At 37.8% G+C, this 121,280-nt stretch overlaps 8 protein-coding genes, 1 long non-coding RNA gene and 1 pseudogene across 10 annotated transcripts; 4 read left to right on the top strand and 6 right to left on the bottom strand.

Moving 5' to 3' along the window:
- Positions 1 to 1,641: 1,641 nt before the first annotated feature.
- LOC132141855 (uncharacterized) lies at positions 1,642 to 25,022 on the top strand. Its single transcript, XR_009433937.1, has 6 exons — positions 1,642 to 2,083; positions 22,899 to 23,294; positions 23,955 to 24,028; positions 24,154 to 24,484; positions 24,608 to 24,743; positions 24,892 to 25,022. It is a non-coding gene; the product is annotated as an uncharacterized LOC132141855 (long non-coding RNA).
- LOC132142338 (mucin-17-like) lies at positions 2,289 to 11,204 on the bottom strand (annotated as a pseudogene).
- Positions 20,072 to 22,497, bottom strand: LOC132141854 (acyl carrier protein, mitochondrial-like). Its single transcript, XM_059551517.1, has 4 exons — positions 22,288 to 22,497; positions 21,379 to 21,507; positions 21,165 to 21,252; positions 20,072 to 20,445 (listed from the first exon to the last, which is right to left on the bottom strand). The coding sequence occupies exons 1-4, from the start codon at positions 22,444 to 22,446 to the stop codon at positions 20,354 to 20,356; spliced, it is 468 nt and encodes a 155-aa protein (XP_059407500.1). The 5' UTR covers positions 22,447 to 22,497; the 3' UTR covers positions 20,072 to 20,353.
- A 4,078-nt stretch (positions 25,023 to 29,100) lies between the features above and the next one.
- On the top strand, positions 29,101 to 34,329 carry LOC132142337 (serine/threonine-protein kinase PLK1-like). Its single transcript, XM_059552132.1, has 11 exons — positions 29,101 to 29,812; positions 30,457 to 30,625; positions 30,714 to 30,858; positions 31,006 to 31,099; positions 31,360 to 31,582; positions 31,758 to 31,824; positions 32,220 to 32,320; positions 32,518 to 32,595; positions 33,505 to 33,659; positions 33,740 to 33,922; positions 34,046 to 34,329. Exons 1-11 carry the CDS (start codon positions 29,450 to 29,452, stop codon positions 34,250 to 34,252), a joined length of 1,785 nt encoding a protein of 594 aa, XP_059408115.1. The 5' UTR covers positions 29,101 to 29,449; the 3' UTR covers positions 34,253 to 34,329.
- Positions 34,330 to 35,833: 1,504 nt separating this feature from the next.
- Positions 35,834 to 51,981, bottom strand: LOC132142335 (serine/threonine-protein kinase/endoribonuclease IRE1-like). Its single transcript, XM_059552131.1, has 22 exons — positions 51,634 to 51,981; positions 49,743 to 49,860; positions 49,479 to 49,512; positions 48,711 to 48,783; positions 48,562 to 48,634; positions 48,148 to 48,270; positions 47,499 to 47,603; positions 47,121 to 47,388; positions 46,889 to 46,967; positions 46,659 to 46,812; positions 44,433 to 44,560; positions 43,911 to 44,039; positions 43,154 to 43,373; positions 42,798 to 42,888; positions 42,513 to 42,702; positions 41,393 to 41,492; positions 40,988 to 41,187; positions 40,688 to 40,835; positions 38,292 to 38,419; positions 38,098 to 38,221; positions 37,878 to 37,945; positions 35,834 to 37,440 (listed from the first exon to the last, which is right to left on the bottom strand). Exons 1-22 carry the CDS (start codon positions 51,691 to 51,693, stop codon positions 37,267 to 37,269), a joined length of 2,787 nt encoding a protein of 928 aa, XP_059408114.1. The 5' UTR covers positions 51,694 to 51,981; the 3' UTR covers positions 35,834 to 37,266.
- A 1,453-nt stretch (positions 51,982 to 53,434) lies between these two features.
- Positions 53,435 to 68,699, top strand: chtf18 (CTF18, chromosome transmission fidelity factor 18 homolog (S. cerevisiae)). The gene is made up of 22 exons (XM_059552129.1): positions 53,435 to 53,657; positions 55,038 to 55,205; positions 56,024 to 56,144; positions 56,262 to 56,487; positions 56,580 to 56,672; positions 56,753 to 56,805; positions 56,994 to 57,135; positions 57,246 to 57,458; positions 59,444 to 59,541; positions 59,635 to 59,758; positions 59,843 to 59,982; positions 60,231 to 60,324; positions 60,413 to 60,511; positions 60,613 to 60,743; positions 61,156 to 61,279; positions 61,646 to 61,870; positions 63,543 to 63,692; positions 64,057 to 64,187; positions 65,283 to 65,427; positions 67,472 to 67,588; positions 68,175 to 68,238; positions 68,361 to 68,699. The coding sequence occupies exons 1-22, from the start codon at positions 53,570 to 53,572 to the stop codon at positions 68,489 to 68,491; spliced, it is 2,877 nt and encodes a 958-aa protein (XP_059408112.1). The 5' UTR covers positions 53,435 to 53,569; the 3' UTR covers positions 68,492 to 68,699.
- On the bottom strand, positions 68,608 to 69,735 carry LOC132142334 (guanine nucleotide-binding protein G(I)/G(S)/G(O) subunit gamma-13-like). The gene is made up of 3 exons (XM_059552130.1): positions 69,548 to 69,735; positions 69,331 to 69,428; positions 68,608 to 68,975 (listed from the first exon to the last, which is right to left on the bottom strand). The coding sequence occupies exons 2-3, from the start codon at positions 69,426 to 69,428 to the stop codon at positions 68,870 to 68,872; spliced, it is 204 nt and encodes a 67-aa protein (XP_059408113.1). The 5' UTR covers positions 69,548 to 69,735; the 3' UTR covers positions 68,608 to 68,869.
- A 3,301-nt stretch (positions 69,736 to 73,036) lies between these two features.
- On the bottom strand, positions 73,037 to 76,996 carry zgc:136472 (uncharacterized protein LOC678514 homolog). Its single transcript, XM_059551516.1, has 11 exons — positions 76,578 to 76,996; positions 75,852 to 76,058; positions 75,590 to 75,723; positions 74,966 to 75,103; positions 74,735 to 74,842; positions 74,515 to 74,640; positions 74,192 to 74,389; positions 73,875 to 73,995; positions 73,542 to 73,723; positions 73,255 to 73,344; positions 73,037 to 73,180 (listed from the first exon to the last, which is right to left on the bottom strand). The coding sequence occupies exons 1-11, from the start codon at positions 76,735 to 76,737 to the stop codon at positions 73,118 to 73,120; spliced, it is 1,527 nt and encodes a 508-aa protein (XP_059407499.1). The 5' UTR covers positions 76,738 to 76,996; the 3' UTR covers positions 73,037 to 73,117.
- Positions 76,997 to 78,476: 1,480 nt separating this feature from the next.
- On the bottom strand, positions 78,477 to 89,247 carry LOC132142332 (ubinuclein-1-like). The gene is made up of 17 exons (XM_059552128.1): positions 88,856 to 89,247; positions 87,676 to 87,979; positions 86,792 to 86,890; positions 86,541 to 86,681; positions 86,283 to 86,380; positions 85,711 to 86,137; positions 85,556 to 85,626; positions 85,296 to 85,422; positions 84,813 to 84,931; positions 84,561 to 84,674; positions 84,303 to 84,446; positions 83,686 to 83,736; positions 83,462 to 83,501; positions 82,879 to 83,337; positions 80,409 to 80,646; positions 79,930 to 80,028; positions 78,477 to 79,241 (listed from the first exon to the last, which is right to left on the bottom strand). Exons 2-17 carry the CDS (start codon positions 87,907 to 87,909, stop codon positions 79,189 to 79,191), a joined length of 2,514 nt encoding a protein of 837 aa, XP_059408111.1. The 5' UTR covers positions 87,910 to 87,979; positions 88,856 to 89,247; the 3' UTR covers positions 78,477 to 79,188.
- A 9,054-nt stretch (positions 89,248 to 98,301) lies between these two features.
- Positions 98,302 to 102,176, top strand: LOC132142331 (homeobox protein unc-4 homolog). Of its 2 annotated transcripts, none has more exons than XM_059552125.1 (3): positions 98,302 to 98,842; positions 99,512 to 99,702; positions 100,877 to 102,176. In XM_059552125.1, exons 1-3 carry the CDS (start codon positions 98,581 to 98,583, stop codon positions 101,858 to 101,860), a joined length of 1,437 nt encoding a protein of 478 aa, XP_059408108.1. In that variant the 5' UTR covers positions 98,302 to 98,580; the 3' UTR covers positions 101,861 to 102,176. The 2 variants fall into 2 exon arrangements, with proteins under 2 accessions (XP_059408108.1, XP_059408109.1); XM_059552126.1 differs by having other exon boundaries at positions 98,307 to 98,842; positions 99,527 to 99,702.
- Positions 102,177 to 121,280: the final 19,104 nt, after the last annotated feature.

Below are 121,280 nucleotides of genomic sequence, written 5' to 3'. Positions count from 1 at the left end.
GTAACATTATAAACGTCTTTACTTTTGATCTGCACACACACACAGTAGTGAGAACTGAACAAACACACACACACACACACACACACACACACGGAGCAGCGGACAGCCAATGCAGCACTCGAGGATCAGATGGGGGTTCAGTGCTCCCCCCACCTATAATCCCTGCTGGACTTGAGATTTGAACCTGCGACCTTTGGGTTACAATACTCTCTGAGCATTAGGCTAAGATTGCCCCCTTATTAATTAAAGGTGCAATAGGAGATCAAGGAAAATGCTAAAATTAGCCTAATAGCACTGAAAGCAACATCCCATCCTCCCTACAATCGCTGTCCAAAGCCACGCCCCCTGAACGCATTTATGCTTACAGACCAGAATACCAGAGACAACTTTTCTACAATAGGCTACATCAGTGGTTCCCAATTCCAGTCCATGTTCCGAAGTGAAGTAAATCCCTGCTCAGGGAGTAGGGAGCAATGAACACAGTGTACGGATCATATGATCGGAACACAGTTCATTCACGTAGCTCACATCTAACGAGTTGGTCATTTGAATCGCGTGTTTTAACTAAGTGAGACATGCAAAATATGTGCACGAGCACTGGAATTGGGAACCGCTGGGCTACGTCACGTGTCATTTACCAGCAAGAGTACTACAATACCAAGAAGGGTTGTTGATGTTTGTCTGCCATTCTAGCTCTGTCTGCACAGCGTGGGTGAATGCGCTGAATGATGTATTCTGTCTGCGCGAACAGGGTGCACAGAGGTATGTAGATACATACGTTGACAATGCTCGGACAGAGCGTTTTGATTGAATGTACATTTCTTGGTCCTACGCCTTTCACAGAATATATAAATACAGATAAATAAATTTAAACCAATTAACTTAATGATTGCTATTGGGATGTGAAGAGACTTTCAACTAGTATAACAAAAAAAAAATTCTGAAGACAATCACCTATATTACCTTTAAAGGTGCCATCCGTCATGTCTGGCAAAAAAATCAAGTCATACTCCACATTCCATACCAGATGGGGGCAGTATGCCTCAATAAAGTGAATTGGTCTACTCTAGAGTAACAAACGAGAAACGGCATAGTCTCTATGCTCCGCCCCTACTTTCACAACAACAACCCTACAGCCATAGCCGAAGCCTAAGAGGACGTTTTGCCTCCAGAGGAACGTTGGGTGATGTCAAGTGATTTTGAAACATGACATCTTCAAGCTACTCCCCTTCACCTTTACCAGTGAATATGTTCATATTCGTTTTGTTCATATTACATTTTGAGTTGTATATACACATTATTTGAATTAAATTAATTTTACAGACAGCATTCTGTCAACATCATTGGTCAACATCAGACAGCTGATGTTGACCAAGCTAGCGCCAACCAACGTAACCAGAGCTGCCAACTCTCAAGCATTCACCGTGAGACACACGCAATTGACTCTTTTCACATGCTTTCACGCCACACATCAATTTTCTCACGTACAGAAAAACCACGAAGCAAAGAGGACACGGAGACCAACAGACTAGTCAGAGCAGGTTAATTATGATATAAAAAAATGGTTAAAGTTATAGCTAGAAATAGCTTCGATACATTTCTATGTTATAACTTCCCGAAAAAAAACACAAACATATAAAACAAACTTCTAGCGAAATACTAACAGCATCTAACTTACCAATCCAAAAGAAATGTTGCAAGTTCGGTGTCGAACCTCATTTCTTTCAGGTCCATCAGTTGTCTCCAGCGATTGAAAGCAGTGCCGATGTTTACTCTGGTTCGGCTCCTTTTCTTATCGGATTTGATTTGTGATTCCGAGCGCGGTTGTTTCCCTGTAGCGGGTGGTGGTCTCTTGCCAAGGGCTTCAGTCATCCTTCCGCTCTCTTCCCTGAACTGAAATGAAGTAGTGGGCTGTACTTTCCACACGATTGACATCAGGTTCAGGTATGCCCACAAGCCGTGCGACTTATTCATGTATTGCAGGTTGGCTGGTGGTTATGTTGCCCGCATACCGCCTCCCATGGCCGAAACTGGTATTACGACACCTGTCGGGCCGGGGCTAGTAATGCTAATGCTAATTAAGGTTGATATCTCTGCAGCACTATAACTTGACATTGTTTTAATGACATAATCGCCCTTATTGCTTCTCATTCTTTTGATGCGTGTAGGTCATTTTTTGGATATTTTTACCTCAATTTTTGCATTAAGTATTAATTAGTATTAATTTGCAATAATAAAAAAAAAAATCAATAAACTGTTCAAATGATAGTGTACACTGGTAAAAAGTATTTTTTCAGTTTAAAGAGATTTTATTAGATTGGCTGTAAATATGTTTGGCACAACAATGGTCTTCCTTAAACAGATGAAATATTCTCACACTTGGCCAGAGATTGTCAGGTTTTCTAAGAGTGTCCATTAAGCTGTCCAACTCTTCTCTAAATCCACAAGTTCCATGCCTTCACAGTAAGAGCGAGGACGAGACACTTTCACCTGGACATGAAGAACAGTTATGTGTTTAAGGGGTGATATGGTGCGATTAAAATTTTTCTTCTCTTTGGAGTGTTACAAGGTCTTGGTGCCTAAAGAGGATCTGTAAAGTTGCAAAGACTAAAGTCCCAAACCCAAAGAGATATTCTTTGTTAAGTTAAGACTCTGCCACGCCCCCCTAAAACGGTAATGCCTAACAAATGTTCACACGAAGAAAGAAGGTGTGGTTTCAGTAACCGCAGTTAGTGTTGAAGCAGCCATGTCAGTGAGGTGTGTATCTAGGTGAAAGCAAAAGCACTTTATTTGGCCTTCCGAAAAGTAGATGTATTTTAGGAATCTTTAAGATTACTTAGAACAGCAACACATTTTATGGACGACCGTTTCGTGAACCAAGGAGAGGGGGTAATTCTGATTTTGCTACGACAATCTGGTGCTTCTGAATCAGCTACTATAAGTATGTTTTGTTATTAGGTTAAGTATTTGCTATTGAATGTTCAAATGTTCAAGTTTTGCGCATTGTGTGCGTGTGTGTGTGACAGAGAGAGAGAGAGACAGGGTCACACAGTGGAGTCATCTGTCTTAACCGTCCGTGGCTTGTTTACTGCAAACACATACGAGCTTTATCACTGTGTCTGACACGCGACTCTGTTCCCCTTTCGGCTTGAACTGATGCTAAAATAAGGACATTATTAACTGTCTTTACATTTACTTTTATAGATTAAGATCGTGATTATGGAAAGGGGCATTACATTTCTGACGAATGCTTGTGGTGTTCGGCCAATCACAATGCACTTGGCCAATCAGAGCAGACTGCGCTTCTCGGAAGGAAGGACTTTGTAGAAATGACTCGTTTGAGAGAGGCGGGGCATAGAGGAGCAACAATAATGTACAGTATTTGAAAAATAATGTGTTTTTTGAACATTAAAGCATGTCAACATATTTTATTACACCAAATAATGATCTTTAAAAAAGTATCATATGACCCCATTTAATCAGTTACAAGAATGTAGATATAGAGGGCCTCATTTATAAAACGTGTGTGCACACAGATTTGATCTTATAGAGTGTGTGTTCCCTAAAATACACGCTAATATTCATATTTACAAAAATGGTGTTTGACATGGAAAAGTGTTTAATGCCATGTCAGGGTCTAAGCAGATGTAGACACTTTTCCTTGTGGCAGAGAGTTGGAGTACTGCAGGTATCTGGAAAACGAAGCAATTCTTGCCGCTTATAATTCTCAAGTAAACAATTCGGACGCTGACTGGTACTCTATTATATGTCAATTACATTAATTAGGTGATATTTACAAGGCAGCGATCTGAAATCATTTAGCAGCGCACAATATCAATATCAATATCGCAATATGATTATTTGCGATTTCTGAATTTCACGTTTGAAAGAGAGTTACTTACTCAGATTTGATAAATGCTCTTAAGATCAAATGTAGGACAGTTTCTACACAACATTTTACAAATGAAGCCCAGAGACTTTTGTGTATGTCTTACCGTGGTGGTATTCCTGTTGAGCTGCTGCAGCAAAGGGAATGGTGTCCACTGAATCGGCTCGATCGGCCAGCTACAGACTGACAGGTCACTAGCCTTCCCAGAATCCACCACACCATCCGCCAAGCTGCAGTTGCTGAGATCCCAACCATACTGAGAACTGTAAGCCCAAGCATACATGGAAAAATCATTTAAGCAACTTCACAATCATGGTAATACTATAGTACTTTTTTACACTGCCAATCAAATAAATACAGCCATGGTGTGCATAAGAGACTTCTTCTTAAAAATAAAAAACATACCAACACCAAATGTTTGAACAGTAGTGTGATATTTGTGGTAAACCATGATTGATTCAATAATATGCTAATCTTACCCATGAGGATAGATGGTGTTGAGGTGTGTTCCACTACCGTGGTATGTGGATACCACAGAAAGAGTATCATCATGGTAACAGCAGGTACGGTCTAGTGCTTGCAAGTGTAATATTTCATCAGAGCGGGTGTAGGCAGGGTTGTCCAATGAGTCCTGAGAACCTGTCCAGGACCTTCCCCAAAAACGTGCCGAAAGCTCATCAAAGTGATTAAATCTGCGATAACTGTGTCCACAGAAACAGAGGAAAAAGCAATAAATGAATAAAATTCACATATAAGAGAATTTTTATGTGTGTTCACTTGACCCCGTCCCTCCCTGTGCCGCTTTTAGAAGCACTATCACAACCCATGGTTTGTTTTAACTGGCCAACAGTTTCCTTCAAACTATTTACAATAACAAAATCAGGCTACTTCAGAGAGTATATGAGAGTGTGTGTTTAAATGATTGAACATGTGATACCTGCTGCGTGTTTGTTCCACTTTGGCTTGCATTAGCATGGTTTTAATACGGCGCACTGTGAGATAAGACAGAAGAGCCATGACTGCTGCAACAGCAACCAGTACACCAAAGCAGACGCCCACCAAACGCGCCCGGGTCATGCGGAAGTCACAACGCTGACCCATAAACCAGTAATCCTCCCCAACAGGACACCTTCAGAAAGAGACAGCTTGGTTAAGGCCCCTAAATTACCAACATGAACTTTCCTGTTGTACACAATCTACTACAGATTGTCTGATTTACCCTTTTTTAGCAAGTAGAAGACCTTGACTTTTAGTATAACCATTTTTCTTCAAGTCCTGGTACAATTGTCTTTTTACTGTGAAATCTTATGATTTTAATGAAGTAAACAACACCTTTTATATTGTTAACCCTTAATGGACTGATAAAACTTAGGTTTACTTGATTATCCACACATCATGTTTTAGAAAAACATTAATTTCTCATTCATCATTGTATTGCATTACATTATATGTTTTGCTCCCTACATTTTAAAAATATTACAATTTCAGCAGTTGCACCATATTGCATTTTTTTCTGACTATTATTTCATATTTCTGGCTTTACAGGGCTAATCAGTCCTTCTGGTTTTTTCTTGTATAAATGAGCAGGTCTTGACCAAAATACATTGCAATTAGGACAAGGTTTTATGCCGCAAGTCAGAAATCTGCTATGTTAAACTATTCCGCTTGTAACTGTACATGTAACTTACTGACAGACAGGCTTTTGTCCGAGGCGATGGACACAGATTCCCTGATGTTTACAGTATTCAGAGTGGCACACAGATGTACAGGTGGCATTGCCCTTTGAGGAAACACATTGGAACCCAGATAGACATTCAAACAGCCATTCACAAACATCTGTCTGCAAACCTGAGAGGAAAAGAAAGAAAACATATTAGGGTATGATAGGTGTTCTGATTGGCTCAGATAGAAATAAATGTGAAACATTTCTAAGATAGCTGTCACTGGTTAAGATCTTGTTCAACACTCACCTCCCACAGTGATATTCTTCACTCTAACTCCACCCACAAATATTCCTTTCTTTGGCAGTGGGTTTAACCCCGCCTGCTGCAACATAGACTCCACCCTTTCCAGCCAGGACAGCGCATCCACTGTTTGGAACTGGACTACTGTTTGCAGAACTGGACCACTTATGAAAACAATCATCACAAAATCAAAGATTTTTTTATTTTTTTTAAAGGAAATTAATATTTTATTAAGCAATGACAAATTAAATTGATCAAAAGTAATGATAAAAAATGTAAATTTGTAAAAAAAAAAAAAAAAAAAAATATATATATATATATATATATATATATATATATATATATATATATATATATATGTATATATATTTAACACGTCATCTATTTAGATATTAGATCAGGTTTTCAGGTAGATTTTAGACCACTGCTACCTAAATTACATAATACCTAATATTATTACATAATAAGTTTTATAACTCCATGAGATTTGAAACCTAAAATGTGTAATGTTTTGATTGTTATAATAATACTATATTTTATATAATAATATAATTATTCATAATGTTTTCAAAGAAGATGTTTTATATTTAGTTTCATTTTGCATTAACGTTTCATTAGAATCACAATCTCACAAACTCTGCAATTCAATTGTGGTTCTCTAGGGATCACATACTTAAAATACAAACAATTATTAAGAACACGATTACACATAAAAGAAACATTCATTCATATGCACCAACAACTTCTTCCCATGTACTGACTGAATGATGAATTTCATCAATAATTACAGCAATGTCTAGTCTCTTAGCTAACCAAAAGTGACTTTAATGCATATATTGAAAAAGATCAATTACAAATATACGGTATATGTCAGCAAAGTGTTTTACCTGTGCCAGGTCACATGTTGATACTGAAATCCAGAAAGGATCTGCAGGAATGTCTCCACCTGCAGGCATGGATGGCTATTTAGATCATTGCAATGGCAATCATATGACCATCAACCATCAGTTCAGATGACATGAGTATGTGTACACTAACATTCAAAAACATTTTTTTTTTAAATGTATCAACCACAGACTTTTGAATAGTAGTATGTAAAGTAATACAAATAGTTTTACCTCATGTAACCTCATACTAGGGACATAATCTCTTTCCAGGACAATCTGTAAGAGTACTTGAAATGTTTTCTCTGAAAAAAAAACAGAAAAACAGATATTTTTCAGGAAATGTTAATGTTTACTGGGAAATTTGGAAAAGTGATAAATTATAGGTCTCAAAGAAGCAAATGTGACAAACCCTTGATGGTTGCTGGCTGGTCCTTCACTACAAAATAATGCCGTCCATATGGCCACTTCCTGTCAAAGCTGGTTGCAGTAGAATGGATCCAAGTTGTCTGAGTGACTGCTTGTGTAGATACTATGTGTGCTTTTGTTTGAATATGATAAGATCTTGTGGTCATATGTTGGGCAGGTCTGATAGTGCTTGGTTTTTGCACTGGAAAGTGTGTCTGGACCTGGAACAAAGTAGTGTGTGGGTTCATCTGCTGGGTAGTTATTGAAGGTGGATGAACCACAGAGGTCTGACTGTTTTTCCAATGTGGAATGGTCATACTAATAGATGTGCTGGTTTGAATGCCACGATCAGCTGTACTGGCCTTTGAGATGTAAGGAGTTGTGATGTCAGATGAAGTCCTCAATGTGACAGTAGTGTGGGCAGTAAAGCCATTAGTGATTTCTGTTGATCCAGTATGTATATCATTAAAAGTAGATAAGCCAATAGTCATCTCTGAACTTGTCGCACTAGTCTGAGTAGGACTCAGATAACTTCTACCCACTGTTTGACCACTACTAATCTCAACGATATCACTTATATCGGAAAATCCTACATTGCTCTTTGTGTTTTCAGAAGATGGAGGTGAATACTGGGGTGTAGATGTGTATATAGGGAATTCCAGTATGCAAACTTGATTCTGTGTTGGTATTCTGGACTTGTGATGAGGACACACCAGATTCCTCTAAATCAGTGCGGTTCTCAAATCTCAATTTAGTGCTATCTTCCACCATGAGGTCAGAAGTCACATTAGGGCTAATCTGAGGACTCAACAAAGAGATTGATGGGGAGCTGGTGATGGGGATTTCTTGTTTGCCTCTTACTGTAGACGGTAAATACGGGGTGCATGCAAGACCGAGGCAATCACTTTCAGATGGTAGCAGACCCTTGTCCCCTTCTGGTGTACTAGGACTCTTAGTAGGGGTCAGGTCTGGAGGGATGGTGTTTGGGAAGGTGGTGAAGGCACTGATTTTGTTATTGTTATGTGAAGTCCGGTAAGAGATTGACGAAGATGCAGAGCTGATTTCTTGGGTGCTTGTATCTTGCTGAATTTGGATGTTGTGTGACAGGTGGGTGGTTGATGCTTCCAGAGAAGTTAAAGTTGGAGTTGCAAATGTTTTCCTTGAAGTGTGCATGAACTTGTCTGAAGTGGTTGGCTCATTCTCACTGGTAACATTTATTGGTGGCTCACTTGGAGACGTGGAGTAACCTGAGTATTCAGCTGTGTCGCTATCAGAAATTGCTAATGTATTGGTTTGATTAACATTTGGAAACTTTGATACTGTTGTAGGCGCACTAGTAGTAAGTACTGAATCATCATAGATTATTTGATCAGTAATGTTTTGATCTGGATTAGTTGACCTTGGAGAGCGATCTGTCCTGTCCGTCTCTGATGATATAGGCTGTTTATCATCTGAGATTGTGGTTGAACTCCAAAAAGCTGAATCAGATTGACTCGTCCCAGTGTTCTCTGATATTGTAAGCACATCTTTATTTGGGGCCATCACTGTGGTTGCTTTAGCCTTGTAAGAACTGTCACTAAGGAAGTCTTTTTGTTTAGATGGCTGAATATAATGTGAACTTAACGTCATAAAGCTGGAAGTCTGAAACAATGAACTTGGGTCACCTCTTTGACTCGTTTTGGAGTTAATTTTGTGCAATTTGTGTGCATGTGTGTGCATGTGATGTGAACTTCCTCGATCTAATTCAGTGTGTGCAACATCGTTTGTGGCTAAAAGTGCACTTGTTGCAGCCACATCAGTTGCTTGTCGGGGTGTAGTTTGTACAGACAGCAGTGGTAATTGGATTTCAGTAGAAGACTGAGCCAAAAAAGGTTCAGTGGACAACATTGCGAGCGTGTTCACGTGTGTGTCAAGGGCAGAGCTGGTTTGTGTATCAGAATAAGAATGTGTGCCAGTGAGTGGAAGGTCAGAGATCCAGGCTCCAGCCGTTTCCTTTCCATTGTTGGTGATTTCCTGCGGGAAGAGAGGTCTGTGCTTATCATCCAGGTCAGACACACCTCCGCCCTGCTGTATACTCTCACCCCTGAGAGAATGTGTTTTAGGGGCTGCATTGCTGCTCACTGGAATGTCAGGGGTGTGGGTTACATCATTTGAGCCATTTGGAGAGGGAGACACTGGATCAGCATCAGAGCGGGTGTAAGGAATCAAAGCAAGAGTGTCACTGTCCTCTGACGTGTTCCATCCTGAGAAAAACACACACACAAAAATGAATGGAAACTGGAATTATGAGATTATTCAAGACACACGATTCCAACACTAAGAGAAATAAACAAACATACAACCATCTCACTGGGTATTGTTCATACTTTTCACATACACTAATGTTTAAAATTTTGATGTTGGTAAGATTTTTTTTAAATGTTTTTGAAAGAAGTCTCTTATGGTCACCAAGGCTATTCTTAAAATCCAGTAAAACAGTAAAATTATGAAATATTATTTAAATTACTTTTACTTTTAATATTATTTATACAATTTAAAATAACTGTTTTCTATTTCAGCTTATTTTAAAATATAATGTATTTCTGTGACGGCAAACCTGAATTTTCAGCAGACATTATCCTAGTCTTCAGTGTCACAAGATTCTTTAGAAATCATTCTATGTTGTGGAATTTGTACTATGATGTACCGTGTGTGTAAGTGTGGTATTGGAATTATACATGTCCAAAGATGTTATTAAGATGGAACCATATCTAAAAACATGGCGTTGTTTTAAGTGACATACTCAGATGTAATGTGGCAAAGGTTTCATCAGTCCTTCTCAAGCTCAATTCAATGATGGTTCTCCCAGTGCCAGAGAACTGTGCCCACTCCTCTCTTTCATAGGTCAGTGTATTCCCATCCCCAAATTTAATTCCAATATGAGCACCTTCCCCAACAGAAATGACCTTTACCCAAAAAGTCTGATTTTTATGTGCATCAATAATCCATGTGCAGGTAATGTCTAACAGTTTTTCCCGGCTGTTGCTGGTAATTCTGTTAAACCAAAGTCTGTTTGGGTGTAAAGAGTAACGAATTGAGCCGGATCCCTCTCCAATAATTTTTTCTCCACAGCCTTGCCTCAAGTTCAACAGTGTGTTACCTACAGACAAAAACACTCACTGTCACCACATATTAAGAATTATTACAGATTTTTAGTTAGGTCATGAATTTCAGTACGATGGAGGTACCATTACTTTTGTACTTTAACAGTTTTATGTTTTGTGTGTAAAATTCAGCACAATGTTAAAATTAGGCCCACTGGTAAATTTTACGGCTAGATTAATCACAATATAAATTATTTAAAAACTATATTATATGCTAATCTTCTAAAGAATCTAGAATGGCCAACCCACAATAATGTATTTGGCATGCAAATATCTCTTCGCATATGAATGAAATGGTCGTCTTACCTGGAGCGAAAATAAATAAGAGAAGATACATAAAACGACGCATTTTGAGAGCCAAAACATTCCAGGAAGGTATCCGTTCTCACAGTTAATTCCATAAAGAATATTCAGCAACCCTAAAATATGATGTAAACAATACTTAAACTATTTAAAAGTATCTGTAACGAGGATTAATATCAGGTTTCTTTTTGTTTTTTAAGACCTTTAAAGAAGAGTTAAGTTCATCCTTCTGTCCGTCGTAGAAACCGACCGCAGCTAACTTTGTGGGTTTCGCGCGTGCATGTGCGTGCGTTGCTGTGAGCGCGCGAGCTCGCTTACGGGCACGAGGAGGGTCTACGCAGACATATGATTACGATTAGGCATCTTTTTAACAGGGAAAATGGGACGGGGGCGGATAAAAGTTAAGGGGACAGAGGAGATTCCCTGATTAGGTTAATAGCCCGGGTTGTGTGTGTTTGTGTGAGAGAAGACAGAGCGAGTTTTGTTTGCGCTCCCTTAACGAGCTTGTGCTGTCAATTCCGACTAGAAAATAGATTAATATAAAAGGTCATTCAGAGATCGCTAGCACAGTGTCTGTGTCTCAAAATCAATACTTTTTAGACAGCACTTGGGGATCGAATGCATTCACAAACACACAAAAGAAATGCCTGAAGCGTCCTGTAATGGGGCTCTGGTTATGAAAATTAGTCAACGATATGGGGTGTCTAGTCAGGACACGGAAGGCAGAGATATATGTTGAAGGCTTTAATATATCACTTTGGAATACAGATATATCACTTCTGGAATACAGATGCACACTTTGGGAATACAGATGCAATGCACAGGCACTATTTCTTATGGTTTTACAGTGTAGGTGTGGTTCTAAATGAAAGGAAATAAACATCAATATTACTTCCATAAACACAATTTAGTTAACTGAATAACTATCTCTAGTCACTTGAACAAGCAGTGCTAAACATGTCCCGAAACGTAACCACAATGGGAATAACATATAAGTCACACATACAACAGATATAAAGGCTGTCAATGACTATCAACGTTAACATAAATTACTAATATAAACTATAATCTATATGATATAGTTCCAACTTACTTGTGGTCACTGACGCACACGAACACAATGCGAAGATTAGCTCAACTGAAACTGAAACTAAACTGACAGCCGTTCTCTACAAGCCAGGGCATGTCGCAACATGTCAGAAAAAAGGCGTGGTCTGAACGAACACTCGCTGTACATACTCTGTCCATATTCACATCACTTGAGCCTTTTGCACAGCCGCCCCATAATTCACGGTGTGAATTATCTCCTGGAGAGGCTCAACTACCCACAGGAGCTGCTGTCGAGGCATTATCCGGTATGGCTGGCAGCTCAATGAGCTTGGCCACTGGTCTGGTGTAGGTCCTCCCATCTACCTGCACCTCAGCAGTCCTCACTTTCCCATCGACACTCCTAATGGTCTTTGTGACTCGTCCCACGGGCCACAATGCACGAGGTAACCTTTGGTCAATTACCATCACCACTGTACCCACAGTGAGGTTCTCTGTGTCCTTTACCCATTTCTGCCTTGATTGCAAGAAAGGCAAGTAGTTCCGTATGAAATGCGTCCAAAACTGGTCAGCTAACACCTGACTGTGCCGCCATCTTCTTCGACTGAGAATCTCAGACTCAGGGTACACCACCTGAGGAAGCGAAGAGTCGGGCCGCCCCATGAGGAGGTAATTGGGGGTCACGGGATCCACATCGGCTACATCTGTCGACACATAGCCCAGTGGCTTGGAGTTGAGGATTCCCTCCACCTCAATCAGGACTGTCTGCAAGACTTCTTCGGTCACTGTCTGTGCTCCCAGAGTAACATAGAGTGCAGCCTTAATGGATCTGACTTCCCGCTCCCAGGCTCCACCAAAGTGAGGTGCATTTGGTGGGTTGAACTGGAAACGGATCTGGTGCTTAGCCAACTTAGTCTGCAGCTCCACACACATGGCCTCAAAACTTGCCTTGAGCTCGTGCTCCCCTCCGCGGAAGTTGGTCCCACAGTCAGAGAGAAGCTCGAAGGGAGTTCCCCGTCTAGCCACGAACCTTCTGAGTGACATAAGGAACGAGTCGGTATCCATGTTGGGCAGCACATCGAGGTGAATGCACCTGGTGGTCATACACTTAAAAACAATTCCCCATCTCTTTTCCATACTCCGACCTCGCTTGACCTGGAATGGGCCAAAGCAGTCTACTCCTGTTGAATAGAATGGAGGCTTCAGGAGGCGGAGACGACAAGGGGGCAGATCTGCCATCTTAGGAATCGCAGGCTTTGCTCTCCATTTCTGGCACTCCGGGCAGGATCTCTGGTGACGACGCACAGCTTCTCGGCCTTGGAGGATCCAAAACTTGCGCCTGAGCTCTGCGAAGACCCTCTCCGATCCAGAATGGTGTAACTTGTTGTCGTACTGTCGTATGATAAGTTTGGTAATATGGTGCTTGGGTTCCAGCACAATTGGGTGTACGACATCATCTTCCAGACTAGTAGAACGGCGCAGCCTACCACCTACTCGGATAAGGCCCCTAGAGACATCGTACTCTGGAGCAAGTGACAAGAGCCTACTGCTGGATGGAAGTGCTTTCCCTGTTTGTAGGCACTTGACTTCGTCTGGAAAGCTATCATATTGTGCTCTCTGAAGGATTCTGAGTTCTGCTTCTGCGTAGTCATCTGCACTGAGGGCGCTTGATTGGGAGGCCGCCCCATGCAGTGACCTACTCGTTGCCTCAAGGAGATCTTCGAAGGTAGAGTGGTCTTCAGTGGCTGGGATCTCTGGAGCCGTAATGGCTGACATAATGCCACAGAACGCAGACCTCTTCATCTCTGTCTCATCTGTGACCTCCACGAAAGAAGTTGTGGCTGGCCATCTTTCACGTGATAGCCGAAGGAAGGCAGGACCTTGGCTGAATTGGTTTGGCTTGGCTAGGTCGGATAGTGTCATCCCTCTGGTGATAGCATCCGCGGGGTTATTCTGTGTGTCCACATACCTCCATGACCGGTGATCCGTCAGCTCCTGAATCTCAGATACACGAGTCCCTACAAACACCTTGTATCTGCAGGACTCTGACTGTATCCAGGCAAGTACTGTGGTGGAGTCAGACCACAGCACTGTGTCCCTCAACTGAAGGGTGAGCTCTCTCTGGATCATCTGGGCAAGCTGAGCTCCGGTAAGGGCGGCACAGAGCTCAAGGCATGGCATTGACTGTTGTTTCTTCGGTGCCACTCTTGAACGTGCCAGCACAAAGGCTACATGGACTTGGCCATGAGGATCCTCACCACGTAGGTAAGCAACTGACCCGTAGGCGGACTCTGATGCATCACAGAATACATGAAGCTCGAGGGTGATGGCACTTACATCCACGTCCAGTGGGAAGTAACTCCGGGTGAGACTAACCGTTGAGAGCTGAGGGAGCTCTTCTTCCCATGAAGTCCAGGCTTGCAGGAGGTCGACCGGTAAGTTTGGGTCATCCCAGTCGCGGTCTTTGGCCCACAGTCTCTGGACCAAAACTTTGGCCCTTGTCGTGAAAGGCAGGATATGACCTAGGGGATCATACTGGCTTGCTAATATCTTATAGATATTTCGCATGGTCGTCTGGCTTGGGAAAACCGGGCGATGCCTGTAATGGAGTGTATCCTCCATGAAGTGCCAACTGAGGCCTAGCGTCATTTCTTGAGCTTCACCATACGTCTGAGAAACCCATCTCTCGCTGCTGTCAGACTTGGCTTCCTTAGGCAAGTTGCGAATCACCTCTGGCTGGTTACTGGCCCATTGACGAATATCGAAGCCACCTGCAGCTAGAATGGTTCTAAGCTTCGTCACGAGGTTCCTGGCTTCTACTACGGTGGGTAGACTCTGCAGGCAATTGTCGACGTAGAAACACTGTTCCACACTGTGGCGGACATTTTCTCCTGGTTGACTTGACTCATTGATGTGTTTCTGAAGAGCAAAGATCGCGCAGCAGGGACTGCACGTCGTCCCGAACGGCAGAACCTCCCACTGGTACACTGATGGCTGTTTGTCCGTTTTTAGATCCCTCCAAAGGAACCTCAGCAAAGGCTTGTCTCTGTCCAGCAGGCGGACCTGGTGAAACATCCCTTTAATGTCTCCACTTACTGCGACTCGATGCTCCCTGAAGCGCAGGAGGACTCCAAGGAGTGAGGGTCCTAAGGCTGGACCAGGAAGGAGGTAGTTATTCAAACTTTGTCTGCCAAGCTGGAAGCTGCAGTTGAAAACAATCCGCTCCTTGCCATTGTGTCTGACCATGTGATGGGGCAGGAACCACGACTCCTTGGATGAGTCCACCTCACAGGAGTCAATCTTGGTGGCGTACCCAGCAATCTCAAGTTTCTTGATCTCCTCCTGGTAGGTAGATGCACGCAGTGGATCTTGTACTAACCTCTTCTCTGTGTTTCGCAGGTTCTTCATCACGACTTCCTTTGAAACTTGCAGCTTGGGCATGTTTGGGACTCGTAGAAGGGGTGTAGCGTACCGATGCACTCCGTTTACTTCTACACGGATGGTCTCGGCCTCTAATAGGTCCACTGAGTACTTGTCCTGTCTGGATCTGGTCACCAATCTCTCACTTTTGAAAGGTAGTGTATCTAACTGCCACAACCGTTCAACTTGACTGAACAGCTCAGCAGAAGGGGAGGAAACTGTGGTGAACAAGCACTGTGTGGGGGGAAGCTGTTGCTGCAGGTATTTTGCTGGACCCTGAAGTGTCCAACCGAGCTTAGTCTTGACTGCTGCAGGACCACCAGGGGGACCAAGATGCACTGGCTCAATCGGAACGATCAGATCAGCATTATCCGATCCAATCAGGAGGGTTGGCTGAACACCATCGATGGGTGGGATTGCCAGACCTCGTAGATGGCGATATCTTCTCTGGAGCTGGGTAACCGGGTAACTGTACTGAGAGAGGCCTAGGTGTTCACCTGTGAATGCGCCTTGAATGGAGAACCTTTTTGTTGGTTGGGAAGCTGGAGTGATCGTAAAGGACACACGTGAGCCTGACAGTATCTTGATGTCTTGGCGGATAGTACGGAGTGTGAGGTCTTCTACTTGACCCTGTACTCCTAGGTGGCGTGCTGCAGACGAAAGCAGAATGGTTCTCTCAGAGCCATCATCCAGCACTGCATACGTGTCAAGCACTTTATCCTGGTATTGCAAATTGACTCTGACAATCTTTAACAGCACCTGGCTATATCTATTTGGCTGATCCAGGTAGTGAGTCTCTGCCGTCGATGTGATGGTGGGCTCGTTCCCACTCCTCTGGTTGACCTCGTGAAGGACAGAGAGGTGTTTCGACTTACAAAGGCGACACGGCTTCTTGAGGTCACAAGCAGAAGCTAGGTGAGAACGTCCACATCTCCAGCACCTCCTCTTGACTTTAATCCAGTCCACCATCTCTGATTTGGTAAGTCTAGCGAAGCTCTCACATTGGCTGAGGTAGTGTTCTGCCTCACAGTAAGGGCAGGATATCTTACCCTTCCCTTGGGTTCGCATAAAATGAGCTGCTTGAGAGGGCGTGTCGGATGGATGGTTACTTGAACTGTCTATCCCATGCATAACCGTAGTAATCTTAACCTTGGACTTCTGCTGCTTAAATTCCCTCTTATCCTTCTCACTGTGAGCTTGAAGTGAGGGCTCAATGTCCAGGCATCTGACTTCTGCCTTCAGCCACTCTGAAAATTCAATGAGCGTTAGCTTCAGTTTATCCGGGTCCTTCCTATACTGTTGACGACGAAATCTCTCTTGCTGGTGCTTGGGGAGCCTGCTTAGAAGGCGCTTCACATTGGAGCCGCAGTGGAGTTCCTCATGGCCTTCACCTCGGAGAGCTTTCAGCATCCCTACCAGCGACTGCACTCTGATGGAGAACTCGTCGAGAGCTCTATCATCTCGGATGGGGGGTAGACGTTCCATGTCCTCTATCTCCTTCAGCACAAACTGATATGGACGTCCATAGCGTTCATCCAGTGCTTTCAGAGCTTCAGAGTAGGGCATACTAGACTCTGCATGAGCTAGCACTAGGCGATGTGCATGTGGCACCTTGACATGCTTCAGCAAGATGGCATACTTGTAATGCTCGGACTGAGAAGGATGGAGGAGTGTACTAAGGGAAAGGCGTAGCTCCACATATTGAGCTCTGTCCTCCTTGGTAAAGTCAGGAAATGTTGGGCCTTCTATATTGGGGGGTGTATGCTGATATCCAGTGGATGGATAATGGGCCAGCATGGCTGGATTCCCTTGGTAGAAAGGTTGGGGTACATAAGGAGGCTGAGGTATTGACTGGTGCACGGGTAAAGGCATCATCTGATCGAAAGCTGGATTTCCATGTAGCGATCTGGGAGGAGCCACATGTGAGAGATGTGATGTATGAGGCTCAGGTGGCACCAGATGTGGATTTTCCAACTGAGGCTCCCTACCTTTCTCGTATTGGCTGCCGGGTGCCGCTGCACTGGGCTCACAATTACCCGATATAGGGTAGGACGAGAGTGAGCTATATGATGTGGCATTTCTTAATAAGCCTACTGATGGCTGTAGACCCTGGGTTGACTCTCTGGGATAGCTGGGCTGAAGGTGAGCTGGTGGATCATGTTCAGAATCCTGCTTGATAGCTTGAACGCCATAGCGTGGAACGAGCGTATGCTGAGGGGGTTGAGTGACTCGGCTGAGAGACGGAGGAAGTGTCATTTGTTCTAGCTGATGGGTTAGTTCTGCAGCTACACTTGGGTGATCCTCAGTTCTGTGTTGGTGAGGAACAAGGGTTGGCAAAGGCTGTGGTTCACCTCCTCTGTCTGGGTAGAGTTGGCGTACTGGGGTCTGATGCCGTGATGACCTCCTTGACGACTGAGCTGAGGTCCGAGGGGAATGATGCTGCAGGAAAAACTCCAAAAGCTCTGTTTGTTTCTTAGCAGTTTCACTCTGTTGCCGCGCTGTCTCCAAGGCTTGATGAACAATGGCTTCATTTGCATTATGCATTGGTGACATTGAGGATATGCTTCTAGGACTGCGTAGCTCCCTCTCCTCTTCGTGCCTGTGCATCTGCGCTAAGCTATGCTGATCTGAATATTCGACTAAAAAATCATCCAGATATCTTGGGCGTTGCAGTGAGCGTTTGGGGCGCACTGGCGAAACAGGGAGGCTGATTCCTTCTTTACTGGTTGCCATATCATTGACACTATCCGGCTCGAAGGACCATAAATTGTAATGGGGCTCTGGTTATGAAAATTAGTCAACGATATGGGGTGTCTAGTCAGGACACGGAAGGCAGAGATATATGTTGAAGGCTTTAATATATCACTTTGGAATACAGATATATCACTTCTGGAATACAGATGCACACTTTGGGAATACAGATGCGATGCACAGGCACTATTTCTTATGGTTTTACAGTGTAGGTGTGGTTCTAAATGAAAGGAAATAAACATCAATATTACTTCCATAAACACAATTTAGTTAACTGAATAACTATCTCTAGTCACTTGAACAAGCAGTGCTAAACATGTCCCGAAACGTAACCACAATGGGAATAACATATAAGTCACACATACAACAGATATAAAGGCTGTCAATTACTATCAACGTTAACATAAATTACTAATATAAACTATAATCTATATGATATAGTTCCAACTTACTTGTGGTCACTGACGCACACGAACACAATGCGAAGATTAGCTCAACTGAAACTGAAACTAAACTGACAGCCGTTCTCTACAAGCCAGGGCATGTCGCAACATGTCAGAAAAAAGGCGTGGTCTGAACGAACACTCGCTGTACATACTCTGTCCATATTCACATCACTTGAGCCTTTTGCACACGTCCCTTCTCATCATCACAGAAAGAGGTACGTTGCAGAAGTACACTGACATACTAACACACACATAAACACAGAACACAGAGGGAGTGCAAAGGATTTATTACACCTGAAAAGGAAACACTGGCTTATTTAAGTCCATAATATAGGAGTGTATTTTAAATGTAAACCCTTTTGAACTTAACATCAACCAAAGTTCTTCTCTTGCCTATTAAAAGTCTAAATTAAGAATGAATGATATATCATTAATCATCTAATAGTTTTGCTGGAATCCTACATTTTGATGTACATTAATTCTCACTGAATTCGCCTTCTCTGCATTTTGCTTCATGGGCAGATTATTTGACTGTGTAATATTTCATGTTTTAAATATTTTTAAGGATATACAGCATATTTTATGCTGAGGAGCTGATCCTGAAATACACAAACTTTAGAAATGGCATTAAAGGAATCCATAATGTGAACAGAAATGTCAACGTATCACTATTTTAAGGCCACACTGCAATAAATGTCAACAGCCTAATGTTATTTGATGTCAGTCAAAGGTTATATTGGAAGATTGTATTAGTTTTATTAGCGTTAAATTCAGGGGATAAAGATTAAGACCTGTTTCCAAATATAACCTGATAAACTCTTTTGGCTCCAACTATGGAAAAGTATTTCTAGTAGGCAGTGCTGTAACAAACCAAATACAGCCAATCAAAAATATAAGTTTCTTGTTTTACACATATACAAAAAAAAGTTACTTAATTTTTCTTTTATTCAGAACATATTCCATTGATCAAAAGTGACATACATTTATAACAAAATATATTTATTGCAAATTATTTCATTTTAGTGAAAGTTGTGACATTTGCCAAGTATGGTAACCCATATTCGGAATTGGTGCTCAACCCATCCAAGTGCACACACACACACACACAGCAGTGAGAAGTGAACAGACCGTGAATACACACCTGGAGCAGTGGGCAGCTATATATCCAGCACCTGGGGAGTAACTGGGGGTTCAGTGCCTTGCTCAAGGGCACTTCAGCCATGGGTATTGAGGGAGGAAGAGAGTGCTGTTCATTAACCCCCCCACACACAACTCCTGCCAGCACTGAGACTCGAACCTGCGACCTTCAGGTTACATGTCCAACTCTCTAACCATTAGGCCACAGCTGCCCCAGTTTTAAACTCTCTATTCATCTAAAGCAAAATAAAGGAAAGGTAAATATTTCCTGCTTAATATATAAATATTAAGCAGTAGAACAGTTTTTAACATTGATAATAATAAGAAATGTTTCTTGAGCACCAAATATTAGAATGTTAGCATATTAGAATGAAGGATCTTGTGAACTTGGAACTCAGCGATTCTGTTTATTTATTTATTTGGGCATGTTGGTGTTATATATTTCACTGGATACTATAAGTTGCACTGAGTAAATACAGCTGGATGAAACAAAAACTGTGTCTGTCTTCATTTCAGGCTGCAAAGCAACAAAATGTGATTTTTTTTTTAAAGGGGGGTGGAATTCTTTTCTATATCAGAAAACAAAGAAACTGTCAAAAAACAAACCCGTGATCTATTGATGAACAGACTGATCACATTGGCACAGATTCATAACATAGATCTGAAGACATAAATAAGGTTCTTTAAACTGATTTAAAGTCTTTATTTTGTAGAATTCACATGAATTATTCACATTATTTGCACACTCTTATTGTTTGAAAGAGGAGTTTATGCATGTGTCTAGCAGAGTATGCTGCAGACCAACATAATTATGAACACCAATTTAAGCACGCATTTAAATACAAAAAGAAGAAAGAAGAACAGCAGAAACATAAGCATCCATAAGCATAAAGTTCACCTTAAGAGACACACATTTTCAGAAGATCTGAATAGTAATTACACTCAAAATTATTATTTATGCTCATTCATAAACATCCTTCTTGTCTGCAATGTACTGAACAATCTCTTGTGGTGTCATCAACTTCTCTGCTTCAGCATCTGGGATTTCAAAACCTGTACATGAAAGCAAACACTTTATCAACTGGGTACTAGATATACAGTACAGATCCAAAGTTTGGACACACCTTCTCATTCAAAGAGTTTTCTTTATTTTCATGACTATGAAAATTGTAGAGTCACACTAAAGGCACCAAGGGCTATTTGACCAAGAAGGAGAGTGATGGGGTGCTGCGCCAGATGACCTGGCCTCCACAGTCACCGGACCTGAACCCAATCGAGATGGTTTAGGGGTGAGCTGGACCGCAGACAGAAGGCAAAAGGGACAACAAGTGCTAAGCATCTCTCGGGGAACTCCTTCAAGACTGTTGGAAGACCATTTTAGGTGACTACCTCTTGAAGCTCATCAAGAGAATGCCAAGAGTGTGCAAAGCAGTAATCAAAGCAAAAGGTGTCTACTTTGAAGAACCTAGAATATGACATATTTTCAGTTGTTTCACACTTTTTTGTTATGTATATAATTCCATATATAATTCCACATTTGTTAATTCATAGTTTTGATGCCTTCAGTGTGAATCTACAATTTTCATAGTCATGGAAATAAAGAAAACTCTTTGAATGAGAAGGTGTGTCAAAACTTTTGGTCTGTACTGTACATCCATAACCAAGTATAAAAATCTCTTTATAAATCTTTATACACATAAAGAACCATGAATACATTCAAATAATACATAAAAATTAAGCAATTAGAATATAAAGTTAATGCAATTACATACCAAATTCATCTTCCATGGCCATTATGATCTCCACCTGGTCTAAACTGTCCAATCCCAAATCCTTCATGAAGTGAGATGTAGCCTGAAGCTATTCAGTAAAATACTTTTAAATTATCATCAAACAGTTAATACGCTGAATGTTGTATATTTGAAGATCATTTGAAATATTTCAGCCAAACATGTTGCCTATCTAATTAAACTGATGGATATTTACCTTCTCAGGGCTGATCTTGTCATAGAGCTTCAGGACGTAGAGGACACGGTCATGGATAGTCTCTAGAGTTAACGGGGGCAAGTCACCATACTGCCTCCACTGCAAGACCTGAAATGAGCTGCTAGAGATCTAAAAAAGAAAACAAAACATCCTAGGAAATGCATTTTTACAAAGATTATTTCGGACAGACAACTGGAACAGTATTATTTTAGTTTTATTTATAGTCTTTTGAATTGGATTTTCTATTTACCTTTATTTATTCAGTTTTGGTAATGTTAGTACTTCAACTTAAAACTCATCCATCGTTGCCAATGCAACATTTGTATTTATTTTTTAGATTTGAGGTTTTTAATTTAATATTTATGTTTTAAATTTTAACATATTTAGCTAACAATAACAACACTGTACTTAAAGTTCGGTTCAATAATAGCCAATGATACATGAGTATTATGATGAAGTAATAAGTAAATCATATATTTGTTAAATGTCATAGAATATAGATGAAGCAAATATATGATACACACAGTAAACAGAATATATAGACAACTAAAAATACACACTTTCAAATGATCAAAGAGGTATACATACAATCTTGCATGTATATGTGCATGTATATTATATACATGTATATAAACCACTATAAAACCCAGAACTGATTACTGCAAGAGATATTTAAAAAAACAAAACATTAAAGACCAGTCTAATGATTCAGCCACATGATAAACACAATACAACTAAAGTTAAATTAGAAACATTTCCCTTAATGGTAAATGCAACTAATTTGGTTCAAACCTATTTTGTGGCTGCATATAGTTAATATACTGAAATGAAGTGAAATGAGGCTGAAGTCGTTGTATCTAAAGACAAGGGTAGGTCATTGGATGTCACGAGTCAATCTCTAACACACACCTGAGCCAGCGGAGATTTGTGTCCAGTAGTCAGATATGAAAATGTTCGGCCATGGGTGAGCGGAGCTGCTGTTAATGTCGCGGCAGTATTGATACGATTGGAATATACAGCACGGTGGTTCAGTGATCGGACACGCCGGGCAATGATGCGCGCCGCCATGTTTCTCAATCCGCTCCCACAATGCACGAGACTGCCACTGCGCGTGCGCGACACTCTGAAAACTTTACTCTCGAAAGTAAGAAAGAAAATCTATGATTGTAACATAAGTAAATGTTTACCTTTACTATTGATACATAAACTATATTTCAGGTATGGAAGCATATGGGTAGCAATATTCAATTTGGAATGTAATATGCAAAATGACAATGCAATATGTAAAATGACAATGCATTTCTGTATTTACATTTACATTTTCCAATACATTTGTGCAACGTTTGGTGCAAAATGAAAATGAAAATTAAATTACATAATTTTCATTTGCCATTTCTTACACCAGTTTTAATATGTAAAATGAATACTAATTTTAACCTATGATTTTAACGCTTTATAAGTTGTAAAATAAAAATGAAAATGTATTACAGAAATGATTAGATATGTATAACATGTTCAAGCAAAAACCCACAAGCGTGTACGTCTGCAGACTGCAAGACGGGGGCGTAACTTGAAGTGGGCGTAACTTGAAGTAGGAGGCGTAACTTGAAGTTGTCCAAATCACACAGAACCACGCGAGACCTCAAAACGATAAGTTGTTGGCAAAATGGCGACACAGAGTAGAATATTGATTACGTTTTAAGGGAGGCAGGGGTTATAGGCAGGATTTGATGCATGATGTGTTTGTAGATATTAATGTTAGGGGACAATGTGAGAGTGTACGTTTTAGTAGGAAAACGTATTATCTGACCCACACTCCGGAACAGAAGAGGGCGGTATTGCACCAATAAACTGGATGCCAACCGCCGTTGAACTGGAAAGAAGACGAATATGACAGCTTGCTGTGAGAGAAAACGGTGAGAATCTTATTTTTTTCCGAAATAATTATTTAAATTGAAGTGTATAAGTCATTTTCATACAGTGGTATTGTTTTTGGAATTGATAATTTATTAAAACTAAGGCGTAAAGTAAGCAACATATAAGCAAAAGGTCTAAAGACGCTATCCCCAGGTATCACAGGCTCAATCTGTCTGTGACCTACATAATATAGCATATTTGTGATTTTGCAGTAAACATGTTTTATAATGCATAACTAACAGGGGAGCTCCATTTTCAAGTACACGACTCAATAGTGGATTTACATAAACCATATATACTTCTTGGAGACTATTACTAAAATGTATATTTATCATTAGACTGGATAATGTTTGATATGAATTGTAGATGAGCACATTTAACAGACATGAAACAGGTGTCTGAGTGATGTCTGTGTGCTATTGTGTAGAATTCACTTTTGTCAACTGTTTTAGATGAGTGTAAGTCATGTAAACAAACAAATCTACGTAAAGTAACTAAACATAAGTTATCTATTTTATTTGTCCATTTGCAATATTGATAATTTAAGGAACATTTGTGTTGGATAAAAAGTGAGCTACATCAGTTATTAACTCAACATGTAAATGCAGTATATCACAGATATATGACAGAGGAGACTGACTCTTGTCTGGATGTTACAGGGACAGATGAGACACATATGTGTTGATCTGCTGCAGAGACACTGATGAAGGAATACTGCCATCAAAGGATTTGTGTAAGTACAGTACAAAAATAAATGAAAAATTTTAAATCTTAAGTTGTATTTTATTTTAATTAATGTAATTTTAAACAACTATTACACCTCCTTTCTTATTCTTGATTTCTGTGCATTTGCTGCAGATCTTTTGTGGTGAAGCAGGACCAGCAAGGAAAGGTGAAAAAGAGGGAAAACCTGAAACAAAAGAATAATGTAATGACTTTTTGTATTGTGTATGTGTATTTTTGTAGGACATGAAAATGTCTGTAGACTGGTGTGTGCACTGAGGATGGAGAAGACCACAGCATCATCCTGGAAATGATCGAGAGTCACAGATGAGACGCTCCCTCACTCCACCTGCCCTTTACTGTCTCACCAGGACCAGATGCTGCTGTGGTGTCTTCATCCTCAGTGACCCCAGAGCCAGTGAGAGCATCTAGAGAAAGACCACAAGACACTGAGGATGTGATTTTGGTAAAGTTTGTTCAGCTGGTTACTGATTAAACAATGAAGGCTGACTTTCAGAAGCTTCAAAAGCATCATCAAAAAATGTGATGGAGCTTTTATCTGAAGTGATTGACAGTGCTCTTATTACAGGGGCCTACAATCCCCTGATCAACCTAGAGAACAGAGCCTTGCCCAAGGACACACTGGTGTTCCTGTGGCTCAAGTGGTAGAGCATTGCGTTAGCAGTGCAAGGTTGTGGGTTCGAATACCAGGGAACACATGTTAGGTAAAAACTGTTAGTCTCGTTGCACTGTAAGTCACTTTGGATAAATGTATAATTTATTTATAAATTTGAACCACTTCAGTGGTTTAGCCCACTACTAAAGTAATAAATCAATGCATGTACTTGTAAACTCTGTGTAAATGTTTTTCAGGTAGTCGTGCTCATGGGGTGCAGGCACACGAAAGTTTGGAGCAGACACAGCAGTCAGATTGTCCTGCACGTGTTCTTCTGCTCTAGCTTCAAGGTTGTGTGGTTCAGAGAGCCGTCATCAAGGTCTTCATCCTGTTGCTCAATGACATCATGTGTATGTCGACACGATTGTGAAGTGGAGCAGCAGAACTGTATCAGCTGTGTTCAGATGGCAGGAGGATGTTGGGTTCACCATCTGTAAATACATATTTGTTAGAACAATAAGTGAATGAAGCTTTGTATCATGTGTTGTTGACTTGTACATGTATGCATTTATTGTGATGCTAACTTTTATACATTATTTTAATCATTTAGACATGTTTTTTGTTGTCAGTAAATAAAATATAAATATTTTATCCAGTCATGTATTAATAGCTTGATTGAAAATGGATGTATTCACATCGACGGCATTTATTTAACTAGTATATATTCATGTATAGCTGTGTCACAAAAGAAAATACATTTGGCTTCTTTTACTAAAATGTAATTTTAAGAAAAAAAAATATATAATTTTTGGTTGGCATTTATTGTTATTATTGCATGTAAGTGTTGGGGTGGGCAAAAGGTGCAATTCATTATGGGGTAATGTTAATTTTCGAGTAGTAATACTTACATTTTTAGAGTGTCAAATCAACATTCTTCTCCAAAGGTGAGATCTTCGAGCAGCTGATCGAAGTACCCTTTGTGCAGATATTGCAGAGTCGCTGTGAGGAGTTAGTGCACCTGACCCTCTTTTTTATTATTATTGCCAAAGTATTTCATAAAAGATCATGGTAAGACGGTTGTATCTAACAATAAACAATCATAATGCCATAAAACAGTAAATAAAAAATCATGTTTTCATCATAGTATGAGATACTATACAAGAAAAACATTTTTCACGTAAAATAATTGAAAAAATATTCAAGAGATAATGATTTTGGGTTTTCAAATTATAAAAAAAAATGCTTTAAGGATAACACTTGATCAGATTAGTGGAGTTAAAAATATAAAAAATTAAAATCAACAGTATTGGCTATACTAACATCACAAAATAAAAAGGCAGCCATTTCTGGAACATGTTCTTCATTATCAAGATAATTACAAATACATTAATTAAACCTGTCACTTATGTCTTTTACGTTTTTGTGCTTGTTTTAACTTTGTAGGTCACATGATCAACATAGCGGATGATGATATACAATTTGCATTCATACTTCATACATACGCATTTAGGCTGTAGAGTATATACTCTTTTAGCGCTCGTTAAGTTAGTACTTATTGAAATTAAGTGCCTAATTAAAGGGAATGCGGTTTCGAACGCATCCCGACAAAGTCTCGTTTTGACATCTCGCGTGGTTCTGTGTGATTTGAACAACTTCAAGTTACGCCTCCTACTTCAAGTTACGCCCACTTCAAGTTACGCCCCCGTCTTGCAGTCTGCAGACAGACCCTTCTCCCTCGCGGCACACAGGTGAAAAAACGTAAAGTTTTTTGCGGCACTCCAGGTGGCGCTCACTGCCCAAGCGTGGGCCGCGGCCCTATGGTTAAGAATAGGTGCATTAGAGTATGCAAATATATCATGGGCATGATTCACAAATTAAAATTAGCGGAACACATCCCCCAGGCCATCCAAGATTTATAAGTTTGTTTGGAGAAATCTCCACATGACTCAGTCCATCAATTCATATATTGTGGAGTGAAGTTGCATGTTTGTGAGAAACAAATCCAAGTGATTTTTAACTTTAAACCATTGCTTCAGGCCATAATCCATAATAACACTTCATGCAGTGGAAAAATCCATCTGTTGTCATCTCGCATCAAAACCCACTGAATTTGTTTAGAACTTGCATGTTTCTCTTTTCACTATAAAGCTATATTATGGATAGAGATCATGTATTTTAGCCAGAAGCAATTTATAATAAAATTGAACAATTTGTTTCTTGCAAAAACACAGCTTGGACTAGAGACATGTGGATTACTTGTATTATTGTGATGTTTTTATCAGCTGTTTGGACTCTTCTTTCTGATGGCACCCAATTACTGCAGAGGATCCATTGGTGCAAGTGATGTAATGCTACATTTCTCCTTGGATGGCCTGAAGGTGAGTACATTTTAATTAAACTTTTATTTGAAGTGAAGTGAAGTGAAGTGACATTCAGCCAAGTATGGTGACCCATACTCAGAATTTGTGCTCTGCATTTAACCCATCCGAAATGCACACACACAGAGCAGTGAACACACACACACACACTGTGAGCACACACCCAGAGCAGTGGGCAGCCATTTTTGCTGCGGCGCCCGGGGAGCAGTTGGGGGTTCAATGCCTTGCTCAAGGGCACCTAAGTCGTGGTATTGAAGGTGGAGAGAGCACTGTACATGCACTCCCCCCACCCACAATTCCTGCCAGCCCAGGACTCGAACTCACAACCTTTCGTTTGGGAGTCCGACTCTCTAACCATTAGGCCACTACTTCCCATTTTGGGTAAACTATTCCTTAAAAACATGAAATGTAAAATAAAAATGTAAAGCAATGCATTATAGTGGCAGGTTGTGTGAGTTTGGCCATATAATTCATGAAAACAGTTTGTGGCAGATTAACTTTTTGTTGTTGCTTATTTATCAGCCCCAGTTTCCTGAAATTTTCAATGCAGATAATGAGTAAAAACCGCAACTTCGATCTGAACCCATTGCTCCACTTCTTTCTCACCTCTTAAAAACATTCCATAATTTCATGAACTATTTCTTTCTTAACAGGACAGTGGACTTATTTACTAAGGAGGAGCTATATGAGCAGAAATAATATAATCAGTTCTACAGGCATGTCCACAATGAGGATAAACCACACAAACACAAAAGTAAAAACCACGATGGTGGCAAAATTAAACACAAATGTTAAAATATATGGTAAAAACTTTGATCTGTCACTAAATATCTATGCCAGCTATGATCATAGACAGTGTAGGCTACTGTTAGTCCCAGCAGTATTCATAGGTTGATGTATTTTGGAACTGTTTAATATACCCTATGCATAACTTATTCAGCTTTCAAGGAGGCTTACGTGTTTGATGCAATCATTAAGTACTTCCTTTCTCACTGCGACCATGTAACCCATCTTTCTATATTCTAAAATTATCTAATTGCCATGACAACCTTTCAGAGAGACACTTGTAGTGTTTTAATCGGGAAATGGTGAGTGCATGCATGCATTTGTGAATGGACTAGACAGGAGTAAGTCGTGAGGAATGCTGTCATGAAAAACAGTAAACAACCTTATTAGGGAACACTTCACAGAACTGACAAAGACCAAGATACTCTCAGAAACATCTACGCAGCTAATCCAAGTCATGTCTTCTCTTTAATGATTTGATTATATGAAAAAATACATTTTCATTATTTGATTTTTTCATATTTATATACTTATATATTAATTTATATCATGGGATTGAACAAGACATTAAATAAACACTAGTAATTGTCCAATAATTTAATATAACATTGTTTATTACTGCTCACTGACCTTGTAATACTGTTTTAGTTTTGTGTTAAAAAGGGCAGACTTTCTGTTTATCTCGCTTTCTATCCTTTATACTCACACAACAGACATACTTGTACAAACATTAAAACGTGTGTAATGATATGTGACATGGTATTTTTCTGCTCCACAATCTAAAATGTGCTCACATTTGACCATTTGCGCACACACAAATGCACAAAGTTACACACAAAAGTATTAAAAACAAGTGGGTTAAATGGCTAGAAGAAAAACTATAGTTTAAACACATGTGCATGAATGAAGTGTATACAAACCCAAAAGTGCACGTGGCATATTTAAACAAATAAAATAATGCACAAAATACGTCAAGAGGAAATAATTTACATCATTTATAATCAGTTTATATTTTCCACAATTAAGTATTAAAATTTTAATGTAGATACATTTAAGTAGCTCATACTTTATTACAAATTAGTGGGCTTTAAATAATAGAGTGGGCCTTATTTAAAATAGACTTATCTCATAAAATCATAAAATATAAGTGAATATAAAAGCTTTTTTTCATTGTCCAGTGCTTCCTAAAGTTAAATATCCAAAGAACATAAATAAAGTTTTTCAGAACTTGCACGACGAGTCACATGATGCTTCGCTGTGTTTGGTCAGAATTTAAATCGCAGCAGCCAATCAGAGGCGGAGATAACGAATCGAGCACAATTCAAAAAGTAGCAGCGACTCACTGCATTCCCATCCGAGCAGCGGGCCGACGCACTTCATTTATGCCCGTTTAATTTCGTTCTTATCAGCGAAATACTACCAATGCTTGCCTCAGGGAGGTGAATACACATCTTTTAGATAAGCTACTGTGGGTTTTCACTTTGGAGTTATTGTTTGAATGTAGTTTTTGGTGGTTCGCAGCGGATGTGGATGACTGGTGAATTGCATGCTGTTTCGGGATAAAGAAGCAAGGAACTTCGCCTCGGTTATTTATTTTTCAGGACTTTAGGGCTCCTTATTCTATTTAAATCGTCCTGTAAAGTGTGCAACGATGAGCGCTGGAATCGCAAAGACGGCGAAGCCATCGGCTCACGTTGACCCCAAATCTGCTCCTCTCAAAGAGATTCCTGATATTCTAGTGGATCCCAGAACAAGGAAGAGATACATGCGAGGTCGCTTTCTGGGGAAAGGAGGATTTGCGAAATGCTACGAAATCACAGATATGGACACAAAGGAGGTTTTCGCAGGTAAAGTGGTGCCGAAGTCGATGCTATTGAAGCCGCACCAGAAAGAGAAGATGAGCACAGAAATCGCCATTCACAAGAGTCTCGATAACCAACACGTCGTGGGATTTCACGGGTTTTTTGAGGATGACGACTTCGTGTACGTGGTGCTGGAAATCTGTCGGAGACGGGTAAGATCAAGGATACCGATTTGAAAACAGACCGTCAACGGTCGGTATTCCTGTCACTGGATGATAATGTACAACAGTGCTTAAATATAACTCATTTCATTAAATTAAGATTAATAGGTACTTACTGTGTTCTTACTAGGCTCAATTGTTTATTCCTTTTAATAATGTACAAGATATATTCAAAATAAGAGAGGTTCTGACGTTACTTTCTCCCTTACGCTGCCTGTCAGTGGTTTTTAAACTGGAGGATGTGACGTCAGTTGATTTTCTGTTTCTCGGAAATATTGGTGAAACATACTACAGTCAGCAATATTTTTTATGCATCTTTGTGTAGTTTATACTTGGATTCTGTAAACTCAAATAATAATCGAATACCACCAGATAAGGAAAATCAAGGTTTTTTTTTTTTTTTTTTTTTTTTTTTTTTTAGTACTAGGGGTGTCTTGGTGAATTATTATTAGAATCATTTGTGTATGTATGTGTGTATATATATATATATATATATATATATATATATATATATATATATATATATATATATATATATATATATATTTATTTATTTATTAAGTAGAGTAATAAATGTTGTTTGAAGTTCCCACTTTCTCTAGATTTTGGTGCTTAATTTCTTTATTTCCTTACAGTCTCTCCTGGAATTGCACAAGCGGAGGAAGGCAGTGACGGAGCCTGAGGCCAGATACTTCATGCGTCACACTATTCTGGGTTGTCAGTACTTGCACAACAACCGGGTCATCCACCGTGATCTTAAACTTGGAAATCTGTTCCTCAGTGATGACATGGATGTGAAAATCGGTACGCAAACAATGATTGTCCTTTGTCTTTTTATTTCATCCCAGACCTCTTTTAATCAAGACTGGTTGTCCCATTTCTTTCTCCTTAGGAGACTTTGGTTTGGCCACAAAGATCGAGTTTGATGGAGAGAGAAAGAAGACCCTGTGTGGCACTCCAAACTATATTGCCCCAGAGGTACTCTGCAAGAAAGGCCACAGCTTTGAAGTAGACGTTTGGTCTCTGGGATGCATTCTGTAAGTCCGTTGTTGGATTAAATTACTATGGAGGCATTTGATTTTCATAAAACACTAGTTCTCTAATGGATTTTCGTTCTTGCATAATGATTCATTTTTATAATTGAGCATGTATGATTGCTGATGGTCATGTAATTTATCTATCAGATACACACTGCTGGTTGGAAAGCCACCATTTGAGACGTCCTGTCTGAAGGAAACCTACATTAGAATCAAGAAGAATGAGTACACAGTTCCTAGAGTAAGTATCTGTGATTTAAAGAGTTGGCATGAGAGGAAATCCTATTTTCTAAATGTATGTTACAGATATTATTGTGAATATTTGTCTGGTCTTATTTTTCATTAAATGATTTAACCTTGTAATGTTTCATTGTGACTAACTTGCTAGATTTTGTAGCTTTTGATTGTGGAAAGTTTTTAATGCAACTTAAGTGAAAAATGAATTGTGTGAAAAAACAGATTGGTGGAATATTACATTGTTGTTTTTTTGTGTGTCTTTAGCATATTAATCCAGTTGCTGCTGCTCTGATTCGTCGGATGCTGCATGCTGACCCTACTCTCAGACCTTCTGTGTCCGAGCTGCTGGCCGATGAGTTTTTCACCTCCGGTTATGCGCCTCTGCGGTTGCCCACTTCCTGTCTCACTGTACCTCCCAGGTTCTCCATCGCCCCATCCAGTCTGGATCCCACCCTCCTTCGCAAACCCCTCTCGTCACTTAATAAAGGTATGTGTGTAGATAAATCCACTTTTTAAAAAATGCTTTCTTGTAGTATTTTATTTATTTAAATAGCTATGTTGGTTTTCAGTGTTTCCCTGCTTCATTGAATATTGACACTCAGAAATATTAAAAATGAAATTTTAATCCCTTTCATGTTGCATGTTAACTTCTGGGTGTTCAGGAACAGACAGTCCAATTGAGAAAATGGGGAAAATGGAGCAGCCACAAAGGGAAGATCCTCAGCAGAGGTTAGTTGTTTTATCTGTGTAGATCATGGATTCTCAAATCTGGCCCACGATATCCACTTGCCTACAGAGTTTAGCTCTAACCTTAATCAAACACCTTAGCATGCTAATCAATGTCTTCAGGATCATTAGAAAATCACAAGTAGGTGAGTTTGATCAGGGTTTGAGCTAAACTTTGTGGCAGATTGGCACTCCAGGGCAAGATCTGAGGAACCCTGGTGTAGATATTGGCAAACTGTTGGCTCTTTAAATCTAGTTTTGAATGCACATTTTTGCCAGTAGTATTAAAACCATGATTTTTAATATACATTACTCAGGCTTGCGGCCATTATAAATGTAGGGTTAGGGAAAATATTTGTATTTAATGAATTTGTCACTAAATGTAATATTTTGCGCAGGGATGGAGCTGAACCACCTGAATGTCATCTAAGTGACTTGCTGCAACAGCTGGCCAGTCTCAACACGGCCAGGCCATCTGAAAGAGACTTCATTAGACAAGGTTACCACATGGATTCTTTGCATCTTGCAACATAAGGGATGTTGCTGTATTTTAATGGGAATTGGAGCTACTGTGATGGCAAAAATCTGTATAACTATACTTTGTACATTTACACAGCCACAAAAATCTGGTCAGTTGGTGTACATGTTCAAAACTATTGACAAGCACATTGCAATGATTGATCTTTCCCTTTATAGAGGAAACTGAGGACCCTGCTTGTATTCCTGTCTTCTGGATTAGTAAATGGGTCGACTACTCTGACAAATATGGCCTTGGTAAGACACCATGCTGACACCGATATACTCAAGCCAGTATGCAAATTGGAATTTAATATTGTTGCACTAAAATCTCAGTAACTGGAAATATACCCTAAAAACTGTTGTAACTCTTTATTCCCTCTAAACCGTATCATTAACATTTTTCCTATGATGCATTTTTTTTTTTTTTTTTTTTTTTTGTGCCAACGAAAACGCATGTTATCAGGGTGAAGAAACATTTAAAATTTGTTTGGTTGAAATGAAGAAGTGGCTCATTGCTGAAGAACTTTACTGTGACTTGTTGAATTTATTACCCGAGAACACAACACTGTTAAAGGTGCAATAGGTGATTGTCTTCAGAAACATTTTTTGTTATGCTGGTTGAGAGTCTCTTCACATCCTGATAGTAATCATTAAGTTAAGTGGCCTAAATTTATTTATATATTCTGTGGAAGGTGTAGGACCAAGAAAAGGACCTTTTCTGCGTACGTATTGACGCTTCGGGCACACCCCTAAGCCCGCTCCCCATTGTGATGTCACTGTCCATCACGATGTTTCACTGTAGACATCGTCCAACCCAGAGTGTGAATGCAAGCTCGGAACCATTTGAAAGCAGCTGTTTATTAGCAGATATCCAATTAATGCCCTGTTGAATTAAACACCACAAATGACAACACAAATAATATTCCACCAGTTACATCAAATATAAGCTGTTCATCCGTCCCACATGCAGGACTCTGCTCTTTATATTACTGATATTTTGCAGCAATTTTCTAGTAAGTGAAGATTGTTTTCTTGAACACACAGGATGGAAAAAGTGCTTTAATGTTTGGTTATTTATTTTGTGCAAGTTTCATTCAGAAACCGTTACTTGCATGCAGTCTAAAAATATTGTCCATATCCTAATGTATTTTTGCCCTTTTATAGGTTACCAGCTGTGTGATAACAGCGTAGGCGTTCTGTTCAATGATTCCACACGTTTGATCATGTACACTGATGGTGACAGTCTGCAATATATTGACCGCAACTCATTAGAATCCTACCTCAGTGTTCGTTCCTACCCTTCTTCGCTCTCTAAAAAGGTCTGTGTATGCTGGAAATAGTGGAACAAAGTTTTCTGTTATACAGGATTGCTGAAGTCTTTTTTTCTTTATTGGTTTAGATTACACTTCTCAAGTACTTCAGGAATTACATGAGCGAGCACTTGCTGAAGGCTGGGGCGAACATAACACCCCGTGATGGTGATGAACTGACCCGGCTGCCTTACCTACGCCACTGGTTCCGCACAAAGAGTGCCATCGTGCTACACCTGAGCAACGGAACTGTGCAGATCAACTTCTTCCAGGTGAGAAACTGCCATGTCTTAAATGAAGGAAGTACTGCATCTGGGCACTTGTGATGTCAAACAAAATACGCAAATATCCAAAATGAAAAACCGTGAATTCAGTTTTCTCTTTGTGCCCTCCAGGACCACACTAAGCTTATTTTGTGTCCCCTGATGGGAGCAGTGACGTACATCAATGAGAAGCGAGAGTTCTACACCTATAAGATGACCTTAATCGAGGAGTTCGGATGCTGCAAAGAGTTGGCCAGCCGTTTACGCTACGCTCGCAACATGGTGGAGAAGCTCATGGCCTGCAAAAGCACTGCCACAGCCGCTACATCTGCCCGCTAACCCACTGACATCACAAACTATATAACTTTGTGTTCACCACCAACTCTGCTTGAGTTTGAGGGCCCTTAAATATTGCAGCAGCAAAACTTGTACAGTTCTACGTTATGACTTCCTCCCCTGGATCTGTTGTGTACTCTTACTGTCACTTGTTTTTTGGGGTTGGAGTTTGACCGTGCCAGCTCTCTGTATCATGTGAATGCTCTTGTGCATGTTTTAATGTTTTAGAACTTGACTGTTCTTTGTATAAAAGCTTTTGGAGTTTAATCTTTTAATGTGTAAGAGAATATTTGAAATAACTTGGTATTCCAAAATAAAGATCACTTTAGAGAAATTTTGTTTGTTAGATACTGTTAATGATAAATACAAGTTTATAATTATGAGTTTAATTAAATATAAGCGTCTTGAAAATGTTTTAAGTCAACATTGTTCATTCAATCATTTCAATATTTCACTTAACTCGTTTTGTTTTAGTGTTTTTGAAATGGTGTGTAACTTTGTTTCATGTCAAGTTTTCTAAGGTAATATGCTCTACTGTTCAGAAATTTGGGACGGTTTTATTTTTTTTATTTTTTTTCACCGGATGCCCAAGTTGGTGTGATTCTTTAGGGTCTTAAAATTTTTCAGAAACAAACGTAATCCACTGCGTCTTCAGCGACTCGAGATATCGAGAGTAAATGACGACTGCCATGTTTATTACATCCAAGAACAGAACACCTCAATCCCTTAGGAGTCATCCTTGTCTGCATCTGCTCCAGCGGTGAAACAATGGTGGACTGGTGACGGCTCACTCAGGGAGGGCTCTAAGGTAAGACACCAGTCCAGTCTGTGCTGAAATGCCACTGTCAATCAAACTATCGTGGGAGGGGCCTGTTTTTGTGATGTCACAAAGACAGGCATCTGAGATCGGCTTGATTTGATAAACGGGTAAAGATTTTAGTATATTAAAAAAACACCTAGCGGATTTTTATCATAGGGTGGTTGTGTACACACACTGCCAACACACATTCAATTCAGAGAACTTGTAAAAGTGCATGTAGTATCCGATTACCTCTTTAAAACTTTTGTCAGGTTGCATTGTTGATTTAAAGTGATCGCCGATACATTTATATGACAAAACAGCTTTGCCAAAACAGAAGTAAATTACATTTTAAAAGATACTAAAATAGACTATTACTAATAAATTTTACTGTAAATTGTAATATTTAAAAATGTTACTGTTTTTATTGTACTTTTTTAAACAAATAAAAGCAGCCTTGGTGAGCAGAAGAGACAAAATCTTTAAAACTCTTAACAAATCTAAACATATTGCATGTTTTCTGATTTATAGAAATGACTTGATGTCACAAGCATATGTACCTTAAGCTTATGTTTCTTTAAGACAGCATGTGCAAATAAGAATAAAAATATAATAAAAATAAAATCAATCAAAAATGTAAAAGTACACTTCATTTATTTTGGCGCTCAAAACAAATGCATGGTTCTAACATATTGTGCGCATACACAATGGTAATAGCATGATTTTTGAAGTACTTTGTAATACCTTGTAACACAATGTTAATACCACCTGAAAGGATCACTATTTTGTTTAATGGAAATCCACAACAAACACGTCTGCAACAACATTATTCTGTATCAAGTATAACAGTTTTTGGATCTGTGCCACTGTAACAAATAGTTACAAAGATATTTTTGGCAAAACAATCAGTATAAATGTAATCATCAATGGGTAGAAAAACAAAGGCACTAGTATTTCCACATTCAGTGATTTGAGTGAATTTCCAGTGGCAAAAATCCTCACTGCTTAATTTATATATATATAAATAATTTTGTTTTTAAACTAGAAGTATACAACTAGTGTACAGCAGGCTGTAAAATACTTCAAGGAAACACAATATTAGTGTTTTGAAGCTGTAACACTGAGAGAGGGAGATGCTTGCAATGTGTGATGGACTGTAAAAGATCCATAAATGTAGCACAAAGCTGCAATTCAAGCCACACAAAGCAAAACCAAAGAAAAAAAATCCCAACCCCAGTCCCAATTTATCTGAATCACACAAATACATATACATGTACACTTGGTGTACAAATGGACTAATATAATAAATTAGCATTTTTTGTTTTTAGTCCACTAATTATCAAAGATCTTCATAGTTCTGCAAATATCAATGGATGTAGTGCTGGCTTTTATCATTATTTAAGCTTAACCAGTAGCGTGTTAAGGCATAATGCAAACCATGCAATTGCGTAGAGTACTCTCGGTAGTACTCAGTGTTTTTTTTTTCTCAGTCATAATCTCACATAAAGCTACTGAATGGCTTCAGAACACCTGCAACATCCTGCACGAAATAGACCACATTTATGATATCTAAAGAAAATATTTCCACCCCATTTAGAAACTTTAATACTTTCTCTTTCTGTGTTCCATGGATGAAAGAATTCATGAGTTTGGAACAGCATGTGAATGAAAATACAGTTGACAGATGACAGAATTGTGTGGTAAACTATCCTATAAGAATGTCCTTAATATGAAAATAATATAATTAAATTTTCTACTTATTAAGAATATAAGTAGTTGGCTGGCAATTCAATAATCTTCTGTGTTAAATGTCAGAATTAAAATAAAACTGACAGAAATGGTAGAACATTTGCCAATTTATTGGTGGAAAATATGGCCTTATTATTTCTTTGCTCTTTGGTTCACATCATAAAACCAGCAGCAGCAATGGGAGCTCTGTAAAAGCCCATTAATACACTAACTCATTTGGTTAATCTGACCTATAAAACCTTTTTCTTTAAAAGCATAGACATAAAAAACCTGGGTAAATTTCGCTCAGCAAATTCAGTAGGATGTTTAGGTAAAATCTGTCATTAGTGCTCTTGTAACGAAATGTGCTCACAGTTCTGAAGTGCAGGATTTTACATCGACAGTGTTTAGTTGAGTCATCAAGTTCTCCATTTCCTCAAGGATCTTACTTTTCCTCTCCACTCCAGTGTAGGAACAAACAAGCATGTCTCTATGGATGGTGGTAGTATGGGTGAAAGAGTCTCTCGGGGGCACAGATGCTAAGCGCTGAATGCGTGTGAAGCAGTAACCGGGGGAAACGGGAGGTAAAATATGCCACGAAGCCATCAGGGACTTCACCGAGAGCAGTTTGAACCTCTGGTGGGAGCTCATGATAATGATGTTTCTATTAAAAACATTAGAAGACAGGTTAGGCATTATATTATATTATATTATATTATATTATATTATATTATATTATATTAGATTAGATTAGATTAGATTAGATTAGATTATATTCAAAAGTCTGGGTCGGACTGATTTTTTTGAGAAAAATTAACACATATTAAACAGATTAAAAGTGAAAATCCACAGAAATATATGACATTTAAAAAAATATCAAAACAGAAAACTGTTATTTTACACTGTAATATCATTACAAAATATTACTGTTTAATCAATTTTTTTACATTTTGATAAGAAACTTCTTTCAAGAAAATGTTTTTTTAATCTTACGGACCCCTATTGAATGATAGTGTATATTATAATATATTATCAGTGCAATATGAATAGTTTTTTTGTGTGATTACTGACATAAAAACACATGAAGTTCTAAACACTTACTTTATTTCTCAGCGCTCTAAGTAGGTCTCTCACAGAGTTTCCTTTATATGTACGAAATCTTCTAAGATCTGCCAGATGGAAATAGTTTTATATAAGGCATTCAAATATATAGACATGCATGAACATGAATTGAAACATTTGTCATTTCATATACATTTAAAACATTCCACTTTTTTTCAATATTTCTGTCAAAGAAAAGTACAGTGGTAGCAGTTCTTACCAGCCTGCAGTGGTGCTGATATGTGCATCCTCCAGTTGGTTCTTACAACAGATCTGCCTGAGTTCTCCAGACGGGCCACTATACTGCTATCTGGTGGCTCCTTCTCTATTCTGTCACTGACATCCTAGAGCCAAAAGAACAACTTCAGCATTGCACTTTCTCACTGTACACAATTAACACACAAAAACACACACCTGAAAGAACTGGAGCTGTTTCTCTGGGCTCCAAAAGAAGGGATGTTTGAGGATGGACGCTGCTGAAGGACGGGTCTCTGGTTCAGGACTGATCATCCGCTCAATCAGATCTCTGCCAATCACATCCTCTATAAACACCAAAACAGCCATAAAACATTAAGAAGCTATTCAAATATGAGTGTTTGAATGAAAAGAAATACACTGTGTTTTTTCGCCAACTGGCAACCCGGGGTGCCGAAATACAACTGGGTAAACTGGCAGTGGGCGGGTTTCACAAACCAAAACAAAGACTGACATTCCGGCCCAGAACGCACATTTTCAAAGGAGAATAACTGACTGTATAATTGTTTTTCAGATAAACAAATATGTTACATTAGCATGTTTCTTAAATATCTGCAAACATACTATGGTTTTTTCATGATTTACTAGCATCAAAAACTTTAAGATCTGATTTATTAATTCACACTTGTTAATCAGCCAAGCAACATAGTTATTAGTTAAAATGCCAAATAATGGTCAAACAATCATATTTTGAAAACAGGATATGTTACTTATTAATATATTTTATATTTTAGATCTTATTTATCAGTAGGAACTAGCCAAACAACATAATTATATTAGTTAAAGGGTTAGTTCATCGAAAAATGAAAATTATGTCATTAATAACTCACCCTCATGTTGTTACAAACCAGTAAGACCTCCGTTCATCTTTGGGACACAGTTTAAGATATTTTAGATTTAGTCCGAGAGCTCTCAGTCCCTCCACTGAAACTGTGTGCACGGTATACTGTCCATGTCCAGAAAGGTAAGAAAAACATCATCAAAGTAGTCCATGTGACATCAGAGGGTCAGTTAGAATTTTTTGAAGCATCGAAAATACATTTTGGTACAAAAATAGCAAGAACTACTACTTTATTCAGCATTGTCTTCTCTTCCGTGTCTGTTGTGAGTGAGTTCAAAACACAACAGTTCAATGATATCCGGTTCGCGAACGAATCATTCGATGTAACCGGATCTTTTTGAACCAGTTCCAAATCGAACTGAATCGTTTTAAACGGTTCGCATCTCTAATACGCATTAATCCACAAATGACTTAAGCTGTTAACTTTTTTAATGTGGCTGACACTCCCTCTGAGTTCAAACAAACCAATATCCCGGAGTAATTCATGTACTCAAACAGTACACTGACTGAACTGCTGTGAAGAGAGAACTGAAGATGAACACCGAGCCGAGTCAGATAACAAATGAAAGATTGACTCATTCACGAGTCAAGAACCGGTTGCATCGGTTTTCGGATCACCAGTAGTGATGGGTTCGGTTCTTTTCCGCGAACCGATTCTTCCAGACATTTCAATTCAATAAACCGGTTGACGTCATTGGCGATGATTGCCCTTCATTCAAGCCTTCGGTTTACCCGCGCTCATATCATTAGCACATAATCAGTTCAGAATCAATCACCAAAAGAACCAGTTCAGTCAGACGCAACCAGTTCAGTTCAGACGCTCTGTGTGTCAGTCTGCTTCACACTGAATCACACATGCATAGTATCATCAGTTCCTCGGTTCTCGAATCGGACACGTCTGACAGAAACGGTTCTTGACTCGAGAACGAGTCAATCTTTTGTTCATTATCTGGCTCGGCTCTGTGTTCATCTTCAGTTCTCTCTTCACAGCAGTTCAGTCAGTGTACTGTTTGAGAAAATGAATTACTCCGGGATATTGGTTTGTTTGAACTCAGAGGGAGTGTCAGCCACATTAAAAAAGTTAACAGCTTAAGTCATTTGTGGATTAATGCGTATTGGAGACGAGAACTGTTTCAAACGATTCAGTTCGATTTGGTGAACTGGTTCAAAAAGATCCGGTTACATCGAATGATTCGTTCGCGAACCGGATATCATTGAACTGTTGTGTTTTGAACTCTCTCACAACAGACACGGAAGAGAAGACAATGCTGAATAAAGTCATAGTTTTTGCTATTTTTGTACCAAAATGTATTTTCGATGCTTCAAAAAATTTCTAACTGACCCTCTGATGTCACATGGACTACTTTGAAGATGTTTTTCTTACCTTTCTGGACATGGACAGTATACCATTCACACAGCTTCAAAGGAGGGACTGAGAGCTTTGGGACTAAATCTAAAATATCTTAAACTGTGTTCCGAAGATGAAAGGAGGTCTTACTGGTTATAACGACATGAGGGTGAGTTATTAATGACATAATTTAAATTTTCCGATGAACTAACCCATTAACGCTAAGAATATTTAATTAATGATATCATTTTTATTTTTGGATGTACTATCCCTTTAAGTCAGTCATAACAGTGTTTAAACAAAACCAGACACTTCTACAAACAGAAAGTGCACATCCATATACTTCAAATTCATGCATGCACAAACCATGTATATCCTCCATAAAGTGGTCAAGGTTATAGATTCCAGAGAGGATATTAGCTTGACGCCGTAGAGTGTCACCAAACGGATGCTGTCCTTTGGACGTCACATAATAAAACACACATCCGGCCGAAAATATATCCACTGCACTTGTCTAAAGACAGAAAAATAGAGGGAAAATGACACAAACTTATACAGAATATATCTTATTTAGTGCGTTTTTAAAATTCACAGTATCTGTTTTTTAAACTGAACTTGTGACGTGTGTGTGTGTGTGTGTGTGTGTGTGTGTTTGTATGGTCGTACAGGGTTCCCTTTTGGAGCATTTATGAGTAATTCAGGGGCAATCCAGCCTTCGGTTCCTGGTATTCCAGAGCGTAGGCTGAAACTATGGCGACCATCTGGAAGCTTCTTGCACAAGCCGAAATCTGAGATCACCGCCCGGACTCGACCCAGTGCCCCCGGGAGAGAGAGCAAAATATTACGTGGCTTTAAATCCCTGTGAACTGAGCACGAGAGGGACACATAATTACAAATGAAGGTGAGCCCGTCTGCTTGCATGCATATGTACTGTCACTATCCAATTACTTTGATAGCACTTAATAAACATTGGTGCAATGCAACACTTCCATGTGCAACTGTGATGCAATTTTAAGAAGTTATAGGAAGGAAGTTATGATTGAAATCGTTGCTATGGCAACAGTGAATCACCGATGTTGAGGGAGTGCAGGTGATTGAGGCCACACATGGTCTGGTCCAGCAGGGACACTGGGTTCAGGTCTGAATAAGGACAGCTTGGGTCCTCCACATACTGCATACCAAACAGAAAAACTCAATCAGAGTGCATGGAAAACAAATCAGTTGTGATTATGCAGCTTATTATACAGATGAAATTGAATACTAAAAATGTACAAAAATACAGTTGTATTAGTAGTGGCATATTGCCAAAGTCCTATTTGTGATCACAGTTATTGTCTTGCTTGTTAAAAGAAATCTTTAAAATGTGTTGTGAAATCTGTAAAATGTGAAGTGTTTTGCATATTTGTCAGAGAATGCATTTTGAATATAAGTGTATTTTCAGTTAGATTGGCAGATTGTTTTAAACATAAGCCTAATTAGGTTTTGTTATTGTTAAGTCAAATGTAAACTTTAAAAAGCATTTTTGTTAACTGAAATAAAGCTGAAATAAATTGAAAAATATAAATATTAGACATTAACATTATTAAAGTATTAACATTACTAAAACTGAAATGAAAATAAGTTTAATTTCAAGAACGTTTATTAATACTTAAAAATAAAAAACTGCATGGTATTAAAGACACATTTAACATTTTTGTTGAGGCTACATGGTTTCAGTGTTATTACTGTTAAAACTAAAACTTTAAAAGTGTTTTCGTTAATTGAAATAAAGCTGAAATAAAACAAAATATAAATATTAGATTAATTAGTATTATTAATTAGAAACACATTCAGTAGAATGTTAAGTGAAATAAAAATAAAGTAAAAAAAAACTAAGAAAAACAACAAACAAAAACTAAACTAAAATTTAAAATGAAAAAAAATCTACATATTAATAAATACTATAATAATATTCTAATAATACTAAAATAACAAGAAACAAACAGCAACGACAACAACAACAAAAAAACCACTGCATGGTTTTAAGTCACTGGCTGACCTTTCAATTCTAATTATAAAATTCTGATGTTCCTGCCCCAATGTAGACCAACTTTAAAAATCATGATAAAACAGTGAAAAACAGAAAGCAAATTAATACCACATTCAAAAGCACTGTTGTGTTCTACAAACACACACACTCACTGAAACACACCTGCTGGAGTGTAGCAGCACATAGCTCTATGGCAATGTAAGTGAACTGTCTGTCCCGCTCTGTGCAGAAGTAACGGATGACATTGGGATGCTCGTCTGATTCTCGGAGGAGCTGAACCTCTCGCTCTGCAAACTCCACGCACTCTGGAAGGATACGCTTTACTGCCACACGCCGACCGTCAAAATGACCCCTGCATCCATAACACTGGTGAATTAAGGATAAAGAACAACCAACCAAACCAAACAAACCAGTGAAAAACTAGCATCACTATTCATAATAACCCACCGGAACACAAAGGTTCCCTCTGTCCCATGACCCAACACCTCAACAGGACTGAAAGAGATTTTTCCAACTTCCAAAACGTCAGGCTGTTCACCTGAAGAATATGAGTTACACACAATTTAAAAAACACAAAGTAAAGGCTTAAATTATAGTAAATAACATACATTCTGGTTTGTAAATGAAATAAACTGCTTTTTTAGATAAAAGGAAAGAACAATAGGCCTCATTCATGAAATGCATAAAAAAGCAACAATTTACTTAAGAATAGTTTGAATTTAACAGGTTTTGCACAGAAATTAGTTTTTGTGTTTTATAAATAAGGTTCAATAGTTGATACAGATATAGAATAGTTTCCGTACTTTGTGACTGAGCAGCTGTCGTAATTGGGGCAGAGTCTTTGCTTGAGAATGGCTGAGTTTGATTGGATGCAACAGAACTAGTCTTCTCTGAATTGCTGTTGTTATTAAAGGATGAGGTTGAGGACGGAGTGTTGGGCTCTGTGGCAGCGCTCTGATTGGTCAACACCGGCAGGGGGTTAGAGTCCACTGGCTCTTCAGATCTCTGGGAGTTTCTGACAGGCTTATCAAAAAGAAAAGAACGAGAAGTTTTATACTTGTTTATTTATATTATATACACACTTATGTGAAAGTGACGTGATATACATACAGCCAACTATGGTGAACCATACTCAGAATTTGTGCTCTGCATTTAACCCATCCAAAGTGCACACACACATCATGAACACACACCCGGAGCAGTGGGCAGCCATTTATGCTGCGGTGCCCAGGGAGCAGTTGGGGGTTCAGTGCCCTGCTCAAGAGCACCTAAGTCGTGGTATTGCCGGCCTGAGACTTGAACCCAAAACCTTAGTGGTAGGAGTCAAACTCGCTTACCACTAGGCCACGACTTCCCGCATATTTATATATGTACATACACATATAAGTATATAATAAATATTATCCACCTATATATTTATCCACCTAAGATGGTGTCACTACTAATAATAAACAAATTTAATAAACAAATCAATGATATACTCATTAACATCAGAAGGCTACTTTAGAGGAACACTGATACTGATACTAATTCATTCAAAACACACTCTGTACTACACACCCTTTTGTGTGTTAGCAGGAAGGCAATCCACGCTCCCAGCAACAGTGTTATCACCAGCACGGTCATGGGGTCAGAGGTCAAGGAGTCTGGCAACACGGGGGAAGTGCTGGGCTTTGTTACCGGTGGCAACTGTGAACAAAATATGACAAGTTTATGCTTGGCTGTTCGGAATGCTTGCAATTTCATCATGCGTGAGATCTTCAAAATCACAATTTATTTAACAATTTAATTTAAGGATGTATATTGCAGCTCTCAAATTAACATTATGAATTGGAATATAATGCAAAAGTTGCATAGATTACTTTATTGATACCTTTATGTATAGATTGCTTCTTATGGTATTATTACCTTTTTGACAGTTTTTGGAAAATAGCAGTGCAAACATTATACAAAATATCACTTTATGTGTTTTTCACAAAAACAATAACATAATGCAGACTAAATAATGCAGACTTTGAACAACATGAGGGTGAATAAATGACAGACTTTTTCATTTCAGAGTCAACTGTGCATTGGACTCACAGGGTGAGAGGCAGAACGGAAAGAAGAACCAGAACCTTGAGGTGGGATGACATCACCAGAGCGCTGCAGATTCTCTGGGAAATCTCTCAACATGGTGGTGTGAGCCGAAGGAGGGACTTCATGGTGACCTACTCACACACACACACACACACACACACACAGAGATATCGACTAAATGAACATTAAGATGCAATGCAATTTGCAAAGATTTTTATCATTATTTAACTATGTGAAGAAAACGATGAAGTAACAAATAATATAATATAATATAATATATATTTTTTATTAATTATGTGTGATATATTGATTGTTTTTAATTAAACTTACATTTTTCTATAATTAATATACAACCCGAATTCCGGAAAAGTTGGGGCGTTTTTTAAATTTTAATAAAATGAAAACTAAAAGACTTTCAAATCACATGAGCCAATATTTTATTCACAGTAGAACATAGATAACATAGCAAATGTTTAAACTGAGAAAGTTTACAATTTTATGCACAAAATGAGCTCATTTCAATTTTGATTTCTGCTACAGGTCTCAAAATAGTTGGGACGGGGCATGTTTACCATGGTGTAGCATCTCCTTTTCTTTTCAAAACAGTTTGAAGACGTCTGGGCATTGAGGCTATGAGTTGCTGGAGTTTTGCTGTTGGAATTTAGTCCCATTCTTGCCTTATATAGATTTCCAGCTGCTGAAGAGTTCGTGGTAGTCTTTGACGTATTTTTCGTTTAATGATGCGCCAAATGTTCTCTATAGGTGAAAGATCTGGACTGCAGGCAGGCCAGGTTAGCACCCGGACTCTTCTACGACGAAGCCATGCTGTTGTTATAGCTGCAGTATGTGGTTTTGCATTGTCCTGCTGAAATAAACAAGGCCTTCCCCGAAATAGACGTCGTTTGGAGGGAAGCATATGTTGCTCTAAAACCTTTATATACCTTTCAGCATTCACAGAGCCTTCCAAAACATGCAAGCTGCCCATACCGTATGCACTTATGCACCCCCATACCATCAGAGATGCTGGCTTTTGAACTGAACGCTGATAACATGCTGGAAGGTCTCCCTCCACTTTAGCCCGGAGGACACGGCGTCCGTGATTTCCAACAAGAATGTCAAATTTGGACTCGTCTGACCATAAAACACTATTCCACTTTGAAATAGTCCATTTTAAATGAGCCTTGGCCCACAGGACACGACGGCGCTTCTGGACCATGTTCACATATGGCTTCCTTTTTGCATGATAGAGCTTTAGTTGGCATCTGCTGATGGCACAGCGGATTGTGTTTACCGACAGTGGTTTCTGAAAGTATTCCTGGGCCCATTTAGTAATGTCATTGACACAATCATGCCGATGAGTGATGCAGTGTCGTCTGAGAGCCCGAAGACCACGGGCATCCAATAAAGGTCTCCGGCCTTGTCCCTTACGCACAGAGATTTCTCCAGTTTCTCTGAATCTTTTGATGATGTTATGCACTGTAGATGATGAGATTTGCAAAGCCTTTGCAATTTGACGTTGAGGAACATTGTTTTTAAAGTTTTCCACAATTTTTTTACGCAGTCTTTCACAGATTGGAGAGCCTCTGCCCATCTTTACTTCTGAGAGACTCTGCTTCTCTAAGACAAAGCTTTTATAGCTAATCATGTTACAGACCTGATATCAATTAACTTAATTAATCACTAGATGTTCTCCCAGCTGAATCTTTTCAAAACTGCTTGCTTTTTTAGCCATTTGTTGCCCCCGTGCCAACTTTTTTGAGACCTGTAGCAGGCATTAAATTTTAAATGAGCTAATTAAGTGGATAAAAGTGTAAAATTTCTCAGTTTAAACATTTGCTATGTTATCTATGTTCTATTGTGAATAAAATATTGGCTCATGTGATTTGAAATTCCTTTAGTTTTCATTTTATTAAAATTTAAAAAACGTCCCAACTTTTCCGGAATTCGGGTTGTAATGAATATATGTTTTGAATTAATAAAATGACATCATTATCCATTTACAGAGATACATCGCTACCTTAGGCCAACAGTTTTATGAGCACAGGCCAATGTTTTCAGGTGATGGAGGTATTATTATTGTCAAATATTCAAACCTCAGTCCTGAAACTAATGAGCTAGAACTTAAACTGTGGGTGTTGCAGCATTGCATATGTATTTATCTTGAATTACACATATTTAAGTATGCATGTGAGCAATACAAAAATAAATGCATTGAAGAGCTGGCCCTACCAATCAGCAGCCACTGATTCTGCAGGGAGCTGCTGCTTCCCGGTGGATATTTCACATCAGTGCTGGGTGTAATCTCACACTCGGGCCGCCCATTACCCATTGTGACGCCAGCTGTGATTGGCCCCTCGATGCGTGCAAGAGTGAGACCTTTTGGCTAAAATGGAAACAGGATAAGGTTAATCAGAAGTAAGTTTTACGATTGGTTTTGAATATTGGAGAGCAGAACTTACCACAATTGCCACACCTTGATGCACAAGAGAGGTAGAAGCATACAGATGAGAGTCCGTCTTGCCAACATAGAGAGTAGGACTATCAAAATATACACACACAAATACATTATTACTATAAAATAATACTTTATAATAAGGTAGTCAATTGACTTGTTGCATAGTGGTGAGTTAATGACAGATTTTTTTTTAGGTGAATTATCCCTTAAATAAAAAAACTGTAAAAATGTCTTACACTAGCTGAGTCTTAGTGCTGTGGTTCTCTTTTGTGAACTGGTAGGCCCACTTCATGGTGTGGGACTGTGTGTTTTCTGCAGTGAAGGTCAGATAACGCAGGGTTTCTGTTGCGACTGTGAGATGAGGAGCTCGCCGCAGACTGTCCTGACTCCACAAGTAAAACCCTGCCACTGGAGAATCAAACTTCTGCATCCACAAGACCTCACCAGAGTCCCGATCGACAGTAACCACCAGGCCGTCCCCACTGGATGCAAAGTGTGACATCTCTGTGATACACAGACACATGCAAATTTGATAAATTGAAAAATACCCCTAAAATACTTACAAATTCACAGATTCAATAGACTGGCCAGTGCATGCCTGATAAGGAACCTACTATACTCATATTTTTTGTCATCATAGAGAGGCGCGGAGTAGTCATTGTAGGTGGCATTCCAGCGGAGCTCCTGAGTCTTCGTATCATACATGGTGATCATATATTCTGCAGACATACACAGGGAAACATGCATTACAACCAATCAAAAGTGTGCGGTCAATAAGATTTTTAAAATGTTTTTGAAAAATTTTAATGCTTACCAATGCTGCATTTATTTGATCAAAAATACAATAAAACAGTAATTTTGTGAAATATTATTACAATTATTATTAAACATGTATATTTATATATTATTCCTATTTTTGATATAAAATATTTTGATATATTTTAAAATGTAATTTATTTCTGTGATTAAATTAAGCTGAATTTTCAGCAGTCTTCAGTGTCACATGATCCTTCTAATATGCTGATCTGATGCTCAAGAAACATTTCTTATTAGTGTTGTGCCGCTTAACATTTAAAAAAAATATTCTGATATTTTTATTTTAGAATTTTTGTCTTTACTGTTACTTTTGATCAATTAAACACATTCTTACTGAATGAAAGTATTACTTTCTTTGTGTGTGCATGTGTGTGTGTGTGTGTATTATATATACAAGTGCAATTCAAGAATGATTCAAAGACAAGGTTTGTGTATATGTGTTCGGACCTGTGCGACCAATGAACAGCAGAGGGGCAGAGGGGCAAATGGAGTCTGAAGAGGAGGTGCTCAGACTCGTCTGTTTTTCTCCTGTCTGAGGATCAACCACAAACCAAGTATCCTGTTTTTTACCTGGGAAATATACACAGAACAATAAATAAGAGTGTACAAGGGCATGGAGCTTTTCACAGATCATTTTATGAACATGCTATCATGGTTCCCACTGCTCAGGCAAACTAGTATGTCCATGAATTTTAAGCTTTTATTAATTTTCATAAACTTTAAAAGATCACACTGAACTGGAAATCACATTTTTTTTCATATAAAATGTCCCTAGAAAACCATCACTACCACAAAATGCAGATATCAAACACAGATTTTACCAAAAACATTGCGAGCAAATACAAATGTGTTTGACATTACCTGTGTAGAGGACCCCATCGGAGCTCCTGCAGGGAGAAGACTGGACCAGTTCTGGAATAGTGAACGGGAGTTTCTGCAGAGAAGATTCATAAAAATGACTGAGCTGTAACTCTGGCAAACACACTCGCACCCCTGCGTATGAGACTCACCATCAGACCTTCTTTGCGCTTGCCACCTAGTACATACAGACTGCCATCATTGGGATCTGGCAAAAAGCCTGGCCTTCAAGAGGAAACAGATAACTTTAAAGTTGGATCACAAAGAGTGAGCATTACATACCAGAATGGTGTGAGACCTAAGTGCAATTTTAAAACAATAACTAAATTGGGTTTTGGCTATTAGTAATAGTATACAATAGCGATGTCATTAATAAATGTTGATTCAGAGAAAAAGCAAGTTATCACAGATTCAATAAAGATCAAGACACTGTAAGATGTGTTTGATTTTTATTTTATTTTATATTATATTTACTACTTAATTCAGCAAAGATGCAAATAACAGGATTTATAATGTTTTCATAAAATATTTCTATTTCAAATAAATGTTGTGTTATCTGAATTTTCTATTTTATTAAAAGAATGCTGAAAACAATGTGTGATGGTTTCGTGTTATATTTTAAATATTAAACAGCATAACTGTTTTCAAAATTAATCATGTGACACTGAAGACTAGTAATGGTAGATGAAAAATGAACTTTTGCAATCAAATTTTAAATATATTTAACACTTAAAGTAAAATAGAAAAAAAAGGTTTATTTAAAATACTATTTTACACATTTTTCTGGTCTAATATATTTAACTTATTTTTTCTTTCTTTTTTTTTGTGAGCAAAAGAGTCTTTAATTTTTTTTTTTTTATCTTAATGAGCCCAAATGGTAGTGTACATTCATTCAGTTTCTGAAGCTGTTGAACACTTACTCTTGGAAATAAGTGGGAACCTGTATGATGGGATCTAAGAGAGAGAGAGAGTAAAATGGTTAAAGTTGTTTGGCAGATATTAATTCTTCAATTACACTACTCTTAAAAATATGAAATGGAATAAATTTTTCCCCCTTTAAACATTTCTCTTTATTATACAAAACAGCACTACAATATAATAATATTCTTTCTATCATGATTTTTCATAATGCAAATACATGCATGCAGATGCAGACACACACACACACACACACACACACATACCTTCTTTCAGCGTCCACTTAATGTCTCCTGTCTGTTTACTGACGGCATGCAGACTTCCATCCAGTGTAGAAACAAAGAGCAGAGATTCTGGGAGAGAAACTGAACTTCCTCCCTCACACTGAAAGAGAAACCAGTAAAACATGATTTCACACACCACACTGCAGATATCAAATTATTTTCAACTAATCGCTACCTGATATGCATCCAGAAATATCCACAGTGTGTGTTCTCTTGAGACTGAGTGCGTGCGTGTGTGTTTTTTTAATCACATTAAGCTTTATATCTAATATGTCTGTACTCCAACATGTCTGTGAGAGTTAGATTCAGGGGGAGGGTATAGCAAATATGTTATTTACAAAAAAAAAGGTTCTCACTACTATAGCTTCAGAGGACCATGTGTGTTTGTGTTAGAGAGCATGGTTGACATTCAACGGCTATTAACCAGGATATCCTTCTTCTTAACGCCACTCCTATATTTACTAAAAAACTGCCTGACAATATATGACTGAGAAGATGTGGATGAACAACTCTGAATGAGTCAATATCACTCAACTGTTTGTCATGGTTCTGAATATCATTTTGAATCTTGTCACATATTTAGTTCATTACGGTAAGATATCTAGGCTATCTGACCCACTACAGAGTCCATGTCCACCCTGTAATGTAAAGTTCACTGTGTAGAACTTGCAGAAACATTGCAATACTGCCTTGATCCACTAAAAACACCAGTACAAAAGGTATCAAATTTACTTGTAGGATGACAACATTGAGCTGTTATTTCATTGAGGCATACAATCATTATTTATTTTAGGGGATACAATAGTTTGAATTTAAAATTATTCATCCTGAGGGCATAAAAGAAGTGCTATAACCTCAGGTCAAGCATTATAACACATGGGCCAGTAAGTGATTCAAAGAAATTATCTAATAGCATCACCTAACCTTACACTGACTGAACACTCTTTTCTCACACATTCACAGTAATAACACACAGGCACGCGCTCTGGGAACAATACGTCATGGATTGCGCGAGCTCTCCAGTACAAAGCCTATTAAGCGCGCACATATGCAGGTCTCGTGGTCAGTTTCGGGTAATGTGACACTATTGTAAAAACTCAAACTGAAATGAGTTTTGAAAAAATTAGACTCGTATTTCCAGCTTTAACATACATGTTCCTTGAATCTGTCACCTAATGAAAGAGTCGGTCTTTTGAACCGATTATTTTTAAAGACTCGTTCGAAACGAGTCACTGTACTGTACTGGAAAGTTTTGTTTAGGTATAAAACTGTGAGGTTAGTATAATGCGGTTAAGAACATCATGAAAAAATAATAGTAATTTTATTATTATATAATTGTACTTTTTAATATTACCATACCATTACAAATATTTACCAAATATGCAATTTCCTAAAAAATGGCATAGTTACCACAGATTTAAGACAGACGCAACCTACAGTACTTCAGTAATCTTTTGATAATCTAAAAATAAAACACCAACGATTTCACTACAAAATTAATATTAAAAGCTGCGGAGGGTACCTAAAGAATCTGTGAATCGGTTTTTAATAGGTTCGTTCAAACGAACCATCCGAATGAATCGATTCGCCAAAATGAATCACTCACGCGCATTATTCATTATCATTCTCTATATATTATATTACTTTATTAATTATAATAAAATAATATATTAATAACGAATAATAATCTGTAATTCATGTTTTATTTTTCTTGTTTTATTTATTACTTTTAATTACCATTCCAAGAACCCCAGAGCACCCCGCCTCTGCTTATCCAAAAATAGATCGGCACATATCCCTGTCCCCGTGCATTCCCTGTGGTGACCAGCAACATACAGTGGTAAACACATGAGATCAATTTCCCCGTATTTACCTGTGACACTATTCCAGCGAAGCAAAGCAACAGCAGCAGCAAATGCCTCCAGTCCATCATTTCTCCCTGAATCGGACAGGTCCGTCTGAGGTTGAAGTTTCGGCGTGTTCTAGGTCCGTGTCAGTAAATATACACTAAGGTCGAACGGGCTCAAAACTTCTCAAACAAAATGCCATAATCACAAAGTTTCGGAAAAAAAACTTCACAGCAGCATATTCAGTTACTTACATTACTGATAGGGGTTCATCATATGTCTGCTACATGCCAGACAACAGATCCTATATTATGATAACAAATACTGCACATTTCCGCGTTGGGACGGAACTGGTGATGTCACTCAAATCAAAGACCATACAGTAGAAAACTAGAAGGCACGACCATCTTTGTTTGATTGACAGCGCGTCTGACTAATAGTGTCTCGTTGCGCTGTGTTGAGTTTCGAGAAAACTGGATGTCATTTTAAAACACGTGGAACAATAACAGTTTGGTCCTGACAAATGATGACAACACGGCCTGTTCTGTCTCTTCTTCTTTTACTTTCGAAGTTCAGCATAGAATATTCTCTCTGCTTATTAAGTGGGCAAAAGAACATTTTTCTGCAACTTTAGTGCCATCAGAACAAACTATTTTATTATTACCTGATTAAAATGAAGAGAAAAAACATACTGAAACATGACCTTTTATTTAGAATAAATAATTATACAGATACCGGGCACACTTGTATAACTAAATCGAATGCAACATATAGATTGATAAAGTAATATATAGGGGACACCTGGGCTAGATGTCACACTCTTTACTAATATTAACCTAGCTTTATTTTTGAAATGCAGTGTCTATAAATAAACAAAATAAATAATAATAATAGAAACAAATAAAACAAGCATGTACTTAAATGTGTTTTAATAAAATTTGGTAAATTACCTCAAAATGTATGAAATATTATTTATATTAGCTTTGCTGCCCCCTTGTGTAAAATTTTGAACAAATGCAAGCATTTCAAACAAATGATTTTAGAAGGAACCTACAGTTCATGAATATTGTGCGCGCGTGCGAATTGAAATTTTTGTTTCTCTTTGCAGAAAAAAAACTAAATATTTACCTTTCACTGAACGATTATTTTAAGATGTATAAGTAATACTAAAAAGCATCTTTTTCATTTTCATTTTGCATTTATTTAAAAAAAAATCACAAACTATTAAGGTATCAAAAGACGAATCGCTCCTAATTGTTTGTTGTTTTATGTTTTCACAGTTTTTATATGACACTAGTTTTTTTTTTTATAAAAGTGTTTGGTTTGAACATAAAATTTGGATACGCTTCACGATTACACGTGTCATCTTTTCTCTGTGTTTATCAAATTTTATCAAGTATACCCGATCTTGAGTAAATTCTAAATAATAAAATCTCAAATTTTAGGAGGGTTTCTGGTTTCCTTCCCGTACGAAATGATTGGCGAACCTGTTTGTCGTTGTTAACAATCCCCTCAGTTTGTCTGCAAAAGGCTATGTATCATCAAATTGTCTCTGGTATAATGCATACCATTGTTTAGTTGCTTAACGTTACAGTATTTAGAAATACATATTTCAGAACAGTTTCAACTACTGTAAAGTTAAATTTGTAAATATAATAAATTAGAAAGTGACCATTCTAAAAAGGCTGTTGTTAGAGTTTGCAAGCAGGCCAATTCCTAATATAAATGTTAAATAATTGTGTTCTCTTTAATTTATTTAATTTCCCAATAGACTTAGATATTGTCCATCCAGAACTTTTATCAAGCGGATGTAGTTTTACTATGGAACCGGAAGTACATTTACGTAAACAAAAATTTTGCGCGAAAATTCCTATTGTCGATTCATGTACGCTCTGTGACTTATTTATCTATATGTCATATTACCTGTAAATTTCCTGTCAAAACATAAAAGTGACCACAAACATGGATGAATATGATGAAATGTACGGGATTGAGGATGATTTTGAACAACAGTTTGCTGATGAATTGGAAGTCATGGCTGAAATGGATCGTAAGTTCGACAGATAACGTTATGTGTAACTTATGTGAGCTTTCTGTCTGATGGTAGAACGAGCAGTCGCTCCTTTTAAAAGTATTTAAAGCTAGTTTATATTGCATTTGAGTTATCTGTGTTATGCCTAAAATACATACAGTGGCTATAGAAAAGATCCACTCCCGAAAATAATCACGTTTTGTCGCTTTGCAGCCTGAAATGAAGACGGAACCAATTTTTGTTTTATCCAGCTGTATTTACTCAGTGCAACTTATAACACCCAAGTGAAAGAAATAACTCCAACATACAAAAAGTTGGAATAAGGATTACCCCCTTGTGTCAGTATTTTGTTGAATCGCTTTTTGCTTTAATAACAGCCTTTAAAGTCTGTTGGGATTTGTCTCTACTAACTTTGTACATCTAGACTTTGCAATATGTGCCTGCTCTGCTTTGCAGAACTGCTTAAGTTCAGTTAAATCGGTGACTGTTTGTGGACTGCAGTCTTCAAGTCATTTCACAGATTTTCAATGGGGTTTAAGTCTGGGCTCTGACTCGGCCATGCAAGTACATTCACCTTTTTCTCCTTCAACCACTGTGTGCTCAGTTTTGCTTTGTGCTTTGGGTAATTGTCATGTTAGAAGGTAAATCTTCTTCCCATTATTGACAGCTTTCTGGCATTTCCAATCCACCAGAAATTGTTTGGTGTTAAGGCCAAATAAGTCAATTTAGGCTCATCTGCCTCAGAATCATCAAGGTGTGTTTTGGCAAAGTTCAGACTTGTGACTGCATGTGGCCTCTCTTGAGGAAATGGCTTTTTTCTTGCAACCCTCCCATACAAGTCATATTAGAACCCATATTTGATTGATTGCTTCAGTTGCACTACCATGGACTAAAATGCTCCAGGAAAGCTCTTTACATACTGAGCTAATTGAAATGACCACAGCTGAATGTCAAATGGCTTTGTGTGCCATTGAGAAGGTGATTAGACACAACTGAGTTTACAAGTCATTTTTAGGAGTGGTGATTCTTTTCCAAGTTAGTTCTGTTTAAAAAAATAAAAATTCTGACATGTTGGTGTTATATTTTTCACTTGGATGATATAATTTGCACTGAGTAAATACAGCTGGATAAAACAAAAACTGTGTTCTTCATTTCAGGCTGCAAAGCAACAAAATGTGATTATTTTAAAATGGGCTGATTCTTTTCTATACCAACTGTATACCATAGTAGAAAATAGTCTGTGCCAAGAAGGTAAACATTGCTCTTGGTTAGTGTCAGACAATGATTCATGATATTGCCATATTGCATAATTTGTAAATGTGTGTGTGTGTGTATATATTTAAATGTAGTTTTTTGTTTATCAATTTTGAATGTATGAATGTGTCTTTATGTGTCTAGGTGAACATCCTACAGGTGTGAAAGTGTCTGAGTTCCGCAATAAGAAGCCGATTCCACAGACGTTTGAGGAAGCCATTGTGTCCGGTGACGTGCCATTGAAGAAATCTGTAAATAACCAGCGTCCTGAGAGCATCTCACCTCCAGTATGTGAGGAGGAGGAATCTCTGAGTGAGTGTGTTACCTTTTAATACGTTTCATGTAGTAAAACAATAATTCAGAGCTACACTATTGTTTAAAAGTTTAGATTCGGTAAGATTAGTTTTTTTCATGAATTTAAAAGAAGTCTTGTAAACTCACCAAGACAGCATTTAACTGCAAAAATACAGTTAAACAGTATTATTGTGGTTAGTACAAATTAAAATAACTTTTTAATTTTAATATATTTTAAAATGTAATTTATTAATGTGATGGCAAAGCTGCATTACTCCAGTCTTCAGTCTACCGTGATCTTTCAGAAATCATTCTAATATGCTGATTTGGTGCTTAAGCAATATTTATCATTATCAGTGTTGAAAATATTTTTGTGGAAACCATGAGGCATCTTTTTCAGGATTCTTTGATGAATAGAAAGTTCAGAAGAACAGCATATATATTTTAGCTTTTTTAAATGTATTTATTTAAATTGTTTGGTAATATTTTATAATTGTACCACCTGAATGTATTTTAGATCATTTAGTTAAAATGTTTTATATCGGTAATAATTACCAACTTTTATGGATTATAATGCTGATTGTGTTTGCCATGTTAATAGCCCCGATGCTAACATACTATTAAAAAATTAATGATCAAACAAATTTAAATCGTTTGTAATATATGTATTCATTCTCACTTTTGATCAATTTAATGTATCCTTGCTGGATAAAAGTATTAATTTCTAAAAAACGAAACAATCTTACCCCAAACATTTGAATGGTAGCGTAAACTTCGACTGTGAAATGTGTATAAAAAAGTAATGCAGTGTCTAATTAGTTTGTGGTTTTTCACAGCTCCTAAACCCAAGAAAAGGAGACAAGATGTGGTGAAAAAGCTTCAGTTTGGTGTGGAAAACGGTGATGACATCACTCCTCCATCTTCCCCAGAGGTTTACGACAGACCAGCAAGAGAAGGGTAAAAGTTTATGTACAGCACAGTTAATCTGTACTGCTGCGTGGAACACATTTCACATCATAACATTACAGTCGTTGATCGCAGTGTTATTTTTTATTTTTATATATCAATTTACAGGCCTGAATTTTCTCTGTCACTGAGTCCAGATAGACCAGCAGCCACAAAAATAACAACCAATGTGTTGGATATTAGTGGACTGGATGCATTACAGGAGTCACCAAAGCAGGTTACCACAGCAAGACGCCATGCCCAGAAACGGCCCCCTGCAATCGGAGATTACATAACCGTCACAGACTCCATGGGAAACAGAGTCTACCTTAACAAGAAAGAGGATGAGGAGAAGGTTTCAGACCACACCAGCAATTTTACTTGACATCTTGCTGAAATACAATGTGTATATTTTATTTATTGATATTTCTAATATTTTTTCCTCAGGTACCAGACCCAAGAGCCTTCCGTAACTCACTGAATGGACTAGGACTGTTAGCGGTTCCTGTTGAAGTGTTGAAAGAACAAATTGCAGAGAGAGTAAGAATATGTATACACATGCAAACAAACCTAAATGAGTGATTTGGAGGAATTCTGTCTGAATTGGTTTTGTTTTTCAGCGCCATCGGCAAGTGGTGGAGGAGTCCCAAAGATTGACAGAGCTTATGAATAGGTGACATTTTTATTTGTATTGTATCTGTCACTCAGCCTCAGGCCATCCAAGAGCAAGTGATGTAATGCTAAATTTCTCCAAATCTGTTCTAATGAAGAAACATCTACATCTTGGCTGGCCTGAGTGTGAGTAGATTTTCAGCAATTGTGGCTGAACTATTCTTTTTACTCTTAATGTTGATGTTTTAGTGGTATAAGTCCAGAGCTTCTTGCAGAAGAGCAGACAGACTCTGGTGTGGATGGTGATAGTGGGGAAGATGAAGGCTCGTCCTCACGGCTGTGGGTGGATCAGTTCTCGCCACAGCACTATACTGATTTACTCAGTGATGATGTGAGTCACAGACACTCGGCTTATTCGAAAACTAACTGCTCTAATCAGAGACGAAGATTATTGGCAGGAATTTGCCTTGTAATTATTTAGATTTGTCTCTATCTCTATAGTTTACTAACCGCTGTCTGCTGAAGTGGCTGAAACTCTGGGACACTGTGGTCTTTGGGCGAGAGAGGAAACCCCGCTCTGTCCCTGCAGATGTCAGATCCAATTTCACGAATGCTCAAAACCAGAACCAGTCCCAGCGTTTCAAAACCAAGTCCCAAATGACAGAAGAGATACTAGAGGCTGAGCTGGACCAGTACAAAAGACCTAAATTTAAGGTGAGTAAAACTGATTTGTTATATTTATATTGGGTTTGATTTCTATAAATGAAACTTTTTCTGTTTTATAAACTTTTTACTTTTTGTAAACCAGTAAATATGAAACAACAATTCTCTTTTACAACCCGAATTCCGGAAAAGTTGGGACGTTTTTTAAATTTGAATAAAATGAAAACTAAAAGACTTTCAAATCACATGAGCCAATATTTTATTCACAGTAGAACATAGATAACATAGCAAATGTTTAAACTGAGAAAGTTTACAATTTTATGCACAAAATGAGCTCATTTCAATTTTGATTTCTGCTACAGGTCTCAAAATAGTTGGGACAGGGCATGTTTACCATGGTGTAGCATCTCCTTTTCTTTTCAAAACAGTTTGAAGACGTCTGGGCATTGAGGCTATGAGTTGCTGGAGTTTTGCTGTTGGAATTTGGTCCCATTCTTGCCTTATATAGATTTCCAGCTGCTGAAGAGTTCGTGGTCGTCTTTGACGTATTTTTCGTTTAATGATGCGCCAAATGTTCTCTATAGGTGAAAGATCTGGACTGCAGGCAGGCCAGGTTAGCACCCGGACTCTTCTACGACGAAGCCATGCTGTTGTTATAGCTGCAGTATGTGGTTTTGCATTGTCCTGCTGAAATAAACAAGGCCTTCTCTGAAATAGACGTTGTTTGGAGGGAAGCATATGTTGCTCTAAAACCTTTATATACCTTTCAGCATTCACAGAGCCTTCCAAAACATGCAAGCTGCCCATACCGTATGCACTTATGCACCCCCATACCATCAGAGATGCTGGCTTTTGAACTGAACGCTGATAACATGCTGGAAGGTCTCCCTCCTCTTTAGCTCGGAGGACACGGCGTCCGTGATTTCCAACAAGAATGTCAAATTTGGACTCGTCTGACCACAAAACACTATTCCACTTTGAAATAGTCCATTTTAAATGAGCCTTGGCCCACAGGACACGACGGCGCTTCTGGACCATGTTCACATATGGCTTCCTTTTTGCATGATAGAGCTTTAGTTGGCATCTGCTGATGGCACGGCGGATTGTGTTTACCGACAGTGGTTTCTGAAAGCATTCCTGGGCCCATTTAGTAATGTCATTGACACAATCATGCCGATGAGTGATGCAGTGTCGTCTGAGAGCCCGAAGACCACGGGCATCCAATAAAGGTCTCCGGCCTTGTCCCTTACGCACAGAGATTTCTCCAGTTTCTCTGAATCTTTTGATGATGTTATGCACTGTAGATGATGAGATTTGCAAAGCCTTTGCAATTTGACGTTGAGGAACATTGTTTTTAAAGTTTTCCACAATTTTTTTACGCAGTCTTTCACAGATTGGAGAGCCTCTGCCCATCTTTACTTCTGAGAGACTCTGCTTCTCTAAGACAAAGCTTTTATAGATAATCATGTTACAGACCTGATATCAATTAACTTAATTAATCACTAGATGTTCTCCCAGCTGAATCTTTTCAAAACTGCTTGCTTTTTTAGCCATTTGTTGCCCCCGTGCCAACTTTTTTGAGACCTGTAGCAGGCATAAAATTTTAAATGAGCTAATTAAGTGTATAAAAGTGTAAAATTTCTCAGTTTAAACATTTGCTACGTTATCTATGTTCTATTGTGAATAAAATATTGGCTCATGTGATTTGAAATTCCTTTAGTTTTCATTTTATTAAAATTTAAAAAACGTCCCAACTTTTCCGGAATTCGGGTTGTAGATCAGTATTTTATATTTTGGCAGTTTAGGTTGCTAAATTAATTTACAGAATTTTTTATAATTTACAAATTTTGTTTGCCAAATGTTGGTTTGATATTTGACAGTGAATAGGTGATATTCTTTGTAAAATATGAACATAAGCTGCAGTGTGCATGGTCTCACCATCAGAGAAGTAGTGAATGTAATGCTAAGAGGTGTGCAATTCCTATTTTTACAATGTTAAATGTAAGATGTTTAGCTGTGTGTATCAATCTACACAGGTGGCACTTTTATCGGGTCCTCCTGGACTGGGGAAAACCACACTGGCACACATTATCGCAAAGCATGCTGGCTACAATGTTGTAGAAATCAACGCTAGGTAAGAGGATGCAAGCCCTGATGGTGACCAGTCAGAAGCATCCATTTATAAATGTTGACACTCACAAGCTGATATGTGCCAATGTCTTCTCAGTGATGACCGCAGTGCAGAGCTCTTCCAGAAACGTATTGATACCGCAACACAGATGAAATCCGTCCTGGGAGCCAATGAGAAGCCCAACTGCCTTATTATAGATGAAATTGATGGAGCTCCTGCTGTAAGACCACCTTTCAGTTTTATTGTTTAGTTTTGATTCAGTGGCTTGTCTAATTTTAGCTGCTTCTCGTTTTTTTGGGCTCAGGCAGCCATTAATATCTTATTAGCGACATTGAACCGGAAAGATAGCAGAGAAGGGGAGGAGTCAGGTGTTAATGCCTTGAAAAAGAAAAAGAAGAAGCAGTCTGTACTGCTTAGACCAATCATCTGCATCTGCAATGACCTGTAAGTCCCATGGTTAAGTGGCATAAATAAACATTTTTGTAGGATGTAAAATAGAATTTTCTTTTTCCAGTGAAATGTTAAACATTCAGAAAACACACAAATAATATCACTAAATTAAATATCCCAACATTTCTGAACATTTGATTTTTGTTGTGCATCCCATTCACAATGGATATTATGACTGGAAAATCAATACAGAAACGTTTTACATTGATGAAGGAAAACATGTTTACTTGTACTTTTGTCAGGTATGTTCCAGCTCTGAGGCCCCTGAGACAGCAAGCTTTCCTATTGGCCTTTCCTCAGACTCTGCCTTCTCGCTTAGCTCAAAGACTAGCAGAGGTGATACGCACATTCACTCACGTGTCCACGAGATGATTTTGTAAGCTCATGAATGCAAACCCATGCATGCTTTTGTTTCTGTTTGTAGATCACAAGACGTCAGGGTATGAAAGCAGATACTGGCACTCTGATGGCCTTGTGCGAGAAAACTGACAATGACATCCGTGCGTGCATCAACACATTACAGGTGTGAGAGATGTGTGCTTTAAAACATGTCAGAATTCAAATATGGGTTTGCTTATGCTAATAGATTAAAATATGGGTTTGCTTATTTCTATGTGTGTACAGTTTTTACACCGTCGTGGACAGAAGCACTTAGATCAGCGCAGTGTCAATTCAATCTCCGTGGGATTGAAAGACCAAAACAAGGGACTGTTCTCAGTTTGGCAGGAAATCTTCCAGCTTCCTCGACTGAAACGGTACTCCGAAACACAATATGCCGTACTCAATCTCATGCTCTTTGATATCTTTAAATGAATGGTCATAATAAAAGCATTGTGTGTTGCTGTGTTATACAGAATCTATTAAATTCTTTAGTATTCTTGGACATTTATGACCCCTTATTAATGGAAAGTCTACATGGATTATTTGTAATTAGTAATGGTGCATATGTACCATTTTAAAAATTCACTTGTAACAGCACAGGCCAACATTTAAACATAATTCTTGAAACATAATTTAAATTGTAAATAATTTACCTGCCTAATACGTTTTAAATTAAAATGTTAGGCTGTGGTGTTTTTACATTTTGTATGTTTTATCAGATTGTAACCAAGTATGGCATTCTTCATTTTATGACCTCTGTAATTGTTTACTGTTGTTGTGATTTAGGAAGCGGATTGGTGGAGATCCTTTTGGTGGTTTAGATGAGGCAGGACTTAAAGATGGCTCACAAAGGCTTCAGCACATCTTACATTTAGTCTCATCTAATGGAGAGCATGAGAAACTCACTCAGGTAGCTACAGACATGCTCTACTTTGGGCTCCATTTGATGAAGAGTTCGAAAAACATACTTGAACTGTGGCTCCAAAAAGCATTCAGACACAAATCACACTTAAAATTCTTGAATTACTTTGCTTATGATAACAAAATGTCAAAATAGTTTACCACAAATAAAAATGGTCATGTCCCTATCACGCTTGACAACCAAAAAGTGTAATTTTGTAATGACCATGCGATGTATGTTTTGTCATTTAAAACCTCACAAATTGCTTTCTTCCTTTTTTTGTTTTATTTCTTCTTTTTTTTTTTCAATGTCCTGCAAAATGTGTGTGAAATAGTGACGTTTCAGCCAAAAGTAATTATACTCTCTCTTCCATAGGGCCTGTATGATAACTTCCTCAGCATGAAGCTGAAGGACCCTGGGATGCTGGGCGTGTGCGCAGGTCTTGACTGGTTGTGTTTCTCTGATCTGCTGAATGAGTGTGTCTTACACGGACAGAACTATTCGCTCATGCGCTACTTCCCTTTCCTGCCTGCTGCCTTCCATCAACTATATGCCGCAAATTCTGTCCCACGGATCAATTATCCACAAAGTCACTATGAGGTGAGAGAATGCAATAAACAGAGAGAGCACATGCTGACTTTCCACCCTTATCCTTAATACGCTAATGTCCTGTTGTTCCCTCTCTACCTTTCATCAAATAAAGGCACTCTGTCCCAGTTACACACTTGACTATAGAGCCTCAAAACACAGCCCAAACGTGTCTCCATTCACTATGACTGCAGTTATGCCATTGAGCATCTGTTTTTCACATACACTATGTTTCAACAATGTGGGGTCATTTAGTTTTTTTTTTTAAAGAAATTAATGCTTTCATAAAGCATGGATGCATAACAGCTTTGCATATTGCAAGTTCTAAAGGACAGCTGCATGTCCACCGGTGTAAATTTCTGCTATATGTTTGACAGCCTAAATCGTTCATAGATGGACGCCTCAGTAATTTAGATAAAAAATGCATAAATACTCGGTACAAATCAGTAGACAAAGCAATAGTGACCACATAATAAAATGATGTGACATGTCAGATCCAATTTAGTCGGCACAGAATAGTCTTTTAGTTTCAATCTTTCGGAAAATCTTGCATCAAATTGTGCTTTGTAAACGAATCCTTTAGTCAATTAAAAAGTTAAAGATGTTACAGTTTTTTTTTACAATTGCAGCAGCTGTGTTAATTTAAGCCATTTTACTAGCTTCAACCATATGCCAAGGGCATGCCATTTAAAGACATGTTGGCAAACTCCGATTTTCTGGGAATTAAAAAATGGCCCACACTTTCAAGGGCACTCAGAAAACTAGCCAGTCAGAAACTTTGTCTGTAAATAATTTTGCATGTTTGGGATTGATGATATAAAGATATATGAAGTGATGTCACAGTGTCAGAAAAAAATGTGCGTAAATTGCACCTTTAGGGTTCTCAGCTCTAGCCCTTGAGGTCCACTTTCCACCAGAGTTTAGTGCCAACTTTAATGAAACACAGCTTATCAAGGTCTTCAGGATCACTAGAGAGTTACAGGCAGGTGAGCTTGATCCAGGTTGGAGCTAAACCAAAGCCACTGGAAGGCAGGACTGCAACCTTTTGCTAAAAAAGCATAATGGCTAATGCTAACACTTCTGCTTTGGCGGTATGCAGGGAAGGATACCAGAGGCAGTTTTGTTTGAATGTAAGTCAATGGAGGAAAGGCTTCACTGCACTAAATAAACAGCTGAGGAAACAGCTTATCTTTAAATGAATCGACAGCCAATCAACTAATTTTCAACATGTTTTACACTAAACAATAGTTTTGGTTTTAACAATTTTTAGAGTTTACAACGAAAAAAAAATTGTTTTATAAGAGAAGTCACTGACTTTTTGTGACCGGTGGGATTCATCATACAGCATTTATCATTCATTCCTGTAGTATCCGTAAACAGCAACTGAGTGTCACACAACTCTTTGAATCTCATGATTGGTTATCAAGGCACACGTGATCCTATTTGAGGGTTTTGCTTTCTCTAATAGTAAGTAATACAGACCCTCTCATTTCCCTATTGTAAGACAATCTCTTGCTAAACTCTGCAGCAAAGTGGACCTCGAGGGCCAGAGTTGAGAACTCCTGCTTTGGGGGGAACAGCAGTTTATTACTGGGGCAGTAGGTGTTCCTTTGAAGGTACTGCCCCATTGACAAGCTGTTGTATATTTGGTAATAAATTAAATTCATCTTAAATTAATTTCTAGGCTTTCACTAAAACTCAGCACACCAAGAACGCCCTGCTTGCCATGTTGAATGAGATCCCACCTGCTGTACAGAGCCGCATTTCCATGAGCTGTCTCTGCTTGGACATCCTCAGCCTTCTCCTGGAGCTCATCTCCCCCAAACTACGGCCGGTGAGTGATTTTAAATTCCTGCTTCTTTCAAACTTTCTATTTATCAAAGAATCCTGAAAACACTATATTACAGTTTCCAAAAAAAAAAAACAATTTTAAACATTGATAATATTAAGGTATGTTTCTTGAGCAGCAAAGCAGCATATTAGAATGGTTTCTGAAGGATCATGTGACACTGAAGACTGGAGTAATGATGCTGAAAATTTTGCTTTGCCATTACTGGAATAACTTAAAATTTAAAATGTATTAAAACAGAAGAGTTGTATATTTTAAATTGTAATAAAATTCCACAATATTACTGTTTTACTGTATTTTTGATCAAATCAATGCAGACGTAGTGAGACATGTGATGTGTTTCTTACAGGTCAACCCACAGCTTTACAGCACTAGGGAGAAGCAGCAGCTTTATGATTTGATTGACACCATGATCAACTACAACCTGACCTACAGACAGGACCGCACACCAGAGGGACAGTACACTTATGTGCTGGAGCCGTGAGTACATGCACATACACTAACATAATGATCTACAGACTCACTGAACATATTTTCTGTTTTTGGGCAGATAACCATGCTTGTCTGTCAGGACTTTAGTTATGCAAATGAGACTTCACAACAAGAATACACACTAACACGCACAGCGCTTGAGAGATTCTGTATGTGTTTACCTGTTCATCACAATATATGAGAGATTAGGCTGCAGCTCCAGATTACTGTCTCTCCCTCCCCTTCTCTTCTACTTTTTTTTTATATCATTCTCCATCCTCTGTTTCACCTTGGCAATTTTCTCGCTTGAAAACTTGGAGGTTTTTGTTACTTGCCTCATGAATGGATGCGCATGTTCATCACTCAAGTGTATAAAAAGAACAACAATCCTCTCTGTGGCTTACCGTGTAATACCACTCTGACACTGATTGATGGAAGTGATGCTGAAAACAAACTTTGACAGTCACAAGTGGTGCACTTGCTGCTAAACCTTTAAAAGTCGGCTTGATGGTACTAAAGTTGGATACAAACCAGGAATGAGAAGATAAGCAAGTAAACACTTTGGACTATTGGGTTGTTTTTTAGGCATTGAGCTCTAGCTGGAACTGAAGTAGATCTCTGTACATCTTGTATGTTTGCCCCTTATTAAGAATTTTCATATTTTATATGAAGTTTTTGCATGGGGTTTTCTTAGCACAGTATTTCAGTGGTTGAGGCGTATTAGCTGTTCAGTGGGCAATGCTGGTAAAGCTAATGTGTAATGATACATTTATGCTGATACATAAACTAGTGTTTAAAAGTTTGGAGTGTTTTTTTGTTTTGTTTGTTTTTAAAATATATTTTTATGCTCTTTTATGCTGCATGTATTTTAACCAAAATACAGTAAAAACAGCATTTCCTATATCTTCCCGCCATCTCTTATTAAATTCTGCTTTTTTCCCCCCCTTATATCCCTCCTTGTTAGATTCCCTTGTTCAGGTTCACCTTGGAGTAGTGCCCAATAATAATATTATAATGTTATGTAAAAGTCTGTGCTGTCATTGTATTATGCTGCTTTCAATGACTAGTTGTACATTAAAATGACCTGTGTGTTTGTTTCAACAGTAATGTAGAAGATGTGGTGCACTTTCCGGGTTTGCCTCCCCGGAGGCAGTTAACCTATCAGGTGAAGCAGCTGATCGCCAGGGAGACCGAACTAGAGAGGATGAGGAGGGTAGAGAGAGCCCAGCAGAAACGAAACCCACAGAAGGTATAAAACACACACACACACACACACACACACATATATAGCCTGTACACAAATATGAATAGTTACTTAAGTATTGAAATATTGTAATATAATAATATAATATAATACTATGTATGTATGTATGTATGTATATATATATTTTTAATGTTTTTGAAAGAAGTTTCTTCTGCTCATCAAGCCTGCATTTATTTGATAAAAAAATACAGAAAAGAACAGTAATATTGTTAAATATTATTACAACTTAAAATAATAGTTTTCTATTTGAATATACTTTTAAAAAATAATTTATTCCTGTGATGCAAAGCTAATTTACAGCATCATTACTCCAGCCTTTATGTCACATGTAACATCCAGTCTATCACATGATCATTTAGAAATCATTCTAATATTCTGATTTATTATGAGTGTTGGAAACAGTTCTGCTGTCTAATATATTTGATGAATAAAAGGTTAAAAAGGACTGCATTTATTAAAAAAAAAAATTCTAATATATATTCTAATAATATATTTTCTTTACTATCAATTTTTATCAATTTAACACATCCTTTAAAAGTATTGATTTGTATTTAAAAAGAAGAAAGAAAAAAAAATTACTGACCCCAAATTACTGACCAGTAGTGTATATTGTTATTAAAAAATATTTTAAACATAGCCTCTTTTTTTTTTTTTACTTTTTATTCATCAAAGTATCCTAAAAAAGTATCACATGTTCTGAAAAAATATTAAGCAGCAGAACTGTTTCCAACTTTGATAATGAATCATCATATTAGAATGATTTCTAAAGGATCATGTGATAATGATCCTAAAAATTCAGTTTTACATCACAGAAATAAATGATAATTTAAAGTATAATAAATTTAAAAACAATTATTTTAAATTGTAATAATATATTACACACAATATTATTTTTTTTCTGTATTTTTGATCAAATAAATGCAGGCTTGATGAGCAGAAGAAACTTCTTTCAAAAACATAAAAAATAGTAATGTTTCCAAACTTTTGGTCTGTACTATATATATATATATATATATATATATATATATATATATATATATATATATATATATATATATATATATATATATATATATATATATATATAGTATTTTTCGGACTATAAGTCGCACCTGAGAATAAGTCGCATCAGTCCAAAAATACGTCATGATGAGGAAAAAAAAACATATAAGTCGCACTGGACTATAAGTCGCATTTAATTAGAAACAAGAATCAAGAGGAAACATTACCGTCTACAGCCGCGAGGGGGCGCTCTGTGCTGCTCAGTGTATGCTACAGGAGCACTGAGCAGCATAGAGCGCCCTCTCGCGCCTGTAGACGGTAATGTTTTCTCTTGGTTCATTTCTCTTAGTTCATTACTCTTGGTTCATGTCAAATTAATTTTGATAAGTCGCACCTGACTATAAGTCAGGACCAGCCAAACTATGAAAAAAAGTGTGACTTATAGTCCGAAAAATACGGTGTATATATACACATACATATATATATATACACATACATATATAGTTACTATTAAAAAAACAATAAAATCAGTTATATCAGTTTTTTTTTTTTTTTTACTGCAAGTATGATGCTTGGCTTTAAGGTTGTTTTTTTATGTTATTTTGTTTGGTTGTGTAGATAATGTGTTTAGTCTTTAAAAAAAAAAAAAACAGTCTGTTTAACCACTCATTTGCAGTGTAAACTTGAAATACGTTCACATGCACTTTTTTTGGACTGCAACATTGACTTTGGAAGTGTCTACAGTTTTGTCTGACTTCAGTCATACCAGTCCAAACCTTTGCGAAGTTGGACTAACAGACCTAGATAATGACCTCGACCTTATCTAGTATGTACACTAGACAGAAGTGAGGCTGAAAATGTATTTAATCCCTTAAGTATTGTGTTGTGTGTGTGTGTGTATATATGGACAGATGTTTAGCCCCAACACAGGCTTCAGCTATACAGCATATAATATGCAGAGCTGTTGACAATCATGTTTTGTTAACAGGATTGTACAAGTTACGAAGCATTTGTTCTCTGCATTCAGATGGAGACCGTTAAAAAGGACCAAGAGGAGAAGAAGACAGAAGTGAAGAAACAGACGAGCAGGAACCATCAGCAGAGGCTGGAGAACATAGTTAAACAGACTGTGGTGGAAAGCAGGGTAAATCATCTATATTAAACCACCTTAAATCCTTTACATCTGTCTTTAAACAACCTCCCTATACTCCTAAAAATCCCATTTTAAAATGTATTTTCCACTCCACCATTGAATATTATCATAGCTAATTCAATGCTGGGACTGGTGATTCACAACTTCAGTCTGACATTGTGTCAAACTGATCTACAACTAATGAGTTTTACATTATTGCAATTTGCAGATAATAATTACAAAATATTTTTTTTAAAATTGTAAATAAATAATTTGTAAATATATGCAATAATATAAATCTAATTGTGAATGTGCATTGAAAAAGCGATAATATTTACAAATAGATTATTGAATATAACCTCATTTAAAATTCGAAATCAGAGACGTTGGTTTTTGCTCTGAACTACTTTGAAAACTCTGCCCTTTATTCATTTTACAGTGATTCTGTGCCGCAATGTTATATGATTGTCCTTATACTGTCTCTCTTTGCATATGCTTGACTTATGCTTCAAAATAATCAAAGATTAACTGGGTTAATAGCAGATCAGGGTCAAAGTGCTCACATGTGATGACTTATTTATCCTTTTCACGTTTATAGCCTGAATTGGATTTCTTTGGACGAGCCATTGTACCCAAGGAGAAACCTGTGGTCACCACTACAAGTGAGTTGCTGTTTGTGTGTGTGTGTGTGTGTATATATACACACATTCGTACAATAAATCGCAGTACAAGTCTTCTGCATAACCTAAATGCTAAAATGAGCTGATCTCACTTCTCTTTGCAGATGAAGATGGCAAAGGAGGTGGAGTGGTGCATATCGGTAAAGCTGTGGGTAACAGTGATGTATGGTTTCGTTTCAATGAAGGTGTGTCCAATGCAGTGCGCAGAAACGTTTACATTCGGGAGCTACTTTAAAGTGATGTGGGTGAGAGAGAGATGAATGTTCATTTACCACCTAAAAACTTAAAACCCAAAAATGTTCTAATCCTTGTACCTCATTGTTAAAAATCAAATACATACAGTGTGTGAAAATGACAAAAGCACTGGTTCCTCTTTGTTTTGTTTTTTATTGTTGTTGTATAGTTGTCTTACACTTTTATAAATACATATTTTCACTGAATAACGACAGTTTTTTCTTTCTTTCTATTCATAATGTCGTGGCATGAGAAGCGTACACAACAAAGCAGATGAACATTTGCGTGTTTATCCATCCTAGTCAAAGTCAGGGCAATGTAACCATGAGAATGGGTGGAGTCACTCTTGTTGCCATAGTGATGAGTGACAGCTCTTGCACTATGCTATAACACATTTGCTTGACTCCACCCATGGGTTGTCCTTCAGTATATCTGGATTCAGAAATGGATCCTCATTCATTTTCTCCTCAATCCATTTAATTAATCTGAAAATGAATAGATAATTAATAGATTAAAAAAAGCAGCCTGAGATTTCTTGCTCCCGTCAACCCGAAGTACTTATTTACTTCACAAACCAAAATACATGTTTGAAATACCATATATAATATTTTAATATTTTGAGCACAAATATATTGATTTCTATTTATACACAATGATTTGCATTTATAGATGGCAATTATCTGTGCAAATAAAAATACTTAAGTGTGCATTTTTAAATAGATAATTTTTCAATTTCTTTACAGTTTTATGACAGTAGTTTAGGGTTTAAAAAAAACCCTAGTTGGAAATCCCTGATTTGAAACAATCCATTGCAGTAAGTGTTTTATTTTTGATACTCACTCTGGAATCGAGACAGATGTTTTCTCTCTGTTAAACTGTAGCTGCTGCTTCAGACTGTCCACATGATTCTTCAGCTGAGTCTCATCCAGCTCATCCATCTGAAAAATCGGCCATCATGTTCGTTTTAATCTTATGTCAAATTCTTAAACCTATATTGTCTGTAATTGATGGCTAGGTAATATAAAATAATAGTATTTAAAATATACAATTAGCCTACCGTGATAAGGTCAGAGTTAAGTAGCTTAGAAGTGAGGTGAAAGGATTGTTAGAAGTCCTCCAGCAAATAGCCTGAGTATGAATGCTTGAGGTTATGCAGCATTCAAACTACTTTGTTACTCAAATTCTCTCTCGTCAACAATCGTGAGTTGTCTTGGGAGGGATGTTTGGACTCTTTACATCTATGTAAAATACATGCAAAACTGTTCAATGATGTCCTTCTGGCTTCACCTAGTTTTTACCAGAGAAACTATAAAATGTTGTGATGTTATCAAGAGGCTAATATGGTAGTACCTTGATAACATTGGTAGAATAGGCAATACCGCCTATATCGATATACGACCGTTTGATATGAGCGCATCTGAAAAATAGCAGAGGACACCGAGTGAGCTACTGCATAAAGTGCATAATCGACTTTGTCCTAAACGAGACATGCCTATATTAAGGGCTTTAAAATAACTTTTAAGTTTAACACGTTTAATTTAAAGCGGCTCGCCCCATATGCTGCTGGCAGAGATGCTACTTGTGCCGTTTATTGAGATGTGGTGTTTTCTTCAGTGCATAACTTAAATTTCACAGATATATTCTCCATCTTTATATGTTAAATGTGCCATTTGTAGAATTTTAAACTTGCAAGTGTATTTTATGATAGTCGTAACCAAATCAAATAATCAAAATGTAAAGCAATTAATCTGTGCCTTTGTTTTATTCTTTTCATTTTTGTCATATTTAAGTCAGATCATACCCAAAACAGTGAAATGTTCCTTTCACTATGAACCAGTAGCTGAAATGTGAAAAATCAAACAATGATTATATCATGATTGTTCAGCGAAGAATATTTTCTACAAAATCTGTCCAGAACTGTTAAAGGGGTCGTATAAAGAACATTTATTTTGTGTATTTGGTTTAATTAAAGGTTTATGCTGTTTAAGGTTCAAAAACACATTATTTTCCACATACTGTACATTAGTTTCTCTTCTATGCCCAGCCTTTTTGAAACAAGTTGTTTTTTACTCATCGGTCTAAAAAGTGAGGTGTGCTCTGATTGGCCAGCTATCCAGTGCATTGTGATTGGCCGAATGCCTCAAGCGTGTGACGGATTTGTTACACCCCTTGCCATAATGTGATGCGTGTCCCAGTCAGAACACCGGTGAGACCAGACAAAAACAATAAAACCCATTACAAACGAGGCATTTGCTGCATCCATTGGGGACATAATTACGGATTATAATGATTTATACTGTGTTTTTACACACCGTGTAAACATAAAACCATGTCTGCATTTGTGATCTGAGAAACAACAAACAACAAGTGGTACTCTACTCCAGCGGTTTTCAATTCCAGTCCTCATGCCCCCCAGCTCTGCATATTTTGCACACACCTGATTCAGATAATCGGCTCATTAGAAGTGAGCTCAGTGAAAGAACTGTGTTCATGTATTCTCATGGTTCTTTGCTCACTACTCCCGGAGCAGGGGAAATCTGTTGAAGTTTACCTTCTTTAATCTTTCAAGCTGTTTAATGAGTCTCAGCAGGTGTTGCAGTGCATTAGCCAAAAGAAGTGAAATTAAAAGCGCCCTGTCATAAAATAAATGTCTCCCACTGCTCTGGAGGTGTGAACAAAGGCCTCCTGTATCGAATAGTTATGTTTTCGGAAGAAATAATATCCATTTTCAAATGTAATAATCACTTTAATGTAGCTTGCGCCAACAGTTTTACACGGAATAACAAGGAGGACGTTTGAGGCCAGCATTACACATGCGCTGGTGAGTCTCATGAAAACCAATGTTTGTTAACAGGAGCAAATGAAGCAAAGTGTCCTTACTTTAGCAAAGGAAAACCAGTCTCCTCTTGGCTTATATCGAAATCAGCTAACATTCTTCTTTACAGAATTCTTCTTTGTACTTTTTAATTAGTGACTTGTTTTGTTTTGAACTCTCCCCTGCCCTTCCATGTTCATCACTTCTGAGCAGCGCATGCTCAAAGCTGACCTCGTATGTCATTTCCCGGAGCTGCTTCCATGTACAACTGTGAGCGCAAGTTAGATTAAATTGATTATTACATTTTAAATATGGTTATTTTTCTTACAAAAATGCATTGATTCGCTACAGGAGGCCTTTGTTAACCCCCCGGAGCCATGTGAGAATTTTTATTAAGGATGGGCGCTTTTTATCTCACTTATTTAGGACTGATGCACTGTCGAATGCCATTAAACAGTTTGAAAGAGCAAACATTTTTTTTTTTTTTTTACTCTAACTGGATTTGTTTGAAAGACACCTAGGATGACAGGAGGGTGAGTGATTTATGGTCCAATTTATTTATTTTTTTTCTCTTTAAGGTAGTAATGCATGTACACTAAGAGGTTGATTGATTTACAAGGCTTCTTTTTCATCAAACAGGCTTAAACATTTAAACTCAACTTTGGTTATATTTTGGTATTGTACTTCTAAATACAAAATCCCAACATGACATCAGACAAGATTACAGCATGTTTTATGTATACGTTGCAATTTCAGATCAAAAAGGCTGGCCTCGACTTACACTTCTGTAGATCAATGTGCTTGTCAAGTATTAGTGTTTTCCCAATTAAAGGATTTTAGAGTTTACTGAACCTGATCTATTTAAGAGGTCACGCAATCTCTCTCACATACAGTCTGTAACTTTAGGTTTATTTTTTGGGATCAGGTAAAGGTTCCTCCTTCATGCTGTAAGTCTGCCATCAAAACCTGAATATGACAATATACAGATGGTCATTCCTGAGGTGAGGCCAATGCTGTGTCATAACACACCTTTTTCTTTTCTTTTTTTAAGGAGTTTAAGTTAAGGAGATATTTGTAATTACAGTACCTGGTGCTAAAAAGATATTTCTGGATTGAGTGATGTGAGTATATATAGGCAGAGTTATCATTCAGTTCTCATTTTATTAAACAAATGAACTGTGTCATCATTCTACATGAAAAATTGTCTCTCACTGTGGCTACATATTTTGTGTTTCTTTAGCTGTATTGACTAGGGGTGTAACGATATTCAAACCCAAAAAACTTTATACTCCCACATGTGTTTGTGTATACGTATTGCAGTGCTCTTGATAAAGAACAGAGTAATTTGAACCCTGGGATTTACCAGTCATATTCCTTGACTGGAATCCATATGTGCTTTGAAAAAGCTCATATTACAACATATAGCCCTCAGAGACCTGCAAGTTGTTTTAATTTTAATATGAAGTTGCAATGATCAGTTTAGGGTGTAGGCAGCACTTTGGAACAGAGGCTCCCTCTAGTGAAAATTAAGTGTGTGTTTGTCAATTGTCTTTTGAAAAAAAAAGTGGATTGTAGTTGCTTATACTGTACAGAAAAATAATATATCCTAAACATGGTATCAGTGGGTAACCAGCCAGCCAGTGCTGTAACTATAGCGTCTTGATTTCACACATGTACATATTGAAAATACTTGTTACATTCATGATTACAAAAAAAAAAAAAATATATATATATATATATACTGGAAAGAGTTAATGTTAGTTTTGAAGAAATCAATAAAACCGCTTTAGTTCTTGTGATTACAGTGAGTGATTAGAGTTCCTCTTTCACGGCAGCCTTCTGTTCATTCAGATATTTCTTCCTCCGTTCCTCCTCCTGTAGTAGATACAGTGTGAGCGTGCATAATTAATACAATCCATGTCTATTAATGTGAGAGTGTGATCTCTTACCTTGGCTTTGTCCGTTTTGGCTTTTTCAATCTCTTTTTTCATAAATGTTACAATAGGCTTCAGCTTCCTCTTGCCAGAATATGGCACGACCTGGCAAATATTTTAGTACGATGATTACAAAATACTCATGGACTGTACTCCTAAACAATACAATACAAGCATAACTAATTTCTTTAGCCCAAAGGCTAACACAGTAATGTGGCTGTCCTAAATTGGGATTTCCAGTCAATATAAGATCTGAAATATGCAGAGCAACGTAAAACCATTAATTGTAAGAGATTGCTTACCCTCTCTGAATAAACGGCAGGAAAGAATTTGATGGATGGGTATTTTTCCCTTAGATGAATGTTTACATCATTTGCAGTAACATCAATCTTGGCAACAACAACATCTTCATTTTCACGAAAGTGTTCAGCAAGCTCTTCCCACAATGGAAACAGAGCACGACTTTCGCTGCTCCAAGGTGCATCTATTGAAATTCAGTGTACATTTGTTCAAAATGGAAATGTCAGAATAAAGAGGTACAATCATACTTAATAAACAAAACAGCTAATCTAAGACAAGACACACAGACCCGTGATATCAAGTTGAAGCTTGATTTTAAAATCTGAGGTACTTACAGAACAAGACAATGACATTTTTGTAATGGTTGAAGGCCACCAATTCAAAGTTCATCCCAACCAGCTCTTTCACTGGCTGTGTGTCCCAGTTTTCAGGAATTGACTCGCTCTGCAGTTTAGGCTATATATAACAAAGATATTTGAGCTTTGAATATTATAATAAAAACTTTGTGTATATAATAGTTTTTTTTATAAATGTAAAAAATATCTTAATTTCTATTTTAGTAATTGTTTTAATTTTAATTACTATTATTTGTTAATTTAAAAAGATAAGACAAAAGATAAAAAAAAAACAATAAAAAAAACAAGATACTCACCTTTGCTTTCCCTTCCAGGTATTTTAGGCAGAACTCTAAAAGAGTCTGTGTGTCAAACTTATCAGAAGGCAGCTGGTATTGAACGTTGTCTGATAAATTGACCATACGGATCTGAGGCACTTCTTCTGATCTCACACGGAAATACTCCATAACACGGCCATTCCGTGGCTCACTCACATCAATCATCACAAACAGAACCTAAAGATAGAGTTTAAAGAAAACAGAAAGGCTTCACTACTAGCATCCACCAATATCATAATAGTAATACACTATATTCCATTGGTATTGCTATTGTTTGGTTTGGTTTTGTCAAATGTACTGACCTTCCCTCTGAGTTTTTCCGCAGTGGTTTTAAAAGCAAGGTATATCTCTTCAAATCCTTCCTCAGTCTTATTAATAAACAGAAGGAAATGGTTCAGCACCACTGAGTTCAGGATCTTGGATGCTGTCTGGGAGGAAAAGGAAAAGGGTTTGTTTATTTCTATACATCTATTATATGTCCTAATGCCTATATATTAAAACATACATAATATATACAATTACCTCGCCATTGTACTCGGTCACAAGTTCTATCTCATACAGTCTGATAAACTGAACAAGATCCGTCTTCACTGTGCTGCTTCCCATCTCAAACTGCTTGTCAGGTTTAGACTAAAAGGAATGATAGACATGGGTGAGAGACATTTCATAATGTGCTGTAAAAAGAAGGCAGCTTATTCTTGTTTTTGGGACTTTTCATATATATATGGGGGAAATGTTAAGTGAAATTCGTACCTTTCTGATGAGGAGAACGGTATCTCCACTGATCTTATACTTGCTGAAGATCTCATCATTTCCTGTTACTCCAAAGGTCAGGTCTGCGATGTCAGCGGCTGTTTCATAAAACACTTTCACTATGCCTTCCTCAAGATCCTGTAGTGTATGATCATCATTAAAAACTGTGGCTAATACAACAATGCAATAAAAGATCTTTGAGTTATTTATCCTTCAATTAAACTTGTTCTTTTGAAATAATTTGTCAAAATAAATGTCCACATGCTTTAAAACATCTTTAGTTATGACTGATTCATCAATGGATCCTTCATTTGAATGGTTTCTTTCAAAATACTTTAATCAAATTTGCTAAACATTTGGTAAGATGGTTTAATGCTTTGTTTTTTATTTTTATTTTATATAGGCACTTTAAAGTGTCAATTAATATTTAAACAGTAAAAAACTACTGAACAACAGGTTGAGAAAACATATTTAGTTTTTTTTTTCATACATAATAACTTAGGACTTCTTTGAACACACACTTTTTTAGAGAGAGAGAGAGAGAGATTATTCATCGCTGTGAAGCATTTTTTTTTTACTGAAAATAACTGGAAAAGATTCACTAAAAAAAAATTACCAAATTACCTTAAATAAACCAAGCACCACAAGCGCCTCTTCTTCTACAAATTTTTCCAACTGTGTGAGATCGCTGATGATATCAGCGCTCAGCCCTTTTCTTCTTTTAAGCCATGTCAGGATTGCGGCAGAGCTCTTAAGATCTGGGGATGGAATCACACAACAAACATTTATGGAATATGATCCTAAAGGGATGCATCCCTATATTCAAGTTTGGAAAGGCACAATGGTCAGTAAAAAAGGACATAATCTTGTCATATTTCAACATTACCTGGACAGTACACTGGATTATTCTTGTTTCCAGACAGGTACAGCCGTAGTGATGGTATTGTTGTGACATTAAGGGAGGCAGCAAGATCTTTTTCCTTTTTCACATCCACTCCTCCCAGTCTCACATCAGACTCTGCTTGCTTCAGCGCACCGGCTGCTTCTCTAAACTCAAGGATGGAGCCAAGGGACTGGCCGGAAACAGGGGCATCTACAGCAGGTACAAGTAAAAGCTGCAACAGTTTACTCCTTGTTGCAAATACGCACCATAAAATGTATAAGTTTATTTTATAGTGGTCCCAGACGTGCTGACTTTAGTTTGTCTTCTTTATACACTGTGGCTTCATTAGTAAGTAAATAGTCATTCAGCAGATGTTTTCATCCAAACCCACAAACAACCCCCCTTAGGTTAAATGATTTGCTAAAAGGCACAATGGTGATAGCTCATGGTTCATTTCTTGTGAAGACCAAACTAGCATCTTTCCAAGCCCTTGAGATTTACCAGCCCTGAGATTCAACCAACACCAGCATTATTCATCTTTGAAATAGATGTTGAAATCTCAGGGAAACAATCTGAGGGGTCTCAATAAAGAAAAACAAGCATTACATTGACAAAAAAAAAGTACTGTTAATGTTTTTACTTTGATTTGAAATATTGATTTGTCACCTCACAGAACTGGATTTATGACAGGAATGCCATAAAAACACACATGCAAGAAGATATACTCACAGAAATGGACCAATAGCTGGTTGTGCTGTTTAAGAGCCCATTCGAAATTGCTTTTTGTCAGCACTAGAACATCTTTGTCCTCCAGGATTAAATCAGGGTTACTCTCCACCAGAGCTTCGCATAAATACACGCTCAGGCAGAGCGTAATGTACACCTTCATACTGCTTTCAGAAGCTGAAACAGACTCTCCGACCTTTGAGTGTGTGAAAGGCGTGTGGAGTGTACAGGTGATATCAGAGTGTACTTTGGCAATGGAACGTTTATAGCCAATACGAAGAGAGATAAAAGCCTAATAGTCTGAGGGTGACTCGGAGAACAATAGCTTCTTGTTCTTTGTGCACAAATCTCTGTAGTCCACACAGAAAAAGGTGCAGCTTGAACTCCATTAACACTGTAAGTTCGAACATTAGTGGCCTAGACAAATTTCTGGTCGCTGTTCATTAAAGAGATAGTTCACCCAAATATTAAAATTATGTCATTAATAACTTACCCTCATGTTGGTCCAAACTCGTGAGACCTCCGTTCATCTTTGGGACACAGTTTAAGATATTTTAGATTTAGTCCGAGAGCTCTCAGTCCCTCCATTGAAGCTGTGTGAATGGTATACTGTCCATGTCCAGAAAGGTAAGAAAAACATCATCAAAGTAACGTTAGTCCATGTGACATCAGAGGGTCAGTTAGAATTTGTTGAACCATCGAAAATACATTTTGGTCCAAAAATAGCAAAAACTACTACTTTATTCAGCATTGTCTTCTCTTCCGTGTCTGTTGTGAGAGAGAGTTCAAAACAAAGCCGTTTGTGATATCCGGTTCGTGAATGAATCATTCGATGTAACCGGATCTTTTTGAACCAGTTCACCAAATCGAACTGAATCGTTTTAAACGATTCGCGTCTCCAATACGCATTAATCCACAAATGACTTAAGCTGTTAACTTTTTTAATGTGGCTGGCACTCCCTCTGAGTTAAAACAAACCAATATCCCGGAGTAATTCATGTACTCAAACAGTACACTGACTGAACTGCTGTGAAGAGAGAACTGAAGATGAACACCGGGCCGAGACAGATAATGACTCGTTCACGAGTCAAGAACCGTTTCTGTCAGACGTGTCTGATTCGAGAACCGAGGAGCTGATGATACTGCGCATGTGTGATTCAGCGTGAAGCAGACTGACACTGAGCATCTGAACCGAACTGATTCTTTTGGTGATTGATTCTGAACTGATTCTGTGCTAGTGTTATGAGCGCGGGTAAACTGAAGGCTTGAATCAAGGGCAATCATCGCCAATGACGCCATTACGTCGAGCGCAAAAGAACCGTTGAACCGTTTTCTTCAACCAGTTTATTGAATCGAACTGTCCGAAAGAAGCACTGGTGATCCGAAAACCGATGCAACCGGTTCTTGACTCGTGAACGAGTCAATCTTTTGTTCATTATCTGTCTCGGCTCGGTGTTCATCTTAAATTCACTCTTCACAGCAGTTCATTTTGTTAGAATGTTGCAGCTAGTGGATAGTTCCAGAGAGGCCAAATAATAGTACTTTTTAGTTTTTAACAGCTGTACATGTTAACGTTTAACTGGAAGTAATATGATTAAAAAGGAATAACGTGGTAAAAACCAACTACAGCTGTATTAAACAAAATTCTTCAGTACCACAGATTGTGTCTTCAGCAGAGAACACATATATACAGGCTGTAATAGAGGTAATTAAACAACAGCACCAGTTTTGCCGAACTTTTTTTCCAACTTTGTATAGATATGAAATGAGGCTTTACATAGTGTTCACTGTACATTAATATGTGCAAAAAATGTAGGGGAAAAAGACTACGACACAATTTCTGCTAGAGTTAAAAAAAAAAACTGACTCACCCCAGCCCACGCCCACGCCCACAACACAATGTTAACAATATAATACTTAAGGAAACTTAATTTTCCACGTTACATTCAAATATATTTTTTTTCAAAGCCATTTATCAGTATGTTCAAAATCAAAAGCAGGTTCATGGTTTCTACATATTTTGGAGCATTACTCAATAACTCAGCCCTGAGATCATAACACTGGCATCATTTTAATTACCCAGTCCAACAACAACAACAAAACAAGACAATGTGCAATCTCGGACTTTGAATAGTACAACAGATTCAGAGTTACTTTATATTTTCTTTGCAAACATGTACTTGAAAATAATGCTGTAGTGTGGAATCCCACACTACCTGGAATTCATTGTTGTTCATTTTATTTCATAAATAGGTTAGGATTGTGGATCTTTACTGGTAGATCACCTCTGAGAGAGAGAAAAATGGCAAGTGAAAAGGTAACAACAGACAAATTCACTCAAGTATCTGCCTTAAACTAAGTGCATTACAGGTCACATGGCTGGTCATATCATCCAAATTATAATCTTATTACTGTAGAAAAATAATTACATTATAATCCTTATACCCATTCTTGATCAGTTGAGTTTTGATTTCTAAAATATACAAACAAAATGTTTCCTAATTGTTTTATAATTGTCCATGTTTGATCATATCAGCTCCATCTTCATGATCTTTGGAAAAGTGGCAAATTTTGCTGTAGGTAACAACTGGCTTTTGTTCCATTCTAATGGCCATTAATGAAGTTTTCTCCGAGCATTTAGACAATCTGTGTGGATCTGGCTTCCATCTGTGTCATAAAAACAACATTTTATTTTATCTCCCAAAATGACATTGATGTGATTGTTCAATGTGATGCTCGCTTAATTTAACCAATCAACATGAAATGACACTCATGAACCATTTAACTTCCATAATTTGGCATAAAGAACTTTTGATGATTTAAAATATGCCAGGATCTAATTTCATTCAATGAATTAATCGATTTGGAAAATAAATGAGGCACAATAAAACCAGGAACATGTATTATACAAGATATAAAAAATTTATCATAAGTAAATGTAGTCCATTTCGATTTAATGTTGATTTTAAAACACTACAAAACTATAACACAGTCTAGTGTATGATGTCAAAAAAGAAAAACCTTAAAATTAAATTAATGGTTTACTATTAAACAAAATTGTGTACCTTGTACTTATCAACAATAACAACAAAAAATGTATCTTAATATTTACTATATGAAATAGTTGAGACGATCAGCTAAACTAAAAATCAAGACTATCAGAGAACTCAATGTAGGCATGCAATACTGGTCAAAACAGTCAGCTAAAGAAAAAGCATGACCAAAGAAATGCATAATGCAAGCAAACATTAAGATAATGTAATATATTGTGCAGCCACAATTAAGATGAAAACAATGAACAATGTAATGTGTTTCAACTGTCCCTGTGAGCTTTCCCAAAGGTGTGTGAATTTACCTAAACCAAAGAGCCATGGTGTTAAAGAATGAAGAGGAGCAGGAGAGGAAACAGGGACAGACAGAAGATGAACTGTGCTAGAGCACAGCATGGAGTTACCTGAAATAGGAAAGAGAGGAGGAAGAAGAAGAAAACCCCAGGATGACAAATGCAACATTACAGTGATGGAGCAAAGTGCTTTACACATGACACCAGAGTTGGGCTTCAGCTCATCCATTCTATCCAATGCACACAAAGACAAGAGTACAAATTCTTCGGTGTATACGAGACAAAAATTATGAATTTATTAAGCACCTGTATGTAGTTAAATGTGAAGTGTGTTATTTGAAATGCTAAAATGGTTCAGGAAGAGAAAACCTCTTTGGAATCAATAGAGTTTTGTTCAGCAGTTGGAGCATAAATAACACACTTTACCTTTAAACAAAGAGATGATGCTTACCAAGTTTACACTGTTATTTTCAGGATCAATATCTGCTCACCGTGTGCCAGACCATATTGGAAAGGTCCAGGTGCTGGGCCAGGAAAAACAGCTCCTTTGCAGGCCTGAGGCTGTCCAGGAAGTATGGTGCCATGGCTGAGCCCAGGGAACGGGAGAGCATGCAAGGGGGCAAAGCTCGGTAAGACACCCGGCTGTACTGTGGTGGGGTAGGAAGATGGAAGGAGTGATAGAGAAGGGGTGGGAAGCGCTGGGTTCCCACTGGAGATTTCTCCAGCTGCCTGAAATACAAGCAAAGAAAAATGTAAGTATTATTCAGTCCAGCTATAAATAAAACCTCAGTGCTTCAGACAAATCCAAAGTAATTGACTGAACTTTTTGGGAGAGTGCTTGGTATAATAATATATGCATAATATTGATCAAAAAACGACAGTGAAGATATTTATAAATGTTTATAGTTTTTTAACTTATAGAACTTATAACTTATAGAACTTTCTATACAATTAAAGAATTTATAAAATAAATCTCGGCAAACAGTGTCTATTTTTAAAATCATAGTCTCACATATTTTTGGTCAAATAAATGCAGCCTTGGTGAGTATAAAGAGACAAAATGCACACTTTATTAGGTTCACCTGTTCAGTTGCTTGGTAACACACATTGCTAACCAGTCAATCACATGGCAGCAGCTCAGTGCATTTAGGCATCTAGATGTGGTGAAGACCACTTGCTGAAGTTCAAACTGAGCATCAGAATGGGGAAGAAAGGAGATTTAAGTGACTTTGAACGTGGAATGGTTGTTGGTGCCAGACAGGCTGGTCTGAGTATTTCAAAAACTGCTGATCTACTGGGATTTTCACACACAACCATCTCTAGGGTTTACACAGAATGGTCTGAAAATATCCAGTGAGCAGCAGTTGTGTGGAGGAAAATGCCTTGTTGATGTCAGAAGAGAATGAGCAGACAGGTTAGAGATGATAGAAAGGCAACAGTAACTCAAATAACTGCTCGTTACAACCAAGGTATGCACAATACCATCTCTGATTGCAATACATGTTGAACCCTGAAGCAGATGAGCTACAGCAGCAGAAGACTACATCGGGTGTCGCCCCTGTAAGCTAAGAACAGAAAATGGAGGCTACAGGCTCACCAAAATTGGACAATAGAAGATTGGAAAAATGTTGCCTGGTCTGATGAGTCTCGACTTCTGCTGCGACATTCAGATGGTAGGGTCAGAATTTGGCATAAAGAAAAAAAAGCTTGGATCCATCCTGTCTTGTCTCAACGGTTCAGGCTGGTGGTGCTGGTGTAATGGTGTGGGGGATATTTTCTTGGCACACTTTGGGCCTCTTAGTACCTATTGAGCATTGTTTAAACGCCACAGCCTACCTGAGTATTGTTGCTGATCATGTCCATCCCTTTATGACTACAGTGTACCGGTCTTCTGATGGCTTCTTCCAGCAGGATAATGCACCATGTCACAAAGCTCAAATCATCTCAGACTGGTTTCTTGAACATGACAGTGAGTTACATGACACTTTACTCAAATGGCCTCCGCAGTCACCAGATCTCAATCCAATAGAGCAGCTTTGGGATGTGGTGGAACGGGAGATTCGCATCATGGATGTGCAGCCCACAAATCTGCAGCAACTGCGTGATGCTATCATGTCAATATGGACCAAAATCTCTGAGGAATGTTTCCAACACCTTGTTGAATCTATGTCACGAAGAATTAAGGCAGTTCTGAAGGAAAAAGGGGGACTAACCCGGTACTAACAAGGTGTACCTAATAAAGTGGCCAGTGAGTGTGTGTATACAGTTTGTGTGTATATATATGTGACGAGTGGGGCGGGGCCGAGAGACGTGGGAACAGAGCGAGGCCGGTGGAGTGATTGGAGATGAGCGACACCTGCTTGACCCACCGGTCTCGAGTCCCACGGAGGAGATGGAAGGATATAAAACTGGAGCGACAACAGTGAAGGACGAGAGAGGACCAGGCCTGGGTTTTAGTTTGTGTTTAGTCTCGAGGGTACCCCCGCGGCCTGCGAGGGGCGATGGGGGTATGTGAAGAGTGGGGTGGGGCCGAGAGACGTGGGAACAGAGCGAGGCCGGTGGAGTCTTACCGTTTTTATGGAGTTTTTATCGTTACAATATACAAACACACACACATTATCACATTATTACAGATAAGTGGACAAACTAACTGTGTTTTCAGTTAGTTGACAGTTAGCATGCCACCAAATTTGCCTGATAAGCTAGCATAAGTTAAAGTTATTAGGATCAGGATATAATTATATACACAATAATACAAATTTATTAATTCATTAATGGCACTACAAAATGGTACTACAAAAAAAAAATTGTCATACTCAATGTAATATCCCACACTGGACAAAAAAAAATAATTGTATTAAATATTTAGGTCTAAGATTTGTATGACACTGCAATTCATGTGATGAGCCACATCTAATAGTAACCAATATGTGTCTTGTATTTTTCTTTTAAATGACTTACTGCTGCCATGGAAACAGGAGTGTCACCCACTGAGGTGGTTGTGAGCAGCCTGGCCACTCCCTGCACCACCGATGGACAGTCACCCTGAGCAGCATCTGACGGTGGCGCCACCAGCGTCAGTTTGTGAGCCGCCCTCTCTCCAACCTGGAGCCGCTTTGAATCTGATTCCATAGCAGACTTGTTCCACATAATCTGGACTGATCCTGCCCGCTCTGCATTCACCGGACTTCTCTGAGTGCTGGGATGGTGGTGCTCAATCTTGTTACCTTCTTTGTGGCTCTGATTAGATGGGTGGGTGAAGAAGATGGCAGAGGTTTGTGTGTTTGATGGCGTTTTGGCAGTGGTGCTCAGCATGGCTTCAGGTTGCATGCTCGCAGGTACACTCAGACGCTTGCGTTTCAGTCCTGGAGGGCCCTGGGTTTCTGGGTTATTGTTAATGTCCTCAGGGGTGGTGCTGAACTGAGCATTACACAGTGGAAAGAGCAAGGTGTGGAAACAGACATCCAACTATATTTTTCTAAAGAATGCAACATGTAGAACAGTACTTGAAGACTGGGATTTCATTTTCATTTTTCTTACATACCTTTTTTAGTTTTGTTGTACCCATTGGCTTCTTCCTTGCCCTGTAAAATGAATAAAAAGGGAAATTTATTTACACTTTTAAGTTTAAAGTATTTACCTAGGAGGGTTCCATTTGTTTTATAACATGTGAAATAATATAATTATAATTGTTAATAATGAACCATTTTTTTCAGAAGGATTGGTTAAATATCTAGGAAGTGTGTAGTAGTGTAAAAGCATTCTTACACAACACCGGTGATATGGCCATGTGCTTTTCGGGTTTCTATAAGCAGAATCCTATTGAGAACATGACAGAAATTCAGGAAGTTATTAACAACAATTACCCTTTTTATAACCATTTCATACTGTCTTATGTACAAAAGTTTTCCTACCTAATAAGGACCGAACACTGATGGTTGTTTTTTATGATCTGCTAAGTGATTTTTTTAAGAAATGTATACTTTTATACAACAATAATGCATTCATTAAAAGTGACAGGAAAAGATATAGAACAAATGCTGTTTATTTGAACTCTCTATTCAAAAATCAATGTTTCCACAAAAATATTAAGCAGCACAGCTGTTTTCAACACTGATTAAAAAATTTAAATGTTTCTTGAGCACCAAATCAGCATATTAGACAACTCTCTGAAGGATCATGTGATACTTAAGACTGGATGATGCTGAAAAATCAGCTTTTAGTGTTTAAGAGCAATAGAAATCCACAGAACAAAGGGACATTGTGACTTGTAAATGTTTATTGTCCATTACTTGTCATTTTCAATTATGACCAAGTTAACTAGGCCCTAGAGATTTCACTTACATATCCAAAATTTCAGATTATTAATGATTTGCTTTATATACCTAGATTGCATCCATCCTTTAGGCCAAAGTGGTTTAACATCAGCCTCTAGGAATACTTTCAGATATTCTTCCAAACTAGAGCATGCAGGCGACTCCAAGTCATAAATAATCATCTTCAAATTCACAATCTCAAAGAGCAACTCCCTGGAAAAGTTGAAACAGTGAAATTGGTTCATTGGTAACAGCGCTTACTTAAATGATATTTGATTTTATGAAGAGATCTGGTATCCATTAGATCACACACTCAAGAGACCTGACCTGATCTCTTCATTCCATCTGAACCTCTTGCGAGGCCCAAACACTCGTTTTCCACTCCTCTCCTCTACTTCCTCATCAGATCCATCAATTACCCTCTCTTTCCCAGCCTCGAGTCTTAAAACACAAGAACAACAAATACATCAAAGTTGCATTCTAATTAAAATAAAACTGCATATCAATTAAAACATCAGTAAATGTACAGTGATACAGTGAAAGTGATAGAGGTTGCATGCATTAAAAATGACTGATTACTTGGCAGCTCTGGCTTCAGAGTGAGCTTGGCAGTGATTCTGGAAACGGGTGATCTGTTCTGGCATGGACCTGCCAACCGCATTCTCCAGCTTCTTCAGCAGCTCCCGCAGCTGTTCATCCTGATAACACACACACATTAAACTTAGACATTAAAGTGGATTTCAGTTACACACACATCAGTAAGATTTTTTTTATGTTTTTGTCTCTTATGCTCACCAAGGCTGCATTTATTTGATCCAAAATACAGTAAAAACAGTCATAGTGTGAAACCTTATTACAATTTCAAATAATGGTTAACTATTTGAATGAAAAAAATAAAAAGAATGACATTTATTTGAAATAGAAATCTTTTGGGACATTAGAAATGTCTTTGTCACTCTTTATCAATTTAATGCATGCTTGAAAATAGTTTTAAGTGGGTTTTTGATGAGTTGGTGATGTTTGCTATGCTGAAGTGCCGTGCAGTTTTGTGCGCACACAGACCTGTTGGAGACTTTGGAGTCTTTTGGCTCTTTTGACCAGAGTGCCTTTGCTACAGGACATCTGTGATGCCAAGTATGAGAAGATTCTGGATCTTACTTTTCCACTTAGTTTATAGTTCACCTCCACACTGAACAAACAAAGAGACACACAGTGAAGGAATCAATATAAGATAATACATTTAATTATAATACAATCACCATAGAAAAATAATATGCTTTGCAAAATGTTACCTATTTTATAATAAGTGTAATGTAACTTACTCTAGTAGAACACTGTTGAATTCTGAAGACAAAATCTCCAGCTTGTTTTGTCCTTCAATTTTCCTGACAGCCTACAGAACAAAATGAGTAGTGTATGAGAATAAGTCACATATTCTTGCAAACTCTTGTCTAATCCTTGTAAAAGCTAACAATACCTGTGAAACTTCTTTAATGCGTTGCTCTAGTGTAGGTGGAAGGCCATCGGGAAGTAATGTGTGGGGTTTCTCATCAACGGACACTACCAGAGCATCTCCGTTATCTTCGAAGCTTGGAGAGCAGACGTTCTGTGGCTCCCCCAAGAGTCCATCGAAGTCTTGCTCTGCTGCTTTGACTGCTTGAAGGAGGTCGTCTGCACTGGCAGAACCAATGAGTGTGAGAAGAGGGTCGGCTGAAATGGGTGGTTCTTGAACCTCTGCTTGTATAATGAGAAGAGTGTCACTGAGAGCATGCAAATCTCTCTCTGTAGCGTTGAACATCTGCAGCTGCTGAAACTTGTCCTTATGGAACTTCTTCAGCATCTTATTGATACTTAGTGGTCTCTTGTTTTTCTTCTTCTTTGCAGATGATTTGTCTGGTGGGGTGCTAAGATAGAAACCAGATTAATGAAAAAGCAAACAATGAGGGTATTTAAGAAAAAGTCAGTGAAAAGCTTATTCCTAAAGGATGTCATGAAAAAATAATGTTTTCTTAACAGTAAAACTAAATTAATCTCTGCAGCAGCAAAAACCTCTTCCTGGATTCCTCCTCTCCCTTCTTAGCAAGCATGTCTTCCTCTCGCTTTTTCTTCCTAATTTTCTTGTCTTTTCCTTGCTTAAGCTTTCGTTTCTGAGAAAGGAATCATACTAAATATATGAATCAATATATGTACATATATTGGAAAATCTTTTGCATAAGCCAGCAGAAACTGTACACAACAAGCTGGCAATATCTGATGTTTTTGTAGAAAAAAAAAAAGGTGGAAGGGACTTCAAATGTGTTTGCACACCTTAGGTTTAAAACCACTGTCCTCAAAATCATTCTCGTTCTCCTCTCCCTCATCAGAGGCTGGCCGGAACTGCCAAGTTCCAGAGTTGATGTAGAAGCCTCCATATCTGGTGGTGAGACAAGCTGGGACGAGCTCATCATACTGCGGCATGCAGTGGCAGCAGAGAAAAATAAGACTTGAGTAAAACATTCATGTGTTCTATAAAGGGAATAACCTGATAAAACTGTATTTATCATCTGGCCTGAACTGACAGCCTCAGCGTTGTCAATAAATGAATCAGAGTCATCATAACCAAAGCCCATATCCACCAGGTCCTGTAATCTGTCTTTTTTTCTTTTGCCAGCTCCACCCTAAATAAGAAAATGGTGGCTACTCATGTATAGCTTAAAAACACACACGCATTTACTTTACCCTGTCAAATTATATACAAGTGCAGTGTAATTAAGATCTGGATATCTGGATGTAAATCTGCACTTGCATTTTGACCTCTGAAATGTATTTGACTCTACAGAACTAACAACACTATGGAGAACCTAGAAATATAATCTTGGCAAAATTCATACTCACATATTTTTCTTCAAACTTTTTTGCAAGCCCCTTCAGTTCATCTCTCTCCTTGCCCTCTGACACCTCTTCTAATGTTTGTAGTTTCTTTTTTTTAGTGGTTTCCTTAAAATGAGAAAATAAGACCATGATTTTCCTAAATCATTCCTAATGTCCAGAACTGGTTTAATCCTGAAGGACTTGCAGCCAAATTTGCCAACTATACTTGCAAAAAAGCAATTAAAGTTATTTTTTAACTAATTATTGATAAAATACACATTAAGGTTGCTGAATTCACAGCAACATTTTGGCAGGAGTTCGAAAAGAATAAATATTACATATCAAATGTCACCACTTGTATGTAAACATTGTCGATGTCAGTTGCTCACAATAATGAATCAAATATTCTAATTTTCTAAATTCCAAGAATGATTAGTGATTGAAAATTATTTAATAGAAAACTCAAAAGCATTTATATTTTGTTCATGCATACTTCCAAGCAGTGCTGAAATTATCCTTAAAATGCCTAAAAACAAGATTTCCATAACAAGTATGAAATTTAGAAAATACTTCAATGTCAATATTTGTTTACTTTTGCGCTGATTAAATCTGGGTAGCTAAACTCCGGGCAGCGTTGTTCGTCCGATTCGAAGAGTTTTAATTCCACTCTTGTTGGAGGATGCGCGGATGGGGCCGATCCAACCGCTGGCCTCGGCGCAGGTAAACCTTGGTTGACAGCTTGGTCACTGGCATTGGGGACGGTGGGAAGAGGAAAGTGTGCATTGCTTGAGAGTGCGGTGAGATGAATTCTTCTTGGAGCGGCCATTGCTCAGACCGATAGCAACACTCCACGATTCTTCCCGAACAGCTGCGCGTTTGGTTGATTAATTATGAACCTGTGAAGCCAATTGAAGTAAGTGTCATTTTTCCGTCCTAAAAGAGAAGTTGGGAGCAAGCAGCGCTTTTCAAGCATGCTTCTGGAGGCCTATACACTACACAATTTGCATGTCTCAGCTGACAAAACTTGTTAAGGTCTGGAGTAACAACTAAGGAATTCACATTTTTGGTTTTGGTTGCTGTTGACGCAAAACATCAGTAACGATTAAAAATGTAGAACTTGTTCGCCTTCTTTTAAACTTAATATGTGCCAACAACGGATTATTTACCAACTACCAAAAAGTATGCACTACAGTTTTAAAACTGAAGGAAGGCACTTTGAGAGTCAGAGAGAGAAAGTTTTTTCCTTGAGGGAGAGCAGGGGAGGTTTGTATTAGGCTGTATTTAATCCATTACATAAACACTTAGATTGTGATGTGTTCATTTAATGTTTAATTTAAGTGTAAAGAATGCACAGTTATTATTATGCATGAATTGTGCTGTTAACAGTACAATGGATGCATGGATGCTGTCCAGTTCTGAAGTCGTTCACCTTTGCTTGTAAAAGGTTTGTGTTGTGGTCACTTGTATTAAGCTTGTGTCTATTTTGTTGAATAAGCCTATTTCTGGCGCCCTGCCTGTTTGAAACATAGTCTTGTTGCAAAACGGCGGTAGTGAGGTTCTAAAAACGCACTGAAAACACATTTTCGATTGATCATATTAGCTCTATATATATGATAAAAACGTTAGCATAAATTATTCACAATTTAAAACATTTCAGAGCGTTCTTATGCTTGCTAGGGCGCTAACGGGTTTTCTATGTTTTATAAAATGTCTCCTGGAACCAACTTGAAAACTGAGACAACTGCACCTGGAGATCTAGAAATAAAACATACCACGGATGTTTATCCATGTCATGTTATCGTGAATCGTTGATATGCTGTCTTGCATGGCATGCTCTGATGAAGTCTCCAACACCCAATCTCTTCATGAAAGCGCTCGTTTCATTCGGTCTCCGCGGCCCTGAATAGCGTAGCCATCTTCACGCCGATAGTCGACTACTCCCCATGAAAAATTCGCATGAGTTATCATGGCAATGGAGAATTATCGTTTTCAGATGCAGATTGCAAATAGGAGCCGGTTTTTATATCCAATATGGATTGGTCGATGGTTCCCCTTGGCGACCACAAGCCTTTATGTTTGATCTAGTAAAGACGATTAATAAATTTTGGTAGCAATACATTTTAATGTTTTCACCACTGATATGGACACCCACAACTATTTCCAAAATCACAGTTCAATGCTCTCATTGGACGTACCACTGCCTAGTCATTGTAGTCGTCATCATCCCGCGCCTGGCTTTTTCATGAGGAAATGTACATTATTTGTTCTGATACCATGATCATGTTGTCTCATGTTGTTACTTGATGTAGACATAAAGTTGGAGAACAGTAGTCTACAAATAGTCTCTTACTGTTAGTATTAATTTTATATGACATCCTAATTTTCGCATGCCATATTGCTATTATAAATCTCGTGACCAAAACAGAATTAAGAAGCAGATTGCTTTTGACCTTACATTAGATGAATTGTAGGCTACTTTGATTTATGTAATGTCCACAGTACAGTACTATCGTGCAATAAGCAGCACCATGGCGCTGTCCATGGTACTGAAAGGAAACTGTCAGTTTATGTGCTGATGTTGAAAGACATTGACCACTAAATAGGCTACGTATGGACAAGTCTGTCAGATACATTCACTGCAATATATACTGTATTTGTTTGAAGTAGTTATGCTCTCTCTCTATTAATAATAATAATACGATTTGAAGAATGTGAATGACCGTTAGCCTAATAATAAATTAATACATTTAATGATCAATTAAATGTAACGCTATATAACTAATAAATTATTAATAATTTATTAGTTATTAACTAAAAATATCAATCAATATAATACATTAATTTGAGTCATAGAAAAATAGTTCCGTTTATTCTTATTTGGATCCAGTCCAGAGCTTGAATTAAGGAAACGCTTTCAGATTCAAGCCTCTGCTGTTTGGTTGTAAAAGTGACCAGTAGATGGTAGCAGATCTCTTAAAACCTACGAATAAAGTATGTGAAAATGACAGTCCCATAATGACGTTACGGGATAAATTTAGGTGCTTTTAAATATAGTTTCATTTTATTCTAAAACTTTTATGATAACTCAAAAAAAAAAAGACAAGATAAACTGACATATTGACAGGTTCTAAATTCTAAAATAATTTAATAATGTAATTCTCAAAATTGTAATGTGACGCTTACGCTAGAATTGTGCCCGTTGAACACACACACACACACACACACACACACACACACACACACACACACACACACACACATACACACACACACACACACACACACACACACACACACACACACACACACACACACACACACACACACATATATATATATATATATATATGCACACAACAAATTAAACCCTCTTGGATAATAAAGACAACCTGAACCTGCGGTAATGCCTTGCAACATAAAATCACATAAAAGTGAGGAGACACTTCCTGAATCTTAATAAGGAATTAATGTGTATGGCCTTCACATGTAGCGCATTGAGAGTCACACTGGATCGATTTGTTGTTAGAGAGAGTGGATATGCCAGATGGTAGCACACCTGGTTCATCATCATCACCAACCAGTGGCTGGCCATTTCATATAGATTGAGCAAACAAACGAAGGCAGGTCATTTTACCGACTTTATAAGGTTTTCCGGTCAGCTTTTCGTTTCCTCCAGTCGAAATTTCTTAGCCTTGTCTACTTTTAGATTCACCCTCACCTTCTTCTCCACGGGCGCTCCTCCGTGGAACGAGCCTCTTATGAATCGAATTTGACAGTCACAAAGGCGTCATAATTGCAGTCTGTCGCATTCCATTCCATGTTAACATATCACAAACTTATTCAAACGCAATTCGGGACACATATGCTTTAGCTATCTCTCTAGCAATTATAAATGAATTTCACGGTGTAGGCTTTTAATGCTAATAAGATCCCCCTCCCTGCTGGCTTGCGAACGAAGAGGCCAGTCTCTACTGACAAACAGGGCGCGAAACCCGTGGTGTACGAGAGAGACATGTCTGGCCTCAGAGAGAGAGGACAGAGGATCAGATTGCATCTCTTTTGTTTAACCAGACTCTTGTTTCAATGAGCTAATGGAGCGGAAGAGATTGGCGCCCCGCGGCTTGGAAGGCCGACAGAAGCGCAAAATTAAAAAAGGTGTCAATAAATGTGTGAAAGACAATGAGCTAAAATACACACGCTTTATAGTGAGGACAAAGAGGGACAGATGGAAAGTGAGGAGGGGGTTCCGACCAGTGACAGGACCCCTCAGCGTTTCATCAGAGCGCAGAGAGAGAGTTACAATATTGTCCTGGGTTGATTTAAGGCGCTCTGGGACTCAGGTCCCCAAAGTGAATAATTTAGTCCTTTTATTAACTTGAGCAAACATGAGCTGTTTTTAATTAACCAGTTAGATAAGAGCTCGACGACCAAAATGCATCTATCAGTGGGGGGTTTAAGAAAAAGATTAAAGTAAAACAAGTTTGAACTTCAGTATTGCTTCAACAAGTTTTGGGCAAGATACTAACTCCCTCCCATAACTGCTAGTTGTATTTTATGCCACATTTTAGTGAGATGAATGTGTGCAGTATGCTATAAGCATATGGTATCATTGTTATGAGGTCTATCAACGATATCATCATAATTTACTGTATAGGCTGAGCTAATGTTTATGGAGGACGCGATGTTTCTGGTCACCACTAGGAAGCGCTGTGACTATCATGAGAGACATCTGCTGAGTAGCCTAGTTAAGCAAAAAATTAAGTACATTTAATTAGTCAAGGGTCCCATAAACACAATTATGATTTTAATTGATAGGCTTCTCTAATTATTCTGTCGCACATTTGCCACTTCCTTTACTTTAACTGTGTATAACGTCACTGAGAACCATCTTTAGGTACTGAGCAAACATCGATGGAGAACAAATGATTGAAAAAGTGCTGAAAATATGCTTTTGTATTTACCCCTTTTTTTGGTAGACGACATTTGTTGCAATAAAAAGATTTGTAAATAAAAGATCATTAGAGTAACAAAAAATATTTTATTCTTTCTTCTTAAGTTCTTACGTTTCTGAGTGAAAATTTTCACCACTATTTATTTATTTGCTTGTTTGGAGATAAATTAATGAATCTGAAAAGATTTACACAATTTGGGTGCCTCATTGAATGGGCAATAACCTCTAGTAACCTGATGCTATAATGATTTTATATATATATATACTAGGGTCTTAAATAAGGGTAAGCCCACTGCTCAAGAAACCTGCTAGGGTAAGCCCACTGCTCAAGAAACCATCACTAAATCCAGCGCTTCTTGAAAACTACAGACCGGTATCCCTTCTTCCATTCATTGCAAAGACACTTGAGCGAGCTGTGTTCAACCAGTTTTCTATATTCCTTGTACAGAACAACCTCCTGGACAGCAACCAATCTGGCTTCAAAAGTCTCATTCCAACCAGATGACCCGACGGTAGCTGCTCGCATTTCAGCCGGTCTGAGTGACATCTCTAGCTGGATGAATGACCATCACCTTCAGCTTAACCTTACGAAGACAGAACTCCTGGTGATTCCAGCTAACCCATTGCTTCATCACAACTTCTCTATACAGCTGGGCTCATCAACCATTACTCCTTCGAGGACAGCTAGAAACCTAGGAGTTGTGATGGATCATCAGTTAAGCTTCACAGACCACATTGCTACAACTACCCGGTCCTGCAGGTTTGCCTTATACAACATTAGGAAGATTAGACCCTTCCTGTCAGAGCAAGCAACCCAACTTCTTGTCCAAGCTCTTGTTCTCTCCAGACTGGACTATTGTAATGCTCCCCTGGCGGGCCTTCCTGCATGTACTGTCAAGCCTCTGCAATTGATCCAGAATGCAGCAGCGAGGGTTGTCTTCAATGAGCCAAAGAAAGCTCACGTTACTCCGCTCCTCATCAGGTTACACTGGCTACCAGTAGCTGCTCGCATCAAATTCAAGGTACTGATGCTAGCCTACAAGACGACCACTGGCACGGCACCAACTTACCTAAACTCATTGGTTAAATCTTATGTGCCCTCCAGAAGTTTGCGCTCTGCAAGTGATCGACGCCTTGTGGTACCATCCCAAAGAAGTTCAAAATCACTCTCAAGGACCTTTTCCTGGACTGTCCCCAGCTGGTGGAATGACCTCCCAATCTCAATTCGTACAGCTGAGTCTTTACTCATTTTCAAGAAACAGCTAAAGACTCATCTTTTTCGCCTGCACTTAACCAACTAACACTAGCACTTTTCCTTTTCTTGTCTTTTAATTAAAAAAAAAAAAAAAAAAAAACCTACCTATGCGTTCTATACTAGACTAACTGAGACTTGTCATGGCACTTGTATACTGTTGTTGTTCTCTTGTTGACCTGACTGCTTCTGTTGTTCTCATTTGTAAGTCGCTTTGGATAAAAGCGTCTGCTAAATGATTAAATGTAAATGTAAATGTAAATGTAAATAAGGGAGAGACCACCAATGTGCAAATACTTATTGACGAGGATTAAAAGACTTTTTGGAGGAGGCCGAGACCAGAAGCACTTTTGGACGACTAGGGGAGGCCAACGAAGGCAATTCATTAAGCAGTAGAGTTAACCTGCCTCGCCTTAATTAAAACATCCTTGCTAGTTTACAGTGTGGATACTGGGGCGTCTCTGGGGGGTTGGGTTTCCTGCGTGCAGCAGATGGCCGTGCCGGCCGAAAATAATAGTTGACACTCCTCCTACCATGCTTCATTTTACCAGATCCGAACAACCGTGAGCCCGCGAGCCATCGGGGGATTAGAAGAGCGTGGATAACAAAGATATATTAACTATTCAGGGCCCCCACTAAAGACAGCGGTCATACACATCAAGGACCTGACTGATATCCAGGCAAATGACATGAGTCACATGACGTGTAGGAGATTTGTTTATTTAGAGCAAAGCAGGGGTGTCCAAACTTCTTAAAAGAAGGCCAGATTCGATGACGTAGACACACTGGGGGCCAGATGCTTCTCTCTCTCTCTCTCTCTCTATTAGAAGAAAACAAAAATGCATTGTATTTGTTTAAAAAGGCAACATTTTACACACAGGTTTGTTTTTGTGAAAAGTGGGGACATCCCATAGGCGTAATTGTTTTTATACTGTACAAACTATAGGCTATATTCTATCGCCCTACACCAACCCTACACCTAACCCTAACCCTCACAGGAAACTTTGTGCATTTTTACTTTCTCAAAAAAAAAAAAAAAAAAACTCATTCTGTATGGTTTATAAGCGTTTTGAAAAATGGGGACATGGGTTATGTCCTCATAAGTCACCCTCTCCTTGTAATACTTGTGTCATACCCATGTCATTATACAGAGTTGTGTCCTGATATGTCACAAAAACGAGCACACACACACACACACACACAAATATATTTATATATATATATACACACAGAGTACAGTTCTATTAATATGCCAAGTTATTTAAAAGTGTTTATTATTATATACATAATATAAATAATGTCATAATGTCGTCTTATTATTATCTTGGGCATCCTTATTTGTCACTGACCCTTATAACCTTCATATGTGACCATGGACCATACAAACAGTCTTAAGTGTACATTTTTCGAAATGTATATGTATGCAGCATCTGAAAGCTGAATAAATAAGCTTTTTATTGATGTATGGTTTATTAGGATCGGACAATATTTGGCAGAGATACAACTATTTGAAAATCTGGAATCTGAGGGTACAAAAATATCAAAATACTGAAATCGCCTTTGAAGTTGTCCAAATGAATTATTAGCAATACATATTACTAATCAAAAATTATGTTCTGATATTACGGTAGGACATTTACAAAATATATTCATAGGACATGATCTTTACTCAATATCCTAAAGATTTTTTGCATAAAAGAAAAATCCATAATTTTGACCAATACAATGTTTTTTTTTTTGGCTATTGCTAAAAATATACCCCAGCGACTTAAGACTGGTTTTGTGTTCCAGGGTCACATAAAGTTTTGTGCACTTTTTGACAACATGACACCGTACGTTAAGCCACATAAAGTCACACGACGCCAGGTGGCGTTAAAAGAATGGAATTTTTTTTCCACATTGGAGTTGAAGTTTTTGACACTTTTCATGGACAAAGATAGATTCAATATGTTTTAGCACAAACGCAGCACATGAGTACAGAGACACAGGAGCGCGCACTCCCCACATTAATGTGTCCTTCAGTTTCAAAGTGATTAACGGGAGAAAATAGTGGATCGTATAAATATGGAAATTACTCCCAAAAAGGCTCCAAAAAAGTGGCGTCATCGCCATTGCTCAAATGATATCATTACTATATTTTGAAAATGTTAAATTGTTCAGTGGATTTCCCTGAGGAGGCAAGTAAATTAGTTCTATTTCCGTGCATACCAGCGCGAGTCAACGGGAAATGACAAGCGCCTTCGATTCGCTGATTAAAATTAGACAATCCCTGCTCGGGATTCATCAAGCATTGATAATTTTTGTCATATTAAGCACGTTTTAGCAAAAGGTGATAAGTCAGTTTTAATTTAAATGAAATTATTTATCTAATAGTTTGAGTTATTGTTATTAAAGTGATTCCATTTTGCCCTACCTCATAAATGCAGAGGTAAGATTTCTGAAGAGCACTGTAGGTCGTCAAGGCTGAATAAGGTAATTTGAAGGGGAATTACGCCCCTCTTCTCTTAATCAGAAATGAAGGGAATTAAAACTCTGAATCACGGGAAATACACGGGAAAGTTTTAATTGCATGATTAGCTGGAGTGGGATTAGAAGGAGATTTGCCTGGTGGGATAGCCTAGTTTCCTATAAAACACCGAACTCTGTGCTTGAGTGAAACACAAACACAGAAAGGAAAATCATTTTATACTTTAATTGGTTCCGTTTGTGGATCAAATGACTTTTAACAACTAATTTACGTTTCACACTAATCATCTGTACACCGACTAATGTGCAGCTAAGTTATGAACTACAAATGAATTCACATTAAGTTAATTTAGTGATTAAGACCTTCAAAAGTAGTATATTGATATATATTTTTTAATTGAAATGTTTTATTCGAGCCTAATGGTTATTTATGATTATCGTTTTAAAATAGTTGTTTCAAGCTTCAGGGTGCTGAGAGTTTATGAACAGCCCACTGCATTTCATCTTCATCGATAAACTTTGTATTTATGTTAATAAGTTATATGTAACTACATAAACATGCAGGACCCCTTCAACCTCTTTAAATGAGTTTGATTCAAACGTGTATATATGTGTATTTTATATTCCGATATCCTGCGCGATATAAACATGGGAATGAAGTATCTAGAAAACATCCAGGTGGGTTTTCATACATTATAAATTGATTGTGCAAGAAGTTTAATTTTCACACGTGTTGATTCTTTACACGTTTTTATAATATCGCCTTCAGATACAGACTGAAAGTAGCTAAGGTGTGATAAAAGTGGGCGAAAACGCACTGAACCCTGGCCCTTGTGTGGCTTCCGTGCGTATTATTATCAAGTTAATTAAAGCCCGCACATCTGACACACTCAATCTGTCGGATTAAAAACAACGGGCGCCTTGCAACACTTCGCAGGGGTCGCGTGTCAAGGGTTGTCTACCAGGAGCCGCGTGCGTCTAGCAGATACCGCTTGCTCAGGTGCCTTTTCAAGAAGTGGTTTTCAAAAAGCAAACGACAAGAAGCCAATTATTGAACTAAGATGTCTGGGGAGGTACAGAATGAAACGATTTCCATAATTCCTGTATGCGAAATGGTGAAATGTTTAGGGATAAAGAGTGGAGGAGAGCAATACAGACCAAGTAGCATCAAACGCGCGCTCACACAGAGAATGTGTGCTTTGAAAACGACTAGTACTTGTAGAGAGACCCTTTTTTTATTTATTTTATGAAAGTGCTGGTTTGAAAAGAACACATTGAAATGCAGAGAGGCGGCCAGCCAACAGACTGCGGGGTCAAGTGAAGAACGGATTATATGCTTCTTCTTAATATTATTAATTAAACAATTTGCATGCTAATAAGGTAACAATTATCGTGCCTCTCTGTTGAAAGATTTAGGTTATTACTACACGCCATCCGGGTGCTGCTGAGGGTCAGCGCAAGCAGGCGAGTGTGAGAAATTTCAACTCAAATTAACATTCTGGCAGCTGGAGAAATAGGATAAATAAAGTGGAATTAATTCCCGGTAATTGAGGAGGAGAGCAGGGAGAGGGAAAGACCCTTGTACTTACTTTATACATGAACAGGATTGATAACCATCCTGTATTCAGAACCACCTCTCTCTCTCTCTTTTGCTCACACACTCCACATGCTTTTCAAATCCAAAAATAAATAAATAAATAGTTTAGGTAACCAACACTAACGTGTGTGCGCAATAATTTACTTACATCCATGTATGAAATATTGTCCTTTACATTTAAAATAAGTCAATATTTATGTATTCTTTTACATTTTAATAATTGTATTTTTTTCGTAACATTTATAAATATGACCTTCTCACACCACACTTCCTCATAAATGATCAGTGGAATACAAGCATAAATTATTATTTGCACGAAATGGCTTAAACATGTCAGTGACACAATTCTTTACCTCAGCATAATCGAAATACAAAAACACGTTTGTTTTCATATAGCTTTCCCCCTCACAGATATTCTATCAGACTCACTTTTGTTTCAGATGTTTTTTTTTTCATAACAACTGCCAAGATCATGGCCACAGTAATCAGAACAGGAAATGAGCTCAAAAGATGCGAGGAGCGCTCGATATTAGAAAAGCTGAGGTGCTTGTAGTTTTAAATTCATCTTGACAGCTCGTAACAGTGTGGGTGATCCTGGGTAAACACTCCGCGTAATAGGAAAACATCATTTTACGCATTCAGAAAGAGCCAGACTTTCCTTGAAAAGTATCGGGGCAGCCTACTTGACGTTTTCGGTTGTTAGACTTATTTTATTTTTACATAGCTAACAAATTTAATTTTCAGAGCAGAACTATTAGTTATTGGAGCAGAATCATTGTGTGTTTATGCAACGGCTGTTTAGAATTCAGTCAGGAATCAATCAATTTACCGGTTTCGCCTCCTCCTCTTTCTCCTCCCTCTCGCCTAGTTGTGATGTCTCATGTCGTGTTGTGACAGCGCTAGTATTGTTTATTGAGGTGGATGTCAGGTATAATTAGCAATAGATATGGAAAACGTTTGTGTCGTGGCTCTGACGTCACCGACGATTAACGTTTCTTACTGGTCGCGAATTCCCCAGCGCGAGAGCTGGTTATTTGGACTAGAGGAGAGTTGATGTTGACAAAGTAGGAGAGAGCGTAAACCCCACACGTCTGCCTCGTCTCCTTATTCTAACTCGGGAGCGCAAAGCATGTCAGCGCCGCACGTCTCTTCACGGGTGCTGCATGCGCTCTGAGGGAAGGGTTGGTACTTGCTTTGGCCAGACAAACGCTTCCCTGATTCCGGAGATGCAATGATGGATAGCCGGATCGTCGAGCATCCTCATGCCCAGTTTGGAGGTTCTTTGGGAGGCATGGTTGGAATGGGTTTCCCCTACCACCTCGGTCACCATCATGTTTACGATATTTCCGTACACCAGCTACAGTCGGCGGCCGCTGTACCTTTTTCTATAGACGGATTACTTAACGGACCATGCTCTGCGTCTGTTGCAAACTCCAACCCATTGCTCGGATCTGGTTGTGTTGTAAACGGGGATAGTCAGTATAAACTCAGCGGTAAGTGAATGGTTATCCGCTTCTTATTCCATGCAGAATATACTAAGCTATAGCCTAACAGTTATATTAGCAGTACTTACGTTACGCGAAGACTATTGCAAAAGGAATTTGGATTTTTTTTTTCTTTCTTTCAAAATTACACACTTTAGAAATAAAAGCTTTGTTTCATTTTCATGAGTCCAGGTAAACTGGAAAATAGTTCGCTTTTACTCGGACTGATAATACACGATAATGAAATAGCCTACCATATTATTCTTCTCGTGATAACTTTAGATTATTTTTCGTGTGTTTAAGGACATTTGACTTATGTGTTACTGGCAAATTCTATTTGTAATTCTAGACTTTGTAAAAAAAACAAGCTTATAATCACACTACAAAAACGGGTTAAATTACTGTGAAATAAAATACGACATTAAACAATAATCATATTGCCTTATATTTGTGTAAGAAACATATTATTAGCAATCACAAGAATATTCTTACCTATATTATTAAAATCACATTTCACTGGCTAATTGGTCAGGCACTGTTCTCTTGTGGTTGTTTTCCAGGTTTTTTAAAAATTTTAATGTTTAAATAATATGTCAACACAATTTCATGTAGACAGTTCCAAGCAGAATTCCTAGTGTGTATGTGCATGTTCATGTTTGAATGCGCGTGTTCTGACAGACTCTGTGGTCCTAGATTCCGGAGACCCCGACAAGGAAAGTCCTGGTTGTAAACGGAGGCGAACGCGTACAAATTTTACGGGCTGGCAGCTGGAGGAACTAGAAAAAGCTTTCAACGAAAGCCATTATCCAGACGTGTTCATGCGCGAGGCTCTCGCGCTACGTCTAGACCTTGTTGAATCACGTGTTCAGGTAAATGACGGTTTGTTTTTGTCATAACATCTTTCATTGACCTTTAGTATAATGGCCTATTTATGGTTATTCAGAGACAATATTATAACCATGCTTTAAGTACCATATACATTTTATTTTGCTAGCTTAAATGTGATTGAAAATGTAAGTTTTAATTATTACTTAAAAAATGCATTGGAACAGGATATGTAATTTAATTTAATGTCAATGTTTAAAGGTTTAATATTCAACCACCATTTTATCAGTTAAAAGCATTAATCAATCATATAATATTAATATTATTTGGATCACAATTTATGTTAACTGATCACAGTTTTAGTGCATGTAATTCTAAAGCAGATTTTTTTAAACAATTGATTAATTTGTTCAGATTATATATTTTTAAAAATTATACAAATGTCTGTTTTGACTAATATATTAAAAATAGTTAATACTTTTGTATGTGATCAGTTTTGTCAATTCTTTACTAAATTATATATAGGCCGGGTTGTAGCCTAAATGATGACCTAACTACTGCAAGCTTTAGACCTGCAGCCTTTGTCTGCATTTTGTAGAAACTCGATGCTGGATCGAAGAAGCAGTCTTGTTTGGGGGAGTTAAAACCTTAGCTTTGTATTATTCTGATTTCTTAAGGAAGATTAGTCTGCGTTATCGTAAGGCTTGTGTGCTCACAGATTTTAACAACATTTACATTTCATGTGTATAGACAGCTATTGTCATGTATAGCCTCGATGTCTCTATGTTAGTATGCGTCTTAGCCTGCTGGTGGATGCTAACTCTTGTGTTATCAGCGCTGAACAGACGGCAGTCGCCATGTGAGGGGCCTGGTTGTGAGGTGCGAGCCTGCTGCTCTGCCTCTTCTGGGCCAAATCTTTCCTAGCGCTTATGAGCGCCTAAATGAACTTTAGGGGACAGGCCCAAATTAGCCACGCAAGAACCAGGCTTAATTGAAAGACTGAGAGTGAGCCATTACATTGAATCAATTGACAATTAAGACAAGTGCATCTGTGGCATCTGTGGCTTTATACTAGAAAAAATGGTTAGATGAAAACATTTCCTCTGTTCATATTGTTAATGAACCTTGGAATTGTATCAAACAGAAAAAAACTAGTCTGATATATGCCTATACCTGCTAATGAAATTAACTGAAGAATCCTCAACCTTTCCTTTCTAGGTGTGGTTTCAAAACCGGCGAGCTAAATGGCGCAAAAAGGAGAACACGAAGAAAGGGCCCGGTCGACCGGCTCACAACTCTCACCTCACTACCTGCAGCGGGGAACCGATGGACCCAGAGGAGATCGCACGACGGGAGTTGGAGCGCTTGGAAAAGAAGAAGCGAAAACAGGAACGCAGGCTACTGAGATCTCAGAACAAGCTCTTAGCAGGTGAGCTCTTCCACACGCCCGGATCTGACAGTGACAGTGGAGTATCGCAGAGCACAGATAGCGAGTCCACTCCGCACACCGGGCCTCGGCCTAGCGCGCACCGACAGCAAACAGAACATATATGTGATCAACATCCACAGCACCAAAGAACCGGTGCAGTCAACGAGATCCACGAAGAACCCATGGACTCCATGCGGAACTCTGCTCTATGCCCCCCGAGCGGCATCACACGCGCATTAACGCTTCAGAAACTCAGCCCATTTAGTGTGGAGAGTTTACTAGCCGACTCAAGTCCCAGGAGAAAAACTCTCCTGGATTTTTCTCAGCTACCGCCGCAGCGACCACTGGTCGGTAAAGGCCATTTCCTTCTGTACCCCATTACCCAGCCGCTGGGTTTCATTGTACCACAGACAGCGATGAAACCGAGTCAAGATTCAGGCAACTCGGGTCACAACTGTTCCACGACAGACACCTCAACCTCAAACCAGAAAAATATCAATCACTTGTGCAAAGACACCGGTGAGAATGCGGCCACAGACGACGAGCTGAGAGAAAACAGGTTCTCTTCCATTCAAACATCAAACACAAGCTCAGAGAAATGTTATGCAGAATCGATTTCGCCACAAAATGATTTTGAAAATGACTCTGAGTCCACTGTCACAAACTCGAGCCAGCAAGAAAGCATCTCTCCTAAACTGTCTGGAAATTCGTACACGAAACCCCGGAGTTCTGCAGACACAAATACAGATGGAGAGGATGTTGACATGGACTGACATAAAAATAGGAAAGAAGCAGTGGCGACCGTGACTTGTCACAACCCCAAAGCTGATAACGACACGCTTTTGTATACAATAATGTTTGAATTCATTTTTATATAGTTTTCATAAACGGATAATCTTTATTCAGGATAACTATCGGGGTTTGGCTTAAATTGTCTGTCGGCGAACTTGAAGGAACAAGTTCTATGTGTTCATACAAGAACACATCATCAAATGTTGTCCTATGAATGAAAAAGTATCGAAAATATTTATATATGTAACATTTTGATAATTATTAATGATAAGAATAATAAAATATTGTGAAAGAAAAGACCTTGTATTGCCACCTCGGTGCTAGAATGTCTGTTTTGTTTATCGCTTTGAGAGGCTGCTGTACAGCAGGCTCGTGTTTATTGCTTTAACAAATTCATTCATACAAAACCTCCAGTTAAAACGAAGTCTCACGCCGCGGGCGGTAGGACCCGGTCAGCTCCTGTGGAGTTTTGATATGAAAGTAATTATTTTCCCGGTGGCGGCTGGGAGGATACGTTTTTTTTTTCCTGGTAGCCTGAAGGGTTATTATACATTACCGATTCCTGCGATATGAAATCACATAAACTTCCAACAATAATAGAATTAGCATGAAAGGCTGGCGAGTCGGATTGAAATGGGGAAATAATAGGCCAGACAGCTCCGAGCATACGTGTGAGGATGTGTGTGTGCGCGCGCGCACAGTAAGGCATGCCCGGGTGACTTGCGGGGGGAATTTTCATGAGGCGCGCGGGCCTGTCAGGGCACGCGTAGGCGGCAATATTAAGATAGATGTTCGATGATATCCCTCATTGTTCTGTCGCGTACATTGATGTTCCTATTGATCATTTGTCGCTCTGTAAAAGAACAGCCCCCCCCTCTCTATCTCTTACACACACACACACGGACCACAGACCAATTTAGTCTAATAATGTTACCTATAGTGTCAAAAACTCATGGCACACTAGGCTAAGCATCTGTGCTGGAAAATATTAACGGGGCATAAATGAATTAATAAATATAGGCCTATATGATCGGTATGAATGAGGGATGCCTGTGCCAAGAAGAAAAGACAGTCGCAGCATGGGTCTACGATGGATTTTAACTATGCTTCTTAAAGCAAAACCGGGCTATCTAATTTCCAAAAAGATTTTCTCAACACAGTTTAGATTTTGTACAAGTGGGCATTGAAACCGCCACCCACCGGTCAACTTAACTGAGCCCCTGTATTTGCAAATAAATGAAAAGTAAACGGAGGGCTTCGAGCTTTACCCTATGAATGACATCTTCCAGTCTTAATAACATTTACATAATTTCTTATTTCGGGTTAGTGCTATTTGCACTGCATGAGACCATAGCTTAGGAAAAATAATGAGAGAAGGGATCATCTTTAGGGGGATGTGCTCTACTTCAGCGATGAAAAACATAAATGTTTTAGTACGAGTGTAGGAAGAAACGAGTGTAAGGAAGTCTATATTTTTACAGTGGCACGTTTTATATGAGGTTAATCGTGAAGGTCTGACAATCAATCATTACAATGCACAACCACTCACTGGGAATCCTGCAAGCACTAGGCATAATTTATTAAGACAAACAATGAATTGATTTATAATGAATTGATTATACTACATGCTCTCTTCAGGTTTGGCCAGGCACCCCAATGCTGTAATCTTGTCTCGTACACGTTACGAACTCTGTTTATAGATTCAGGGAGTAAAAGTTTTCACTTTGTGCCCTGAGACTCATTTTAAACGGAGAACGGCGGAGTGTAAATTGATTTTACGCTATTATCTGTACATAAGCCGCAATTTCTCCTGCTAATTACCAAGGTGTTGATTCTCATTGACAGCCGGCTGCTGATTTTCAATTTAACTGATCATCATACGTTCATTTCTCCGCATGATAAATCTACCAGGCCGCCATGCCCCGGGTACTGAGTGGAGAAACAGCAGCGACAGGCGGGTGATGGTTGGGCTGTCAGGGCGAGTTAATGGGGGAAGTGTATGCGCCAATGAGTGCGGATCAGGCCGCTAATTTACCACCTCCCGTAGCCTTCTATCTCCTATCTCATTTCCTCTTTCTCCCGGGAGGGAGTGCCACCCTAGAGCCGCCTGTACAGACAATGGACAACTGGGTTGTCATTTTAAGATCCACACATAAAAACCTTAATGTGGATGATGACCCAAAACGTTGTGTTTTGAAACTAGGATATCAAGTTTAATTAATGTTGGCTATGTTTCTAATTTAATTGCATGCCACATTTTAATTAAAATGAAAAACCTTTACACAGTTAATTATCAACTTCAATTCTCACTCTCGATTTCTTTGGGCAGACTTTGCAGTGTTGAAGTTGCTAACGCGGCAAAGAAACTGTAGGCTATACAAGGCATCATAATGGTAGTTAAATCATGACATGTTTATATACTACGAATTTCCTAACATAAAGATTTTTTTTTGTACATAAGTACAAATATTCCACAGGATTTCAACTTCCAAAAATGATTTAATATCAATTACCGTGTAGCCTACCATTAAACAGTGTACACAGACTGTTTAATGATGCACATACTACATTATAAGACTTAACCATTGCAGAATTATTTTTATTAAAAGTAATATTTTAAATGCTAAATCTTGAAAATAAAAACGATGCAACTGAGGAAAATATGAAATTAGGAATTAAACTATAAATGTTAAATAATTAAAATAATTACAACTACATAGGCTATAAAGAACTAATGCTGCATCTCAGTTACACACCAAACCACAACAGAGCCACCTTTAATATGGCACAAAGCTGGCTTATTTACACTGAATTTGGAGTAAACACAAAATGTGCTAAGCGCACCCTTACATTTATTGTGTAAAGATGCCTTTAAATAGCCTACATTCAGCTTCGGACTTAATTCTGTGCTACTCTCATGCACTGCAAACCTTATCTAAATTTACTATTAATAGGCTATCCATGTGACTAATCTTTATAAAACGTTTTGCTTATGAACATCACTTTTAATTAAGCTTGTAGCAGGATTGTAGCAGGCCTGGCCACACACTGACTTGTTAGTCTTTTGGTTTTGGTCAGTGCAATCCATGTCTTTTGGTGCCTCTAATTTCTTTCTTTCTTTCTTTCTTTCTTTCTTTCTTTCTTTCTTTCTTTCTTTCTTAAATAACTTTTAAATAAATTGATAATGTCAGTACTTAACCAAAAGTGTTAGAATGGTGTGTTGCTATCGTTACTAATGTAGTTTCACTTAGGACTGTTTAGCAACATTGCTTTTTTTTGGTAACTTAAAAATGCATCTGAAAAGTTCTTAAAGTAACATAGGCCACAGTTACCTGTTTAAAGGGATAGTTCACTTTCAAATAAAATTTTGATATGTTTTAGCTTACCCCAAGGGCATCCAAGATGTAGGTGTCTTTGTTTCCGCAGTAGTTTTCATTTTGATATTTTTAGGTCAAACCGTTCTTGTGTATAAGAGGTAAAAACGATATAAATACTGTTCGTTTTCTCACACAAACCACTCGTTTCGTGTCTTAGGCCAATGTGTTCTATGATGGGGAATTGCTGAATTTGGACTTCTCTGTGCATGCTCTTTGAAGTGGTGACCATAGACCTGCATTATATGAGTGACAGACAAGAATGGTTTGACCTAAAAATATAAAAATTGAAACTACTGCGGAAACAAAGACACCTACATCTTGGATGCCCTTGAGATAAGCTAAAAAATACCAAAATGTAATTTCAAAGTTAACTATCCCTTTAATTTGTAGAACCCCCCCAAATTTGTTTTGAGATCCTTTGAGTGGGTGTGGGCATGTGATGGTTGAGGGAGTTGCACAATTTCCTTGGTCGTGTCTTTAGGCCTCCGTAATTTGGTAGATAAATCAAGCACGTTTTGGTCTCAGGTTTAGCCGTTCAAGCTCGGTGATTAATTCGGGACCCGCGGTACTACAGGGTCACTGACAATCTGGACAAATCAGACCAGTTCGGTGGCCGACTAATGAGACCAAATTATTTCAACAGCCTGAATCGAGGGTGAAAAATAAGGCCTACTTATTCCTGAGGTGTCAAATCGATTCAGCATCACTGTGCAAATATATAGCGCTGCATACATTTGTGCACGGATGGATCATTGCTTAATTGGACCTAAAGCACCTTTGACCTTTATCATATAAAATTGTCACAGTTCATCTAGCCTTGTGCTCAATGCGCTAAACAGAACAGTATTTCACTTAAAGGGACTGTAAGTAGGAATTACTCCCATCTAGTGGTGAAATTGTATTTTGCATTCAAACTAATTTTGCTCTCCAGCGCCTCGCTTTTTCAAATCCGCGTTGCATCTACGGTAGGCGATATGTACCAAAAAGCTTTGACAGGATGTCTTCTAATAGCACTTCGTTTTGGCGACGATGTTTTCTTCTCCTGTGGTGCGGCATATGTATGGTCCATAATAAGAATGCAATCCAGACTTTTAAACTTGCCGGTGCAGTTTCAAGCGCCTCTCATTGCTCTGCACCTGCGTTTCTGGCTCTGACCGAAAACGTGTTGTGGAAACGCGTTGGCTTAGTACTTTTTGTCCCTCTCTGCTATTATAGTTTTGCAAGATGGCGGAAGTACATGGAAGCCTCCGTCGACCTACCCGTCCCCTGTATATAAAGATAATAAATTCTTCATTTATGAGGATTAGTTTAAACATTGGCATAGGTATTTGTACACCATTGAGGGCATATTTATGAATAAAAATATTGATTTTAGATAATAAAATACCTAAAAAGTTACTTATTGTCCCTTTAATGTTTTGAGGTTGCCTAAAGGCCTGCTTTGAACATGTCCTTCATAGAAGGCTGACTAATGGGAATTTACAGTAAGAATACTGGAGAGGTGCGCCAGGGAAGGGTTTAAATTAATTAATTAATAAATTCCAAGATATCAGCTATGGTTTTAAAAATATTTTTCTGAAGTGCATTATGCATCTGTCAAGTTTAAAAACAAATACAAAATGATAAATAAAAATAAAATACTAAATAAATATAATAAAATAAGGAAGATGACTCCAATATATATAGGCCTATGGTTAATAAAAAAATTAATTGTAAGACTATCGCTTAGGTTGTACATGAAGCTACCTCGCCCCATACAGGGTTACTTAGGGAAAGAATTAATAGCATTTTCTTATAATTTTCAGCAACTAAAAGAAGTTAGAAGTTGGCTATCGGTTTTCACTTGCCGCCCAATGAACGTTTGCGAACAGAAATCGCAGAAACCATAGCAACAGGCTAACAGCATGTGGCACTCAGTCAGTATGAAACATTATGTAGGTACACGTTACATAGTACATTTTGTAAAAAGAAAAGAGTGGCAAAAGACAGCTTAGTAGACTCCGATGAGAGTTAGATGAACTTCGAAAGATTGAGCCAAAAAGACAGAAATAATTCAGAATTAGAAACAGATTACCCACTGAAACACATTATATAGTCTAATTCCTATAGTGTAGTCCTATGCCCATTTAATATGTCCATATTATGATCGTTTATTTATTGGATAAACGACAGGGAAGAAATAGTTTGATGAACATCAGGCTTATGGAAAAAGCATAACTGTTAAAAAAAAAACCGGAAACAAAACAGGTTTGCATGAATTGAAATGTTCGGCTGGTATGGTCTGATTTTGGTTTAAATCAATTTCATGGGTGTTTCGTTGCGATAAAAGAGTGTTGCTATCACTGATCTATATATGTTATAGATCAGTGGTTGCTATGCAAGACTCTCGCCCTCCAACAGCACTCACACTAGTTTTTCTCTCCTCTGAAGTTAATCCTGTTCAATAACTTTATTCAAACCAGTGTATATAAAATGTAAAATGTTTAAAAACATAAATCGTTATTTAGACGGAGCTGTACTTCTTTAAATGGACCCCACTGGTTTTGTGTGGGGCATGTTGGTGCATGTTGGTAATGATCTCACACCCGCAATTCTGATTCTCCAGTTTTATTGTGTTATTATCACCTGACCAAATGTGTTTCATTAAAGTTTCTCCAATTTTAAGAATTACTCCCTAACAGATAGTCACACACGGTTAACCCTGTATGTGCCCCACACACACTCTTTTTAGTAGATCCCTGTTGAAAAAAACAGGATATGCTGGTTAGGTATGTTTTGACTCTGGGATGCTGGTCCTTTGCTGGTTTATGCTGGTCCTTTTGCTGGTTTATGTTGGTCCATTGCTGGTTTATGTTGGTACATTGCTGGTTTATGCTGGTCCTTTGCTGGTTTATGCTTGTCCTTTGCTGGTTTATGCTGGTCCTTTGCTGGTTTATGCTTGTCATTTGCTGGTTTATGCTTGTCCTTTGCTGGTTTATGCTGGTTCTTTTGCTGGTTTGAGCTGTTCCTTTGATGGTTTATGCTTGTCCTTTGCTGGATTATGTCATATGCTGGCAAAGGACCAGCACAAACCAGCAAAAGGTCCAGCATAAACCAGCAAAGGACCAGCATAAACCAGCATCCCAGCATCAAAACATACCTAACCGGCATATGCTGTTCTTTTCAGCAGGGATCTGTACGTGAAGTGACCAATGGAATCCAAGACATGGATTTAAAATGTCAAGGAAGATAGAAAACCAGTCATCTGTAAACTTGTGGAGGTGTTGGCACAGAAGGCATGGGGAGAAGTGGCAGATTGGCACTCACTGAAGCTGGGCTATCTTAATTTTGTGCCAGGGGAGTTCCAGGGCAGAGCAGAGCAGAGCAGTTGGGCCCAGTATCACACACACATGCCCACTATACCCCTGGCCTGGTATCTATCACCAGGAAACCATGATCTACTGACCTGGGGATGAAGTTGGGGAAATCAATGCAAGTCAAAGGGTCAAGAGAGACAGAAAATGAAAACAGAAAAGAACAAAGAAGGGGAAGAATGATCCCTTGATAAAATATATGGGTACATAGCTTGAATAGAACACTATATAGCTGGTGGAAGTTCAGTCTTGCTATCGCAGGAATAAATTTAATTGTAAAATATGTTTGTAAAAAATCCCCATATTACTATTTTATAGTATTTTAGATCAAATAAATGCAAGTGTGATGAGCATTTAAATTGTGATTAAACAAATAAAGAAATATTAATTATTCCAAATAGTTGGCTGGTAGTGCAAAATGTAAAATTTCTGATGAAACAGCTACAACTTTATCATTAAAATGTACTTCCTCGCCAGCCTTAATCTTAAGAAATAGGTTAATTCATTATCTGAACACAGAAAAAAATAGGAAAGGAAAGGACTTTAGGAAGATAGCGAATCCAAAAAGTAGTAAAACAGGGTTGATTGTATATTACAGTGTATAACATAAAAGGTGCTATCAATTTGATTATATAATTGTTTTAATTAGCAACGACAGTTCTGCTTATTAAATGGGCTTTCTCAATACAGAAAAACAACAATGATAACAAAAAAAAATCACATTACACCCAATTAATTAGATTTAATTTCATTCTAAATGCATTGAGGTGCTTGTTAAATGGAGGAATAGGCGTGTTAAAAACACCAACCTCTGCTCACACACACATACACTCACAAGGAATGGTAAATAAACAGCTTAAGCCTTCTTTCCGGTGGAATGGGCAACAGACTCCCTTGGTGGCACCCGGCAACCATAATCTGGCGTAAATAATGACATCTCTCTTCACGGCCGCAAGCTTTAGCCAAATTAAGACATGCACGCACACACATACACAAACACACACACAGAGACAAAGAGCTCCAGCCAGTATCACTAATTATTTAGTTTGGGTTGGACTACACTGACCCCCTGGCCACACCAAAGCCTGCCAGGACCAGCAGGGAGAGACGAGTGATTCAGCCTGCCGTTCACTTTAGTGAGTGAGATATCAGACCCACAGGTGTGTGTGTGATTGAACGAGGACAAAGAAATCTGAGAGTAATGGAGATAAATTCAGGAACTTGCTTGAAACTTCCAAAAGAGAATTACTGGTCAACACCAAGTTTTAGACTTTTAACATTTTGTTAAAATCTGGGGACTAAAGAAAATAATTTAAAGTAAAACTACACTAGTAGCATGAATTAGGTGACATCAGGTAAAATTATGTTTATTTTTGCTCCATCACAAGCAAGTATATGGTAAAATAATCATATTCAATCTGGGTTATTATGTGATAAAGCCTCACTGGCAGGTCGGAAGTGTTTGGGTGATGATCACAGAAAACTGCAGGAGATTAAAGATTTTTTGCTTTAATTATCACCAATGCTGAAGAAGCTGCAGAAGTACAAAGAAAAAAAAAATATATTTCAAAGAGATTTCTTTCAGAAAAAATATAGATGTAAAGAAGGGGTGATATCAACGTATGGAGGTGTGCTATGATGTAATCTTAAAAATAAAGCTTTTTATAAGAAAAAGTTTTTTTTCTTTTGTTTTTTTTTTGCAGCATTGTAAAAGAAGAACGATTTTTTCTTTGGAGAACCTTCTTAAAATAACAATTTTCTTTCTTAGTGTGAAGAACATTTTATTAATCAGAAGAACTAAAGGTTCTTCATGGAACCACTGATGACAATAAATAACCTCTATTTTTTTACATTTCGACCTGTTGAACATTCATACTTGCAATACCTAAAATCTGTTATGTTGAGAGAAGTGTAGAAATTTTCACAAAGTAACGACTGAGATCCCATTAATATAAAATTCTTTTGAAGGGGAAAATGAAGCAAACATTCACTGGTATTGCATTTGTGAACAATTATATTTCGTGTAATCCATTAAAGCAAAAAATATGAAAAAGAACAGATAGACACACACACACTTTGGCTCAAGTCCATGAGATATAATGGGCTTTAAGCTGGCATAACTCATATGCTAAATTAAATTGTGTCCATTGTTTCCAATGTTTCATTTGACAAATCTTATTTCAGTTTCCATTTGCTTTGGTGCGGGCCAGTGGGCATAGTCTTCCTACAATTAAAAAGGAAATTCTCATTCCCTCCTAACCCTTTATTCTCTTTCTTAAAACTATAAGAGTCAAAGAACAAGAGCAAAACAGTTGAGCTCGATTTCAATATTATTGTTTACAAGCAGTGATAATCACCCAAGCAAAAATAGTTAACCTATAATCAAACGACATGGAAAATAAATAATATGCAAATGACACAATATATAATAAAAATATTACTGATTTTTTATTGATTTATTAATTATTAATGCACTTTTGGTTGTGCGTAAAAAAAGGAGCTGAAAAAAGGTAAAAAAAGATTAAATAGCCTAAATAATAAAGTGTCTAAACTCTTGTACATTTTCTGTAGACAGTGGATATAAATCTTTAAAACTCAATACAGCAGATAATTATATTTTGCACTTGACAGTTATTGGTAATCTGCTGTGATGGACACATTGATCAGATTGTTTGAGCAACTACAAAAATAAATATATAAAAAAATACAAATAAAAACAGCTTCTCTGCAGAGTAGGCGCCTGATGACAACTTTTGTCATTTTAACAGCTTATACTAAAAAATGTTTACACAGTTATTGTCTTTGAACATTTCATTTTTTTTAACCTTTAATTATCACCAGTTCTGTATGCTAATAGCTATATAACAGCAACAGTACTTTTGGACTTCTAGGCAAAGCACTCCAGCGGTTCGCAGTATAAGGCGTGACTAATGTCAGGTTGAACTCTGCTCAGGCCGCTAGGGTGAGCAGACACAGTAATAAGAGCCATAGCTCATTTAGTGTGCAACCTACCAAGGACACCGAGCTAGCACACACAGTTACACTTCTTCAAATACACCAACACATACACAGGCATGTGTACTCACACATTTTATATGCGTTATCTTTGCAAGTTGTGTTTTGTCCCAAAAGGTTTCCAGGTTTCAGATGCTATTTCCCTAAACACCCGAGTGCTAAAAGGGAGCTGATGCATCTTCCAGGGACTGTGAACGAGCTGCGTGAATATTTAACACTAAACAACAGAGAGAGTGAGAGAAAGAGAGACAAAGAGAGCCAGGAGCCTCGTTTAAAATTAGTTTTGCCCATAGATTCTGTCAGGAAAGTCAAGAATCAAATGTCACCAATCCAACACACATACTCCAAAACAAACAGACATTGAAGGTAAAATGCCTGTGATTCCATTTCTTCTTGCTGCGCTATTTCTCATACCTAAAATCAAAATGACCCCCGAGTTAGGTCTCTCACACACACACACACACACACACACACACACACACACACACACACACACACACACACACACACACACACACACACACACACACACACACACACAATCAAAACCAACACAATAATTGAAATATTTTCAACCTGATTAAACCTAGCACCCCAGGCAATGCCAGTTGCTATGGCTCTGCGCCTTGGTTGCTAGGGGGACTAAATCATGGTGCATTATTTGATTTTTGTAATAGATATGAAAGCTTGATTTGACCGATTAAATATCTCCCCGTCTAGCACCTATAAGACCTGAGGCTGAGTGAGAGAGAGTGAAAAAATGGAAAAGAAATGGAGATTTGATTTGGCTTCAAAATTCAATAAAATGTTAATGAGAAAAAAAGTATAGAATATATTTATGGAAATATATATGAAAGAGTTAGTAATATAGTCACATATATTCATTTTGTAAATTTATATATATATATATATATATATATATAGTGGAGACAAGGGCTAGTTAGTATTTTTTTTACTCTATAGTGAATGTTGTGGGTTTGTTTTATTTTTGAAAGTCAATTCATGTATAGATTCATGGCTGTAGCTACATAAACACTACAGCATAATTCTACTGTTACAACCACAGAAATATACAGTTCTTGGAACACACGACTTGTGGACTGTTGACTGCAATGATAGAGCTTGGAATAGTCAGGACAATTTTTTATATAACTCTGACTGGATTCGTCTGAAAGAAGAAAATCATATACACCTAGGATGCTTCATGGGTGAGTAAAACACAGTGGAATTTAAATTTTTGGGTGAACTAACCCTTCCATTAGTTTGAATGTAAGCCAGTGTGTTTTTATTGTTAACATTTTTGCGCAACAACTATATGAAAAACATGTAAAAAAAAAAAAAAAATTCCCCAAAATGACCATAATTTAATAAATTTTTTAACAAAGTGTTAGAAAACGAGAGCAAGATAATGCTAGAGAAAACACTTTGTGTAACTGGCCTCCAAAACCTTAAGAGCTGCTGAAATATAAGCCTTGTGACAAATCCCCTGTGTGACAACTAGCCCCGGTCTCCTGTACTGTTATATTTTCACACCCTTGGATTTCAGTGTTATACTTTATTGAACATATTACATTTTGCATTATGTCTCCCTGAGCAGCTTGTACATTATCCACAAATTGAATCAAACTCTTTATCTGGTTAAAATGCAGAGTTACATATTCCTCTCCCCAGTTTTATTAGCTACATTATCTTTTATTGAGTGTTTCATTATAACAGTGGAACTCAGTCATCTCCTAATAGACCAATATATCTATCAAGGTTTTTAATTGGCCAATATTCTATTAACAAGCAACTTATACACAGACCACCATTCAAAAGTATGTGGTCAGTAAGATTATATTTTTGAAACAAATTATTACTTCCATTCAGCCACCGGCGGCGCCAGGGGGGTCTTGGGGGGGTCTCAAGACCCTGCAAAAAAACACTTTGACCCCCCATTTGACCCCCCATCCTTTTCCTGATTAAAAAATATATATATCTGGGATAAAGATTAAAAAATGTTTCTCTTCAAACTACGAAGAACAATAATAAATAATAATTATTTCGACATTTATTCGTACACTGAACCGAGAACCGTTTCTGTCAGACGCGTCCGATTCGAGAACCGAGGAGCTGATGATACTGCGCATGCGTGATTCAGTGTGAAGCAGACTATAAAGGTAAATCAGTAGCAAAACTCGAGAGGTTGAAGATCTGATTGTGAGAACTTGTCATATTAATATTTGTATTTGTAAGTTAATATTTACACTCACAGCTCTGATGTGAAAAGCTGAATCTTTCAATTTGCACACACAGACAATGATCAAAACACTCGTGTTTTGAATTGGAAGTTATAGATTAATAGTCACAAATGTGTAGAATGACATTCACACAAAGAAAATGACATACACACATGTTTACTACATATTTACTTTTGCACTTTACTTCAGTTTCGCTGCACAACGTCAAGTCGGCACTTACAACCTCTCAGATCTGGAAGTACAAGTTCAAATCCTAGCGCTCTGACTTTTGCTACTCTTTTTGCGGTATTCTGTTGCAAAACTCACTTGTGCACTTGTATATGCAGATGTGAGAGAGCAGAGCTGGGGGCGGGGCTTTGGTGCGAATGAAGACATTTTATTGGTCGATGCCCGACCAATGAACAACGCCAATTGTTTTCACTGAATATCCTTAGCTTTGACAGGATTTAAAGACACTGCATTCATTTTGCCATTCAGGTATTATCTAGTAGACAAATAATGCAACATATTTTATATGTATATCCCACTGCATATTGCAGAGTAAACTCGCATGCTTTGATCTCACCGCCACGCGGTCACGTGGTTCATGGAGCTATCAATAGTACTAAACTACACATTTTGTCAACGTTTGAAATGAACTAATTGGGACAGACAGCAGTTTCATTATATTTGCAGTGATTACCAGTAATTTGTAACACTTAACCCTCTACTGCACGCATTATTATGCAATCATGGAAAAAAGTATTACAGTATTTTTTTATATAAAATGTTACAGTGTTTTTTTATATATAAAATAGACTCAAATTAACATATTTATATTTTTTTTATTTTTTTTTATTTTTGGTGGGGTACTTTTGGGTGCGTTGCCATATGCGACAATGGAACAGCCTGATGTGTTTTCTCCCGAAATTACATGAAATTCATAGATGATTACAGACCTGTCTTTTAGAAATGAAATAGTTTTTATTATTTAAAATGTTTTCAAGAACTTTGTGTACAAAATATGAAACTCATTTTCAAAGTATTATTTCAACAACATTTACAAAACATCTGACGCAAACTCATAAGAACTGTTCAAGTGAAACCACTTTGCCCCAGTACATACGGGTGTACGGTAAGCCATAAGCAGACATGTAAAGGCATATGCCAAAGAATTGCTGAATCTCATCTGCTGATGCATTAAGTGGCTTGCTGGGATCTTCCTGTACTGCGTAAAGATTTGTCTGCTTTGCCACATCTTCAAAAACTTCTCTATTGAGAAGGCCTTCAAAGTATTGAATTGGCTCACGGACCATCATTGGATTCGGTAGTGCACCTTTCCATTTGGGTACTGGCGGGATGGTTCGCCTCCTTTGCCAATTCAGATTCTGAGCCTTTTCCACCTCAGGAGGTGCAGGTGCCTCCTCCTGAACTTCAACTTCAACTGAAATATAAGAAAAAATAGTTATTGCTGGCATCAAGTTTAGGATAATAGAACATGCATGTGTTTGTTCATGTACGTGTGCGTGTGCGCGCGTGTGTGTGTGTGTGTGTGTGTGTGTGCACATGTGCATGGGGACTGCACAGCGACTTGTGTATGTGGTTATTTTTTGTTCACCATACAGATTTTGGAATTCCAAAAACCTCGAATTCTTGATCTACTTTACACCTTTCCCAACATCAGCTCAACAGTGCAAAGGAAGACATGTAACCTGAATGCTGAACATACCGGAATAGATACATACCTGTCTCTTCGTCCTCTGAGTCTACTATGCCTAATTCTGCCTGCCTCTCATACTCCTCGTCACTGATCCCTAGCTCATCCTCACTTTCATGTGATGGTATAACCACTTGTACCCTGTACATTTCAGCCCTCCTCTCAGCCTTGCCATAGAACACTGACGGCTTCATTTTCTGAACAAAATAAGCATTTATATATTATACTTTTATACTTTACTTTTACTTTTATAAATATATACAAATATATATAAATATATGAGTAGAATACAACCATCCAACTATATCAGTGCATCCATACATTGTCATTCATACAAAGCTACTCTGCATTAGCATGGGCAAAATATTGTTCCATTACCGCACAATGTTGCCATATGGCAACATACCTATTTTATTGAATAAAAAGGTAATAGTAGTATCAAAACAATGTGACAATGATTGAAAAAAGATTAGAACTTACCCCAGATGCTTGATGTAATTTTTAAATTCTGAAGAAGTATGACAAATTGAGGAAAATCTTCACATATTCACGAGCACTTTTTCAGCAACTGGAGTCATCAAAAGTGTGTGAAAAGAATGACAGTGCAAGGGTGTGTAGTGTCATGTGATGTCATCAAAGCATATTATTGGTTACCACCAGGTTCTACCATGAATTTAAGACCAATCAGAGCTCATGTTTATTTTCAAATTTCAAGAAATGTCCAAAAAAAGGGTATGTTGCCATATGGCAACACCGTGCAGTAGAGGGTTAAAGTGCATTGATTATGCATGGATAACTTCGTTCACTAATGACTATGCTGCGTTACAATAGCATTTTATACTGGAAAATGGAACAGCATTATGTTCTCATACTCCTCCTTGGCAGTTAAATGTGACTTAACAATTAAGTGTAACTTTTAACCAATAAAATAACTGTACTACATGTTAACTCAGTCCTGTTTAGTTAATTTGAAGAGATCATGGTACTAAATAATATGCGCAATAACTATGATCCATGAATGACCATTTGAAATATAACATTTTCTAATATGGTTATTATTGATACTACAATAACTGCAGTATTTAGGTTTAAATTCCTGTGCAAAGAGGCACGCTTTAAATTAGAGGCATTTGGTGGCCAGAAAGATAATATTCATATGCAATTCCATTGCTTAAACACTAGATGGCCTTGTTGATGTTTAATAAATACATGTATTTAGCTCTACTAGTTGCTCAAAACAGTATTTCTGGTCATAAGTGCTTATTTTTTAGGTTTTGCTGTTTAATGTACATTTAGACATTATTAAACACTCGATTTTTATAAAAAAAAAATAATAATGTTGCATTTAAAAAGGTTCATTACTGACAAGCAAATTGGGAATTTAACCCAATGAAGAAGTTAAAATTATTTTTACAAAACATAAAAATAATAAAAACAGCATTATATTGCAACTCTGGCAGAGTGATATGCAGTGGGATATACATATAAAATATGTTGCATTATTTGTCTACTAGATAATACCTGAATGGCAAAATGAATGCAGTGTCTTAAAATCCTGTCAAAGCTAAGGATATTCAGTGAAAACAATTGGCGTTGTTCATTGGTCGGGCATCGACCAATAAAATGTCTTCATTCGCACCAAAGCCCCGCCCCCAGCTCTGCTCTCTCACATCTGCATATACAAGTGCACAAGTGAGTTTTGCAACAGAATACCGCAAAAAGAGTAGCAAAAGTCAGAGCCCTAGGATTTGAACTTGTACTTCCAGATCTGAGAGGTTGTAAGTGCCGACTTGACGTTGTGCAGCGAAACTGAAGTAAAGTGCAAAAGTAAATATGTCGTAAACATGTGTGTATGTCATTTTCTTTGTGTGAATGTCATTCTACACATTTGTGACTATTAATCTACAACTTCCAATTCAAAACACGAGTGTTTTGATCATTGTCTGTGTGTGCAAATTGAAAGATTCAGCTTTTCACATCAGAGCTGTGAGTGTAAATTTTAACTTACAAATACAAATATTAATATGAAAAGTTCTCACATTCAGATCTTCAACCTCTCGAGTTTAGCTACTGATTTACCTCCATACAGACTGACACACAGAGCATCTGAACCGAACTGGTTCTTTTGATGATTGATTCTGAACTGATTCTGTGCTAATGTTATAAGCGCGGGTAAACCGAAGGCTTGAATGAAGGGCAGTAATCGCCAATGACATTACATCGAGCGCAAAAGAACCGGTGAACCATTTTTTTTCAACTGGTTTATTTGATCCAATTGTCCGAAAGAACCGGTTCACTTGAGCACCTGCTCCTTTGCCCCTTAAGTGCCCTTTTGTCAAAGCAAAATTTCCTGGAATTTTTTTTGTAATAACATACCCTTTTGTGAATTCCTGCCCATGCCCAATAATAATATTAGTACAATTTATTAATAATAATTTAGCCGTAAATAAAATGGCCAACATGATGACCTTTCACCTGACGACGACGATTCCTCGCGCAGCACGCTGATTTTTAATTGCTAGAGGAGATTTTCAACACCGTGGCAGCTGGTAAGTGGTGTTTCATTCTCAGCGAAGTGATTTTGATGTTTATTTACTTATTATTATTTTACAAGAACGATGTGATGTGAGAACATGCAGATATGTTGTTTATATTGCTGTGTGTAGCCTGTAGTGTAGAAGTAACGCTAGCGTGCTGTTTGAGGGAGAAAAGTTTCACAGGCATCGAGGGGTCTGGTCTTTTTACGTTATTTGACTAAACTTTTATTATATTACAATAGTTATTTATTTTTTAACACGTTGAGTGCCTTAATAATAATTCAATCACAACACTGGTAGGGCTTATTCAGATTTTCTCTTTCTCTGAATTATCATTATAAAAATAAAAACAATTCAGAAATGAATTAAAATATAATTATATTTTAAATGTGACGCAAATATTTTTTTTTCTACAATAGCAACAGTGTTTACAACAGCAAGACCACTTTAGCCTGTAAACTCAATAATATCTCTCTGGAAATAAATGTAAAAATATCAATGTCAATAAAAAATGCATATACCTGACATCAAAGTGCAGTGTGAAGGATATGAATAACAAATGTAGCCTGTCATTTGTTTACATCGCAAAGGTGTTAAATTTTAGACAACTACAACAGTAATAGTAATATTAATCACTATATTCCAGTGTATCAGTTTTGTATCAATATTTAAGGTGGACTTATTGATTAGGAGCAAGAGTAGTAGTGATGGTTAAAATTATAGATTAATGCTGAAATAGTAAATTGAGCCTTGTTTCTAGATGGACAGTGGAAAGTAATAGATCAGATGAGGAGATGGAGATAGAGGAAGAAAAAGAGGGAAATGTAGAGGCACAAGTGACAGAAAGAGCAGGTAACAGCAAGCCAGGAGACAGAGGCTGGTGAGAAAGAGGGAAATGTAGAGGCACAAGTGTTTTCTACAGTTTTTACTATAACCGCTGTTCTTAATTATTCTGTAGAACAGAGAAGAAAAAGCCATCAGGTTGGGACAATTTAAGACATTTCAGTTTCTAATCCCAGAGCTATTATTATTTTAAACTTAAAATTGTCTTCTCTATTGTTTCTTTTTCAAAACTGCATCAAAGCAGTTGCTGCTGTATCAACACATAATCATCCATATCGATACCCGTATCAGCAAGGAATGCATCACAATATATTGCTGTATTGATATTTTGAACAGCGCCATTTAAAGCCTTGTTCCATGTGCCCCTTTTATATAGGGCTGCTCCGATCACGATCGGCCGATCGTTATGCGCATCTCGTCAGAAAAGCCGGTTCTCTAATCAGCGGTAAATTCCCTCAGGTGCGTGATTCCACATAGAGCAGCTGTTATAACACGGAGCCATTGTTAACTGAGAAGATGCGCAAATCCACTTCATTTTCAGCATTTATTTCAAGTACTCCTTGCTGCAGACTGTAGCGCGGCGAGTTGACGTATGTACGTCACGTATGTACGTGACGTGTGTTTACAGCGCATGCGCAGTAACGTATATGTATTTACGGAAAATACGATTGTGCGCCATAATGACTTTTATTAATGCGCATTTCCAGGTTCATTCACTTACGGATATTCGTAAGGTATGGTGGATATGAGATATTACTTTTGTTTTTGCGTTTAAATAGCTTTTAATTGTAAGAATGCTTTGGTCGTAATCATAGAGAGTGTCATTGCAAATGTGTGCGATTTCAAAATCACTTATGACATGTTTTATGATTATAGTATTCGAATGCTGGTCTTTCAAAGTCTTATTTCGCCTAAAATGAACCATGAAAGATGTCTTAAAATAGAGCAGAAAGACTTTATTAATGTAAGTTATGCCATTGATGGTTGCATGCATTGCAAAAAAATATCATAATTGTAATCTTTTTCATTAACATTATCAAAGATTAATAGATACTGTAACACATGTGTTGTTCATTGTTAATTCATGTTAATTAATACATTAACTAGTGTTTACTAATGACACCTTATTGTAAAGTGTTACCTCTTAAATTTACCTTCATATGTCTTAATATGACTTTTTGCGGACAATATCAGTGAGAAGAAATTCAGAGAAGAGACTCACTTCATGTGGCTAGAGTACTGTAATTATCTGTTTTTCTTTTCTCTGACAGACTGTATAGCCCTCAACTGTAAAATTTTCAAATTGAAAAAAACTTGCCATGCTTTCTGAAGCCAATCCAACCTAAATTTTGACTTGACAAACTTTATTAATTTAGTTGATGTTAATGCTGGTTATAAATTAAATCTCTTAGGTAGTTTACAGACATAGCAAATAACAATTTTTCTAACACCATGCTATAATATATTTAAAAATACATTTAAAATATTTTCCTTGTATGGCTCTTCTGCCTTTCTTCAAAATGATTTAATATTGCTTTAGTATTATTTGTTCTTTTATGTAAATTAGGTGTCGTGAACTAGAGTGCATTGTCTGAACAATAACCTGAGTTCCGGGCGTCATGTTCCCTGACTCAGTGCCTCCGGTGCAGTGAGATATTTAAAGACTGTCCACCTGGCTGTGTGAGGAATCGCAGGAGGAGAGTCCTGTTTGGGTTTTATCCATTCAAAGAATTTGAGGGCAACTGCTTGGCTTATTGTTTTATCAGTGATGGAGGTGAATTTCAGATTTTTTTTCTTTAAAGTGTAATATTACAATATACACAGTGAAGTAAAGTGCAACAGAATGTTAATATATTGTAAGATACTACACAGATTTACAGAATAAAATTTAATTCCGTATAATTTTATCTCAGATGAAACATGGTTAGACATGGTTGTTTTTCCCGTCTTTTTTACACCTTAATGTTCTTTAATACTTTTATTCGAGTTTTCTGTTAAGTATGCGCATCGTTTTAATGCACGCACGACGCGAAAACAACTAACGTCATCACGCAATGCAAATTACAAGCGCATGCGCAGTAAACACATACAACAGTTTACGTAATTTGTGGATTAATCCTTATTGGAGACGCAAACCTTTTCAAATGATTCAGTTCGATTTGGTGAACTGGTTCAAGAAGATCCGATTACATCGAATGATTCGTTTGTGAACCGGATATCACTACAGTTCAGTGTTTTGAAATCTCACACAACAGACACTGAAGAGAAGACAATGCTGAATAAAGTCATAGTTTCTGCTATTTTTGGACCAAAATGTATTTTCGATGCAGTAATATGCAG

This window comes from Carassius carassius, chromosome 6 (genome assembly GCF_963082965.1).
Source record: "Carassius carassius chromosome 6, fCarCar2.1, whole genome shotgun sequence".
In the NCBI taxonomy this organism is placed as follows: Eukaryota; Metazoa; Chordata; class Actinopteri; order Cypriniformes; family Cyprinidae; genus Carassius; species Carassius carassius.
The sequence above is the reverse complement of the archived record's forward strand: the minus strand, read 5'-3'. Positions and strand labels throughout refer to the sequence as shown.

Excerpts from the sequence above, each read along its gene's own strand:
- LOC132141854 (XM_059551517.1), bottom strand. The coding sequence starts at position 22,446 with ATGGCGGCGCGCATCATTGCCCGGCGTGTCCGATCACTGAACCACCGT. Across the intron at positions 21,253-21,378 it reads ACAAGATCAGCCCTGAGAAG|CTTCAGGCTACATCTCACTT; the intron begins GTAAATATCCAT and ends TTTACTGAATAG. Across the intron at positions 20,446-21,164 it reads GGCCATGGAAGATGAATTTG|GTTTTGAAATCCCAGATGCT; the intron begins GTATGTAATTGC and ends TTTCATGTACAG.
- LOC132142337 (XM_059552132.1), top strand. The coding sequence starts at position 29,450 with ATGAGCGCTGGAATCGCAAAGACGGCGAAGCCATCGGCTCACGTTGAC. Across the intron at positions 30,626-30,713 it reads TGACATGGATGTGAAAATCG|GAGACTTTGGTTTGGCCACA; the intron begins GTACGCAAACAA and ends CTTTCTCCTTAG. Across the intron at positions 33,923-34,045 it reads TGCAGATCAACTTCTTCCAG|GACCACACTAAGCTTATTTT; the intron begins GTGAGAAACTGC and ends TGTGCCCTCCAG.
- LOC132142335 (XM_059552131.1), bottom strand. The coding sequence starts at position 51,693 with ATGATGGACTGGAGGCATTTGCTGCTGCTGTTGCTTTGCTTCGCTGGA. Across the intron at positions 47,389-47,498 it reads TGACAAAAAATATGAGTATA|AGATGTCACACTTTGCATCC; the intron begins GTAGGTTCCTTA and ends TGTGTATCACAG. Across the intron at positions 42,703-42,797 it reads GAGGGAACCTTTGTGTTCCG|GGGTCATTTTGACGGTCGGC; the intron begins GTGGGTTATTAT and ends TTATGGATGCAG.
- chtf18 (XM_059552129.1), top strand. The coding sequence starts at position 53,570 with ATGGATGAATATGATGAAATGTACGGGATTGAGGATGATTTTGAACAA. Across the intron at positions 53,658-55,037 it reads AGTCATGGCTGAAATGGATC|GTGAACATCCTACAGGTGTG; the intron begins GTAAGTTCGACA and ends TTATGTGTCTAG. Across the intron at positions 55,206-56,023 it reads TGAGGAGGAGGAATCTCTGA|CTCCTAAACCCAAGAAAAGG; the intron begins GTGAGTGTGTTA and ends GGTTTTTCACAG.
- LOC132142334 (XM_059552130.1), bottom strand. The coding sequence starts at position 69,428 with ATGGATGAGCTGGATGAGACTCAGCTGAAGAATCATGTGGACAGTCTG. Across the intron at positions 68,976-69,330 it reads ACATCTGTCTCGATTCCAGA|ATTAATTAAATGGATTGAGG; the intron begins GTGAGTATCAAA and ends ATTCATTTTCAG.
- zgc:136472 (XM_059551516.1), bottom strand. The coding sequence starts at position 76,737 with ATGAAGGTGTACATTACGCTCTGCCTGAGCGTGTATTTATGCGAAGCT. Across the intron at positions 74,843-74,965 it reads CCGTTCTCCTCATCAGAAAG|TCTAAACCTGACAAGCAGTT; the intron begins GTACGAATTTCA and ends CATTCCTTTTAG. Across the intron at positions 74,641-74,734 it reads TGACCGAGTACAATGGCGAG|ACAGCATCCAAGATCCTGAA; the intron begins GTAATTGTATAT and ends TTTTCCTCCCAG.
- LOC132142332 (XM_059552128.1), bottom strand. The coding sequence starts at position 87,909 with ATGGCCGCTCCAAGAAGAATTCATCTCACCGCACTCTCAAGCAATGCA. Across the intron at positions 86,682-86,791 it reads TTATTGACAACGCTGAGGCT|TATGATGAGCTCGTCCCAGC; the intron begins GTCAGTTCAGGC and ends TGCATGCCGCAG. Across the intron at positions 83,737-84,302 it reads AAAGGATGGATGCAATCTAG|GATTCTGCTTATAGAAACCC; the intron begins GTATATAAAGCA and ends TGTTCTCAATAG.
- LOC132142331 (XM_059552125.1), top strand. The coding sequence starts at position 98,581 with ATGATGGATAGCCGGATCGTCGAGCATCCTCATGCCCAGTTTGGAGGT. Across the intron at positions 98,843-99,511 it reads TAGTCAGTATAAACTCAGCG|ACTCTGTGGTCCTAGATTCC; the intron begins GTAAGTGAATGG and ends GTGTTCTGACAG. Across the intron at positions 99,703-100,876 it reads TTGTTGAATCACGTGTTCAG|GTGTGGTTTCAAAACCGGCG; the intron begins GTAAATGACGGT and ends TTTCCTTTCTAG.